Raw genomic sequence first — 144,179 nt, 5'->3', positions numbered from 1 at the left:
ATGGGCTTTCGGAGCCGAAGTCCCACTCGTGTTCCCTCGATAACTGCAGGACACAAACTTTTACCCCTCGCCTGGCCTCGTCAACACTGTCATTGGACTGTTGATGTCTGGAAACATGTTGCCTGGTCGGACGAGTCTCGTTTCAAACTGTATCGAGCGGATAGACGTGTACGGGTATGGAGACAACCTCATGAATCCATGGACCCTGCAAGTCAGCAGGGGGCTGTTAAAATAGGTGGAGACTCTGTATTGGTGTGGGGCGTGTGCAGTTGGAGAGACTTGGGACCCCCGATACGTCTAGATACGACTCTGACAGGTGACACGTATGTGAGCATCCTGTCCGATTACCTGCATCCATTCATGTCCATTGTGGATTCCGACGGACAATACGATAACCCACACGCCCAGAATTACTACAGAGGGGCTCCAGGAACAATACTCTGTGTTTAAATACTTCCGCTGGCCACCAAACTCCCCAGACATGAACATTATTGAGCATATCTGGGATGCCTTGCAATGTGCTGTTCAGATGAGATCTCCACCCCCTCTTACTCTTACGGATTTATGGATAGGCCTGCAGGGTTCATGTTGTCAATTCCCTCCAACGCTACTTCAGACATTAGTCGAGTCCATGCCACGTCGTTTTGCGGCACTTCTGCGTGCTCGTGGTTGCCCTACACTATATTTGGCAGGTGTACCAGTTTCTTTGGTTTTTCAATGTAATTCAGAGTTCAGCATTACTATTTACAAAACACATGAAATACAAAGAGTAGTGACTCATATCCTGTCTGGTCTCAGTTCCGTAATGCAAATGTAAAAACTTAGAACATTCAGAGCTCTCGAAATATAAAATCTTTTCAAAAGTTAGAGTATGATAGTGGGTATTCACCGCCTACAATCAGTCACTAACACGACCGAGTAACCAACATTACCGCAGGCAGGAGTGCCTTCTTCAATCACAAACATCGAAGTGTCTAGAATAGATCCCTTGAGCACAGCACTCAAAAAATGTCCGTCTCCATTTGAGACCAGTAGTGTACCGTCACCGTCTGCTTCTCCATTGCCGAATGGTGTTCCCACCAAAAATACATCATTATTTTCTACAGGCATGATTTTGACTCAGCTTGACCACTTGACGCACTAAACTAATCTATTACAACAGTATTTAAATAAAGAAATGTTACAAGCATTCGTTTACACTCAGATCAATTACATTAAATGTAAATAACAGTTCGTTCATACATAAATAAACTAGTATTCTTGTGCCAGTGTGTTCATGTTAAATGGAAATGAATTGTCGTTAAATATCGTTTAAACAATTATTTATGTCTACTTGATATAAACGTCTTATGGTTCTCTTTTCAATGTTAGTTTCAGCTAACACATGCGGGTGACCACCTTTAAATTACCACGGTTTTAACATCAAGATTAATCAGCATTTAAATAACGCTATGGGCAAAAAGTAGCAAATTCCTTAAATAACTACACCAGTATGATACAATATGAAGTATTCATGTTACATTCAGTTGCTGTGTTATTACCGACAATACAATGTTCTGACTGACATTTGCATAATGAAAGAGATACAAATACGTAATAAATCCATAAAAAAATTAGATATGGATCAATAGCTTTCAGGGATGATAGCTATAGAGCAATACTGTAATCTGAGATACCGTTTGCTGGAAGCGCACAAAGCATTTAAAAGTTGTTATCTCCAAGGCTCACAATGAAAATGTTTATTTACTGTAAAATATTAACTTCTGTAGTTTTTAAAATATTTAAATATTATCTTTTCTACTGGAAGCACGCCATTTATCTAAGATAGCTGATGTATTCAGATTTGTTCTATTATTGACTAAAATTTTTTTATATAATTTCTAAGTGCTGTAAGTAGCCATCTTTCAGACTAACACTGCACCATATCTAGTGCATCGTCTGTCCTCCTAAAAAGGCAACTGACATCCAAATTCCCTATTGTGGGATTTACCCACTTCCAGCCACTCATGTATCAGCTTATGCCACACGAGATAGTGTCCTGACATTCGTCCAGTATGATGGTTTCGGTGCAAGTGAAGCGGCAGCCACATGTGGTGTTCAACCGCCCTGTAAAAAAAGTGGATAAAACAGTCGTACGACAAAGGTGTCATTGACTCGCTTCGAGAGTCAGGCTGAGGAAAGACGTCGATGCTTCAGCAAAACATGTCATTTGACACATGCATGACATGTCCATTTTTAAATGCCCTCCAATTGAAGAATAAGACCAACTTCCGTGGATGATCATACTAAATGTTACTTGACACATGTGTGGAACATCCATTTTTAAATTCTGTCCAACTCAAGTATGAGACCAACTTTCCTGGTTGCTCACAACCCATTTTCAACCACTTGTGGAACACTGGCCTTAAGAGCCCCTAGGGCTGTTAATAAATAGTCCCTCTCTGATGATCACAAACTTTATAGGTATGCATTCACTTAATTGAATGTGGACCATGACTGGCACCATGTCATTTTCTCAGATGAGTCAATATTTAGCTCAGTGAATCGGGGGGGGGGGGGGGGGGGAGGGGTCTGGTGATGGTCTATGAACATGGGGAGCACGTTACGTCCCACAGTACATGGCGTGCCGGCCCGCGGTGGTCGAGCGGTTCTAAGCACTTCCGTCAGGAACCGTGCGACTGCTACGGTCGCAGGTTTGAATCCTGCCTCGGGCATGGATGTGTGTGATCTCCTTAGGTTAGTTAAGTTTAAGTATTTCTAAGTTCTAGGGAACTGATGACCTCAGATGTTAGGTCCCATAGTGCTCGGAGCCATTTGAACGAAGTACATGGCGTAACATTCACATGTGGACTACATCGTAGTCTTGTGCTAAGGCTGGATGCCATCAGACGTCAAGGAGACTTCATCAGCATGTGGACATCACGAAACGTACTATGTTATTAAATGGGAGGATATGTTATCCCAATGGAATGATCCTGTTCCAGCAGGACCACTCACCAATTCACACTAGTCGAATCTTTAAGCAATGGTTTTTACAACATGCTGAGTCGCCCTGTCGAATAGTCCGTTTGAACGCCAGACTTGAGCCCCACTGAAAATCTGTGGGCTTAAATTAAACATCACATGAAATTGCACTGGCCGACTCAGCCCCATGCTCACCTGGCCAGCTGTGGGACCTAGTGTTGGATACATGGGAGAAATGAAATGAAATGTCGTGTGGCTTGCACCTCCCATTGGGAAGACCAGTCCCCTGGTGCAAATCTTTTTAGTTGAGGCCACTTCGGCAACTTGGTATCGACTGGGATAACATGGTGATGAGGACAATACAACACTCAGTCCCCGAGTGGAGAAAATCTCAGATGCAGCCAGGAATCGAACTTGGCCCCTTGCATAATATTCTTTCATGCTGACCACTCAGCTATCAAGGCGGATGGATACATGGGAGAGATCGTGGACAATAAGGCATATTTCCAGGAGCTAATGACCTCCATACCTAGTCAAATGAGGCACGTAATTGATGCTGATAGTGGATGGACCTCATACTAATCTCATCCTTGATGTGAAACTTTCCCCGTCTCACATAAATCAACTATATATTACAACATTTGATACAACTGTATATTTGTTAATTGGAAATTTGTGAAATCATTGTGCTTTAAATTTCATTTATTTAGTTCCTGGTACTTAACACTTAATACATGTTAATTTGGATAAAGCACAACGAAGACAATTTAAATCGAAATAGAAATGGTGTCCTAGTACGAGATTGCCAGAGAAAACACTTAATATCAATTATATTAGAGCATGAAAACCCTAAAATAATAATACAGGATGTTTCAAAAAGAATATACGTATTTCAAATGCATATATTTATTAAACTTAGGACATAAGAATATAAAACTTTGCACACACATCAACGAACCACTCAATATGTCCTCCATCAGTTACATGAACAGTATCGCATCGATACTCAAATTCCTCCCATACTCGGGCAAGTATGTCATTCGTCAGTGATGTTGTGACAGTCAAGATTTATAGTTGCAACAGTGAATATGAAATAAATAAAATAATTGCATTTGTAGATCAATAGCACAAGTTGTTCTGAGGTATGAGGCATCGACCCGTATCAGTAGGTGGTATACATTCCACGGGCGGCAATGCAGGCACTTACTCAAGCATCCAGTCGATCGTACAGATGGCGAACACTGTCCTGTGATACGTTCACGACGCCTGCTCGGCCTATTAACGTAGCTCAGTAAGAGCTGTTAGTTGATGAGTCGCATTAGTCACTTCTCGTCCCGTCATATCTCACACGTGCCCGATTGGAGACAATTGTGGAGGTTTTGTTGGCCAGAGAAGTTGCTACACATCTTGGAGAACACGTTGAATCGCACGGGCGATGTGTGGGCGAGGATTAACCTGTTGGAACAACAAATCACCTTTCTGTTGCAAGAACATCAAAGAGCGAGTCTAACAGCATTCTGCTCACACACAGTGCTAGTTAGTGTACCTTCCAGAAACACCAAAGGTGAGCGAGAGCTGTAGCTTATCTCATTCTACTCCATAAGGCCTGGGGTAACTTAGACGAATGAACTCTAGAAGACAGCGCTCACCAGGTCAATGTCGTACGTGCAAACGATCGTCACTTGCTCGCAGGCAGAATCTGCTTCCATTGCTGAAGGTCACGATGTGCCATTCTTTGACGGCACCAATCGAGCCGTGCACGTCGATGCTGTGGTGTGATGGAAGACGGACTAGAAGCGTGCGTGCCAGTAATCCCACTGCTGACAAGAGGTTCGCAACGCTTGGTTTCGCAACACTTCGTTTTGGCACGTCTGGGCTCACAATGTGTGCCATCTTCCATTGCTAACCTTACAATACGACGATCCCGGCGGGCGTCTGTGCTGCATGGACGCTCCAGAACCTCTTCTACATGTTTGAGAATGTTCACGTGACCACTGACACTAGCAGTATTGCACAACTGACGCACTACATCCAACTTGTGTGGCAATTATCCGAAAGGATCATTCTGCCACCGGGAAGACCACAATTTGACCTCTGTCAAACACATACAATTGGTTGCAGGGAGCACGAGTTCGTCTCTGTGGCGTGGTTGCTTGCTAGCTTCAGACGTTTTCACCACACCGAGCCTTCTGGCTGTGAGCATTCCTCTTAAAGCGCAGACACAAATGGCGCTCTGTTACCTGTGCCTCTATGCTGTTGGCGGCCGACGTTGAAACCATTGCCAGTAAGGTACGTTTACACTGGGATACATGTATCGCGACATGTATGAGCGACATGTCAATTTGACAAGTCGCGATACATCACCTCATACAAAAATTAACGGAACTTGTATGCGGACCCTCTAGCTCATACAGGGTGTTTCAAAAATGACCGGTATATTTGAAACGGCAATAAAAACTAAACGAGCAGCGATAGAAATACACCGTTTGTTGCAATATGCTTGAGACAACAGTACATTTTCAGGCAGACAAACTTTCGAAATTTCAGTAGTTACAATTTTCAACAACAGATGGCGCTGCTACTGATGTGAAAGATATAGAAGACAACGCAGTCTGTGGGTGCGCCATTCTGTACGTCGTCTTTCTGCTGTAAGCATGTGCATTTCACAACGTGCAAGTGTGCTGTAGACAACATGGTTTATTCCTTAGAACAGAGGATTTTTCTGGTGTTGGAATTCCACCGCCTAGAACACAGTGTTGTTGCAACAAGACGAAGTTTTCAACGGAGGTTTAATGTAATCAAAGGACCGAAAAGCGATACAATAAAGGATCTGTTTGAAAAATTTTAACGGACTGGGAACGTGACGGATGAACGTGCTGGAAAGGTAGGGTGACCGTGTACGGCAACCACAGAGGGCAACGCGCAGCTAGTGCAGCAGGTGATCCAACAGCGGCCTCGGGTTTCCGTTCGCCGTGTTGCAGCTGCGGTCCAAATGACACCAACGTCCACGTATCGTCTCATGCGTCAGAGTTTACACCTCTATCCATACAAAATTCAAATGCGGCAACCCCTCAGCGCCGCTACCATTGCTGCACGAGAGACATTCGCTAACGATATAGTGCACAGGATTGATGACGGCGATATGCATGTGGGCAGCATTTGGTTTACTGACGAAGCTTATTTTTACCTGGACGGCTTCGTCAATAAACAGAACTGGCGCATATGGGGAACCGAAAAGCCCCATGTTGCAGTCCCATCGTCCCTGCATCCTCAAAAAGTACTGGTCTGGGCCCAAAGGAATCATTGGCCCATTTTTCAGATCCGAAACGATTACTGCATCACGCTATCTGGACATTCTTCGTGAATTTGTGGCGGTACAAACTGCCTTAGACGACACTGCGAACACCTCGTGGTTTATGGAAGATGGTGCCCGGCCACATCGCACGGCCGACGTCTTTAATTTCCTGAATGAATATTTCGATGATCGTGTGATTGCTTTGGGCTATCCGAAACAAACAGGAGGCGGCGTGGATTGGCCTCCCTACTCGCCAGACATGAACCCCTGTGACTTCTTTCTGTGGGGACACTTGAAAGACCAGGTGTACCGCCAGAATCCAGAAACAATTGAACAGCTGAAGCAGTACATCTCATCTGCATGTGAAGCCATTCCGCCAGACACGTTGTCAAAGGTTTCGGGTAATTTCATTCAGAGACTACGCCATATTATTGCTACGCATGGTGGATATGTGGAAAATTTCGTACTATAGAGTTTCCCAGACCGCAGCGCCATCTGTTGTTGAAAATTGTAACTACTGTAATTTCGAAAGTTTGTCTGCCTGAAAATGTACTGTTGTCCCAAGCATATTGCAACAAACGGTGTATTTCTATCGCTGCTCGTTTAGTTTTTATTGCCGTTTCAAATATACCGGTCATTTTTGAAACACCCTGTACATGTCGCGTATACATTTTGTATATCGCTTTTTGGCCATATACGCGACATGTATGGGCGACATTTGAAGAACACGCGCATGCGCAGTGTTATCATTTCCTGTCGTCTTGTCGCCTGCCGCTTATTTTGACGATTAGCGCATGCGTAGTACCAGGCTCTTTGGCGGCTGTTTGAGTTTTGGAGGTGCCGACTATCGTTTCGACGTTAATGTATCTGCATAGAACATCAAAAAGTGCCATATGCAACATTATTCTTCGTGTTTGCGAGGCTATTGTGCAAGTTTTATGCCAAGAAGTGAAGGTAAAAGTTTTATATATATCAGAGTATGTAATACATTCTATAATTTTTTCATGCATCTGGCACGTATATCAATTTTTTGCTATTATTCCGGCGGCCTCGCGTGATAATGTTGACAACGGAAGCCGACAATCGTGTGTGAGACGTTGGCATTAGCAATCGCGCGACAATGCAACTGTTTTGTAATGAAATCTTCGTTTCAAGAGGAATCCCCAGTGGCCAAAAAACGGAGTGTTACTGCCAACTGATCCTCTGGTGGAATCGCTTCCCGAAAGTTTGTGTCGTTTTCGACACAAGAGGAGCCACAAGTGATAACAAACCGCGGAAATCCTCCATACTCATCCTAACATAATTTCTGAAATATGCGCCATCCTTTAGCGTTAATTCGCGAGAAACTCTCTCTGCCACCATCTACGCTTCCTCCGCCTTTTCTTCCTATCATCTTCCAAAAGAGCAAGTGTACCAGCACATAAAAATGTGAAATCTTCCAAATCGTCGTCGAAAGCTATCGCACAGTGATACATATCAACCAGTGTAAACGCACGCTCATACTAGTATGAGGTTGATACTTGTCAACTCATACAAGTCGCGATACATGTCGCAAAGTCGCATATATATGTATCTCATACATGTGCCGATACAAATGGCAGTGTAAACGCACCTTAATTAGATCTACTGTCCGCCAGGTGGCATACGCTATCATTAGATCAAAATCGACTTAGTCTTTACAGGTGTTGTAATTTCTTTTTCGGCTATGTATTTGTTGTCAGAAACGTTACGTTGACGTCAAGGGTAGCAAAACCCACGGTCAGGATGCTCACGACACCATCACACGGGCGACTTTCGCTAATCCGTCAGGCAGATTCATTCCGGGCTGGCACGCCTCCACTAATCCTGGAAGTGGCGTGCGGCCTGAGACGGGAGACGTCATCCATGATAAATATTCTATTTGTCTTGATCTATAACTGCTTTACACAGACTCTGGACACTACTGCCCACGCTATTTCAAGAAAGGCTTGGTTCGAGCGTTACGTTATCAATCAACCCCGTCTACCGCACAGTGCGGGGTTGTGACAGAAGATCGAGAAGCAACGCAGTGAAGGCATCCGAGACCAACAGCTGCGGTACTTCTCTCACCGGCAGCATGGATGCTCCCTCGGGACAGGGAACCGACGGAGATAGGAGGAGTCAGATGCAACGACAATGTCCTCCACAGCACCCACGGGACCGACAGGGTCTGTCTACAGACCGGGAAGTGACGAAGTGTATTTTAGAATATGACAGACAAGAATTGGTGTTCAGAAGGAATTTTTCACTCGACAGCGGAGTGTGCGCTGATATAAAACTTCCTGGCAGATTAAAATTGTGTGCTGGAAAGAGACTCGACCCCTGAACCGTTACCTTCCGCGGGCAAGTGTCCTACCAGCTGAGCTACTCCGGCACTAATCACGACCGCTTTTCACAGCGCTACTTCCGCCTGTACCTCATCTTTTACCTTCCAAACTTCACAGAAGCTCTCCTGCGAAACTTGCTGGACTAGCATTCCTAGAAGAAAGGATATTACGGAGACACGGCTTAGCCACAGCCTGGGGACATGTTTCCAGAATAAAGTTTTCACTCTGCAGCGGTGTGTTTGCTGATATGAAACTTCCTGTGTAGACGGGTCGTGAGGCGCGATAGGGTAGCTTAGAACTGGTATTTTCACTGTTTGTAATCTAGCATCCACTAGCGACAAATAGGGAATAGTGGTAGACATAATTAGATCAGGAAGTAGGTGCAGTTCTACTATTGGCAGATACAAGAAATGTTTAGAGGAGCGGTTTTGTGAAGGGTGTAATAATGCATATTGAATCATTAGCTGCCGATATATAGGAGAAAATTTGCTGTTGATGTAAATGATTTTTGTAAAAATGAATACAGCAGCACAGGTAACAAACTACTGCGTAATAAATAAGTAAAACGGTTTCCATTCCTAAGCTATCACATTTAGAATAAAAAAATCTTAGCAACAGGTAGGAACACGTCCGAAGCAGTGTGTATGGTATTATATTGCTACTAACATATCAGAAAATACTTCGCAATTGCTAAATATGTATGGGAACTGGATATACGTCTTCATATCCTTCTCCCCCCCCCCCTCTCGCTGTCCATCACCTCCTCCCCCCCCCCCCCCTCTCCTTTATGTCTGTCTCCTCTTCCCCATCTTCTGGTCTTGAGCCTTGTGTATTCTCATTGACAAAGAAACCTTGATTGGGAATTGAAGTAGCTTAAATAGGTGAGTCGGATGCGATCATTGGGTATACGGAATAAAGAGAGACATTCCCTGCTCCTGGATCTGTGAGGATAGTAGCTTCACTGGCAGTACCTCGCATACTTTTAATCTGCAAACGGGATTGATTACAAAATTTCGGACGATTCAGATTCCTGTAAAACAATAAACTGGTAGCCAAGATCGCAGGAATAGTTTTTATTCCACGATTACCGGTTTCGGCGAAACTAAAGCGGCCATCATCGGGTCTTAGGACACATACATGGCACAACATCAAGGCAGATTCCATAGTAGTATTCTAACCAAAGCCGATAAGCTATAAATACAACTTTCTTGTTTCCTATTAAAAATGACTGTCAGGAAGGAGACAAAATACGGCATAGCTCCATATACAATTTTTGTTGAAATTATGTATAAGGAGAAAGAGTATATACAGGAGAAACGATTTGTTAAATGATTTAAACGTCCGTCTTTTGTACTAAATGCAAGACAGAAAATTGAACCGCACTGATACGGTGTATTTACTGGTATTAAGGAAAACGTGTGAGGGAGGACCCACCAATGTAACTTTCTTTTCACACAACCTGCTGATTTAACAATATTTAATCATAAATTTGTTTTCTTTAGAAATTAACAAAATTTGTGAAGTGAATAAGCTTTTACAAGATAAATTAAAACAGGAACAACATGACAACAATTACAAGGGCCCGCCCGTTATCAGGTGAAACGGCCGTGTTTACTACCGCGCCGGACAAACACAAAAAAAAGGCTCTGAGCACTATGGGACTTAACTTCTGAGGTCATCAGTCCCCTAGAATTTAGAACTACTTAAACCTAACTAACCTAGGTTCATCACACACATCCATGACCGAGGCAGGATTCGAACCTGCGACCGTAGCAGCAGCGCGGTTCCGGACTGAAGAGCCTAGAAACGCTCGGCCAAAGCGGCCGGCTGTATGTCGAAAGGTTCGGCGCTAAGATGTCCACCTATGCGTAAAGCTTAAACAAATTACGAAACAACTATGACAATGATAAGGCTTGCTTCAAAGGGAGGAACCTTTTTGTTTCAATCGCCAACAAGATGCGACGGAATCCCAACCCGTCCCTTTTGACTAAAGCCCTGGTGAGAGTTGGCTGTTAATATGTCAAAAGTTAAATTGCTTCTCAGTTATAAAGGCCGCTCTGAAGGAACGTTTTAAAGCACTACGTACGAGCACTAATTACAAGAGAACACACTCGGTGGAACCAGAAGAACCAGTTAAAAATGCACTAATAATGGCCCGGTCTATCAAAGACAGGAACTCACAGCTTAATACAACAGATACTTCAGATTATCTTAAATACAATTACAATAAATAAAATTAACCGGTTAACATCTAAATCTAACCACAAGACCCTTGTTTGTTTAATGGCAACCTGTGCCCTGGTACAATTGTTCCGACTCTATTTCCGACCAGGAGCTGATTTATTAAAACATTAATGATCGGTTATGAACTAGAAAGGAAGAGCAATATAATATCAGAAAACATTCTCAAACAACTAGTGTCTAGCACAATACCACGGCCCATATTTATGTCCAAAGAGCCGATCGAGTAAAACTCTGAGGATCGGATACAAACCAGAAAATAATTAGGAGGTCGGGTAGACAATGAGACCTATTAACACGAGGATTACAGAATGTTACTCGTCTTTATCAGTAAGCAGCTCCATGGGACCACGGCGAGACGCGGCGATTGCTGAGTGGTGCCGATGACAGCCAAGCAGAAGGGGACAGCCAGGCCAGCAGCGGTCATCCGGCAAAAATGTTGGCAACCAACCGACGGGATGTCGGCCTGCTGCTTGAAGTCGACGCTGACCCCGGTGAAGTACTCCGGGATTCTTCCTCTGCGCAGGACCTCCTTGGGCAGCTCGTACATATAAAGAGCTTCCGAGGACACAACCCACAGATACCAACTCCTCCTCACAGGTACTGGCAATGGGGCCGCAAGACGGATAGTCGATACTACCCAGGGGAGATAGTGGCGCAAGACGGAACAGTCTACTAACATTATAGTGCCACGGCTCACGCAGGCTTTCACAGAAGAGCATAACACAGCGTTTTCTTTCTCGGAGTCTGTTTTAACAGAAAACCTGTAACCTGTTGTTAAAAATATATTTGTAGTATAGATTTTATCAATATCTACACAGGTTATAAAAACGTGTGTGTATGGTTGTGTTCCACATCTCATTTACCACTTGACCGATTTCAACCAAACTTGGTACAGATATACCTTACTGTTTGGTGACAGTCGCTGTAGGGGTAAGAACCATCTACGTATCAAAGGGTGAGGTGAAAAAGAAGCGTAACCTTTGATGCTTGAATTCCCATACTTTATTGATCTAGTATTGTAGAATGAGAGCACATAGCGACAGAATTTCACACCTTTACGAATTCTTTTTTCGCCTACAGTCCCTACAAAATGATGTAAGGAAAAATGTTTTATTGTTCACTACTTCTCCTGTGTTCGTGCAGTAAGAGTACCGCATGGGGTACGGGGTCATAATTTATTACTTCCTTACCACTACCTGTATTCACGATTCATTTTAAAGACATTATGCAAACATACCACTGAACTTTGATATCATTGAACGACTCTTAGTTCAAGAAATATGACTGCACAAGTTTTACAGCGACATGATCAGCCCTGGGTTAACCCGGTTGTTAGACGCGCAAACGAAGAGCTGAGACAATTGCCTTTGACTGAAACAGAGCCTCATTGTGTGCCGTGCTGCTGATGAAGTTGCGCCGGAATAGGAGGGGTGAAGGAAAGATTGGCTGAGCACCTTGGAGAAAGTGTAAAGGGAGCCACAAGAACAAAAGACAAAATCCCTGTGATTACTAGAATCAAAGAGGTTAATTTTGTATATTCGAATCAGGTTACAGACAGAATTATTGAAAGAAACTAGAGCACTACAAGACAATAATATACGTAGCATTTTTCAGAAGACTAAAATTAATTTATGGCATCAGAATATTAAAGGGTTGAAAAGCATAATAGATTGGCTTATTGTATTACAAGAAGATGCAGAAAATCCCGAAGGAGTAGGTGTTCTGTGCCTCTGTGAACGGAAAGCTCAGGAATGGCGTAGTTAAATATCAGGGATTATAGACTTTAATCACTTCCGTGCGAGTTAACATCGAAAAAGTAGACATTCGTAAAAGTTGGTCAAAAAGTCAAAAGTATTGAAATAAATAGTTTTTGTGTTGATCAGAACCTAAAAAATGCGCTTGTGAGTTGTCACTGCAGAATACTTCTCTGCAATGGCAACATTCTACAGATCCCCTCTAGGAAACTTTCAGCTATTTATGACAATTTTAGATGCATTATTGAGCTACCTGTCAATCAAGAAGAAACATTTAGTAGTTTGTGGAGATTTCAACGTAGATTTGTCAAAAGATACGGACAGGATAAATGAACTAGAATTATTATTTTGGTGTATCAATCTAATTTGAGTAGCCATTTTTCCAACTCATGTGCAGCAAAATAGTACGACATTGATTGATATTTTTATAGAGGTATATAGGTAGAAACAATTGGTGTATACCAAACTGCCTATGGATTGTGCGATCATGATGCACAATGATCAGATGAAGCCAGATTAAGTCAAGATGCGATATTTACTTGCATACTACAAAAAAACTGTTCTATTTCAAGGAACGTCATTAAAATTTCTAGAAGTACGCATGTCATGACGGAAACAATAATGCAGATAAAAAGATTAAAACTATGTCGGACACTGTCAAACGGGAGACCCGACAGCCAATCAGGGTACAAGACTCCATAACAATTAAGCTAAATCAGAAGTTATTACTGATGATCCACAAGTTCCAAGTAATTTTAAAAAATCACTTTGCTTTCTATATGTACCGGAAATACAGGATTAAGTGATTCAGTTAAAGAAGCAAGAGAGTACATTCAAAATGTAACTCCACAAAGCTTTAGAAGTAGCATCAGCATCCGTCACCGAAATTAATACAATTGTAAAATTTCTAGAAAACAAAAGGTCTTGTAGGGTAGATGGCATTTCAAACAAAATTCTAACAAGTTGCTCCAACTTAATAAGCCATTTCCTTAGCGATACAGGCAATATATCAATAGTACAAGGGATTTTTCCAGACAGATTAAAATATTCAATTATTAAACCACTTCTTAAGAAAGGTGACGAGATACACTTAAACAACAGTTGCAAACTTAAGTGTAAACAACTTACTTAACGTACCAGAGTTTGGATTCCAGAAAGGGTGGTCGACTGAGAATGCTATTTATACGGTCATACATCAAATAGTACAAACCTTAAATAGTAAAGAACAGGCAGATGGTATTTTTTGTGATTTCTCCAAGGCCTTCGACTGTCTACATCGTGATACTCTCTTAGAAAAACTCCGGTTTGTGGAAGTGATGGTTTTCCACACAGCTGATTTCAATCGTACTTCACAAACTAAACGCAAAAGATAGTGCTGAACAACTCAGAAAATGTCGGAAAGGTAGAAAATTTTAGTGACTGGAGTAAAAAAACAAAAAAAAAAAAAAAAAAAAAAGGACACGAAGAGTGTCCCACAGGGTTCAGTTTTGAGTCTACTTCTATTCCTTATATATGTAAATGACGTTCCCCTTAACAGTCTACAAGCAAAATTGGTACCATCTACATCTACATCCATACTCAGCAAGCCATCTGGCGGTGTGTGGCGGAGGGTACTTTGAGTACCTCTATCGGTTCTCCATTCTATTCCAGTCTCGTATTGTTCGTGGAAAGAAAGGTTGTCGGTATGCGTCTGTGTGGGCTCTAATCTGTCTGATTTTATCCTCGTGGTCTCTTCGCGAGATATACGTAGGAGGAAGGAATATACTGCTTGACTCATCGGTGAAGGTATGTTCTCGAAACCTCAACAAAAGCCCGTACCGAGCTACTGAGCATCTCTCCTGCAAAGTCTTCCACTGGAATTTATCTATAATCTCCGTAACGCTTTCGCGATTACCAAATGATCCTGTAACGAAGCGCGCTGCTCTCCGTTGGATCTTCTCTATCTCCTCTATCAACCCTATCTGCTACGGATCCCACACTGGTGAGCAATATTCAAGCAGTGGGCGAACAAGTGTACTGTAACCTACTTCCTTTATTTTAGCATTGCATTTCCTTAGGACTCTTCCAATGAATCTCAGTCTGGCATCTGCTTTACCGACAATCAACTTTATATGATCATTACATTTAGAATCACTCCTAATGCCTACTCCCAGATTATTTATGGAATTAACTGCTTCCAGTTGCTGACCTGCTATATTGTAGCTAAATGATAAGGGATCTTTCTTTCTATGTATTCGCAGCACATTACACTTGTCTAGGTTGAGATTCAATTGCCATTCCCTACACCATGCGTCAATTCGTTGCAGATCCTCCTGCATTTCAGTATAATTTTCCATTGTTACAACCTCTCGATACACAACACCATCATCCGCAAAAAGCCTCAGTGAACTTCCGATGTTATCCACAAGGTCATTTATATATTATGTGAATAGCAACGGTCCTACGACACTCCCCTGCGGCACATCTGAAATCACTCTTACTTCGGAAGACTTCTCTCCATTGAGAATGACATGCTGCGTTCTGTTATCTAGGAACTCTTCAATCCAATCTCACAACTGGTCTGATAGTTCATTAGACGACTGTGGGGAACTGTATCGAACGCCATGAAGAAGTCAAGAAACACGGCATCTACTTGGGAACCTGTGTCTATGGCCCTCTGAGTCTCGTGGACGAATAGCGCGAGCTGGGTTTCACACGATCGTTTTTTTTTCGAAACCCATGGTGATTCCTACAGAGTAGATTTCTAGTCTCCAGAAAAGTCACTGTACTCGAACATAATACGTGTTCCAAAATTCTACAACTGATCGACGTTAGAGATATAGGTCTATAGTTCTGCACATCTGTTCGACGTCCCTTCTTAAAAACGGGGATGACCTGTGCCCTTTTCCAATCCTTTGGAACGCTACGCTCTTCTAGAGACCTACGGTACACCGCTACAAGAAGGGGGGCAAGTTCCTTCGCGTAGTCTGTGTAAAATCGAAGTGGTATCCCATCAGGTCCAGCGGCCTTTCCTCTTTCGAGCGATTTTAATTGTTTCTCTATCCCTCTGTCGTCTATTTCGGTATCTACCATTTTGTCATCTGTGCGACTATCTAGAGAAGGAACTACAGTGCAGTCTTCCTCTGTGAAACAGCTTTGGAAAAAGACATTTATTATTTCGGCCTTTAGTCTGTCATCTTCTGTTTCAGTACTATTTTGGTCACAGAGTGTCTGGACATTTTGTTTTGATCCACCTACCGCTTTGACGTAAGGCCAAAATTTCTTAGGATTTTCTGCCAAGTCAGTGCATAGAACTTTACTTTCGAATTCATTGAGCGCCTCTCGCATAGCCCTCCTCACACTACATTTCGCTTCGCGTAATTTTTGTTTGTCTGCAGGGCTTTGGCTATGTTTATGTTTGCTGTGAAGTTCCCTTTGCTTCCGCAGCAGTTTTATAACTCGGTTGTTGTACCACAGTGGCTCTTTCCCATCTCTTACGATCTTGCTAGGCACATACTCATCTAATGCATGTTGTACGACGGTTTTGAACTTTGTCCACTGATCCTCAACACTATCTGTACTTGAGATAAAACTTTTGTGTTGTGTTACAGAGAAAGTAACAGAACGGTCAGTAAATGATATTTTGCAAAGAATTATTAAGTGGTTTTCTGAAAACGAAATGTCACTAAATTTTGAAAACAAACACAATACATGCATGCAGTTCTTTACATTTTAAAGAAAATGTATTTTAAGGGTAGTTGTATAAGTATGAATAGAATGATAAATTATTCATTAACGTTGACACAAATGATGTATAAATATCCCGTATCATTCAAATGATCTATGGAACATGTAACTTACTAACTAGACAATGAGATGCATGAAAAACTTCCGCATCACGCAAGGCGTCAAAATTCATTACTTCTTTGCTGCTAACTCTGCTCGCAATAAATTTCGCAGACAGTATCCGTATATGCCGTTGAATGTACCTATAATATTGTATCATTGTACGACACGTCGTTCAAGAGATATGATGTCATAAACAGTGAGATGCGTGAAAAAGTGCCGCATCGTACCAGACGTTTACACTTATTATTTCGTTGCTACTAACTCCATTCGCAACACAATTTTCAGACCGTATCCACACATGTCGCCGAATCTACCTACAATACCGTATAATTGTACGAGATATTGTTCAGCAGTAATTAACTCATAAACATTAAGCACAAGGTCAGATGCTGCGTGACACATTGGTGGACGCAGAGCTTTAAGTAAACACCTGAGCAGCGCCGAGTCTCTCCTCTAGTATTACATTGGTGCGTTAAGTTCGTTGTGTTTTTGTTTTGAATGTTGTTATTCCGATTGATATGATTTTATTTATCGACTGTCTCTTTTTATTCGTGGTTCACTGTTAGTGTTTGAGGTAACGTTTTGTCGTTTTGAGACATTGAGTGGAGGTGTGAACGCCAGAAAATGGAGGGCCAAGTTGACAAGTCGGAACATTGGCGACATATTCTTCAGTTTGATTTCAATAGAGGGGTGACAGCAGAAGAGGCAACCTGAAACGTTTGTGCCGTGTTTAGGGAAAATGGCATTGGACAGACCACGGCGAGAAAATGTTTTTCTCATTTTTAAGGAATATCGTTTCGACATTAGTGACTTTCCACTTTGAAGAGGACCTTAGGGGTGTGACTAAGATCGTGTAGACGCATTAATCCACATCGATCCACGTCTGTGCACTCGAGAACTAGCAAATGTAATGAACTGTGATCATTCCACCATAGTGGGACATTTTCATTGCAATGGGGTAGGTTCATAAACTGGGTGTGTGGGTACCGCACGTTCTAGGGAAAAAATGTAAAAATCAGTGGATGGCCAAATTGTGCTGCTCTGCTTCGTCGTCATCAATTGGCTGGTGAAAAATACCGACCATTCCTACCCTGTATCGTTACTGATGACGAGAAATGGTGTCTTTATACTGACATAAGAAAAAGAAAGAATTAATTGAGCCCCAAAAGCCGGCCGCTGTGGCCGAGCTGTTCTAGGCGCTTCAGTCCGGAACCGCACTGCTGCTACGGTCGCAGCTTCGAATCCTGCCTCGGGCATGGATGTGTGTGATGTCGTTAAGTTTAAGTGGTTCTAAGTCTAGGGGACTGATGACCTCAGATGTTAAGTCCCACAGTGCTTAGAGCCATTTGACCATTTTTGAGCCCAAAAGAAAAACCAGCAACTCCTCGTACAAAGATCTGCGTGCGTTCAGAAAAGATAATGTTACACATCTGGTGGAACAGTGAAAGTGTTGTGTACTACGAACTGCTTCCGAGAGATTAACCTTCAATACTGACATTCATTGTCAACAAGTAAGACGTCTTGTGTATGCAGTCCGAGAGCAACGAGTGGGTAGACTGCGTAAAGTAATGCTGCTCCACAATAACGGCCACCCGGATTCTGCTAGACTGATAAAAAACACTATAAATGCATAAGAAGTTCTCGGTTTACTTGCAGCGTCAACTTTTTATGCAAGGACTCCGTCGCGAAAGACTTCGTAGTCATAACACTATAAATGAAATGAAATGTCGCGCGGCTTGGGCCTCCCGTTGGGTAGACCGTTCGCTTCGTGCAAGTCTTTCGAGTTGACGCCACGTCGGCGACCTGCGCATCGATGGAGATGAAATGATGATGATTAGGACAACACAACACCCAGTCTCTGAGCGGAAAAAAATCTCCGACCCAGCCGGGAACCGAACCCAGGCCCTTACGATTGATATTCCGTCGGTGACCACTCTTTTTTTTTTGTAATCTTATTTTGTTCGTTATAGTTCGTTGCAATTGTTCGTGGCGGACGTCCCCTGACGCCCGTTGAAGTTCGTTATTGCTCCATTCAGTCAGTTTTTTTTTTTATTACAGAAGGCAGCTAACCCTCTGACCAAACACGCTGAGCTACCGTGCCGGCGTCCACTCAGCTACCGGGGACGGACAACGACACTATCATGATGATGATGAAGTCCCATACACCTTGACAGAGCGTAGGGGAACGATGCGGGAGACCCGCACCGCCGTACTAGGCAAGGTCCTACTGGAGGTGGGTTGCCACTGCGTTCCTCTGACCGTAATGGGGATGAATGATGATGATGAAGACGACACAACAACACCGAGCCATCTCGAGGCATGTGAAAATCCCTAACCCCGAACCTTGGGAAGCGAGAACGCTACCGCGAGACCACGAGCTGCGGACGAAAACACTATACGGGAGTTGGATAAGGAAGTCATTCCACGCCAAACTGATTCGCCTGATCTTGCGCGCTCAGATTTTCACCTTTTCCTTTTTCTATCCAACAGCTTTCGAGGAACTTCCTTTCCGAATGAAAATATGCTCCGACCATGGTTAGACGAGTTCTTCGCATTTAAAACAAGTGATTTCTACAGTTGTTGAACCGGAAAGTTACCAGAGAATGTCTTACTGACGACTAAAGTGTCTGTTATGCGTATCTGCTGTGATTATTAAACTAGTTTTCCGTAATAAGATTTTCACTCTGCAGCGGAGTGTGCGTTGATATGAAACTTCGTGGCAGATTAAAAGTGTGTGCCGGTCCGAGACTCAAACTCGGGACCTTTGCCTTTCGCGAGCACGTGCTCTACTAACTGAGCTACCCAAGCACGACTCACGCCCCGTCCTCACACCTTTACTTCGCCTCCTACCTTCGAAACTTTACAGAAGCTCTCCAGCGAACCTTGCTGGCGCAGTTTTCCGTGAGACTGAGGAGTAAGCCAAGGTGGCAAGCACCCGTGGCCTGAGGTAGCGGACAGGAGGCAGTGAAAGGGCAGTGCAGTCCCGTGGACCAGCCGCCCACTGCACGCGTGGGCCGCGCCCCGGCAGCTCCCAGGTGCCACACGCCGCGCGCCGCGCGCCGCTGGCCGACCCGCCCACGCCGGCGCAGTCGCGCGGCTGCGTGCCAGGAAGTGACCGCGACAGCACGCGTGATAGCCGGCCGTCGCGTCGCCGGCCTCAGTGGCATGCGAGCGCGCGCGGGCGAAAGAGTGCGGCGTTCCCGCCAGAAGGCTCTGCTCGCTATTTGCGTTGCATCTCGCACGCGCTGTACGCTGGCCGTCCTTCACCCGTTCTGCGGTCGACCACTTTCACGCCAACATTGATTGCAAATGTCGTGTTTCGACACGATCAGTTCACCTTCCTTTCATTTTATCCAGAGCGCTCGGTAACATACACTACTGGCCATTAAAATTGCTACACCAAGAACAACTGCAGATGATAAACGGGTATTCATTGGACAAATATATTATATTAGAACTGACTTGTGATTACGTTTTCACGCAATTTGGGTGCATAGATCCTGAGAAATCATTACCCAGAACAACCACCTCAGGGCGTAATAACGGCCTTGATACGCCTGGGCATTGAGTCAAACAGAGCTTGGATGGCGTGTACAGGTACAGCTGCCCATGCATCTTCGACACGATACCACAGTTCATCAAGAGTAGTGACTGGCGTATTGTGACTAGCCAGTTGCTCGGCCACCATTGACCAGACGTTTTCAATTGGTGACAGATCTGGAGAATGTGCTGATCAGGGCAGCAGTCGAACCTTTTTTGTATCCAGAAAGGCCTGTACAGGACCTGCAACATGCGGTCGTGCATTATCCTGCTGAAATGTAGGGTTTCGCAGAGATCGAATCAAGGCTAGGGCCACGGGTCGTAACACATCTGAAATGTAACGTCCACTGTTCAAAGTGCCGTCTATGTGAACAAGAGCTGCCCGAGCCGTGTAACCAATGGCACCCCATATCATCACTCCGGATGATACGCCAGTATGGCGATGAGGAATACACGCTTCCAATGTGCGTTCACCGCGATGTCGCCAAACACGGATGCGACCGTCACGATGCTGTAAACAGACCCGGGATTTAAATTCAAGTGGTTCAAATGGCTCTGAGCACTATGGGACTTAACATCTGAGGTCATCAGTCCCCTAGAACTTAGAACTACTTAAACCTAACTAACCCAAGGACAGCACACACATCCATGCCCGAGGCAGGATTCGAACCTGCGACCGTAGCGGTCGCGCGGTTCCAGACTGAAGCGCCTAGAACCGCTCGGCTACAACGGCCGCCTGACCCTGGATTCATCCGAAAAAATTACGTTTTGCCATTCGTGCACCCAGGTTCGTCGTTGAGTACACCATCGCATGTCCTGCTGAACCCACCGATTCCATATTCTGCTAACAGTCATTCGACCTCGACCAACGCGAGCAGCAATGTCGCGATACGATAAACCGCAATCGCGATAGGCAACAATCAGACCTTTATCAAAGCCGGAAACGTGATGGGACGCATTTCTCCTCCTTACACGAGGCATCACAACTACGTTTCACCAGGCAACGCCGGTGAAGTGCTGTTTGTGTATGAGAAATCGGTGGAAACTTTCCTCATGTCAGCAAGTCGTTGGTGTCGGCACCGGCGCGAACCTTGTGTGATTGCTGTGAAAAGTTAATCATTCCCATATCACAGCATCTTCTTCCTGTAGGTTAAATTTCACGTCTGTAGCACGTCAACTTCGTGGGGAAGCAATTTTAATGGCCAGTAGTGCATTTCACAAAGTACTCATAATATCGTGTTGAGCCTCCTTTCCTCCGCCGTAATGTAACAAATCGACGTGGCATGGACTCAACAGGTCGTTGGAAGTCCCATACAGAATCATTGAGCCATGCAGCTTTTACAGACACCATAATCGTGAAAGAAGTTCTAGTGCAGGTATTTGCGTAAGAATTGTCCTCTAGGTTTTGCGCATAAATGTTCCATGAGGTTCTTGTCGGACGATCTGGGTAGTCAAATCTTTCACTCGAAATGTCCATAATGTTCTTCAAACCAAGTGCGAACAATTGTGGCCCTGTGACATCGCACATTGTCATCCATAACATTACCACGGTTGTTTGGGCGCGTGAACTCCATGAATGGTCACAACTGGTCTCCAATTCAGTGATCGGTTTAGTTGGACCAGAGGACGTATTCCATTCCATACAAACACGTCCCATACCATTATGGAGCCACGAATAGCTTGTGCAGTGCCTTGTCAACTTGGGTCCATGGCTTTGTTAGGTCTGCGCTACACTCGAACCCTACAGTCAGCTCTTACCAATTGGAATAGAGACTCATTTGACGAGGCCACTGCTTCCGTCTAACGTCCAACCGATGTGGTCACGAGCCCACGAAAGGCGCTGCAGGCGATGTCGTTCTATTAGCAAAGACATTCGCGTCGGTCATCTGCTGCCATAGTCCATTTAAGACATATTTCGCCGCAGTGTCCTAAAGGATATGTTCGTCGTTCGTCCCACATTGAGTTCTGCGCTTACTTCAGTGTTTCTTGTCTGTTATCAGTGGCAACTGCACGCAAACACCTCTGCATTCGGTCCTTAAGTGAAAACCGTCGAGCACTGCTTTGCCCGTGGTGAGAGAAATTTGGTATTCTCGACACACTCTTGAAGCTGGGGATCTGGGAAAACTGAATTCTCTAATGACATCCGAAATGGAATGTTCCATGTGTCTAGCTCCAACTACCATTACACGTTCAAAGTTTGTAACGCCGGTCGTGCGGGCATAAACATGTCGCAAACTTTGAAACTTCTTAATAAAATAAATTTTTTACTTAAATTGCAGTAACTGAGATGGCTGGTGTCACTTTGCTATTTTTATTTTATCATTTCATTTCTGAATCCACAATATTCTAGCGCAACGCAACCTGACTGCTCAAAATTGATAACCTGACTTCAAATAATTAATGCGAAAGAATGGCCCTGAATTGGTAGAAATCCTAACAATAACCTATACATTACATAAGGCACTTACCTCGCAAAAATGTTCATTACATTACTGCAATACAGCAAGCGCCAATACAGCCAGATAAATAATAGATTCTAACTATAGAAGGCCCTAACTACTAATAGGCGTGTGGTTAGGAAAGGAAAGATTTTATTGCAGAGCAAACAATGTATTATCCTTAAGAATGTGACAACCGGATCAAGAATTATATAATCATCAGTAATAAATCTCAATGACGGATATACATTCAGAGCGTCCGCTCCCGCTAATACTGCAAACCTCCGACACTGCTAGTTATTAACCTCTAACCACCATCAGCACTGACTACTCACATCTGGCTTCCATCACTGCTGGCTGTTCACCTCCAACTGCAGGTCCGACCAGCCACAGAATCTCTTACAGAGTGAGCACAGCGTTGCCAGAGTTATTAATGCAAAGCACTACACAGCGCTGCCAACATACAAACACATAAACAGCCTACTCACAACCTCTTCACATGAATCACATGAGTACAACTGACAACTCCGCCAGTGTGCTGCCCTTTTATACTTCGTGTCGCAATCTAATCCTTATTTGTCACCTCAATGTACGCCTCCATACGAGCTCTAATCTCCCTTATGTTATCTTCGTGGTCCTTAGGCGATATTTACGTTGGTAACTGTAGAAGCATTCCACAGCCACCTTCAAATGGGAGTTTTTTTTTTTTTAATTTGATTGGTAGTGTTCCACCAAAACCACATTGTCTCCCTCCAGGGATTCCCAACTGTGTCTACGAAACGTCTCAGCAATACTTACGTGCTGATCCAACCCACCGGCAACAAATCTAGCAGCGGCCTCTGAACTGTTTCCATGTATTCCGTTAAACCGACCTTGTGGCAATCATAGGCACTCGAGCAGTACTCCAGAATGGATCGCACCAGAGTTTACGGATAGACTACACTTTCCTACAATTCTAAAACATAAACCGAAGTCCATCATTCGCCTTCCCTACTATAGTCCTTACGTATGCCTTCATTTCATATGGACTTGCCACTTCACTTCTAGATATTTAACCGACGTTATTGTTTCAAACAGCACACTGCTAAAGCTCTACTCGAATATGACAGGATTGTCTTTTCTACTAATCTACACAGACTTAAATTTTTCTACGTTTAGAGCAAACCACTGTTCATCACACCTTCATCTTGCTAGTCACTCAGCGACGTCACCCTCCCATACTCCACACCTCACCCCATCCGTCAGATCAGTTATGTACAGGGAGAATAAGAGCTCTCCTGTCACACTTCCCCGGACCCTCCTAACGACACTCTGGTAAACGCTCGCCGTCGAGTAGAACGAAATGGATTCTATTATTTAAGAAGTTTTGCAGTCACTCACGTATCTGGGACAAACAACTTCCTGGTGAGGGTAACCAAGGCTCATAAATATTATGAATAACGCTGAAAAGCACTCAATAGCCATTCAAATCAACATAAAAATTACAATAAAAATGTCAAGAGCTATTGCTAGTCTCCACGGGCTGCATGAGCTTCATCGGCAGATTAGCAGTATAGAGGAAGTACGCCCATCGCATCGGATTTTTAGTTTTACTTTCATTGGTTTTATACAGCTGGTGCCTATCCGATCATGTAGTATATCCTTCGGGGGGTTATCCGGCCTCGCTCACTGGGCAGTCATGCTTTTAACACTTTGACCAGCGACTTTTGTGTGTACTCAATTCTATTATGGCAAACCACCAATGTGGTTTGACTCTTAAAGTGGATAAATTTTTGCTGGGACCCTGTAATCGTCCATCTACGTTGTAAAATATAATGATTACGAATCTTAAAATGCGTCTGTTCTGAGATGAAACCAGTAGTTGCGAATCAACGGCTTTTGGAAACAACATATCATACTTAACTTTTTTAATTGTTATAATTTTTATGATAATTTTTTATGATGATTTTTGCGTGTTTTTTATTGTTATTCACATATCTGGGAATCTTTACTGCATGCTCCTACCTTCGTTAGCGGATTGCAGTGGGGCACGTTTCAAGCGCTTTCCGGAAATCCAGCAATATGGAATCTGCAAACAAGAAACCTCCCTGTAAGGAGTAGGACAGAATCTGCCGATATAAATCAAGAAGTTAAACAAGGCTGCCGACCGTTCCTCACCCTTTTCGACGTTTGTGTTGACAATATCATTCATAAACGGCTGACTATATTACATGATACATTAAAAAGTGATAATTTGTATTTTATGAAGCTGGTATTTGGCAGTGATCACCGTATATTAGATAAATCTGAAGAAAAGGTTCAAATTGATGTACTAAGTTGAGTCAAATTGCCGCTAAATACCAAACGAGAATGTCGACAGATAAACAAAACTGATGGCATTTCAGGGATTGGAATCCATAAAAATCAAAATTGTTGTGGATGGACAAATAATTGAACAAGAGCTTCAATATCAATGGTTCGATTTTAAATTTCCCAATCCGCCATAGAGCTGAAATTGACCAGAGTCAGACATTTCTGTGGGACAATACAATGTACATTAAAACATATCGTACAAAAAAAATGGTTCAAATGGCTCTGAGCACTATGGGACTCAACTGCTGAGGTCATTAGTCCCCTAGAACTTAGAACTAGTTAAACCTAACTAACCTAAGGACATCACAAACATCCATGCCCGAGGCAGGATTCGAACCTGCGACCGTAGCGGTCTTGCGGTTCCAGACTGCAGCGCCTTTAACCGCACGGCCACTTCGGCCGGCCCATATCGTACAGAAAGAAACATTAAGTAAACTTACTTCAAAAAGCAATAGCGTTGCTTTTGCTGCTGTATAGTAGCGAAAGATGAACCCTAACACAGAACGAACGTCTATATTAGACAAGAACTAAATCTTGAACCCGTTACAACTGTAAATGAAAAATACGAACGGAATTGCGAAGAAAATGTACAATTTATGTCTAGTAATAGAATAAGTAAAGTTGCAGTACTAAATAACGGGATAGGAAAGAGAGAGATTGGACACTCTTAAAAAGATGGCGTCGACAGTTTGAGGCGGAACGGGTCAAATGACTAACCTTTGAAGACGATGATTATGATGGCATGTTTTGCAAAGTTATTTGCATTCTGCTTCTTTTGAAGTCATAGGATTTGTTACACAGGGTGTCCGAAAAGACTTTCCCTGATTACATAATCTGATAATTCAGGCTAGAAGTAAGATACAAATATGAAACTTGTGTCGAATTGTTTACAGCTATCAAAGTTTTTTTCTGTTTCAGGTTCGCAGTACGTAAGTAGTAGATGAGGTGCAGTGCCCAAGAAGCCATGTTAACCAATCAGGAGAAGGCACAGTGTGTCCTGTGGTACCATGAGACACGATCACCAACCACAGTGCAGAGACATTTCCAGACAAGCTGATGCCAAGAGCATTAAAGCCTGGTATGAGAAGCTCAAGAACACAGTATCGGTTGCTGACCTTCCGAGGTCTGGTCGACCAAGTACCTCAGCAGACAGGGTGGAAGCTGTAAAGCAGTCTTTTCTGCGAAGTCCGAAGAAATCGGTGCGCAGGGCCTCACGTGAATTACAGATGCCAAAAAGCTCTCACCATGACATTTTACACAAACGTTTATTGTTTCGTGTATACAAAGTGCAAATCATTCAGGCCTTGTTGCCCAATTACAGTACACGTCGTTATGACTTTGCGGTCGAAATGCTATCACGTATTGAGGACGATGATGGTTATCTCAGACGAATTGCTTTTTCCGACGAAGTGACCTTTTTTGTCAGTGGAGTAGTGAATCGCCATAATATGCGCATTTGGGGTTCACAACCCCCTGGCGAGGTCATGGAGTGCACCAGAGGCAGTCCAAAGGTGAATGTTTGGTGCGCGCTATTGCACGATCGAATTATCGGCCCATTCTTCTTCGCTGAGACTACCATCACATGTGCAGTGTATCTGGACATGTTGCAACTGTATGCTGTTCCTCAGCTGCTTCAGTATCACCCCGATGTCTTGTTTCAGCAAGACGCTGCACCGCCTCATTGGGGTTTGGACGTCCGCGCCTATCTCGATATGACCTTTCCTGGGCGATGGATTGGTCGTGATGGGCCAACGGTTCGGCCTCCACGCTCTCCTGACATAAGCCCATTAATCTCTTTTTATGGGGTTATCTCAAGGACGAGGTCTACCGAACACGTGTACCAGATCTTGAAACCCTGCGGCAACGGATTACCACAGCCGTTGAATCGATCCCTCTAGTGATGTTGGCTAATGTGTGGACGGAAATTGAATATCGCCTAGATGTGCTACGTGCTACCAAGGGTGCTCATGTGGAATTTTACTGATGTGTGAATAAATCTTTGATAGTTTGTAAACAATTAGACACCAGTTTCATATTTGTATCTTACTTCTAGCCTGAGTTATCAATTTATGTAATCAGGGAAAGACTTTTCGGACACCCTATATTTCGACGTAGGTCATACGCCTCGTGCTGACAACGAGAAAACGAAGAGCCGTAATTGTAGAAATCTGAGCATAGCCGATTACGTCCTTCACGAATTTCAGCTGCTCACAGCATAGCAAACTATGGTTCATACTTTTGTGGAAAGACATGTACAAGGTAGAAAAAGAAACTACACAGAGAGAGACAACCAATATTTAAAATTATGTAAAGGCTGTGCAACGTACTGATGAGACTTTTGTGATACAATAACGGCTCATCCGTGAACTGACATGTACGGAAACACTGAGTCATCCTCCATTCAAAGAAATTAAAAACTTTCATTGCAGATATCTCGATTCCACCACAAGCAGACCACTGGCAGAACATAACACGCGCACTCTGGTCTGAAGACTGCCACTCGTGCAAAATTAACGTGGATAAAGATCTTTTTATCCATACTTACACATTTAACCGCCGTTGCCGTTTACGTCACACTTTTATGCAGGCTATTTGTCACTTCAGCAATGTTTTCTAAGAGCTGATACTCTAAGACAAAACAAAATAAAAAGACACACCAACAAAGAGTTACGCAAATTGATATATTTACAGGTATCGATGGAAAACATAAAATTGTAAATTTTGACTGCCAATGGATGAATACGTGACGCTGCAGCTCAATTTCGCAGTGCAGCTGGCAAGGACAGTAAGCAGAGGACATGTCGATGCCAGGACATAAGCCTTTGGGAATTTCATTCCGTGCACCTAGGCAGTTGGCCATGGCAAGCCAAACATGACAGATCATTTTTCCCAAAATTGGAACTTGCAAGTGATTATGAACCAAGATACACTACAGGAATTTCACCGAAAACAATTTCAAATAATTTTTTCATTCATTTACTGTTTCTTAATTCGTTCACCAGACAGACAATTAGTAGCTAAATGAAGGCATTGTTGTTTCAACATTCACTGGAAAACATTCGTGTAGCAATCTTCTGAGGGCATGGGTAGATAGATGAAAAACAAAAATAAAAACAATAATCGAGTTTCGAATACGGGATGCAAAAGTGTGCCACCACTTAAGCTGCATTTAATATGAGCTAAAGGCATAACTTTGACCGTCATTTTCTCAGAAACAGTCAAGTATCTGTGGGTAAGACGAGACTCGGGTTCACTTATTTTGACCGCTCTTCCACTGAACGAAACTTCTGGGAAATCGAGTTATGGCACCTGCTTTGCTCTCCCCGTTCGTAACAAGTCCAAAATAATAACCACGTTGAGCCCAAAACCCATGTATCCAGACAACACGATAACCAGCCAAAGCACATCCGCCAAATAACCGTGTCCGCTGCGAAGTCTAGCGTCGTCAGGATGGCCCTGTTTGTCGATGGGAATTTTATTTCTAATGTTCGTGGGATTCTGGTATTGTGAATGGTGAGGATGTCTCTTTTTTGTAACATACAGTAATCAAGGTGTTCTGCACTGAGTGCTATTTTGGATATTTTGTTTGCTGAAGTGGTGCCTCCTCCTTTCATATCCCACAGATGACACATAGGGAAATACAGGCTCCGCGCCATACTTGTTGTCTTGCACGACATACATCTCGAGGACTCGGCTACGTCCAGGGCGTGACGAGATGTGAAAAGTACGTCCATGAAAAGGTAGCCACTAAATTACTTAACGTTGTCATATGTCAGGTTACCTTCCATTCAGAAACCTGTTGCACTCAGTGACTGTTATATTGACTTGTAAATTATAGATTGCAGCAATCAGTCGTCCTATTTTTAAAATTCTTGTAGCCGAAACCTAGATCTCCACAATAAAATTTAAAATAGAACGACTGATCGCTGCAATCTATAATTTATTAGCTGTCATATGTTATCGACAGCGTGACTGTATTTAAAGGTGCCGCTGGCAACTATTAAGTAAAGGGTGGCGCACGAAAGGTGGTGCACGAAATGTGTTACCAATTGTTTCTTTAACAATTTCCGACGCACATTAGATATCCCGCTGGGATCTTTACAGCAGTACCAGCAGAGCTTGGAAAAACAAATGAGTTAAGAAATGACGTATAATTCACGATACTACCGCTAGGAGACTAGTAAGCAGCAATGGCTGACAATGGAAGACTGACGACACAGCAACGATCGGCAATTGTGTTACTTTTTCATGAAACGAAAAGCCTTGTTGTGACTCAGGGCTTTTTCGACAACTGTTTAACACATGATGGGTCCCTTGCAAGAAGACTATCCACAGGCGGCACGATAAATTTGTACGGGAAGGAACAGTATTGGAACCGAAGCGACCTCGGCCTAAGCCTGTTTGTTCGCCGGAGAATATTGAAGCGGTACGAGTTGCTGTACAGAGAAGTCCCGGGAAACCGTGTAGAAAGGCAGCAGTGCAACTGGGAATATCCAGACGCTCGGTTCAACGCATTCTTAAAAGTGACTTCCATATGTACCCATACAAGATGGCCTGTACACAGAAGCTCACTGAAGAACACAAGCAACAGAGACTACTGTTTGCTCAGTGGGCGGAGGATAGGGAAGAAACTCTCATCAACGTTTGGTTTTCAGACGAGGCGCATTTTCATTTAGACGGTGTGGCTAACAAACAAAATTTACGCTCTTGGGCCACTGAAAACCCATAAGTGCTTCATGAACGACGACATCATGCTCCGAGGATTACAGCGTGGGCAGCAATTTCCGGTCACGGACTTATTGGACCCTTTTTCTTTGAAGAAACTGTGAACAGCGAGCGTTATTTGAGCATGCTTCGCAATAGCTTCATTCCACAGATTCTTGTTACTGCCTTGCCCTTCAACACGCAGTGGTTCATGCATGATGGAGCAAGGCCGCATACTGCAAACACTGTGTTGGAGTTTTTACACGAGCATTTCCACATATGGATCATTTCACTCAAGTTTCCACGTCGCTTCAACGACGGACAAAATTGGACCCCCAATACGCCAGACCTCAATCCATGTGACTTTTTTCTTTGGGGGTACGTAAAGGAAAAAATTTTACCGAAACGTCCACGTGATTTAATGGAGCTCAGAAGACTTATTCTTCAAGCTTGCAGTGAAATTACGGAAGACATATACCGTAAGGTAATCACTAACTTCAGTGTTCCTTTGAAGGAAGTTAGGAAACGAAATGGTGGACATATTGAGCATGTGCTGAGTTAGAACAAATCTCCATGGACGACTCTTCATTGTAGTGTATGTTCCTTTCAGATTGTATTGACAACAAAGTTTATATTAAAAAACAAAATGGTAACACATTTCGTGCGCCACTCTGTAGATCCAAAATAGAAACTGACCGCCGCCGGAGATGGTCAAAATGGTTCAAATGGCTCTGAGCACTATGGGACTCAACTGCTGTGGTCATCAGTCCCCTAGAACTTAGAACTACTTAAACCTAACTAACTTAAAGTCATCACACACACCCATGCCCGAGGCAGGATTCGAACCTGCGACCGTAGCAGCAGTTCGGCTCTGGACTGGAGCGCCTAGAACCGCTCGGCTACAACGGCCGCCTGACCCTGGATTCATCCGAAAAAATGACGTTTTGCCATTTGTGCACCCAGGTTCGTCGTTGAGTACACCATCGCATGTCCTGCTGAACCCACCGATTCCATATTCTGCTAACAGTCATTCGACCTCGACCAACGCGAGCACCAATGTCGCGATACGATAAACCGCAATCGCGATAGGCAACAATCCGACCTTTATCAAAGCCGGAAACGTGATGGGACGCATTTCTCCTCCTTACACGAGGCATCACAACTACGTTTCACCAGGCAACGCCTGTGAAGTGCTGTTTGTGTATGAGAAATCGGTGGAAACTTTCCTCATGTCAGCAAGTCGTTGGTGTCGGCACCGGCGCGAACCTTGTGTGATTGCTGTGAAAAGTTAATCATTCCCATATCACAGCATCTTCTTCCTGTAGGTTAAATTTCACGTCTGTAGCACGTCAACTTCGTGGGGAAGCAATTTTAATGGCCAGTAGTGCATTTCACAAAGTACTCATAATATCGTGTTGAGCCTCCTTTCCTCCGCCGTAATGCAACAAATCGACGTGGCATGGACTCAACAGGTCGTTGGAAGTCCCATACAGAATCATTGAGCCATGCTGCTTTTACAGACGCCATAATCGTGAAAGAATTTCCAGTGCAGGTATTTGCGCAAGAATTGTCCTCTAGGTTTTGCCCATAAATGTTCCATGAGATTCTTGTCGGACGATCTGGGCGGTCAAATCTTTCACTCGAAATGTCCATAATGTTCTTCAAACAAAGTGCAAACAACTGTGGCCCTGTGACATGGCAAATTGTCATCCATAACATTACCACGGTTGTTTGGGCGCGTGAACTCCATGAACGGTCACAAACTGGTCTCCAATTCAATGATCGGTTTAGTTGGACCAGAGGACGTATTCCATTCCATACAAACACGTCCCATACCATTATGGAGCCACGAATAGCTTGTGCAAGGCCTTGTCAACTTGGCTCCATGGCTTTGTTAGGTCTGCGCTACACTCGAACCCTACAGTCAGCTCTTACCAATTGGAATAGAGACTCATTTGACCAGGCCACTGCTTCCGTCTAACGTCCAACCAATATGGTCACGAGCCCACGAAAGGCGCTGCAGGCGATGTCGTTCTATTAGCAAAGACATTCGCGTCGGTCATCTGCTGCCATAGTCCATTTATGACATATTTCGCCGCAGTGTCCTAAAGGATACGTTCGTCGTTCGTCCCACATTGAGTTCTGCGCTTACTTCAGTGTTTCTTGTCTGTTATCAGTGGCAACTGTACGCAAACACCTCTGCATTCGGTTCTTAAGTGAAAACCGTCGAGCACTGCTTTGCCAGTGGTGAGAGAAATTTGGTATTCTCGACACACTCTTGAAACTGGGGATCTGAGAAAACTGAATTCCCTAATGACATCCGAAATGGAATGTTCCATGTGTCTAGCTCCAACTACCATTACACGTTCAAAGTTTGTAACGCCGGTCGTGCGGCCATAAACATGTCGCAAACTTTGAAACATCTTAATAAAATAAATTTTTTACTTAAATTACAGTAACTGAGATGGCTGGTGTCACTTTGCTATTTTTATTTTATCATTTCATTTCTGAATCCACAATATTCTAGCGCAACGCAACCTGACTGCTCAAAATTGATAACCTGACTTCAAATAATTAATGCGAAAGAATGGCCCTGAATTGGTAGAAATCCTAACAATAACCTATACGTTACATAAGGCACTTACCTCGCAAAAATGTTCATTACATTACTGCAATACAGCAAGCGCCAATACAGCCAGATAAATAATAGATTCTAACTATGGAAGGCCCTAACTACTAATAGGCGTGTGGTTAGGAAAGGAAAGATTTTATTGCAGAGCAAACAATGTATTTTCCTTAAGAATGTGACAACCGGATCAAAAATTATATAATCATAAGTAATAAATCTCAATGACGGATATACATTCAGACCGTCCGCTTCCACTAATACTGCAAACCTCCGACACTGCTAGTTATTAACCTCTAACCACCATCAGCACTGACTACTCACATCTGGCTTCCATCACTGCTGGCTGTTCACCTCCAACTGCAGGTCCGACCAGCCACAGAGTCTCTTACAGAGTGAGCACAGCGTTCCCAGAGTTATTAATGCAAAGCACTACACAGCGCTCCCAACATACAAACACATAAACAGCCTACTCACAACCTCTTTACATGAATCACATGAGTACAACTGACAACTCCGCCAATATGCTGCCCTTTTATACTTCATGTATACGATACTACCGCCATCTGTAAATGTGCATATCGCAATCTAATCCTTATTTGTCACCTCAATGTACGCCTCCATACGAGCTCTAATCTCCCTTATTTTATCTTCGTGGTCCTTAGGCGAAATTTACGTTGGCAACTGTAGAAGCGTTCTACAGCCACCTTCAAATGGGAGGTTTTTTTTTTTTTTTTAATTTGATTGGTAGTGTTCCGCCAAAATCACATTGTCTCCCTCCAGGGATTCCCAACTGTGTCTACGAAACGTCTCAGCAATACTTACGTGCTGATCCAACCTACCGGCAACAAATCTAGCAGCGGCCTCTGAACTGTTTCCATGTATTCCGTTAAACCGACCTTGTGGCAATCATAGGCACTCGAGCAGTACTCCAGAATGGATCGCATCAGTGTTTACAAATGAAGTACACTTTCCTACAATTCTAAAAAATAAACCGAAGTCCATCATTCGCCTTCCCTACTATAGTCCTTACGTATGCCTTCATTTCATATGGACTTGCCACTTCACTTCCAGATATTTAACCGACGTTATTGTTTCAAACAGCACACTGCTAAAGCTCTACTCGAATATGTCTTTTCTACTAATCTACACAGACTTAAATTTTTCTACGTTTAGAGCAAACCACTGTTCATCACACCTTCATCTTGCTAGTCACTCAGCGACGTCACCCTCTCATACTCCACACCTCACCCCATCCGTCAGATCAGTTACGTACAGGGAGAACAAGAGCTCTCCTATCACACTTCCCTGGACCCTCCTAACGACACTCTGGTAAACGCTCGCCGTCGAGTAGAACGAAATAGATTCTATTATTTAAGAAGTTTCGCAGTCACTCACGTATCTGGGACAAACAACTTCCTGGTGAGGGTAACCAAGGCTCATAAATATTATGAATAACGTTGAAAAGCACTCAATAGCCATTCAAATCAACATAAAAATTACAATAAAAATGTCAAGAGCTATTGCTAGTCTCCACGGGCTGCATGCACTTCATCGGCAGATTAGCAGTATAGAGGAAGTACGCCCATCGTATAGGATTTTTAGTTTTACTTTCATTGGTTTTATACAGCAGGTGCCTATCCGATCATGTAGTATATCCTTCGGGGGGTTATCCGGCCTCGCTCACTGGGTAGTCATGCTTTTAACACTTTGACCAGCGACTTTTGTGTGTACTCAATTCTATTATGGCAAAACACCAATGTGGTTTGACTCTTAAAGTGGATAAATTTTTGCTGGGACCCCGTAATCGTCCATCTACGTTGTGAAAATATAATGATTACGAATCTTAAAATGCGTCTGTACTGAGATGAAACCAGTAGTTGCGAATCAACGGCTTTTGGAAACAACATATCATACTTAACTTTTTTAATTGTTATAATTTTTATGATAATTTTTTATGATGATTTTTGCGTGTATTTTATTGTTATTCACATATCTGGGAATCTTTACTGCATGCTCCTACCTTCGTTAGCGGATTGCAGTGGGGCACGTTTCAAGCGCTTTCCGGAAATCCAGCAATATGGAATCTGCAAACAAGAAACCTCCCTGTAAGGAGTAGGACAGAATCTGCCGATATAAATCAAGAAGTTAAACAAGGCTGCCGACCGTTCCTCACCCTTTTCGACGTTTATATTGACAATATCATTCATAAACGGCTGACTATATTACGATACATTAAAAAGTGATAATTTGTATTTTATGAAGCTGGTATTTGGCGGTGATCACCGGATATTAGATAAATCTGAAGAAAAGGTTCAAATTGATGTACATAAGTTGAGTCAAATTGCCGCTAAATACCGAACGAGAATGTCGACAGATAAACAAAACTGATCGCATTTCAGGGATTGGAATCCATAAAAATCAAAATTGTTGTGGATGGACAAATAATTGAACAAGAGCTTCAATATCAATGGTTCGATTTTAAATTTCCCAATTCGCCATAGAGCTGAAATTGGCCAGAGTCAGACATTTCTGTGGGAGAATACAATGTACATTAAAACATATCGTACAGAAAGAAACATTAAGTAAACGTACTATAAAAAGCAATAGCGTTGCTTTTGCTGCTGTATAGTAGCGAAAGATGAACCTTAACATAGAACGAACGTCTATATTAGACAAGAACTAAATCTTGAACCCATTACAACTGTAAATGAAAAATACAAACGGAATTGCGAAGAAAATGTACAATTTATGTCTAGTAATAGAATAAGTAAAGTTGCAGTACTACATAATGGGATAGGAAAGAGAGAGATTGGACACTCTTAAAAAGATGGCGTCGACAGTTTGAGGCCGAACGGGTCAAATGACTAACCTTTGAAGACGATGATTATGATGGCATCTTTTGCAAAGTTATTTGCATTCTGTTTCTTTTGAAGTCATAGGGTTTGTTACACAGGGTGTCCGAAAAGACTTTCCCTGATTACATAATCTGATAATTCAGGCTAGAAGTAAGATACAAATATGAAACTTGTGTCGAATTGTTTACAGCTATCAAAGTTTTTTTCTGTTTCAGGTTCGCAATACGTAAGTAGTGGATGAGGTGCAGTGCCCAAGAAGCCATGTTAACCAATCAGGAGAAGGCACAGTGTGTCCTGTGGTACCATGAGACACGATCACCAACCACAGTGCAGAGACATTTCCAGACAAGCTGATGCCAAGAGCATTAAAGCCTGGTATGAGAAGCTCAAGAACACAGTATCGGTTGCTGACCTTCCGAGGTCTGGTCGACCAAGTACCTCAGCAGACAGGGTGGAAGCTGTGAGGCAGTCTTTTCTGCTAAGTCCGAAGAAGTCGGTGCGCAGGGCCTCACGTGAATTACAGATGCCAAAAAGCTCTCACCATGACATTTTACACCAACGTTTATTGTTTCGTGTATACAAAGTGCAAATCATTCAGGCCTTGTTGCCCAATTACAGTACACGTCGTTATGACTTTGCGGTCGAAATGCTATCACGTATTGAGGACGATGATGGTTATCTCAGACGAATTGCTTTTTCCGACGAAGCGACCTTTTTTGTCAGTGGAGTAGTGAATCGCCATAATTTGCGCATTTGGGCCTCACAACCCCCTGGCGAGGTCATGGAGTGCACCAGAGGCAGTCCAAAGGTGAATGTTTGGTGCGCGCTATTGCACGATCGAATTATCGGGCCATTCTTCTTCGCTGAGACTGCCGTCACATCTGCAGTGTATCTGGACATGTTGCAACTGTATGCTGTTCCTCAGCTGCTTCAGTATCACCCCGATGTCTTGTTTCAGCAAGACGGTGCACCGCCTCATTGAGGTTTGGACGTCCGTGCTTATCTCGATACGACCTTTCCTGGGCGATGGATTAGTCGTGATGGGCAAACGGTTTGGCCTCGACGCTCTCCTGACATAACCCCATTAGACTTCTTTTTATCGGGTTATGTCAAGGACGAGGTCTACCGAACACGTGTACCAGATCTTGAAACCCTGCGGCAACGGATAACCACAGCCGTTGAATCGATCCCTCCAGTGATGTTGGCTAATGTGTGGACGGAAATTGAATATCGCCTAGACGTGCTACGTGCTACCAAGGCTGTTCATGTGGAATTTTACTGATGTGTGAAAAAATCTTTGATAGTTTGTAAACAATTAGGCACCAGTTTCATATTCGTATCTTACTTCTAGCCTGAGTTATCAATTTATGTAATCAGGGAAAGACTTTTCGGACACCCTATATTTCGACGTAGGTCATACGCCTCGTGCTGACAACGAGAAAACGAAGAGCCGTAATTTTAGAAATCTGAGCATAGCGGATTACGTCCTTCACGAATTTCAGCTGCTCACAGCATAGCAAACTATGGTTCATACTTTTGTGGAAAGACATGTACAAGGTAGAAAAAGAAACTACACAGAGAGAGACAACCAATATTTAAAATTATGTAAAGGCTGTGCAACGTACTGATGAGACTTTTGTGATACAATAACGGCTCATCCGTGAAGTGACATGTACGGAAACACTGAGTCATCCTTCATTCAAACCCATTAAAAACTTTCATTGTAGATATCTCGATTCCACCACAAGCAGACCACTGGCAGAACATAACACGCGCACGCTGGTCTGAAGGCTGCCATTCGTGCAAAATTAACATGGATAAAGATCTTTTTATCCATACTTGCACATTTAACCGCCGTTGCGATTACGTCACACTTTTATGCAGGCTATTTGTCACTTCAGCAATGTTTTCTAAGAGCTGATACTCTAAGACAAAACAAAAGAAAAAGACACACCAACAAAGAGTTACGCAAATTGATATATTTACAGGTATCGATGGAAAACATAAAATTGTAAATTTTGACTGCCAATGGATGAATACGTGACGCTGCAGCTCAATTTCGCAGTGCAGCTGGCAAGGACAGTAAGCAGAGGACATGTCGATGCCAGGATATAAGCCTTTGGGAATTTCATTCCGTGCACCTAGCCAGTTGGCCATGGCAAGCCAAACATGACAGATCATTTTTCCCAAAATTGGCACTTGCAAGTGATTATGAGCCAAGATACACTACAGGAATTTCACCGAAAACAATTTCAAATAATTTTTTCATTCATTTACTGTTTCTTAATTCGTTCACCAGACAGACAATTAGTAGCTAAATGAAGGCATTGTTGTTTCAACATTCACTGGAAAACATTCGTGTAGCAATCTTCTGAGGGCATGGGTAGATGGATGAAAAACAAAAATAAAAACGATAATCGAGTTTCGAATACGGGATGCAAAAGTGTGCCACCACTTAAGCTGCATTTATTATGAGCTAAAGTCATAACTTTGACCGTCATTTTGTCAGAAACAGTCAAGTATCTGTGGGTAAGACGAGACTCGGGTTCACTTATTTTGACTGCTCTTCCACTGCACGAAACTTCTGGGAAATCGAGTTATGGCACCTGCTTTGCTCTCCCCGTTCGTAACAAGTCCAAAATAATAACCATGTTGAGCCCAAAACCCATGTATCCAGACAACACGATAACCAGCCAAAGCACATCCGACAAATAACCGTGTCCGCTGCGAAGTCTAGCGTCGTCAGGATGGCCGTGTTTGAGAACTGCTCATGTAGCTCAAACGTACGTAATCCTGCAGTTGTCGTTTTTGAGGTACCGTCTATGGCAATTAGAATTTGTCGATGATAATTTTATTTCTAATGTTCGTGGGATTCTGGTGTTGTGAATGGTGAGGATGTCTCTTTTTTGTAACATACAGTAATCAAGGTGTTCTGCACTGAGTGATATTTTGGTTATTTTGTTTGCTGAAGTGGTGCCTCCTCCTTTCACATCCCAAAGATGACACATAGGGAAATACAGGCTCCGCGCCACACTTGTTGTCTTGCACGACATACATCTCGAGGACTCGGCTACGTCCAGGGCGTGACGAGAAGTGAAAAGTACGTCCATGAAAAGGTAGCCACTAAATTACTTAACGTTGCCATATGTCAGGTTACCTTCCATTCAGAAACCTGTTGCACTCAGTGACTGTTATATTGACTTGTAAATTATAAATTGCAGCAATCAGTCGTCCTATTTTTAAAATTCTTGTAGCCGAAATCTAGATATGCACAATAAAATTTAAAATAGGACGACTGATCGCTGCAATCTATAATTTATTAGCTGTCATATGTCGACAGCGTGACTGTATTTAAAGGTGCCGCTGGCAACTATTAAGTAAAGGGTGGCGTACGAAAGGTGGCGCACGAAATGTGTTACCAATTGTTTCTTTAACAATTTCCGACGCACATTAGGTATCCCGCTGGGATCTTTATAGCAGTACCAGCAGAGCTTGGAAAAACAAATGAGTTACGAAATGACGTATAATTCACGATACTGCCGCTAGGAGACTAGTAAGCAGCAATGGCTGACAATGGAAGACTGACGACACAGCAACGATCGGCAATTGTGTTACTTTTCCATGAAACGAAAAGCCTTGTTGTGAGTCAGGGCGTTTTCGACAACTTTTTAACACATGAAGGGTCCCTTGCAAGAAGACTATCCACAGGTTGCACGATAAATTTGTACGGGAAGGAACAGTATTGGATCCGAAGCGACCTCGGCCTAAGCCTGTTTGTTCGCCGGAGAATATTGAAGCTGTACAAGTTGCTGTACAGGGAAGTCCCGGGAAACCGTGTAGAAAGACAGCAGTGCAACTGGGAATATCCAGACGCTCGGTTCAACGCGTTGTTAAAAGTGACCTCCATATGTACCCATACAAGATGACCTGTACACAGAAGCTCACTGAAGAACACAAGCAACAGAGACTACTGCTTGCGCAGTGAGCGGAGGATAGGGAAGAAACTCTCAACAACGTTTGGTTTTCAGACGAGGCGCATTTTCATTTAGACGGTGTGGTTGAAAAACAAAATGTACGCTTTTGGGCCACTGAAAACCCATAAGTGCTTCATGAACGACAACATCATGCTCCGAGGATTACAGCGTGGGAAGCAATTTCCGGTCACGGACTTATTGGACCCTTTTTCTTTGAAGAAACTGTGAACAGCGAGCGTTATTTGAACATGCTTCGCAATAGCTTCATTCCACAGCTTCTTGTTACTGCCTTGCCCTTCAACACGCAGTGGTTCATGCAAGATGGAGCAAGGCCGCATACTGCAAACACTGTGTTGGAGTTTTTACACGAGCATTTCCACATATGGATCATTTCACTCAAGTTTCCACGTCGCTTCAATGACGGACAAAATTGGACCCCCAATAGGCCAGACCTCAATCAATGTGACTTTTTTCTTTGGGGGTACGTAAAGGAAAAAATTTTACCGAAACGTCCACGTGATTTAATGGAGCTCAGAAGACTTATTCCTCAAGCTTGCAGTGAAATTACGAAAGACATGTACCGTAAGGTAATCACTAACTTCAGTGATCCTTTGAAGGAAGTTAGGAAACGAAATGGTGGACATATTGAGCATGTGCTGAGTTAGAACAAATCTCCATGGACGCCTCTTCATTCTAGTATATGTTCCTTTCAGATTGTATTGACAACGAAGTTTATATTAAAAAACAAAATGGTAACACATTTCGTGCGCCACCCTGTAGATCCAAAATAGTAACTGACCTCAGCCGGAGGTGGTCGCTGCGACTTGTAAGACCTGTAATGTCACGTGCTGTGACGCACCGCACAGGGCCCGTATATTTCGCCGGCCCAGATTTGCGTGACATGACTTGACCGTCGCTAGCGACACCGCTTCCCACATTCCACCTGCCGTTCGAGTCGGCACACTAGTCCCTCCCGCCACTGGTCGGTTACAGCAAATGAGTAACAAATTCTGCCGCTTTAACGAGTTTGAGTGACACATTTAGAAACGGTATTCACCTCATATTCATCATTTGGATTTACAGCTGCTTGTGTTGACCGTGTTTGCAGTTAAAGTTGTAGGATGTGAGGTCCGCCAGTTATGCAAAACACCGTTTTTTCTCAGCACCCAAACATGTTTCAGCACCACTGTGCCATCATCAGTAGGTTTCCTTTTTATGAACTCTGTAGTGTGAACAACTTTATTAAATGATTTCAAAATTAAGTGAATGTTTAGTTCAAACAATAGTTCGTTTCTTTTTGTTAATACCTTTGCACTTGGCTCAAATGGGTCTTTCTGATGGTGTTTCTTTTGTGTGTAAATGGTGAGTCCTTGCAGACTGTAGTGTATCCATTTTTCGTGTGTGTTTGTGTGTATGTGTGTGTGTGTGTGTGTGTGTGTGTGTGTGCGTGTGGGTAGACTTTATCTATTTGTGTTGCCTTTTTTGTAAAGTTCCTTTAATGTGTTAAATAGCGTGCCCTTGCAGCGTGTAGTGTATTCATTTATGACCTGTTTTCCTTCTGTTACTGCCTTCTGTATGTGGGAGTTTTCCTCAATAGTCAGTCTGCTGTATAGGCTGTGGCTGGGTTTTAGTATTTTTAAGTCTGTTTTTATTGCAGTTGGGTGGTGAGTGTGAGCTGTAAGGTGGTCAGCAAATGTGCTATGGTAGCTGTTGCTTTCTAAAGCTCTGAGATGTTCTGAATATTCGCCTCGTTAATTTCATTTGTATTGTCGTGTTATAAAATATGGAAGTGGTTGTTAAGAAAATCTACGGGCAAAGTGTGAAGAAAGTATTGGCACCAGTGGTAATGGTTTCGCTACCCGACAAAAAAAAGAGAGGTGCGCGGTCAGTGTATGTGTGAACTGATCTCAAGAACGTGGTGATGTGAAGACGTAAGAAATCGCGGTTGGTATCGCAACCATCGAATTCGAAGCGGAAAACTTTCTTGTTGTACAACCACGTCAAACACGAAACGGTATTCAACAACTAATTAATTTTAATGTCTTTACTGTTTGTCATGTTTCTCTTTGAGATTGCTTCTGGTAACCTAACTATCGCACCCCATCGCCTACACGTACCGTCTGCTGTGCGCTGCACATACTAGGGGTGTGCTTCTTGTACGTTCCTATGTCCAGTAGAATGTGCACAGTCCCGAGCATTACCAACTGCACCTCATACGGATTCAAGTGTGGTGCGTCTACGTAGGCGTGATCCCATGTTAGCGGATGTGGACGGCACCGCACTTCTGACAAGGTAATCTGGTGCCTGTTTATACAGGTATACGCACTTCTTGTGGGACTAAGCCGGTTATTTGCTTCTGTATACTTCTTGCGTATCCTCGATATGGCGTGTTTTGTACGAGACCACTCGAGTTCTTTTAAAAGAAAATTCGACAGGGGCAACGACCTGCTGGGGCTTTCTTGTCTTATACATGCTGTTTCCCGTGTATTTAACATCTTCTGTACCAGTAAGTTTTTTATACATATTTTTAAATTTTGTTTGGGTGTGTTCTGGGCTTTCAGTGCATTAGACTGTTTACAGGCTTCTGAACATTTTATCGCCCATATTCCGATATATTTTACTTTTATGTTACAGGATACTGGACAACGTTTGATTTCAAATTCTGAAAAAAAAAATTGTTCAAATGGCTCTGAGTACTATGAGACTTAACATCTAAGGTCATCAGTCCCCTAGAACGTAGAACTACTTAAACCTAACTAACCTAAGGACATCACACACATCCATGCCCGAGGCAGGATTCGAACCTGCGACCGTACTAGTCGCGCGGTTCCGGACTGAAGCGCCTAGAACCGCACGGCTACCGCGGCCGGCTCAAATTCTGACCACAGCGGCTTCCTGCTGGGACATTTGTATGCGCGGCATGCTACATGCTTAACACCATATCTGATCAAGTAAGTTATTTTATTTTTCTCTTGCTAGTCCAATTTTGCTAAATCAGGGTCATGCCATTTATATGAAAGGCTGTATCTTTTCTCGTAGTCCAATCTCAAGGTGCCTTGCATAAGGCGAAACGCGTTATTCGGGGATAAATGATATAAAAAATGCAGTTTTGCAACCAAGACCGTGTATTCTTTCATAACAGATGTACAGTATAGCACATACATGTCATTTCAAGCTTTTCCAGCTTCACACCACGCTTTCTCTGACAGATCCCTCCTGCTCTAGTCTGGCAGCTCGAAGTTGCATAAAATTGGATTTATTTTCCAGTTGTCGTACAAAGCTAATGTTCACAACGTGCTTGTTCATTTTAAATTAAACCACTACATAGCCGCGTCGCTCACAACTGGTTGGCAATGCGTTGCAAATGATTTACCCATGAGTCATTCTGTAGTCGCGTCGTCTGCGGAGTCCCTCGTACTCAGCTATACGGGAAGTTGACATAAAAGGTTTTCCGAGTATCGCACCGCATCACAGTGTAAATAGGAAACTGTACTGGAGAAACCAACGTTTCGGCCACTGTTACAGTGGTCTTCTTCAGAGTCTACTGACGTGCTTTAGTTTTGTTGAGGCGCTTGGATTTTGTTATTGCTTAAAAGCCGTATGACGAAACGCCATATCAGAGAAGCCATAGAAATAATAAAACATACTAACAGCATGAACAGGTAAGATGGATACACGCTAGCCTCGTCATGGCTGTTAGCCTCAAAAGTCCAACAGGCCGCACCAACATCTGACGCGGTCGCTACCGCCGCACGGTCTGCATCCAACAGCAGCAAAACACCAGCCACGCTTCATTTGCTGATGAGCGCCAATCACAGCAAACAATGCAAGAAGCAATAGACAACCGCAGATCCCCTCTCCCTCCACCGTAGCAACTTATTAAAATAAAGTTCCCGCTCTTTCCGCCTCAAGTCACCTATTATTATAACGACCTTTTAAAATTACGACGTAACGTCATGCTCAGTGAGCGGCAATTAGAAAATATAAGCGTTTAAGTTTACAAAATGTCCGACAGATGGCGCTGGAGAGCAAAACGTCAGTGACTGCGCATGACAATCCTGTAGAAAATGGAGCTGTAATGAGAGAGAGAATCAGATGCGCCAGCAGTCGCAGCATTTTGACGTTACCTGAAAAGGCGCTTTTAATGAAACTGTATAATCAGAATGGGGAATGTGCTAGTTCAGCGTTACGATCCTATCGCCATAGGAAGGGGATTCGAACGGGTAATGGTCCGTTGACAAATGCAGCTGTGGCGAGAATGATTTCGAAGTTCGAAGCCACGGGTTGTTTAGACGATAGACCCCGTAGTGGCCGACCGAGCACAACGCGTAATGCTGCTGAGACAGTTCAGGAAAAAATGGAGACTGTAGCGGGTTCGTCTATGCACGGGGAAGTCAGCGCTCGTGCAGTCGCACGTCGCACCGGCATTACTACTGTTTTCTTGGTACTTAGCCGTACCCTCCGATGCTATCCGTACAAAGTCCATCGGCATCATGAACTGTTACCTGGCGATTTAGTGAAGCGGGGGGCATTTGCGGTGTAGGCGTTTGAAAAAATGGCGGAAGATGATGATTCGTTGAGTAACGTGTTGTGGACCGACGAAACTCATTTCACGCTCCGATGGTCTGTCAACGCCCACAACTGCAGAATTTGGGCTACCGAAAATCCTAGAACTGTCGTGGAAACTCCATTGCACGACGAGAAAGTCACGGTATGGGTTGAATTTGCCACATCTACCGGTATCTGGTCTTTTTTCTTCGAGGAAATGCGTGATTCTGGTTTTGTAACTGCTACCGTGACGGGTGAGAGGTACGCCGATATGTTACAGAATCGCATCATCCCCAGCCTGGCTGATAAACACGTGCTGGAACGTACGATGTTTATGCAGGATGGCGGTCCACCCCATATGGCTAGACGCGTGAAAGATCTCTTGCGCGCGTCGTTTGGTGATGATCGTGTGCTCAGCCTCCACTTTGGTCATGCTTGGCCTCCCAGATCCCCAGACCTCAGTCCGTGCGATTATTGGCTCTGGGCTTACCTGAAGTCGCAAGTGTATCGTGATCGATCGGCATCTCTAGGGTTGCTGAAAGACAACATCCGATGCCAATGCCTCACCATAACTCCGGACATGCTTTACAGTGCTGTTCACAACTTATTCGTCGCCTACAGCTATTGTTGAGGAATGATGGTGGACATATTGAGCATTTCCTGTAAAGAACGTCATCTTTGCTTTGTCTTACTTTGTTATGCTAATTATTGCTGTTCTGATCAGATGAAGCGCCATCTGTCGGACATTTTTTGAACTTTTGTATTTTTTTAGTTCTAATAAAACCCCATGTCATTCTAAGCATGTGTGTCAATTTGTACCTCTCTATCTACATTATTCCGTGATTTATTCAGTTTTCAAATTTATACTGACTTTTGGTCACCTGGTATATCAGTAGACCCAGAAGAAGGCCACTGTAACCGTAGCTGAACCGTTGCTTTCTCCAGTATAGTTATTTATATTATGACACGGTACGATACCCAGAAAACTTCATTTTCATCTGACTTTGGCCGCGCAAGCATGCGCAATTATACGAGGGTGAGTCAAATGAAAAACCTTAAATATTTTTTAAAATATTATTTATTGCGCAGAATTGGTACAAAGCTGTATCACTTTTCAACATAAACTTCCCTACATTCAATGCAAGTCCTCTAGCACTTGCAAAGCGCATAAATTCCTTTAGAAAAAAATTCTTTTGGTAGTCCGCGCAAATACTCATGCACCAAGTGGCGTACCTTTTCATCGGAACGGAACTTCTTTCCCCCCATTGCATCTTTGAGTGGTCCAAACATATGGAAATCACTTGGGGCAAGGTCTGGTGAGTGTGGTGGATGAGGAAGACACCCAAAATGCAGGTCTGTGATTGTTGCAACTGTTGTACGGGCAGTGTGGGGCCTTGCTTTGTCATGTTGCAAAAGGACACCTGCTGACAGCAATCCACGTCTTTTTGATTTGATTACAGGCCACAGATGATTTTTACGAGATCTGTGTATGATGCACTGGTGACAGTGGCCCCTCTAGGCATGTAATGCTCCAAAATGACGCCTTTCTCGTCCCAAAAGAGAGTCAGCATAACCTTCCCTGCTGATGGTTCTGTTCGAAACTTCTTTGGTTTTGATGATGAGGCATGACGCCATTCCGTGCTCGCTCTCTTCGTTTCCGGTTGGGGGAAGTGAACCCAGGTTTCGTCCCCAGTAACGATTCTTGCACGGAAGCCATCACCTTCTCGTTCAAAGCGCCGAAGAAGTTCTTCACAAGCATCAACACGACGTTCTCTCATTTTAGGAGTCAGCTACCGTGGCACCCATCTTGCAGACACTTTGTGAAACTGGAGCACATCATGCACAATGCGGTGTGCTGACCCATGACTAATCTGTAAACATGCTGCAATGTCATTCAGTGTCACTCGGCGGTTTTCCTTCACTATGGCTTCAACTGCTCCAATGTACTGTGGAGTCACGACTCGTTGTGCCTGACCTGGACGAGGAGCATCTCCCATTGAAGTCACGAACTTCCTACACCATTCGTAGACTTGCTGCTGTGACAAACATGCATCACCATGCTGAACCTTCGTTCGTCGATGAATTTCAATAGGTTTCACACCTCCACTACGCAAAAACCGAATAACAGAACGCTGTTCTTCCCTGGTGCAAGTCGCAAGTGGGGCGACCATTTTTATACTGATACTGCGACAGTATGTGTGCATCTCCACTATGCTGCCACCTACAGGCCATTCTGCACGCTGTTTGTAGGACGCTTACCAACTTACAGAATAACGGAGCGAAATTTCGATTTTTTGTTACAAATTTAAGGTTTTCATTTGACTCACCCTCGTATACACAGGAAGTGAGTCGCAATTCAACGGTTACCAAATCGGCTCGGCAATAGGTTTCATTTGATTCGCTTCGTGTGCGGAGGTCCTAACATACCGCGCGGAGTCGGTTGTGAGCTCCATGCAGCCGTCTGATGTAGGAATGAGGGGCTATTTTCTGTAGTTCCGAGCTACAGTTCTTGGAGAAACAGGGGAAAGTTCTTGACGCAAGATACACGGCTAACTCCTCGGTTAACACGACGTTGACTTTCGCTAAGGCGTGTAACAGACGGTTGACTTTCTAGTCCACTGCGTACATAGATGTCACTCCTGATCTGACGTAAGCGTTTGCCCCATTCTCGCTGTATTTTAAGATGCCTGCCGCCGTTACGGGAATTGGCTTTCCTTCACTCGGCTTACATTCTCCCGTCCAGACAGTTTCTACTTGAGTAACGTCAGGTGAATAATACATCTACATCTACATTTATACTCCGCAAGCCACCCAACGGTGTGTGGCGGAGGGCACTTCACGTTCCACTGTCATTGCCTCCCTTTCCTGTTCCAGTCGCGGGAAGAACGACTGCCGGATAGCCTCCGTGCGCGCTCGAATCTCTCTAATTTCACATTCGTGATCTCCTCGGGAGGTATAAGTGGGAGGAAGCAATACATTCGATACCTCATCCAGAAACGCACCCTCTCGAAACCTGAACAGCAAGCTACACCGCGATGCAGAGCGCCTCTCTTGCAGAGCCTGCTTACCAAATAACACTGCGACGAAACGTGAATACAAGACATTCATCTCGATTATCTTTCAACCTACAGAGATACCATTTTTCTTTCACCGCAGCCAAGAACACTAACAAAGACCTCGTTAAACCATGTGGTAGCTATTATTCTATTACTGATAAATCCATAGTAATTACTGTCCTTTCAAATAATGAGATTTTCATTCTAGTTTAAGTTAAGAAATATTCAATAGGTAATCGTTCTGTGAAAAGTGAGTTGTAATAAAGACGAAAGAACCTATTTAATAGTTAGGATTTCGTTGTTGTTCCTATAAGCGTCTGATAGTTACTGGGACCTAATTGTGTTGAACTCGCCACTCTCTCGATAAATCCGGAATCTACTGTGACCTCTCGATCCATTCCAAATTGATTGCTTCACGGATGAAAGCTTTTCTCGTCGTAATTTAGATTCTGCGTTGTAAATGATGACTCTGATGCAACATTAGAAGCACTTTTGGGCACTCCGTAAAATTTCTTCTGGTTATCCGTCCCTTCCATGTCGATCTTTTTATGTATACTCGTAATTACTTTGTCAGTTTTCTTCCTGTGGATCATGTTTTTCTGGTAGGTTTGCCTTTTCGAAATTAACTCCAACTGTATTAACATGTAATGGAAGTCAGAAACACCTCTTATTCGCAGAGCGCAATAGTTTTGTGGGGGACAGTTTCCAGAAAGTAATCAGCAAAGCTTGATACGAGAGCACTGTTCATCGTCATTTTGTCACTTTTTGTAGAAAAGCCTCTTGAAGTAGTTGATGTATTTCAAACGAAGAATTAGGTCATGATACCTTGATTCTAATAACTATTTCGCCGCGCGGGGTAGCCGTGCGATCTGAGGCGTCTTGCCACAGTTCGCGCGGCTCCCTCTGTCGGAGGTTCGAGTCCTCCCTGGGGCATGAGTGTGTGTGTTGTCCCTAGCGTAAGTTAGTTTAAGTTAGATTAAGTGGAGCGTAAGCCTAGGGACCGATGACCTCAGCAGTTTGGTCCCATAGTCCTCACCACAAATTTTTAATAACTACACTCCTGGAAATGGAAAAACGAACACATTGACACCGGTGTGTCAGACCCACCATACTTGCTCCGGACACTGCGAGAGGGCTGTACAAGCAATGATCACACGCACGGCACAGCGGACACACCAGGAACCGCGGTGTTGGCCGTCGAATGGCGCTAGCTGCGCAGCATTTGTGCACCGCCGCCGTCAGTGTCAGCCAGTTTGACGTGGCATACGGAGCTCCATCGCAGTCTTTAACACTGGTAGCATGCCGCGACAGCGTGGACGTGAACCGTATGTGCAGTTGACGGACTTTGAGCGAGGGCGTATAGTGGGCATGCGGGAGGCCGGGTGGACGTACCGCCAAATTGCTCAACACGTGGGGCGTGAGGTCTCCACAGTACATCGATGTTGTCGCCAGTGGTCGGCGGAAGGTGCACGTGCCCGTCGACCTGGGACCGGACCGCAGCGACGCACGGATGCACGCCAAGACCGTAGGATCCTACGCAGTGCCGTAGGGGACCGCACCGCCACTTCCCAGCAAATTAGGGACACTGTTGCTCCTGGGGTATCGGCGAGGACCATTCGCAACCGTCTCCATGAAGCTGGGCTACGGTCCCGCACACCGTTAGGCCGTCTTCCGCTCACGCCCCAACATCGTGCAGCCCGCCTCCGGTGGTGTCGCGACAGGCGTGAATGGAGGGACGAATGGAGACGTGTCGTCTTCAGCGATGAGAGTCGCTTCTGCCTTGGTGCCAATGATGATCGTATGCGTGTTTGGCGCCGTGCAGGTGAGCGCCACAATCAGGACTGCATACGACCGAGGCACACAGGGCCAACACCCGGCGTCATGGTGTGGGGAGCGATCTCCTACACTGGCCGTACACCACTGGTGATCGTCGAGGGGACACTGAATAGTGCACGGTACATCCAAACCGTCATCGAACCCATCGTTCTACCATTCCTAGACCGGCAAGGGAACTTGCTGTTCCAACAGGACAATGCACGTCCGCATGTATCCCGTGCCACCCAACGTGCTCTAGAAGGTGTAAGTCAACTACCCTGGACAGCAAGATCTCCGGATCTGTCCCCCATTGAGCATGTTTGGGACTGGATGAAGCGTCGTCTCACGCGGTCTGCACGTCCAGCACGAACGCTGGTCCAACTGAGGCGCCAGGTGGAAATGGCATGGCAAGCCGTTCCACAGGACTACATCCGGCATCTCTACGATCGTCTCCATGGGAGAATAGCAGCCTGCATTGCTGCGAAAGGTGGATATACACTGTACTAGTGCCGACATTGTGCATGCTCTGTTGCCTGTGTCTATGTGCCTGTGGTTCTGTCAGTGTGATCATGTGATGTATCTGACCCCAGCAATGTGTCAATAAAGTTTCCCCTTCCTGGGACAATGAATTCACGGTGTTCTTATTTCAATTTCCAGGAGTGTATTTTCACTTAAAAGACGATGCTTTGATTACTATTAACTAATTAAAACAATAACTCTTGTAACATTTTGTCTAGACAAATTTCGGTTTTGTAAGCCTCTGATCAAACGGAATCGTTTAATATCCGTCACGATAACGTTTTATTTGACCCCTTTCAACTTTGTTCAATGCCGGCCGCAGTGGCCGTGCGGTTCTAGGCGCTACAGTCTGGAGCCGAGCGACCGCTGCGGTCGCAGGTTCGAGTCCTGCCTCGGGCGTGGATGTGTGTGATGCCCTTAGGTTTGTTAGGTTTCATTAGTTCTAAGTTCTAGGCGACTGATGGTCAAAGAAGTTAAGTCGCACAGTGCTCACAGCTATTTGAACCATTTGAACCTGTTTCAATGGATGTATTATAAACACAGTTTGCAGTCAAAAACAATGGGCAAATTGTGAGGGGGCACAATGTAATTAGGATGCAATGAATTATCTGTACAACGATCCATCAACATTACTTAAAATAACGTGAAACTTAATTTGATACTTCAAATACCCAGTAATTATGAGGTATGGCTTGGATGACGCCATGGGAATGGCTTCACATGTCTCTGGAATAAAAGGAGGAACCGCAGCTGAAAGAAGAGGGAGGGAGTGGAAATTGTGGTGACGGGCGTAGCTAGCAGACGCTTTGAGAGGTACAGATGTGCACCTGTTTTCAAGATGGCGCTTTACTGTTTTTGCCTAGCGTGAAAGTGTTGACACTGATGCACCAAGACAGTTGAGTCCATACGACTAGTCTCTTTTTTTTTATTTTATAGGACAAATCACAAATATTACTCGAAGTATTTGTTCGCTATTTCTGAAGTTGAAAAACGCCTAAATCAGCACATGAAGCTGTGAACCTGCAATACTGCACAATAACCGACAAAAGGTAACTGTATCCACAGGAGATGTGGATTTCAGAATCTGCATTATTTGTGGGAGCACATACTAATGAAATCTCTATAAACAGTATTACAAAAATATATGTATGTATGTTCCACATCTCCACTTAAGCTACTGGATCGATTTCAACCTAACTTGGTAGACATATTAGATACCATCTGGAAAACACCACTATGAGGGTAAAAACCACCAGTCCCTCAAGAGGTTAGGGGTGAGGGTGAGGCAGAAGTCTAGCCAACCACGAGCGAATACCCAGACTATTCATCCAGTATTTCAGAATGAGAGTGCTCAGCGACTTGCAGCAAACTTTTTCACGTTATTTCAGACATTTATGAAACTTTTTTCTAGCCCACAAAATGATGGTAAAAAGTTTTTGATTTGCCACATTTTCGCTGTTGTTGCGTCAAAACTGCCGCATCAGGTATGACGACTCATTACTTCTTTATTATCAACTCTGATCGCAACAATTTTGCAGGCAATACTGACATGTATTACCCAGTGTACCTGGAAAATTATGTCACTGCACGTCATATAGTTCAGGAGATGACGCCATTAACACTGAGATACATGAAAAACTATAGTTGGAGTCACGAACGATGGCGGTCGAGTTTAGTCTTACTCTGCGCACCTACGTCACGTATTCTCCGACAGCCAATGAACGTTCAACATGTTTCGAATGCCGCAGCTAATCCGAGGATTAAACGTGATCGTAGTGAGTTCCTTAGTGAATTTCGATTCCATTTGTTGCTATTTGTCATCGCTGACTGTGGTGGCACGTGATAAGTTCTACATAAGCAAGCGGAGGACCTAATTTGCAGGATATACGCTTTCTTCGAGCGGAAAGCACGCGCATGCGCGTACCGCAACTGTCGCTTGAAATCGTCAGCAATGTTATCCGCGTCCGTGCCTCGACACACGAGAATCGCCATCGTTCGTGGATCGGAGTGTGTCTTAAAATGGGGCGCAAATTACCCAGACTATATTTGTCCATTGAAACTTCCTGGCAGATTAAAACTGTGTGCCGGACCGAGACTCGAACTCGGTACCTTTTCCTTTCGCAGGCAAGTGCTCTACCACCTGAGCTACCCAAGTACGACTCACGCCACGTCCTCACAGCTTTACTTCTGCCAGTACCTCGTCTCCTACCTTCCAAACTTTACAGAAGCTCTCCTGCGAACCTTGCTAGGGTAGCTCAGATGGTAGAGCACTTGCCCGTGAAAATCAAAGGTCCCGAGTTCGAGTCTCGGTCCGGCACACAGTTTTAATCTGCCAGGAAGTTTCATACCAGCGCACACTCCCCTGCAGAGTGAAAATCTCATTCTGGATATATTCGTCCATTGTTTGGAACGAGAGCAACCGGATTCCAGCAAATTTAAACATAATTCCAAACTTTTTCTCGCTTACATCCTTAACGTAAAATATTCAACACGTTAACTCAATTGCAAAGTGATCAGAAGTTTGAAGAGTGTTATATACAGGGGAGTTCAATGCTTTAAAGAGTCGACGGTTAACTGGTTACTTAGTATCTGGAAAGAAACACTGAGAGGTGAAAAACCGCCTACATCCCAAAGGAGTGGGAACGAAAAGGTGACTTTTAAGTGTTACTCAGGAATACCTTGAGTAAATTCCACCACTTGTTTTAGGTACGTGAATTATTACTTGTATAAAAATACTGTGGGAGTAAGATTCCCCACAATCGCCAGGGATATGGGTGTGGACAAGAAAGGGTTGGTAAAAATGTTCGCAAACGACCTGTTGGCATTTATATCTTGTATGTAGTTGACTTGGAATGTCAGCAGAGCTCTTCAGTCCCACAGGCCGATTTCAACCCAACTTGGTGCACATATTACTTACTGCCTGGAAAGAAAGACTATGGGTGGTAAAAACTACCAACCCCCCACTGGGGTAGGTGTGATAATTGGGTGATGGACAAAGAAAGGAAGGAAGAGGAGGGTGACAGAGAGATGGATGGGACGAGGGGGTAGGAGTAGATGGATGGAGAGAGATGGGAGGCGGAAATGGACGGAGGGAGAGGGGAAGAAGAATGGGAAGAGGAGATACGTGAGGGAGAGGAGAAGGTGGACAGATAGAGGGAGGGGAGGAGATGGACAGAGAAGGGGCGTTAGATAGACTGAGAACGGGGAAGGAGGTGGATAGAATGAGGGAGAGGACACGGAATAACAGTATACTGAAATAAATAAATACACGGGTAACGCTGTGTTTCTCAGCCAGTATCAAATCACCATAGACATATCTCACTACATGATCTGAAAAAATGTTTTAGAAGGAAAGTTCTCTATATTTCGTATCCAGTGCAAATATTTTCAAGGCTATATACTCACTGCGTCAAATATGCTTGAAATCTTTTTTAATTAAAAAAAACTTTTGTGTACACATCAATACACTCTCTACTGTCTTTTTCAATCTCCAGCCAACAATTCCTGGAAAAAAGTAAGTGAAAAGAATGCTTGTTTGCTCATGCATTAACTGTCTGAAACATGGACTATCGACGATTCCCTAATATAATCAGCAAGCATGAACAGGATCTTATCTCATATAAAAATACTACAAAACTGTAGTTAAAAAACCAAAGAAATCATCCACTGAGGCTGCTATAAAATTCTGCAGCCTATCTAAGTCGCTCTGAAAACGATGCCGAGGATTATTAGGACGGCTGAAGACGACAATGCTCCACAGGGTCGTCCTGGTTGAGTGAACCCCAGCATCGGTGCAGCTGCGTACGATAATTTGTTAGGAGGCTTTGCGTAATATTTGACACGTTGCAGATCGTGGAGTGGAAAGGTGGCGAATACGCTCAGATTCGGAAAATAACTTCTCCCGTTCACTTATGAACAGGACATCCGCCATCTCCCTGTCACAGCCAACATCAGGGAGGTGATATGGCAAAGAAGCGTCGGAGCAGGAAGCGTGCACAGGTTTTGCAATCTTTCCAAAACAGTTTGGAAGAAATCCTTCTCCTAATATTATACCATAATTTGCCAATGTTTATCGTATTGACAAGAATTACAGATAAAGCTTACGTATTGTTTTGAACATGGCAGTTAGTATACATGTAATATTTTATACATAAACGTAATTCAGTGTGCGCGTCACAAAGACAAGAATTTTTTTAGGGGATCTGTTACAACTACTTCACAAATTCTTTCACTTCTTACGCTAGTGGGCGTTATCTAGTTTTGGTGTTCAGCAGTTCTCCTTTTTAGTGTGTTTCATCTACCGCGTGTTGCAAAATTGTTAAGGCTTTCGCGGCCAGTTGTTGACAAATTGCCTATTGGCTTCTGTCTCGGGTTCTTCGGCCGACGTTCATTTGATGATTTTACTGACGTTTCGCCAGCACGAGTGGCTGCCGTTGTCAAAGCTTCACCCTCCATTGCCGGTGATGAACTGGAGCCGAGCTCGCGGCCCCTGACCATATGTACCTGGCGCACCAACGTCCGAGGGCTTCACCGCGGTCATTTCCGGTAAGGTTCTCCTCTAGCTACCTGCGACGGTCGTTTGCTGCAGTGCAGTGCAGTGTATTTCTACAGCTTCTCTGAACAAGAGAGTGTGATAGTGCTTCTCTACAGCCAGAACTTCTGCGTCGGCGAATTTTATTACGTGGTCGGTCTCACTCAGAGCGTGCTCTGCCGCGTCCGATTTCTCCACCTGCCCCAACCGATGTGCTCCAGAGCGTTCCATTTTCCCGCAAGACATCACCAAGCTCTTCCGTGCGTGTCTCACACGAGCTATTTCACGTGGGATGGCAATTTCTACGAACAGCTGGAAGGCGTCGCCATGGGTAGTCCTCTTAGTACAGTTGTGGCCAACATCTTCATGCAACATTTCGAGGCACAGGCACTGGACTTGGCGACATGCAAACCTGAGGTGTGGTACAGGTACGTCGATGATACTTTCGTTGTGTGGAGCCATGGCGAAGAACAGTTCGATGACTCCCTAAGACGCTTGAACAGCCTCCATGCCAACCTAAAATTTACCATGGAGGTACAAAATGACAAAAAAAACTACCATTTCTAGATGTGCTGATCACAAGGGATGGCGAAAACCTGGGGCACAGCATGTATCGAAAATCGACACACGCGGACCGATACCTGCACAAACTATCAAACCACCACCCGAGCCAGAAACGAGGGATGATTAATACGCTCGTAACGCGAGCAGGACGAATATGTGATCCACAGCACCTCAGACCCGAAATGCAACATCCGGAAAGTGTTCCGAGGAGCATAGATACTCCACAAATTATTTTAGAAGTGTAACAGAACCAAACACTCGGCGAAGTAAGAAATCATATGAAACGTCCCCTTAGAAAAAATTAATGAATTACTGTGCTGATAAACCTCTTACATTATTTGATTCTCAAACAGCTGAGCAGAACTGAACGTACTCAGACATTTCGCTCTTTACCTATTCTGATCAACACTAAACTGACACACAATATTTTTAGCGCAACACAATCTGACTTTGAAAAATCCCTACCAAAGAATGGACCTGACTAACAGTAACCTATACTTTTCATAAATAACTTACCTCAGAAAAATCTTCGTTACTCGAACTACTGCAATACAGCGAGCGCCGCTACTGCCAGCTAAATAAAAGATTCAAACTACTGAAGGCACTAACTACTGATAGGCATAGTTACCAAATGAAATATTTTGAAAGAGAACAAACAATGTATTTACCCTAATAATCTTCAAAGGACATCATATATCTCTCTGCCCACATCCATCACTGCTGGAGGCTCACCTCCAACTGCGCAACGCTACGCGCTCCAGCTGCCCATCACTACAATAGAAAACAACATTGTAAACCAGCCACAGACTACACACAGCACAGCCAGTGATTTTCATACAGAGCGCTACGTGGCGTCACCAATAAAATAACCTAAACAGCCTACTTACATAGCCCCCACGCTCCCCACAAAAGATTTTACAAATTGTTTTGGGCAGTGGCCAATAATGATTTGATAAAATTTTTCATAATTACAATAACAAAGATATCAAATGCACACACTTATTGATACAATGTTGGTCAAAAGCTAAAATTTTCTTACAGTCCATAAAGACAGTCCTGATCATTCATCACAGTAAAATTGCAGTGGTTTTTTTTTTCTCGAAGTCTGAGCAGTAAAAGAAAATGCACACGGAAGTAGTGGATTTCCATGCAGTCTTGAAGAAGTAGTGTTGTCCTTCCAACGTAAATACAGTGTTGACTCTTGACATGCAGACAGGTAATGGGCCACAACAGAGCACATACACAGCAGAGTCAGTCGAAGTTTTGAAGAATATTGGTAGGTAGGTCATCACAGAGTAGAGATTATGGTGTTGGTGGGCCACCAGAGGTGCAGACCCACTGCAGTCCTTGTAGCAATGATGGTATTGGTGGACCATTCAAGGTGCAGATCCACTGTAGTTCCTGTAGAAATAATGGTATTGGTGGCCCATCAAAGATGTAGACCCACTATAGTCCTTGTAGAGACGGCCAGCAGCCATTTGTTGCGACTGTGCAGGTGCACAATCACCATCGAAGAGTCTTGTGGAGAATATAGCAAGTCCATAAACCACCACTTGTGCACTCACAAAGTTTTTGGAATTGTCCTTAGAACGAGCAATGCTGTTAACCAGTCCCTTACTGAATTATTAACAAACGAGCAAACACTAACAGTCCCAACTTCTCAACTACAGTGCATGTACTATAACCAACAGAAACGTGTGCACTGAAATGAAACTTAATTTGAAGAACTGGTGTCTATACAATTATAAATTTACGACATGAGAATACAATTACAAAGATACAAAATACATCATTAAAGAACATAACAATACAGATAACATTTGTAGTAATAGGGGCTTTACAAAAGAATAGAAATAAAAATATACATCAGTGTTACAGGAATTACGACAAAAGTAAATACATCAAAGATGAGAATAGCTTTCGAAAATAATGTCTAAACATCTTTACAAAGTAAATAACATATTATTAATGCAAATTATATTTGAGGATAACAGTATTCCTCATCATAGTGAATGTATCTTAGTATTAGAAAAATTCTACAACATAAATCTTATTAGCTAAACACATAAAGGCAGGATAAACACAAATACGCGAGGGTACACAAACACATAGTCGAATAACACAAAAAAAACAGGACAGGGTTTGTTTTCAGTGTGACATTTGGTACTGCAGTCCAACCAAAACTTCATTTCATAGATCTTTCCTCTTACTTCAACATTTGTTTCCACCAAAAAAATCCTATCCAAGCATGCTTTCTGTATTCTGTTCACGTCCTCTTTCAAAAATAGTTTTTATCCACTGTACACTATTTTTTGGCCAAACCATTTTCTTATAGCTTCTCAATGCATTTTTTCCAAATCATCACAACTCCTTCTCTTATATAGCCTACCCCATTCTAAGGTAACTTAAATCTACTGAGCTCAGATACATATATACTAAGGGACGAGGCAATGCAGCAACACACAACAAATTAACACAAACAGCAATGACAAAAATGCAAATTGGCAAATCAAGCAGCAGTATATCTAAATTAGCAAAGCAAATGCAACATTACAACTAATATAAGGCAATGTGCAGCAAATAAGAAAAATAAATCAGTAGTAAAACTGGTTTAACAGAGTAATACAAAGTGAAATTCAGTAGCACTATGCCTGGCAAACAGCAGCAGCAAATGCAATAACTTATATCTAAACATGACAAACCCACAAGCAGAAAAAATAGCACACTAAAGACAATAGTGCAGATAAGGGAAATGTATATTCACATCTTAATATCTATGTAATTAAAGTGGTGCACCACAAGTTATTCTACAAAAAAATTACCAAGTACTTGAAAAGAAAATTATGTATGCAGTTACTGTTATTAGTCCCTTCTTATTGTTCTTTCCTTTCCAAGTGCTCCTTTTTCGAAGAATGTGGATCATAAAATTATTATTTAATAGATCTGTTGACAGAAAGTGTTCACATTAGCAAATGCATTTAATTTTATTTTATAAAACCAATGCTGCAACACAGCTGGAAACCAGATATCACATGAAATAAGCAACTATCAATAGCGAAGCATAAAAATGTCCTTCAATGGTCATGTGGAATTTCATATGTTAGTAGAAATTCTCTCAACTCTCGTAGAAAGACACTTGTCATAATCAGGTGTGCTGATGTAAGAATATTTCCCATCAATTCATAAGCATTTCTGTAAGTAGCACAAAGTATGTGCTCCTCAGTATAATCATATGTTTCCAAGTAATGGCGTGTCATATTTGCGATGCTTTCTACAAAGGAATGTCAATAGCGAGGTTAATGGCCTCTTTTTTCTCCACCTAATGGCTTTTTCTCCAGGCAGCTGTTGCACAGCTGGGCGCCCACGACGCATTACGTAAAGGTCACTTTACTGTCTTACCGAAATATTTACGACAGCAGTGACAGTCTCATACAAAAAAAATTCACAGGTTGAGAATTTGCGTTACAAATGTGTAGAACCAAAATCCTATAAATATAACAGTGTCCAAAAATTTTTGCCAACATGGTGATACATTCACGCATTTACACACATTTCATAACTCTTAAAGAACGATTCTTGGTTTCCAACATCCTTTGTCACAAGTCAGAGTCCCTAACCACTACTCATTATTCCTTACCTTATTACGCATATACAAGTTCGTCGACACTTCTTCAATATCTCATCATAATAAATACATAGCATAATCCAATTCCTCATATAGCATCAGCTCATTGATCATAAACATACCTCAACAGCATAATACACATCGTCCTCATAATAATAACATCATAACACCTCAGTCAAATCTCAAAAACGTCATAACTTTCTGCAATAATTTCAAAACCTAAAAAAAATTCTCTGCTCATTTCAAAAGTGTCATGTACCTCAAACGTACTTTAAAAATCATGATCCCATACCAAATACATCATTCAAAGCTCTCATAGTATCACAATGGTTCTGAAAAAAATATGAAGAGTTAACAAAGTACAGACAAAATACAATTTCATAAGTAGGAAGTTATCCAACTGTGTAATTACGTAAACATGTGTCACTGTTGTAGAAAAATAAATGTTTGTCTTTCTCAGTTAAATGATCAGATAGCTGTGTAATTATGTGTTAGAGAAATGTGTAAAGTTGTATAAGCATATTAGCTAGGGCTCCTTGTGCTTGCCAAACACATGGTACACAAAGTAAGCGTATACCCCCTGAGGATTAATGTACTTATACCATCAAGTGTTAAAAATTACAGCAATGGAATGAAATGTCTCACGGAAAACCTTTGTATCTTTGTAATTCAAAAATCTTTAAAAATAAGTGTTTTAAGGACAAAATTAATCTCTCAAATACGTGTACTGTAGCGCTAAACTGTGCATCTTGTAAGATAATCTCTGTCATTACTTAAGGGTAAAAAATGTGCCAAGTGTCGTAATTATTGTCGTCTGCAAGCAAAGTTCTCTGGAAGTCAATGTACTTACCTCATAATAAACAAAAGCGAGGAGGAGGAGATTAGTGTTTAACGTTCCGTCGACAATGAGGTCATTAGAGACGGAGCACAAGCTCGGGTGAGGGAAGGATGGGGAAGGAAATCGGCCGTGCCCTTACAAAGGAACCATCCTGGCATTTGCCTGAAGCGATTTAGGGAAATCACGGAAAACCTAAATCAGGATGGCCGGAGACGGGATTGAACCGTCGTCCTCCCAAATGCGAGTCCAGTGTGCTAACCACTGCGCCACCTCGCTCGGTCAACAAAAGCGAAATGCTATGCGTATAGATATCGTACTCATTACGTACAGTACCATATCAAGAAAGTACTATACTGTAATGTATTGTTGTGCTACGAAAATGTCTGTCTCATTGTAGCTATACTACAAAAGTTACTACTAAAACATGTTTTACTTTCCAGAAGAATTCAGATAAACTGTGCAGATATAAAACATATACACCGCAAAGGCAACAATGTAAATTGTGTCACACATTAGTAGCGTGGTGATACAATCTTTTAGCTGTCAAAGAAACCAAATGCTAAGTCATCTTTAATCTCACAGAAAGTACTTTAAATCCAGAATGTATTCTCAAGTAAACCAAAATGTTGCATTAAAATCTCGTTAGCAGTACTGGCATATGTTCTAAGTATGTGAGCCTTATAGTCGTTACGTAATAGTACAACTAACAAGCAAGAATGTACACGCACAATAACACTGTGTCGTCTGTTCACTATAACAATGCATTCGTAATTACTGTCTAAATATGTTCCCTAGGTTCTAGACTGAATAGTTAACTTTGAAACATAGTTGCATGTTAACAGTTTCTAAGTCTGCTGAAGCGTAGTAGTAACGTGAAGTGAAAAATTTTATACCAAAGACTAAGTTAAAACGCAGGTTATCTTTCAATAAAAGGTTTACATGTTAAATGTGGTGTAAACCTTTACTCTTCCTAGTACACTAAGTTTCAACTTCAATGGAATTATCATGTGGTATATGGTTCATTGGTAAAGAATGCTCAAATTTTTCTCAAGGTTAGCGTCTATGTTATTTTTCTCTGAGCCAACCGGCGCACGTGGCTGCCTGCGGTGCGAGTGTCTGTTTCTTTGTTGGAGCCTGTCGTTATTGGGATTTGGAGGTCTAACTTCTACAAATTCACCTTGTCGAGAGGGCCCTGCCCTGTTTGAATCCCGCCGGTTCTGATGCAATTCAGGTGTGTCGTTATGTCGGTAGTTTACATAGTTTCTTTTTTTGTCGGTCATGTGGTGGAGAATTTCTCCCGGAATCGTAACTGCGCAGTGGACCGTTCAGTCTGAAGTTATTCTGTCTCCCTTGATAATAATTATTTTGGTTCCCATATTGTCTGTTTCTATGGTTGTCTCTGTGATAGCCATTATCGCGGAGAGGTGATCTTTCCCTGCAATTATTACTACTCTGCCAACGGTTGTCATACGGGTGGTGTCTGTTTTGGTCACGATTTACGTTGCAAGTGCAACGTCCTGCCAAAATAATATGTCGTAAATGAATTTTCTAATTTGTTCATACTCTTCTGTGTCAGTGTAGGCTATGGGTCTGTGTCATTCATTTCATCATCTACCTTTGTGGATAAGTTGGTGAACTGATCCGAAAGTTCGGTTACTTTCTCTGATAGTGAACTAATTTCCTCAGTGTGTTTTTCTGAACCAAGTTTCAGAGTGTCCATTTGTGTTGAAATCGTATCTACTGTGTCCTTTAAGTTTTCCTGAGTTTTTGCAAGTTGCGTAACCGAATCGGTAGATGCAACTGAGTCAATTTTAGCTTGCAAGGTGTCGCTATTTTCACGAACAATAGTTTGCGGTTCCTTTATGGCTGCTTCGTGATACTGTAATGCATTTTCATGACGCAAAAAAATAGGTTGGAAATGCTCACAAATTTGTGTTTTTCCGTCATTACAGACTTTTTGACATTTCGATTCGATTTTAAGTAACTCAGCAGTTAAACCTTCACTTTTTTTTTCAAGTGTGGTGTCTAACTTTTGAAGCTGTTGCTGTGACTGTTTTTGATTTTGTTCCATTGCGTCTAGCTGTTGCTGTGTTTGTCTCTGGTGTTGTTCCATTGTGTCTAACTGTTGCTGTGTTTGTCTCTGGTGTTGTTACATTGTGTCTAACTTCTGAAGATTTTGTTCCATTGTGTCTAACTGTTGCTGTGTTTGTCTCTGATTTTGTTTCATTTGTTGCATTAATTGCAATAATAATGTATTAGTGTCTGGAATCTGTTCCTCTACGCTTTTCGGCAGTGCATTTGCACCGGCAACATTCACATTTTGACGAGCAGAAAATGTGTCTTGACTTATTTCAGAAAACGGTGAGGACGCAAAACCTGATTCTACAGTATTTGCAAGATTGTGTCCTGTCATTTCGGATTCCTGAGGCGAACTGTTGCCGATCGATCGATCGATAATGCTTCCCTGTTCACTAATTGTTTCACTGTCTACACTATTATTTGCCGCCCGCTCCATTTCCCTATACACAGATACCAAATTACTATGTTGAACATTAGTTAATTCATTACACGGTGGTGCTGATGCACTGCAATCGTCTTCACTGTCATTTCTCAGTTTACTTTAGAGCCTAGTATTACGTTCTTCACACGCCATAATTGTCACAATGTTTCACACGATAACACAGAAAAGCAGAACTGGAAGAGTAAAATAAGAAAACACATTAACATAGCACTGAAAATAATATCTAGTTAATTGCAGGCGCAGCTGCGAAATACTTGGTGCAAATCTACATGCATACTACAACTGTTTTACTGTACAACAATGAAAAACTACAACTACAAAGGAAATTCTCTCTATAATTACGCGCTAGCAATAGAAAAAGGCTGCACTAATTGCACAAACTACAAGAAAAAATCAGAAGATTCCAGTGACGTATCCTCGGCTAAGGGTCGACATATGAAACGTCCCCTTAGGAAAAATTAATGAATTACTGTGCTGATAAACCTCTTACATCATTTGATTTTCAAACAGCTGAGCAGAACTGAACGTACTCAGACATTTCGCTCTTTACCTATTCTGATCAACACTAAACTGACACACAATGATTTTAGCGCAACGAAATCTGACTTTGAAAAATCCCTACCAAAGAATGGCCCTGACTAACAGTAACCTATACTTTTCATAAATAACTTACCTCAGAAAAATCTTCGTTACTCGAACTACTGCAATACAGCGAGCGCCACTACTGCCAGCTAAATAAAAGATTCTAACTACTGAAGGCACTAACTACTGATAGGCATAGTTAGCAAATGAAAGATTTTTATAGAGAACAAACAATGTATTTACCTTAATAATGTTCAACGGACATCATATATATGTATCAGTTCATGATATCCAATAACACAAATTAACTCTTTCTAATGGACACACGTCCAGATCATCCGCTCTCAAAACTCCGCCATCTCTCTCCCCACATCCATCACTGCTGGAGGCTCACCTCCAACTGCGCAACGCTACGCGCTGTTCACATCCAGCTGCCCAACACTACAATAGAAAACAACAATGCAAACCAGCCACAGACTACACACAGCACAGCCAGTGATTTTCATACACAGCGCTACGTGGCGTTACCAATTAAAAAAACCTAAACAGCCTACTTACAAGGCGTGTTTAATACGCTCGTAACGCGAACAGGACGAATATGTGAGCCGCAGCAACATCTGGAAAGTGTTCCGAGGAGCATAGGTACTCCACAAATTATCTTAGAAGTGTAACATAGCCAACCACTCGCGAAGTAAGAAATCGGAGAAAGAAATGTCGGATACGGCCTTTCTGTCATACATTCCCAGAGTCACGGACAGAATGGGCCGTTGTTGTTGTGGTCTTCAATCCTCAGACTGGTTTGATGCAGCTCTCCATGCTACCCTATCCTGTGCAAGTTTCTTCATCTCCCAGTACTTAACTGCAACCATCATCCTTCTGAATCTGTTTAGTGTGTTCATCTCTTGGTCTCCCTCTACGATTTTTACCCTCCACGCTGTCCTCCAATGCTAAATTTGTGATCCCTTGATGCCTCAGAACGTGTCCTACCCACCGATCCTTTCTTTTTGTCAAGTTGTGCCACATTCTTCTGTAGCACCACATTTCGAAAGCTTCTGTTCTCTTCTTGTCCAAATTATTTATCGTCCATGTTTCACTTCCATAGATGGCTACACTCCATACAAAAACTTTCCTTGCCATTGCCAGTCTACATTTTATATCCTCTCTACTTCGACCATCATCAGTTATTTTGCTCCCCAAATAGCAAAACTCCTTTACTACTTTAAGTGCCTCATTTCCTAATCTAATTCCCTCAGCATCACCCGATTTAATTCGACTACATTCCATTATCCTCGTTTTGCTTTTGTTGATGTTCATCTTATATCCTCCTTTCAAGACACTGTCCATTCCGTTCAACTGCTCTTCCAAGTCCTTTGCTGTCTCTGATAGAATTACAATGTCATCGGCGAACCTCAAAGTTTTTATTTCTTCTCCATGGATTTTAATACCTACTCCGAATTTTTTTGTTTTGTTTCCTTTACTGCTTGCTCAATATACAGATTGAATAACATCGGGGAGAGGCTACAACCCTGTCTCACTCCCTTCCCAAACATTGCTTCCCTTTCATGCCCCTCGACTCTTATAACTGCCATCTGGTTTCTGTACAAATTGTAAATAGCCTTTCGCTCCCTGTATTTTACCCCTGCCACCTTTAGAATTCGAAAGAGAGTATTCCAGTCAACATTGTCAAAAGCTTTCTCTAAGTCTACAAATGCTAGCAACGTAGGTTTGCCTTTCCTTAATCTTTCTCCTAAAATAAGTCGTAAGGTCAATATTGCCTCACGTGTTCCAACATTTCTACGGAATCCAAACTGATCTTCCCCGAGGTCCGCTTCTACCAGTTTTTCCATTCGTCTGTATAGAATTCGCGTTAGTATTTTGCAGCTGTGACTTATTAAACTGATAGTTCGGTAATTTTCACATCTGTCAACACCTGCTTTCTTTGGGATTGAAATTATTATATTCTTCTTGACGTCTGAGGGTATTCCGCCTGTCTCATACATCTTGCTCACCAGATGGTAGAGTTTTGTCACGACTGGCTTTCCCAAGGCCATCAGTAGTTCTAATGGAATGTTTTCTACTCCAGGGGAGTTGTTTCGACTCAGGTCTTTCAGTGCTCTGTCAAACTCTTCACGCAGTATCGTATCACCCATTTCATCTGAATTTACATCCTCTTCCATTTCCATAATATTGTCCTCAAGTACATCGCCCTTGTATAGACCCTCTATATACTCCTTCCACCTTTCTGCTTTCCCTTCTTTGCTTAGAACTGGATTTCCATCTGAGCTCTTGATATTCATACAAGTGGTTCTCTTTTCTCCAAAGGTCTCTTTAATTTTCCTGTAGGCAGTATCTATCTTACCCTTAGCGAGATAAGCCTCTACATCCTTACATTTGTCCTCTAGCCATCCCTGCTTAGCCATTTTGCACTTCCTGTCGATCTCATTTTTGAGACGTCTGTATTCCTTTTTGCCTGCTTCATTTACTGCATTTTTATATTTTCTCCTTTCGTCAATAAAGTTCAATATTTCTTCTGTTACCCAAGGAGTTCTACTAGCCCTCGTGTTTTTACCTACTTTATCCTCTGCTGCTTTCACTACTTCATCCCTCAGAGCTACCCATTCTTCTTCTACTGTACTTCTTTCTCCCATTCCTGTCAATTGTTCCCTTATTCTCTCCCTGAAACTCTGCACAATCTCTGGTTTAGTCAGTTTATCCAGGTCCCATCGCCTTAAATTCCCACCTTTTTTGTAGTTTCTTCAGTTTTAATCTACAGTTCATAGCCTATAGATTGTGGTCAGAGTCCACATCTACCCCTGGAAATGTCTTACAATTTAAAACCTGGTTCCTAAATCCCTGTCTTACTATTATATAATATATCTGATACCTTCTAGTATCTCCAGGATTCTTCCATGCGTACAACCTTCTTTCATGATTCTTGAACCAAGTGTTAGCTATGATTAAGTTATGCTCTGTGCAAAACTCTACCAGGCGGCTTCCTCTTTCTTTTATTAGCCACAATCCATATTCACCTACTACGTTTCCTTCTCTCCCTTTTCCTACTCTCGAATTCCAATCACCCATTACTATTAAATTTTCGTCTCCTTTCACTACCTGAATAATTTTATTTATCTCGTCATACATTTCTTCAATTTCTTCATCATCTGCAGAGCTAGTTTGCATATAAACTTGTACTACTGTAGTAGGCGTGGGATTCGTGTTTATCTGGGCCACAATAATGTGTTCACTATGCTGTTTGAAGTAGCTTACCCGCACTACAATTTTTTTATTCATTATTAAACCTACTCCAGCATTACCCTTATTCGATTTTGTATTTATAACCCTGTATTCACCTGACCAAATGTCTTGTTCCTCCTGCCACCGAACTTCACTAACTCCCACTATATCTAACTTCAATCTATCCATTTCCCTTCTTAAATTTTCTAGTCTACCTGCCCAGTTGAGCGATCTGACATCCCATGCTCCAATCCGCAGAACGCCAGTTTTCTTTTTCCTGGTAACGACGTCCTCCTGAGTAGTCCCCGCCCGGAGATCCGAATGGGGGACTATTTTACCTCCGGAATATTTTACCCAAGAGGGCGCCATCATCATTTATCCACACAGTAAAGCTGCATGCCCTCGGGAAAAATTACGGCCGTAGTTTCCCCTTGCTTTCAGCCGTTCGCAGTACCAGCACAGCAAGGCCGTTTTGGTTAATGTTGCAAGGCCAGGTCAGTCAATCATCCAGACTGTTGGTCCTGCAACTACTGAAAAGGCTGCTATCCCTCCTCAGGAACCACACGTTTTTCTGACCTCTCAACAGACACCCCTCCGTTGTGGTTGCACCTACGGTACGGCCATCTGTATCGCTGAGGCACGCAAGCCTCCCCACCAACGGCAAGGTCCATAGTTCATGGGGAATCGGCCGTATACTGCGCAAACACGGCGTAAAGACGATTTTCAAACCAACAAGGAAGATCAAAGAGTGTCTTAGATCGGCAAAGGAGAAAAGGACCCACTTGCTATGTCGGGAATATACCGCATACCATGCACATGCTGAAAAGTTTATGTGGGAATGAATGGACGATAAATCAACACCAGCATTAAACAACATAAGCGAATTGCAGGTTGGGGCAGGTGGAGAAATCGGCCGTGGCAAAGCAGGCACTGAGTGAAACCGTCCACGTAATAAAATTCGCTGACACGGAAGTTCTGGCTGTAGAGAAGCACTATCACACCCGCTTGTTCAGAGAAGTTGTAGAAATACACAAACACGCGAACAGTTTCAACAAGAAAGAGGAAAGCCTTAAGCCGTCGGCACACGGACCGTGCTGTCGAACGTTAACGTTGAGCGTGCCCAGTTCAACGTGCTCCTGAACGCTCAGGAATGATGCGACTTGTGCATACGGTACGTGGGCCCCAGCGTGGTATACGCGATCGCAACGCACTCCAGCGGCAGTTTGAGTAATGTTTCTAGTTCGTAAATCACACTGTTTACTCAGCGGGTACGCGTAAAAATCCCACGTTAGCTCTATTAAAACGCACATTTCCTCCATCGTCCACGAAAAGGGAACTATCATGTCAAATCAGTAAGGACACAGGCTTATAAAAGTTCCATCACAAACAGTGCAGTACAAATTTGGAATACTTCTCTGCGTAAGATAAACATTGTTCCATCATTCCCACATTTTAGTAAAACCCCAAGGTCAGTCTGACTTGATCACTGTTCCAACCCAGTAGCAGAATCTTTGAAACATATGAATTACGAAGCGTAAAAGAAAAAGGAGCAAAATATCTTTATACAAGTAGCGTAAGCTGTCCTGTAGATTAAGCCAATCGAACAAAGTCAACCCTCAAAAAAAGGTGAACTTATATTTACATAACATCAAATATTGTACCATATACTTATATTAAACTAATAATAAAGTATCAGAACCTAATAAAAACGCGAATGTTAGTAAAAAAAATTTGGAACTGTTAAGACGCGAACCACCGCCATAACAAAGACTCATTACTTTTTTTTTTTTTTAATCTCATTTTGTTCGCTTTCGTTAGTTGCATCTGCTCGGGGCGGACGTCGTGACATCCGTTTTAGGTTCGTTGTTGATCTATTAACTCACTCTTTTTTTCTTTTTTTTTTACAGAGGGCAACTAACTCTCTGACCAAACACGCTGAGCTACTGTGCCGGCTTACTGGACAGAGACACTACTCATTATGCTAAACCAACAACAGGCTGAATTATTTCAATCATATTGTGTTACCCCTTGCTAAAAACGTTAATCTTAGATAATTATCTTAATTGAAATTTAATTATAACATTGTACCAAGAACAATGCGTTTTGGGTTGATCTTCAGTGTGTCGCTGCCTTCAAATAGCCTACTCTCATAATACGCTCGTTACAATAATTCTTTTGCCACGAATATGATGTTTCTCATTATTGTATTGGACCGAATCACACAGTTAACAACGGGTTTTCCAGTGATTCTAAATTTGCTGGTGCTCAGAAACGGCAAATATGCGTATAGGCTTGAAATGAACGCCAGTATGGCGCCTCACAACTGTATAGTGAAGGGAGACGGCGTCCGTGTGACGTAGGTGGCGTTGTGCCATCTCATTGGTCAATGCTCAGACGCACGCTCAGAATATCTGACATGCCAGATATCGCTCTGCTCGTTCGGAAAGACTCCCGAACGTGCTATTCCACGCTATGACGTCAGAATATCGGCACGCTCAACGCTCAACGTTCGCATGCACGGTCTGTGTGCCGACGGCTTTAAGGTAAACGGATCCTGGCTTCCCGTACTGCAGCGAACGACCGTCGCAGGTAGCAAGAGGAGAACCCCACCGGAAATGACCGAGGAGATGCCCTCGGACGTTGGCGCGCCAGGGACATATAGTCTGCGGCCACGAGCTCGACTCCAGTTCATCACCGGCAAAGGAGGGTGAAGCTTTGACAATGCCAGCCACTGGCGAAACGTCAGTAAAATCATCAGATGAATGACGGCCGAAGAACCCGAGACAGAAGCCAATATAGGCAGTTGACCTCGTGTTAGCTTTATTTACCTTTGGTTCAAATTTTATTCTAAATAAGTTATTCATCTAATTTAACAGTTATTCTGTCATTCGTGATTCGCATCTGCTAATGTCATCATTGATATTTATTACGCTTGCATTTTCTTTATCACCTAGTACATGCTTATGTCGTGTTGACTGTTATGCTAGATGGCTCACTTTCGACTCCCTGCGTGCTAACTGGAGTTTGTGGACACCTATATGAAATACCAGAAGTTCTGCTGTTTGAGTATTTAATTCTGTTAAAGCGATACCACCGACTTTGTATCAGAGTGGTTCTCATTAGTGACTGAGAGTATCGGTCATTGATTACTAAATTTTTATAGCCTACTATATTTTTTGAGAGTTTTTAGAGAACGATATTTTCTACATTAAAAGAGATCCAGCTAATCAGAAGTACTGATAAGAAAGAAATGCTCAGGTGCGGTTTAGTGTAGGATTGGTTTCTAGCAGTTTCCCTTTCTAGCTGAGCGAGTGTTTTTATGTTGGGCTCCAGATTGCACTGTAAACATGTGGGAAACAGTCAACATTTCGTCCTTGTGAATACTCCAGAGATGCAAGTCAAGATTTAAACCACGACGAACTCTAGTGATTTTGCTGTCTAACACAGTTCTCGTATAATTTGATCGATACTTCGTATTACATGTATGTGTTCCAACATTAGAAACTCTTCTTTCCAAGCATTCCACTTCAATACAGTGAAACTTTAATGTGTTATTTCATTACAATGATTTTATTGTACTCCCACGTGTCACATAATATACTTAAAACAGCCAACGATTTGGCTATGATGCAGCTACTTTCCTCTGGTTGTCCTCTGAACAGTATTCTAAGTTGGTATCAGCCCTTAAATTACACTGATCTGACATAGAGTAGAGGCTATGTGGAAGATGTTTCTTGAGAATGAAGTCTTTTGTGAGAGCAGTGTTGTATAAAACATCCTCGGACTTCCTGCTGCGTCAATTCAGGGTAAAAACTCGAGCTTTCGACGGTTTCCACCATCGTCTTCGCCAGGATCAACTGACTGTCAAGACTGCTGCTGTGGTGGCCTTATGTAGGCCAGAGGCTGCTTATCATTGGTCGGTAGTTGCGTCATGCTGTCGCAAATGTTGTCAACGTCTGCGCTGGCGGGCCCACCGCTCACGTCGGAGCGTAAATATTGCGACGATTGTCTCTGACTCTTGTCTACATCGAGAGCTCGCTTCCATGCACTGCTAACATTATATCCGCCGTCACGGTTGAAGGTTGTCTCGCGCATTCTTACTTCTACAGCCCCTTTAGTTATATAGTCCCAGTATGTGGAAGCCTGGGATAAAACTTTTGTTTATTCAAACAGTGTTTTATGCTTATTGTGACGTTCTGCTCACCAAGTGCAGATTTCTACAGTTCTCGATTTTTAATATGCCGTTGGTGTTCTGCACAGCGATCGGAAACGGTACGGATGGACTGACCGTTATAACTGTTTCTACACTCACGTAGGATGTTGTAAATCCCAGAAGTCTTAAGGGCGAGACTGTCCTTAACAGGGTGTCGTTTTACATCTTCTTAGGACGTCGAAAAATACATCTGCCACCTCGTCTTCCCAGGACTCTTCCTATTTTACTGGATGTAGCCCGCAAAATGGAAGGAATGCAGTCGGTGGCTCATCACGTGAATGCTGAACATTTTCACGTTTCCTTTTCTTGGAGAACGCTGACTTGGTATCACGTGACCCATAGCTGTTCTTTGGGAACACGTACTTCAGATTATTAATTTCGGAATGGAGATGGTCCTCGCCAGAGACGGTTTTTGTTCTGTGAATCACCGAGTTTAAAACTGCTCTATTCTGGGGTGGATGGCGAAACCTCTGAGAGCCGAGATATAAATCAGTGTGCTTCGGCTTGCGGTACACTGAGTGGCTGAGGAGTCCATCCGACTTTCGTTGCACCAGAAGATCTAAAAACGGCAGCCTTCCCTCTTTCTCTGTGTCGACGGTGAACTTGGTGTTTGAGTGCATGCTGTTCATATGTTCCCGGAAGTGCTAAAGATCTTCTACCCCGTGTGGCCAGACCATAAAGGTGTCCCCAACATTACGATAAAATGAAGAAGGGCGAAGGAGAGCCAAATTTAATGCACAATCCTCAAGATGTTCCATAAAAAAAGATGGCCATTGCTGGAGACAACCGAGAATCCATAGCCATTCAGTCCGTCATTTCATAAAAATTACCTCCGTACAAGAAGAAGGTGGTCGTCATAACATGTCGGAGGAACATTTTCGATTCAGGGTCAAGTAAATATACAGATACACGTAATCATATAGGGAATCAGCACACCACTTGATATACGTGATGTTTGTTAGACATAAACATCACACCTTACTTTAGACATTACAAGTTTGCAGAACTGTTGGGGCGCATGCAAAAGTGTAAGTTACAAATTTTAAAGGAGTATATTTTGAGAAAGAATAAGACGATTTGTGCAACAAACCTTTTTCTTTAATTGCTTTTTTTTTTTAAAAAAAAATAATGTATCAATCGACTCTGTAGACTACTACGGTAGTCATCTGCTAGCGGATGCATTTTAATTTTCTTTTCCCTTATTGATATGATGCTAAATGTCAGAAGAAAAGAAAAGTAATGCGTCAATGGAGCAGGTATTCTACGACTAGCTATTATTCAGGAACCGTAGATAATGTTTCCTTTTTTCCTTCAGCGACCGTGGCCAGACTGCGTCGTATAGCGTAAGTGCCTGAACTGTACGTCGCCTAAGATCCTCAGACAGCGAGAGCAAGGTCTTTTCAAGGACGACTTTTGCGATTTAAGGAGCGGAGGGAACATTTTTTAACAAATGTCGCCAGATGTACCCACTGGCAGAGACGTCCTCGTTTCTCAAGTTTGTGCCTTAGAGTCATTATGGTTCAGTGCAGTCACAAGCATACGTCAGGCGGTCCAATCACTGTTAATAGTATAACATCACGAGTGAACTGCATTGCCATCTAGTTAAAGCCTGATAGGGTTAGAATTGCGTCTGCAAGCAGGGAGAGACGGAAAGTACTCGGTTGTACTGAATGCTGACAGTAATAACTTCTGATTATGCGGTAACGGTCTTCGTACATGATCGAGTCCCCTTATAATGACTACCTGCTAGTATGCTGAGTAACTGGCGTTTGTAGCTCACACTGCAGCAGAAAGAGCTGCAATTGATTCAATAAGGCGCGGGTAGGCTTTTATAGGCAAACCAGCACCGCTGTTCCCATTGATTCTCACAACTTGGGAACTGTGCGCGGCGGAGAATTCACACAGCGAACACGGAAGTTAGATGGTTGCACAGATGCTCATTTGAGATGCGCGGAATCTGGCACTCACAAAATTATTTTGAAATCTTGACCGCGCCTTTCCATTTATCTGCAAATCTCACCGTCCATGCGGGAAGCTGAACCATCTTAAAAAAAAATCGAAGCACGCGAAACTCAAAGTGGGTGACAAAACATCGTTCTCCTCAATGTCAGTCCAGTGTAAAAACCACTGCGCCACCCCATTCGTTAGCTCACCACGTATATTCCGTCCACAGGCCCTAGTGGGCCAGTTGGTGCCAACTGGTCGCCGTGTCAACCTCTATCAATGGCGTCTTTGGACGTGGTATGGAGGTACGTGGGTTCAGTATACCACTCTTCTGGTCGTTGTGTTTTAGTGACCTGGAGCAGTTACTACTCGTTCAAGTAGCTCTCCAATTGGCATCACCAGGTTGATCGCATCCAATTCTAGTTCACTACCGAGGACCGAGCGAGGTGGCGCAGTGGTTAGACACTGGACTCGGATTCGGGAGGACGACGGTTCAATCCCGCGTCCGGCCATCCTGATTTGAGTTTTCCGTGATTTCCCTAAATCGCTCCAGACAAATGCCGGGATGGTTCCTTTCAAAGGGCACGGCCGACTTCCTTCCCCGTCCTTCCCTAATCCGATGAGACCGATGACCTCGCTGTCTGGTCTCCTTCCCCAAAAACAACAACAACATTCACTACCGAGGAAAAAAGCGTGGAAGAACCGTAAATCGAACCCGATTCCTTCACACAGCAGTCATCCGTCCATAGTACTTTTCTTCCCTAACACTGCAAAGCAGTAAACAGATATTCATTGCACTGCGTCTCAAGTGGAACTGCATATGAGCTAAAGAGGCGCCACCTAGCACAACTTTCGGGTACTTCACTCTTAAGTGCTATTGAATCGTCGGTCTTCAGACGAAAAGGCGCTACATTAGCGACCATTACCTGCAAGTGCCCTGAGCCATGGAGGCGGCCCGTTAGATCGCTGCTCGTAGCGCAAGACTGCTTACACCACTGTGTGTCTCTCATGAAATGTTTACGGAGCGTTTGTCCTCGTCTAGTCCACCAACGTCCAGGGAGTGTATAGAAATATGGTAACACCCAAAACACAATACATTATAATCCTAATACGGAGTAAGAAACCAGTTTGAATTCAAAACTGGTTCTAGTCCTCTCGGAGAGGATAAATACAGATCCTGTATGGTTTTCAAGGGAATCTTATACAAATCTTCTTACAAAATAGTGAGAAGTTCATGTGAGATGAAGGGGGTAGATAGCAATCTCCAAATCAGACCACAGACGCTAAATAATATTTAGATTTGGTAACCATGGTGGTCAGGAGATGTGGAAATTCACCCTCGTGCAGTTCCTGATGATGGCAAATGTGTGAATAGCGGCCCTCTCGTTTTGGAACTCAACGTCACCATTGGGGAGTAAACAGTACACTATGGGACGGACCAGATCAGCCAAAATGGCCACATAATGTTTGGCAGTAATGCGACCTGCCCAAATCTTCATCGAATCTCCGCCAAATTCGCTCATGGGCGGTAATCTCTGCCAGAAATTCGAAACAGTGTGAAGCAAGACTCATCCGACCAAATGACTTTCTTCCATTACCCCGTAGTCCAGGTTTAATGGCTTCGGCAACACTTTCTCCTGTTACGGGCATTTGCATCACTGATGAGTGTCTTTGGAGATCCAGTTCGCACTGCAGTTCCCAGGCTAGGCAGCTCCCTTCGTGTTATTTTGACGCTGCCAGGGTTCACGAGCGCGACATTCAATCCTGCAGCGACTTTTGCAGCTGTCGTCCTCTTATTTTTCTTCGCAATCCTCTTAAATAACTGCGACGGTCACTCAACATATACCTTCGTCCGCATTGTGACTTAGCGTATGATGTTTTCTCACTTTTCCTGCACGCCGTATAAATCTTCGACATGTTGATTTTTCAAACACCAGAGCATCTGCATTTATGTTCAAGCATGCATTTCTCACGATGTTTCCATATTTTTGTCCAGTCCACATATGTGGGACATCCGAATCTTAGTTTTCGTTACCAAATCAGTGCCTTTGGATGATATGGGTCTACGAATGAGAACTGCAGAAATTGCTATCGAAAAACGAACGTTGACAGAGCAAGCGAAACCACAATAAGTGGCGTTTGTGTCGGAACTCTATGGAACAATGTGTAATGAACGATGTTCTCCTATAAACTGTACGTGACAACTACAGCAGGACTGCTGTTTGTTACACTTTAGAGAGCACCCTCAAGCTCCAGTCCACATGTTTGGGAGCATCATGTGTGGTTTCACATCGTCCACACTAGGTGCCAACAAGGGCAACAAGTGATCATGCAACAGACCTCGCTGTTCTGAGCCACCCAGCCATCACATTCGGCCCTTGTCAGTATTTCTGAAATCGCAGTATGCTTTTTCCCTTATTCAAGGTTGACTGAATAATTATTCTGAACCCCAATGTACGCTGTTATTCACTTACCCTATACACGACACTATCAACAAGTGGTCTTGATAGCATACTGAACCAAAGTTCAACTAAAGATACTAGAATTTTGGAAACAAGATTAACAGCAAATGACTGGTTCCTAGTTATATCTAGAATACAGAAAGGTACAGTAAGTAGTGGCAGGACAGGTCTTAAACGAAGCGAATTTTTTGCGGATTATTTAGTAAATAAAGAAACACATTAATATATAAGTTCCTCAGGGAAACATCTTAGGACCGTTATTGTCCTTGATGTACGACAAAAACCCTCCAGATAATGTAAAATACAGGTAAATAATTATATTTCGTGACAAAAAACAAAATTTTAAACGCACAAAAACTGGTAAATTTCTGAAAGAAGTAACCGGTCCGTATGTAGTACACAAATACTGAAAATAGAGAAGTTCAGCTGAAGAAAGGAAAGTAATATCGGCAAATTAAATGCAGATATAGTGTAATGAACACGAAATTTTTAGCGGAGAGTATTACCTGTCATTTGAAGAAGAGTCAGCACTGAAAAACATTAGCAAGGACAATGTTATCGGCACGCAATGCCTAGAGAGTCCTTACAACATTGTGTTAAAGAATGCGCTTAGTTGTTTCATACTATTCTGCGTACACTCCGTACTTAATTAGGTATATAACGCACAAAACATGGCCATGGTATTTAAAGAACACAAAACAGCCACAAGAATAATAAACCAAAACAATAATCAGGCTCATTACGACTGTCTGCTTAAAGAACTGACATTTCAACTTGCACCGTGTGAGTGTATTAACCAATCCACAACTCACGTTAAGAAAAATATTGGAGTTTGTTGTATGCATAGCAAGATTTGACTTTCATTTACAAAGGATGTGTAACGCCGGAAATGCATATCCTCCTATTTCCATCTACTGTACTATTATTTTTTTCCCCTTGTTTTGTTACCTCAAGATATGACATTTCTGTCTATATATTGTAATTGTTTTACTGTTTGTATATATATATATATTTATGCACTTATGTCGATGTATAATTGGTTTGTTTCGTAAATATTATTTGTATTTTTACGCTGGGTCTTGCCTAGGGAAAACTGCTATCGAACGATTACATCGATAGGTCGTGTGAAGAATCAAAGTGTGTAGGATCTTTGGTAGTGTGAACTCTGCCGCGTGAAGCGCGGGCGGAGCAGTGAGAGTCTGGCGGGAGTAGCGAGTGGAGCAGGTGTTGTGTGACGCTCCCGCGAGTTGCCGCGCTTTCGGGGTTTGGCAGCATGTAATTGCGCTCGACTCGCGATGATACTTTCTGACATGGTGTCGCGGACGGGAAGCATTAGCTGGCGCACATCAAGAGCCCGTTTCGCCTGGTGACCGTGTCGAGAAGAAGGCGCGCCAACATCCAGCTTCTGCAACAGCGACGGCCGACAATGAGTGACTGTCGCCACCTCCTCGATCGACGGCTTCAAACCTTCAATCAACCAACAAGGAAGACTAAAAGCACGTAAAGTTTCAGAACTGTATGGCAGACCTCAGCTTTTCAAATTGTTCCATTTGCCTCGCAAAATTACAGCAACTTAGCATGAACCTTTGTTGCTCATTGTCCCAATTGCATTGCCAAGCAGGGTCCCTTCCTTTTCCGAAATGAACCCGAGTGTCGTTGAAATTCAAACGCCTGCATTAAAATAATATATTTAGATTTCACTGCTTTAATTTCAAAGTTCAGTAGCTGGCTACAATATTTAGGTTACACGAGCACAAATTTAGAGTGCGAGTTTTGTTAGCATATTTTAGCTTACCTGTGACTGCAGCTCAGCTTGGTACGTACTAAATTTTACTATTGTTAATAGTTCAGAATCATTTAATTCAAGTTCAAAGTAAAATCTCTTCTTTCTAAATTGCGTAGATTCAAGTAGCTTTTGAAATGATTGTTGAGGTTGTCCAAGACTAACCGTATTTTACTGAATTTCGATGTGCTTCAGAAAGAAAGCTCACTATTAACTTCAGTCACTAAATTAACTTTCGATTTTCCGGTTTTAGTAATTCTTTTGCTAAATTAAGTCAGAGTGTAGAGAAATTTATTACTTCTGACAAACTTTCAGTTTTCACACTACACGTGTCAACCTACAGTTGCCACGCTTCTAGTGCTAATTATATGTGTAATAACCTTTCTTTTTCAGTTACTATAGTAATTGTCCTTAGGACTGGCGACCGTGATTTCCCCCAAATCTCAAATACCTAATTACCGCTACTTAATTGTTAACGTAACGGCTGCACATTTACCTTCTTTATTAACTTTACCCCTTTTCAAAATTAATTTCCACCAGTTTCATTAGCACATTTCCTTTCATTTAGATGTAACCCTTTCCTCCCTCTTTACCGACAGGTTAACTTCGGTGACGATTGCTTTTCCAAAACTCCCATTAGGTACACGCGGTTTCATTTTTCACTGTCATTAAGGTCGGTAAGTGAGGGGGGAGGTTACACGTGGCGACCTGGTGACAGGACAATCTTCAGATTTGAGGTTGTTCTGGACACGAATTTTCTTTGGTGCAAATGTCGTAACAAAGTACTGGTTACGTACAGGCCGTTACGTCAGCGAGAATAAGTAGTGGGAGTAATCCTAATTACATTTGAGATTTGTCATTTATATTGAAAATTATTAAAATGAGTGAAGGCAACAATTACGAAAATTTGGTAGACTTGAATACGGAACAATCGGTCGAACAGTGGGAAACGCGCACGGCGGTTCCCATTGTTCAGGGGCAGGCGGCTAGCATGAAAGACGCGACCGCCGAAACGCAACAAAGAGCAGAAATGGAATTCCAAACTTTAGAAAATGTTTCGGAATCGGAAGCGAAAATCAAATCTGTACCCCTTGATGATGAATACGGGGGAACATGTATAGAGGAACCAGCTACGGAAGTAAAACCGGTAGTCTCCGGGAATTTAACTGATTTATTGAATGTTTTGATTAATGAAATCAAGAGTCAATCGGCAGAAATTATAGCTCTGTCTGCCAAGCAAGAAGCTCAGTCTGAAAAGATTGAACGAAAGCTAGACAATCAGAACAAAGCTATTAATGTTGTTAACAACAATGTTGGAGTTGTTAATACAAAAGTTGATAAAATCAAAGAAGATATTGTTGTAATTAATACCGAAATCGGTAATCTTAAACAGGAAATGATAGGCGTTCAGGCGGAAATTGCGAGCATAAATACTCGTTTTGATTCCGAAATTAGCAGAATCGAGAAAAGTGTAGGAGAAGCAATTGCTCCGATCATCGAGAATAAGGTGACGGAACAAATTCAATTAGTGAAAAAAGAGGATCAACAGAAGGTGGGAACTTTAAAGGCATTAGTGTCCGAAGTAGACACTAAAGTGAGGGAGCAGGCTAATACCTGCGAAGAGAAAAAGAGGGAAGTGGAAACGCTTGCGACAACCACTTGCCAAGTAATTACGAGAGTGTCGGAATTAGAAAAGAAACTTGATGAAAAACAGAGCTATGTGCCAATCTGTGCACATAGTTCGGAATTGTTGACGAAAGAGGAGCGGTTCGACCCCTTGAAAAAAGGCGGTATACACGCGACGGATTTCATTAAGAATTGTGAAAGAGTTTTGCCCAGATCATGGACTAATGAGAGAAAAATTAATGCGGTTATTGATGTGCTGGCTGGTGATGCCAAGCGTTGGGGCTTAAACCTCAACATTACGAACCTGACTTTTGACGAGTTTAAAAATTTGTTTCTGGCTGAATACTGGTCAGAGCAAAAACAGCAAAGTGTCTGGCGCGAATTTGTCGTATCGAGGCCTTTCGATGCGAATTCGCGCGGTTCGATGAGGGAGTTTTGTGAGGGCTGGATCCGCAAGTTGGAATATTTGCGTGATCGCCGCACGGAATCCGAAATAGTCTGGGAACTCTACAAAAAGCTTCCAGATGATACAAAACGCTACGTAGGGAGCAATCACAGGACAATCAGTGATTTCCTGGGAAGAGTTGAGGACGAGGACTATTGGCGCAATAATCGCGACAGTGGTAGAGGCCGTGGTAACAACAACGGGTACCACCCCAACCATAACAACGATAACCATGGGAATAATGCATACCGCAGCAATGACAATAATGGTTCGGACCGTAATAACAATCGGTACAATGCAAATAATAACCGGAATGACGGAAACCAGTATCATACTAGCGTGATACGGGCTGCGCAGAATAGTAATAACGCCAGAGGGTGTGACCAGCCGCCTCAGCAGTATCCGGGGAGCGTATCTGCTGGGACGAGACAGGGAAACCATTAGCCGCGCCGGTGAGGGGCCGACCGGGCGTGGAGAAATTTTGGCGGCCCAATAACAGGAGAAAACCCAGGTGTCGTCGTTATGAAAATTCCGTATGGAATAATCAACGGCGGGAGAGTGTGCCAGTGTTAGGAGAAAGGAGTGCGCCCACAAGTAGTAGATCAGCTGTATACACGGCAGTAGAAAATACATTCACTGTCAGTGAGAACAATGTAAGTAGTGTCCCGGAAATAGATTATAAAGTGGCAGCTGTAATACCCACAGCGGAACTGGAGATTGAGTTTAAGAATGATTCGCAAGTGTTGAAAGAAGATCAGATGTCGGATAAAACGTCCGTCATCGAGCGAGGGGATGCAGAGAGGGATGAGGTCTGGTTAAGGCAGTTCGGTCGCTTATACGACGAACTAAGAGATTATAGGGGCCTGTACGGGAGAAGTGTTTATGGGGAGCGCGGGCAGGATTTGCCGCGTCTCGTCCCGCAGGAAGATAGTGATTGTGAAGTGATAGAAAGTTCTGGCCCTAACCGGCAGACTTTACTAGAAATAGTTGATGTTAATGGGGAGCACGAGCAAGATGCGTCGTGTTTCGTCCCGCAGGAATTGAATGTTGAAGTAGTAACGGAAAGTTCTGGCCCTAACCGGCAGACTTTACCGAAAGTTGTAGTGGTAGAAGTAGCCGACCCATCCGACGCAAACCTCCAGTTTAAACATTGCGAGAGTATTAAGGAGAAAGATTACGAAAATTTTAGTGATAGCCGGACACGATTGGTAGAAAAGCACATAGATTACAGCGTGTATGAGGTTAGAGTTGACATTATACAGTCAGACGATAGCAGTGTGGGTTGCGCAGATCCAGAGGAAGTTATTGCAGATACTACTGGGCACATTTCTCCAGGTAGATTGGCAGATGAGATCAATCTGGCTAAAGAGGAATCAACGAAGGTGACAACTAGTGAATTGATAGCAAAACAACACTCACTAGTTGACGAGTTACAGGAAAAGGTTTCGGTACTGGAGGCGAAGCTACAGACAAAGCCTCAGGACAAACGTGTTGAAATTAAAACTGTATGTGAACAGAGGCTGAAAAAGCCGCCAGATAAATCGGATTTAGGATCAAAGCCGGATGGTTTTTTCTGGAATGACCTGGATATAGACGAGGATTTACTGTGGGAAAATAAAGAAACAGTCGAGGACAAGTGTAGACAGATAGTAGTGTCTGTTAATATGCACGACCTACAACTAAACGTGTTGATTGACACCGGTGCAGAATTGAGTGCTGTATCTGGGAAAATATTTGAGTTACTGAAAGACAGACCTGACATCGTAGTTATGCCAGTAACAGGAGTGAAAATTATCGGTGCTACTGGGAAGACCAGTAAACCGGTCACAAAACAGATTTTTGTCAACTTCGAGATATGTGGGGCACGATTTGAACAAGAGTTTGTCGTCGTGCCAGACTTAACTACGGAAGCAATTATCGGGTTAGATTGGCTATTAAAGTACCGTGCAGTGATTAACTGCGAAAGCAAAACTTTGACATGTATGTCACTAGATAAAACAATGGTAGTTGGTTTTGACGAGGCAGGAGACGGTGTGCATAGGCAATACCAGCCTATACACATTGTTAACTGGCCGGATGACATTGACGTAGGAATGAGTTTGAACTGCCATAACATGAGGAATTTCGGCATTGACAAAAGTGTAGAAAGTGAATTGGAAGAGATAATCAAATTCCCTCCACGGATTGACATTAGTATTGGTGTGAAAAAAGATCGTTTGCGAGAAGTAATGAAGCTAAAAGCCGATGCTCGCATACATCGTCATGACGCTAAAGCGCGTTTTGCTAAGTTTGCAATCGGAGACTTAGTACTTGTAAAAGCTCATGAGAAATCGAGCGAGATAGACCATGAAATCTCTAAATTTAAGTTTGTTTATAATGGACCATATAAAGTCATTGGTATACCTCACACAAATGCTTACGGAATATTGTAGACTTGAAATTGTACCAACCAAGGATTGATTAGTACCACAGATAGAGTAATTTGCACAGTATGTAGATATAGAGTGTAAGATTTAAGGATGTGCCATGTGGCGATGCTTTTGCCTGACCTAGAGGTCATTAAAGAAGTTGTAATTAATAAGTAATTTATGTTGATTAAATGATTTAAGAGAGAGTGATTATTTATCAATTGAAAAATCCAAGCTGCTAGTTTAAGTTTTCAGCTGAGTCACAGTAGATTAAGCAATGTAAATATGATTTTGTAGCTAGCTGTAAGATTTCATGAATATGTTTTTTACTAGTCATTGCCGATGTACTTAGACGCTGTTTTAAGTTTCAGGCTAGTACATGCGTGTGATGATGGACAGTGTTGAGTTATCCACTGTGATAGTATTAAGGGACTCCTTGAGATTACTCGGGAGTGAGTTTTTCCTAAAGAATTCAGTGAAACGGACGTTCTGGAAACGCCGTCACAAGGGCGAGTGAGATCAAGCGTGCCGCACACGCGGGCGCAACAATACTGGCGAGGCGAGCCGCTGTCGGCTCTTGTGCCGCTGTTGGCTCTTGTGCCGCTGTCGGCATTCTTTGTACTTGCGAGTACGAAAGGCGGAATAGTTTTTCTTCCCGGACAGCTGATGTGAAAGAATTCTGCTGTCAATATTTATGTTTTTTTCGATCTACTGAATATTATTTTCTTGTTTAGCGTTAAGTGGAATCTCATGACGAGATATTAATTATGAAAAGGTTATGTAAAAATGTGTATTCTATGTAATTAATTATTAATTTGCGTATTTTGATCTACCTGTTTTTATGACCATGTACTCTGATTAATTTTGCAAATAGTATTCCATTTCTCATAGTGTTACGAATTTTAATGATTTTGGAATAGCTAAACCATTTTCTATATCTTCTATGAATTTTAATATGTTGTCAACCTGTTTTATTTTGTGCGAGATGACAGAGTGGAATAAGATTAGGAGTGTCCCCACTCAATTATTATGGTCTAAATATTGATTTATGATTAATTAGACGAATGCTAAATTTTGTTGATGTTTTGAGCATATGCATTTCCGCTGTTTCTTTTTTGGGACATTTTCTGAGTCTGTTTACGTTACACGAACATCCTCAGACAATGTGGGGCACGTGTAACGCCGGAAATGCATATCCTCCTATTTCCATCTATTGTACTATTATTTTTTTCCCCTTGTTTTGTTACCTCAAGATATGACATTTCTGTCTATATATTGTAATTGTTTTACTGTTTGTATATATATATATTTATGCACTTATGTCGATGTATAATTGGTTTGTTTCGTAAATATTATTTGTATTTTTACGCTGGGTCTTGCCTAGGGAAAACTGCTATCGAACGATTACATCGATAGGTCGTGTGAAGAATCAAAGTGTGTAGGATCTTTGGTAGTGTGAACTCTGCCGCGTGAAGCGCGGGCGGAGCAGTGAGAGTCTGGCGGGAGTAGCGAGTGGAGCAGGTGTCGTGTGACGCTCCCGCGAGTTGCCGCGCTTTCGGGGTTTGGCAGCATGTAATTGCGCTCGACTCGCGATGATACTTTCTGACATGGTGTCGCGGACGGGAAGCATTAGCTGGCGCACATCAAGAGCCCGTTTCGCCTGGTGACCGTGTCGAGAAGAAGGCGCGCCAACATCCAGCTTCTGCAACAGCGACGGCCGACAATGAGTGACTGTCGCCACCTCCTCGATCGACGGCTTCAAACCTTCAATCAACCAACAAGGAAGACTAAAAGCACGTAAAGTTTCAGAACTGTATGGCAGACCTCAGCTTTTCAAATTGTTCCATTTGCCTCGCAAAATTACAGCAACTTAGCATGAACCTTTGTTGCTCATTGTCCCAATTGCATTGCCAAGCAGGGTCCCTTCCTTTTCCGAAATGAACCCGAGTGTCGTTGAAATTCAAACGCCTGCATTAAAATAATATATTTAGATTTCACTGCTTTAATTTCAAAGTTCAGTAGCTGGCTACAATATTTAGGTTACACGAGCACAAATTTAGAGTGCGAGTTTTGTTAGCATATTTTAGCTTACCTGTGACTGCAGCTCAGCTTGGTACGTACTAAATTTTACTATTGTTAATAGTTCAGAATCATTTAATTCAAGTTCAAAGTAAAATCTCTTCTTTCTAAATTGCGTAGATTCAAGTAGCTTTTGAAATGATTGTTGAGGTTGTCCAAGACTAACCGTATTTTACTGAATTTCGATGTGCTTCAGAAAGAAAGCTCACTATTAACTTCAGTCACTAAATTAACTTTCGATTTTCCGGTTTTAGTAATTCTTTTGCTAAATTAAGTCAGAGTGTAGAGAAATTTATTACTTCTGACAAACTTTCAGTTTTCACACTACACGTGTCAACCTACAGTTGCCACGCTTCTAGTGCTAATTATATGTGTAATAACCTTTCTTTTTCAGTTACTATAGTAATTGTCCTTAGGACTGGCGACCGTGATTTCCCCCAAATCTCAAATACCTAATTACCGCTACTTAATTGTTAACGTAACGGCTGCACATTTACCTTCTTTATTAACTTTACCCCTTTTCAAAATTAATTTCCACCAGTTTCATTAGCACATTTCCTTTCATTTAGATGTAACCCTTTCCTCCCTCTTTACCGACAGGTTAACTTCGGTGACGATTGCTTTTCCAAAACTCCCATTAGGTACACGCGGTTTCATTTTTCACTGTCATTAAGGTCGGTAAGTGAGGGGGGAGGTTACAGATGACAAAATTAATATATGTAAATAAGCAGTTAAGGAGTACGTTTTATACAGCGTACACATCGTAGGATAACTTAGATAACACATTATAGGCCTCGATAAAAGTGTATCGTAAATTAATCACTAATCACGTGTGCCATTTTACAAAATATCTACACCGTATAATACATGTTATTAGAAAATCGTCCGCCCAAGATCTGTAATCGGTACTACAAATCTTTTTTCATATTCCTAAGATCAACATTCCCTTCATTATGAAGGAACGCCGAGTTAATTTTGCAGACAGGTGGAAGACAAAACATGGAAAATGAATTTTTTCTTAGCGATTATTTCTCATCACAATAATCTACCCTGCAACACCGTTAGAAGCTATTCAGACTGTTTCTGACCACCCTGTATAAAGACTTGTGTAAATAGACTTGGAAGTAGTTTTATGTGGATTAACTTTAAATTATGTTTTATTATTAAGACTTAATTATGTTATTTTTTTCTTAAGCCGCCGCGCGGGATTAGCCGAGCGGTCTAGGGCGCTGCAGTCAAGGACTGGGCAGCTGCTCCCGGCGGAGGTTCGAGTCCTCCCTCGGGCATGGGTGTGTGTGTTTGTCCTTAGGATAATTTAGGCTAAGTAGTATGTAAGCTTAGGGACTGATGACCTTAGCAGTTAAGTCCCATAAGATTTCACACACTTTTTTTTTTCTTAAGCCGCGATATTTAACATCACTGTAAATTGATCAGTGACTGAATAAAGTACCAATGATCTATTGTTTGGACTGCCGGGAGTTAGCCACGGAGTCTGTCACTGAAGATGAGAGTGGCAAGAGCATGTAGTAATAATTACGTAAACTTGGGTTAGTTACATGATGGCAGATGTACTGAATTTAGTGTGACCTAATGGAATCATCCACGAGCATTTGTTAAATAATCGATCCTCTGCAGATCAGAAGGGATCTTCTAGTCGTGTAGTGTCTCATCTAACTGTATGGTCCAAGTGTTCTCATGAACTTTGTAGAGGAATCGTTACAGGGTTCTGGTTTCATAATAAAGTTTTCACTGTTCTGTTCCTTGCTGTGTGGAAATCAAATATAGTGTTCAAAAGAATCATGGGAACACGTGTATCAACGTCCGGTATGTTAAATCAGCTTTGAGACAGGCGGTGCCTGTGGTCTTATTGCGTGGCTTGAGGTCTTCGCTTTGAGTGAAAGGTGCAAGTAAAATGATCCTCCATCTATTGGCTTTGTTATGAATTACAATGTCAGGCGACCCCTCAGAACAAAGTTAGTACGGTGTCCCAGTGCCTTCTAGTGAGGTACACAGATGGAACTTGTAATTTGTGGACGTTGTATTCAACCAATCCCCTCAGGAGGTATCACCTTAACGAAACACTGTCGATGTGGGCGAGGGGGTTTGCGTGATCCAATGAAGTGGAGTGCTATACTGACGGTTGTGTAACTACCTGCAGGGCCTCCCAAGCAGGACAGACCTCCATAGTGGGTCCAGACAAAGTGTGTCTCACAACGTCCCGTCGAGTGTCCTGTCCTGTCCTGTCCTATCCTATCCTATTCTATCCTATCCCATCCTACATTTTCCCTTCCTTTCCTTTTCCCCTCTGTGATTGTGTAGCAGCAGGCACAGTCCCCTAATGTGGAAGATCCCTGTAAACCAGGACAACGGTGATGCACATAGGCCTTACTGAGAAGGGATGGATAGCATTCTGTAGTCGTGGAGGAGACAAGCTATCTGTGTTAGGCCCTGAACTAAAACCTTGGCAGGTGCCCAGGCCCTCAAGGTGGTAGCCCCACCAGGATACTCGGGAACTGTGGGCTGACAACCCGCACCACCAAAAAACACATATCACAGAAACCAAAAGGAGAAACAGCCGGATGCATCTTGAGGATATGACCTTTGCCCTGAAAAGGAAAACCCGTATTGGTCTTTGGAATGTAAGGAGGTTGAGACAGGCAGGAAGTCTAAGATAGTTTGAAAAAGAAATGGAGAACTAGCGACTAGATATATTGGGATTAAGTGAAGTAAGGTGGCCAGAATCTGGGGAATTCCAAACACAAAATGGTACAGTGCTGCTTGCTGTATGTGGGTCAGACAGGTGAGGACGCGATGCATAGCAATGGTGTAGGGCTCTTGCTATCTAAAAGCAGGAAGAAGAGCTTACTGGAGAGGAAACCAGTCTCACAACGGATAACAACCTCACGCTTTAAAACAAGTGTGCGATATGTCACTGTAATTCAATGCTACGCACCTACTGAAATAGCTAAAGGGGAATTAAAAGATGCATTTTTTACCGAGCTTAACGGAGTCCTTAGACAAACAAATTCTAGGCCCATAAAATTTTTAATGGGTGACTTGAACGCAAAAGTTCGTTAAGAAAATGAAGGGCTTGAACATATCACGGGTGTGCGTGGCATGGGGATCAGAAATGTAAGTGGTGAACTGTTGATATATACATGCGCTAAACATGACCTAGTCTTTGGACGCACATTGTTTCCACATCGTAACTGCCATAAGATAACGTGTGCTTCTCCCGACCACGTTACGAAAAATCAAATAGACCACATAGCCATAACCGCAAGCTTCGACACTCCCTGTCAGATGTCAGAAATAGAAGAGGAGCAGACACTGGAAGTGATCGCCACCTAGTCTTGGCGGAATTTATACTGAAGATAGTAGCAAATAGGACCAAGTTCAGTCACAGGAGAAAGTGAATAGGTCTGCAAGGTTAGAAGACGAACAGATCAAAGAAACAGTTGCCCCTGAACTGCAAAACAGATTCCAGGTCCTCTCTGAAGAAAAACTTCATGAAAGAGGGAATTGAAACAGGTTGGCAAAAAATCAAAGACAGTTATTTAGATGTGGAAGAAAAAAATTTTAGGATTTAAGGAACATCATAAGAAGGAGTGGATCTCCGATGCTACATGAAATGAAATCAGCCACAGAAAAGAACTAAAACTTGAGTTAAATCTTTGTAAGACACGAGCGCAGAAGAGCAGAGTCATAGAGAATACACGGAGGCGAACAGAAAGGTGAAAACATGGCTACGTCGAGATAAAACGAAATGAATAGATGATCAAGCAGAGTTAGCAGAAGAGGCAGCAAGGCAAGGAAATATGAAAGAGCTCTACAATATAACCAAACGGTTGTCAATGAAGAACTTCAGACGTGAAGGAGCAGTTAAGAACAAGGATTGGGTGATGCTTACAACTCAACAGGCACAGCTGCAGAGATGGGAGGAGCACTTCAGGGAACTGTTAAATTGTGAAGACAACCAAGAGCAACAGGTTAGAGATGTTCCAGAGGAAGTCGAAGAAGATCAACATACAAATCTGCAGTGCCCCACAATGGACGAAATTAGGGCTGCTTTGAAAACACTAAGAAAGGCTAAGGCTCCAGGCCTTGACAACATAGCACCGCATCTCTTAAAAAACCGATACTGAAAGTACTGTTAAAATCCTCCACCCCTTGTTGAAGCATATTTGGCTTGAAGAGAAATCTCCAGAGGAGTGGAAAAATGGTTCGGCGGTAGAACTCCCAAAAAAGGAAAATTTGTCAGACTGTAACAACTGGCGGGGTATTACATTGTTGTCAGTGCCCAGAAAGATCCTCACCAGAATTATTTTCAACAGAATTAAAGAATCTCTTGAAAAGCGATTGCGTAAAGAACAGGCCGGTTTTAGGGCACAACGCAGTTGTGTTGATCTTATTAACACTCTTAGGATCATTTTAGAGCAAAGCAAAGAATTCCAAGCAACCATGTACCTAGCATTTATCGATATTCAAAAGGCCTTCGATTCCGAAAACATAAAGTGCTCTGGCAGGTGTTGCAGAAGTATGGTATACCACAGAAGATCTTAAACATCATAAAAGATCTATATGATGGCTAAAAATGTTGCGTACTCCACAAGGGAAATATGACAGAGTCCATAACCGGCCGCGGTGGTCTCGCGGTTCTAGGCGCTCAGTCCGGAACCTCGCGACCGCTACGGTCGCAGGTTCAAATCCTGCCTCGGGAATGGATGTGTGTCATGTCCCTAGGTTAGTTAGGTTTAAGTAGTTCTAAGTTCTAGGGGACTGATGACCAGAGATGTTAAGTCCCATAGTGCTCAGAGCCATTTGAACCATTTTGAACAGAGTCTATAAAAGTAACAACTGGAGTCCGGCAGGGTTGCATTTTATCACCAACACATTTTCTACTTGTTCTAGACTCAGTTACGAGAAGCACAGCAGGCAGGAGACGAGGAATCCAACGGGAGATCCATGAACGTGTGGAGGATATGGATTTTGCAGACGACACAGTTTTATTAGCTCAAAGGCTGACTGATATGCAAGCTAAATTAAACTTGCTCAAAGAAGAAGCAGAGACTTCTGGCCTCAAGATAAATATAGGCAAAAAAAGGAAATGAGAGTAAATTCGGGGAACATAGAGGTGCCACTGTTAATAGGGGAACAGCGGGTGGAGACTGTCAACTCATTCCTGTATATGGGTAGTATAGTGCGGAAGATGGTGGAGCTGGAGATGACGTGAAAAACCGTATTAGAAAGGCAAATGCTGCCTTCATACAATTGTATACAATATGGAAAAACAGAAATATCGGGTACAAATCAAAAATCCGTATTTTTTAATACAAATGTGAAGACTGTCCTGTACGCCAGTGAAAGCTGGAAAATAGATTAAAAGATAACATCCCAGTTACAAACATTCATAAATAGATGTCTCAGACGCATCATGAATATCGGGTAGCCAGACAACATATGTATTGAGGAGCTCTGGCGAAAAACAAGCCAGATACCTATAGAAGACCAGATACGAGAGAGAAAGTGGGGGTGGTTGGAGCACACATTGAGACAACCAGATGGAGCCACAAAAAAAAAGAAAAAAAACATTGGAATGGAATACCCAGGGAACAAGGAAGAGAGGAAGACCTAAGGGCCCATGGAAGAGGACAGTGGAAGGGGAAGCAAAAATAGTTGGCAAGACCTGGGCAGAGTTGAGACAAATGGCCAAAGGCAGAGCTGGATGGCGAGCTCTCCTGGATGCCCTATGCCCCCTTAGGGGCCAAAGGAATTAAGTCAGTAAGTAAAGTATTCAACAAAGCACATGCAATGCGACATTTTAATGCAGTGCAAGCTGCAAGAGTGTTTTGTTTCATCCAAAAATTATGGACTTTTGATTGTGTTGCTGCAGATGCCAATGTCTCTCCTCTCGTCATCCAGAGGTTGTGGACTCGCTACAAGGAAACAGGTCACTACGCAAGGCGTCTTCGATAAGGTCGCCGATACATTAAATCGACATCTAAGTTCCATTGTCGTACGGCTACCGCCAAAGCACTGAAAGGCGATCTCAGAAGGCCCACTGGAGCCGCTGTGTCCGGTTAGACTGTAAGGAACAGGTTACGAGAAAGGGCCTCGCGACCCATACGTCCAGTTCCGGCATTTCACTTGACACTACAACATCTTACAACTCGCCTGAAGTTCCACCGATCCCATGTCAACTGGTTTTCTACAGGCGAGTCCAGATATCCACTGATACAAGGTGACGGCCGTGTTCGTGTGTGCATCCGTGGTGAGAGGTGCCTGCTAAACGTTATTCAGGGAATCGACAGATTTCGAACTTTCTGTGATGTGGTGAGGCATCAGCGTCGACAGCCATACGGATCTTGCCGTTGCTCATGTTGACCTGATGGCCAGGCAGATGTGGTGGCCGCTGCAGCGGTGGTGGCCGCTGCATTCCTTCCAATGCCAAAGCCTATGTGGTGTGTGTCAGCAGCAACGTCGTGTGAAGCCTTGACCTTGAAGTAATGGAATGCCCGGAGGTGAGTTCCGGTGCATATGTGGGCCATGCTTGACGGACTTGTTCGTGGTCGTCCTTTTCCACTACAGACTCTCCAATCACTCTCGAGTGCCCTCATTGAAGAATGGTAACGGATACCACAGAGTAACCTCTGAAGTCATCTACGGAGCATGCCACATTGGTGTCAGGCTGGCTTGCGGAGGGCATGCACGTTACTGACTCTCTCAAAGCTCGATAAAAAGCACCATCCGATGACTGGATGCTTGATACTTCCCATTTTGTTTCCGACATATGTCGGACATTTGGGTTCTTTTTATGTAAACAATTGAGGATGTAAAAACCCTTCGTCCGAACAGGCCTTGGTTCTAATGGCTCTGAGCACTATGGGGCTCAACTGCTGAGGTCATAAGTCCCTTAGAACGTAGAACTACTTAAACCTAACTAACCTGCCTGTAGCGCCTAGAACCGCTCCGGCCACTCCGGCCGGCGAACAGGCCTTGGAAGGCCCAACGTTACCGCCTGGCCGCCGTGTCATTCTCAGCCCACAGGCGTCACTGGATGTCGATATGGAGGGGCATGTCGTCAGGACACCGCTTTCCCGGCCATATGTCAGTTTACGAGACCGGAGCCGCTACTTCTCAAGTAAGTATAATTCGGTCATACACCCAGTCATCCCTCAATCAAGTATGGCAGACGTCGAAAGTCATGTCCCTTAATTCTTTTGAGCAATGTATGTTAAGATGTGTGTGAAATCTTATGGGACTTAACTGCTAACGTCATCAGTCCCTAAACTTACACACTACTTAACCTAAATTATCCTAAGGACAAACACACAAACCCATGCCCGAGGGAGGACTCGAACCTGCGCCAGGACCAGCCGCACAGTCCATGACTGCAGCGCCTGACCTCTCGGCTAATCCCGCGCGGCAGCAATATATGTACTAAGGATGTAATGCACGAAGTAGCTTTGCCTACCACCTGCTATAAATATAGAATGTTTGACTATTATAGAGACAAACGAAAGGGGTGAACAGAAGACAATGAAACAAGCAAATGAACATCGATCCGGAAACCAATGCTACGTATGCAGTCATGCAAGTGTTACAATATTGTTTATGTTTAACGTTACGTTTATTTCGTAACTCTACAAACAAGACATAAATTCGAGATTGCTATTTTACTGTCGTTTGATTTTATCGTCATTCTGTATACCTAAGTACTGATAAATAGCATTTCGACAACAAGTGAAACGGTCGTGGCTCGCCTGTACCATGGATCGACGTGAATCCGTGGAATTCTTTTGTCTGTTGATGATGTCGATGCGCTCCGGGAATGAACTGTGAATGTATTTGGTACACGCCTGGGATTCCTGAACGTGCACGGGCGTCAATGAGTACACGCGCTGAAGACTGTCTTCGCATTAAAGAACACTTGCTGTAATGTGTTTGTTCTCAGGTGCATGTCTGCAGGTTGGATTTTCGGGACCCTTTTATAAGGTTGTCATGACGTGAGTCGTATTATGTCGTAGGGCGGAGGCCACTGGTTTCCGGAGCTAGGTTTTTGAGGATTTTTTGTTTTGTTTTGCTGTTTCATTGTTCTGATCCCTATCCGTTCGTATCTACAACAGTCAGCAGTCCCTATATTACAACATTAACGTGCGGCAGTCCGCATCTGAGCCAGCACTGTATTTGAACTTTCGGAAAGAACGGTACGTAATACTCTGAGGAGCCAAAGAAACTGGTACACCTGCCTAATATCGTGTAGGGTCCCCACAAGCACGCAGAAGTGCCGCAACACGAGTGGCATTGACACGACTTCTGTCTGAAGTAGTGCTGGAGGAAATTGATACCATCCAGCATGCAGGGCTGTTCATAATTTCGTAAAAGTGCGAGGAGGTGGAGATCTCTTCTGAACAGCACGTTGCAAGGCATCCGAAATATGGTCAATATTGTTCAAGTCTGGGGAGACTGGTGGCCAGCGGAAGTGTTTAATCTCAGAATACTGCTCCTGGAGCAAATTTGTAGCAATTCTGGACGTCATATTATCCTGCTAGAATTATCCAAGTCCGTCGAAATGCACAATGGACATGAATGGATGCAGGTGATCAGATAGGATCCTTACGTACGTGTCACCTGTCAGAGTCGTATCTAGACGTATTAGGGGTTCCACATCACTGCAACTACACACGCCTCACACCATTACAGAGCCTCCACCAGCGTGAAGAGTCCCCTGGTGGCATGCAGGACTCGGGAGGTTGCCTCCGTACCTGTACACGTCTGTCCGCTCGATACAATTTGGAACGAGACTCTTGCGACCACGCAACACGTTTCCAGTCATCAACAGCCTAATGTCGGTGCTGACGGGCCCAGGCGAGGCGGAAAGCTTTGTGACGTGCAGTCATCAAGGGTACACGAGTTGGTTTTCTGCTCCGAAAGCCTATATCGATGATGTTTCGTTGAATGGTTCGTACGCTGAAACTTGTTGACGGCCCAGCATTGAAATCTGCAGCAAGTCACGGAAAAGTTGCATTTCTGTCACGTTGAACGATTCTTTTCTGTTGCCATTGGTACTGTTCCTGCAGGCTCTTTTTCCAACCGCAGCAATGTCGGAGATTTGATGTTTTACCGGATTTCTGATATTCACGATGCACGGGAAAACCCCACTTCATCGCTAGCTCGGAGAAACTGTGTCCTATCGCTCGTACGCCGACTATAACACCACGTTCAAACTCGCTTAAATCTTGATAACCTGCCGTTGCATCAGCAGTAACCTATAGGTACGTTTACACTGGGATACATGTATCGCGACATGTATGAGCGACATGTCAATTTGACATGTCGCGATACATCACCTCATACAAAAATTCACGGAACTTGTATGCGGTCCCTCGAGCTCATACATATCGCGTATACATTTTGTATATCGCTTTTTGGCCATATACGCGACATGTATGAGCGACATTTTAAGAACTCGCGCATTCGCAGTACTATCATTTCCTGTCGTCTTGTCGCCTGCCGCTTATTTTGACGATTAGCGCATGCGTAGTACCACGCTCTTTGGCGGCTGTTTGAGTTTTGGAGGTGCCGACTGTCGTTTGTTGTGTAGTTATTTGTGTATTGTGTCGTGTGTTGTGCCCGCGTGTAATACTTTAAAATTTGCCATGACTTCTTGGTCCAAACAAAATACACTGCATTTTATAGAGACAGTGCGCAGGTATCCCTGTATATGGGATGTGAAACTAGGAGACTATAAGAAGACTCAGAAAAGGTACGACGAGTGGGAGGAAATTGCCAAGGCATTTAACGTGTCAAGGAAGGAATGTGAGGACAAGTGAGATAACTTAAAAAAGCCAATATAGTCGCGAGTTAGCGAAAAGGAAGAGCAGCAAAGGAACTGGAAGTGCTACAAGCAATGTGTACCACACTTCATGGTATGCTTTTGAAAGTATGCAGTTCATAAGAGACAATTACAAACCACTCTCTCATAGGAGCACACATGAAGTAGTACGAGTAAGTAAATTTGTTATATTATTTTATTAATCATATATTTGGCAACATTTTTTCTTGCTAATGCTTTACATAATGTGAATATTTACAATTTCACTGAAAAACATGTTTCTCCATACTGCTATGGTTTGAAGTCCTGAATACTGCAGAAGAATAGAGCATATTACTTTATGTCATCATTTAACAATGATGTGGAACTTATTTTCCATACTGCCATGGGATGGAGCCCTGAATACTGCAGAAGTATTCAGCATATTCTCTTCTGTTGTCATTCAGCAGTGACGTTCTTCGGCCAGTTCTGGGCAGTGGCTCCAGCACAGTAGGGGTGTCCCTCCAGGACCGAGGTATTACGTTGCCATCATCTCCCTCTCTGTCGTATGTTCCTGCTGGACAATAACTTTGAGATTTTCTGTTTTGAAGAAAATTATGTAAATAAACAGGCTAGTGCCACCACTGTAGCCTTTTCCGGACTGAGAAGCATTTGCTTCCTCAGCACTCTGTAAACAGCACTTATAATCCCAAATACATTTTCTATTACTCTTCTTGCCCTGCATGCTCTATAGTTAAAAATACGTTGCCAACTATTTGTTTCATGGAGACCTGGAAATGGTTTCACAATATTTTCCTCTAGGCCAAAGGCTTCGTCAGCGACGAAAACATATGGAACAGACTTGCTCCTACCAGGAAGAGGAGTTGATGGAGGTTTATTTAGAGTTTTGGTTTCTAACATTTTGTAAAATGTGGTGTCTTTAAGACACCACCATCTGAAATCCTCCCCTGCGTGCCAACATCAGCGTAAATTATTCTATAATTAGCATCAGCAATTGCTAGCAAAACAATGCTGAAGCGCTCTTTATAATTAAAATAAACTGTTCCACTGTTGGGTGGTGCCACAATGTCAATGTGCCTCCCATCTATAGCTCCCAAACACCTGGGGAAATTCCATTTTTCTTCATATTCTTTGGCAATTTTCAGCCATTCCTCTGCAGTAGCAGGAAGCTGGAAAGAAAATTGTTACTCTTTTAATTTAATTTACGCATGGACACTCAAAAAAATTCTAAATACATTAAGATACTTTGATTATAATGTATGTATAACATATAGCTCACTTTGCCTTAGAAATGTGTTATGTATTTTAAAGGTCATGGAAGCCCCAGCCACAGAAGGAGATGGTGAAGGAGAAGGAGAAGGAAGCATTAGTTTCCCTTTCAATGTCACAGAAATGGAGGAGGTGACATTTGCCACGCCCCCAGAAGACATTGTGGAAGTGGAAACCACTCCAGTCATCTCTGTGCCTCCACATGAAAGTGGATGTGCAACCGTGCCACCCTGTACCACTCCAAGTCCGAGTGGAGGTGGTAGATCAAGTGCACTGAAGAGAGCCAGGAGAGACCTGGATGAAGACCGAGAAGGTCTTTTACAGGCCTTAAGAAAAGTTGGCGACAATTTAGCAGGCAGAAAAAGGGACCAGTTTACCCACTTGGGTGACTTGGTCGCCAAATAAGCTCAGATTTCTTTATGAAAAAGGCCATACTAGAATTATGGCAAGACTTGAGAACGGAATATACAGATGTTTGCAGGAGGCAAACGATGAACTAATAGATGCAAATGCATCATAATTTATGTATTCTTTAAAAACATGTATAAATGTTGAAATATGCATGTAATGTGCTGTCAAGTACTACTTAATAAAACTAAATACAAATTAATGTTGTTGGATATCTTTACTGTGAAGAAAGTGTCCTCAGAAATTGTGGTATTGTATTACTGAGTGAAGCATGTCAGTCGATCCAAAGAACTAAAAGCTAGCCCATTTCAGCAAAATTTGAGACATTTATGGTGCAAAATGTATGTGCCGTTAAAATTTTAGTTCCTATTCCAGCTTCCTCACGTGGTTATGTTGGCAACATCAACGGCGCGGTAGAAAATTTGTGCTGCTGTTCCTGGTTGACAGTTACTTGTATGTACCCTCGTCCGCTCGTTAAAAGTAATTACCCTCGTAAAACGAAGATTTCATGACAAAACATTTGCATTGTCGCGCGATTGCTAATGCCAACGTCTCACACACGATTGTCGGCATTAGCATCCGTTGTCAACATTATCACGCGAGGCCGCCGGAATAATAGCAAAAAACTGATATACGTGCCAGATGCATGAAACAATTATATAATGTATTACATACTCTGATATATATATATATATATATATCTTTTACCTTCACTTCTTGGGATAAAACTTGCACAAGGGCCTCGCAAACACGAAGAATAATGTTGCATATGTCACTTTTTGATATTCTATGCAGATACATTAACGTCGAAAAGGAATCCCCAGTGGCCAAAAAACGGAGTGTTACTGCCAACTGATCCTCTGGTGGAATCGCTTCCCGAAAGTTTGTGTTGGTTTTGGACACAAGAGGAGCAACAAGAGATAGCAAACCGCGGAAATCTTCCACATTCATCCTAACATAATTTCTAAAATATGCGCCATCCTCCAGCGTTAATTCCTGAACGAGCATTGCGTAAGCTCCGTTAGTAGCGCGTTTGCGAAGAAACTCTCTCTGCCACCATCTACGCTTCCTTCGCCTTTTCTTCCTATCATCTTCCAAAAGAGCAAGTGTACCAGCACATAAAAATGTGAAATCTTCCAAATCGTCGTCGGAAGCCATCGCACAGTGATACAAATCAGTGTAAACGCACGCTCATACATGTATGAAATTGATACTTGTCAACTCATACAAGTCGCGATACATGTCGCAAAGTCGCATATACATGTATCTCATACATGTGCCGATACAAATCGCAGTGTAAACGCACCTACAAATGCGCCAGAAACTTGTTGTCTTATACAGGCGTTGCCGACCGCAGCGCCGTATTCTGACTGTTTACTGTTTTCTGTATTTCACTACGCATGCCTATATCAGTTTCCTTGGCGCTTCATTGTAGAAGAGGTTCAACGACATAACGGCAGTTATGGGTAACAGTAAAAGAAGATTTTATTACAAAGGTTGCTCATAAAAAGTAAGTGTCATGAGCAGAATGAAAACGCACAGAACCTACGGTATTCTCTAATTTCGTCCGGCTGACCCCTCAGAACGTAACGCTCGCGACAGCTCTTATTGTTCTCCAATAGGCAACCAACTCTCCGAGATCGTGCCCTTAAGCACCTGCCGACGTCCTCCACAAATACCACAAGTTGGCCTTCACGTTCCAAGACTACGTTGATATACTGTACTAGCCGTGCCCTTAGCGGCCACATAAAATTAACAAACGATGACCGTAGTAACTCTTACGACCTGACTATGAATATGTGTAGTTATTACACACCACGATCCGAAAAACGGGGCCTTGGATTTTACAGTTTTGCCGACTAATACCACAGTTTTACGACTCGTGATTTAACCATTGTGAGCAGTGGCTCAGCCGATAGAAAGCCTTTTTGAAAATATTGAAATCTTGGTCTTTCATTACACAAAAAAGTTTATGGTGCGTTCATCGCATTTCTTCATGCCTGACGTCTCGAAATGACAATGACACGGCGACCTCCTTCCTGGTAGTTATCACCGCAAACTTCCTTAATGGAAGAAATACACATCTAAATGATAATTTGCACGCTACTCTGCAATGAATGTTGGAGTCCACGACGTGTCATTATTCACTCTTCCGTTTATATATACAGTTTACATCGCCGGGTAACTCGTTACTTGAAGTGCAGTACAGGAAGTACGGCTATTTTCTTTTGAGCAGACGTAACGTTATCCCGAACAGAACGAACTCTTCCATGCCAACTAACGGTTTCGAAAAATGGTTCAAATGGCTCTGAGCACTAGGGGACTAAACATCTGAGGTCATCAGTCCCCTAGAACTTAGAACCTACTTAAACCTAACTAACCTAAGGACATCACATACATCCATGCTCGAGGCAAGATTCGAACCTGCGATCGTAGCGTTCGCGCGGTTCCCGACTGAAACGCCTAGAACCGCTCGGCCACAACGGCCGGCGGCTTCGAAAACATATTTCACCCAAAACTCTTTCTTTCCTCAGATGACACCTCGAAAGCCGTGTATTAAGGAAATCCTGAACAGGAGGAAAACAATTTGACTCAGTAGCGTACCAACGCCTATTAACGGAAGTCCTATCACATGAGGTACTGTAGGGAAGCAGCTTATTCACGCCGTATAAAATTCACATCAGTCTTTCCATTGTGTGCCAGCCAGTCCGCTGTAACTAGCTCTGACGTCATAAATGTTGCGCAATACTTTAAAAATCAAGCAAATAACCTGAAACGTTTCTAGCATGTCAGGAGTAATACTAAATCAATATGTGTTGAATATCAGTTCAATAACTTTAACCATTTTAGAAATTTGGATGTTTTTCTGTAAAAATCATTGGCGCAACAGAAAAGAGCTAGAAACTTAAAAATTTATATTTAGATTCCTTTTTCATAATAATTTAGTTGAAACAGTATTCTGGATCCCACAAATTAAAATTTTAGTTGAAATTCATGATTTTCTGGTTTTTGTCTTAAAAATTAACGTAGCAAGGTAGATTAAGTAGGCGAATTAATAAGGCTAGGATGTTTAAATTTAAGTAGAATGGAGATCCGCTATAATCATAAAGATATGAGAAGTTTCAACTGAATAACTATAAAACTATAGCGATAGCGTATCTCCAAAGGGCAAGTTCAGAGCTCGTCTACTGCGTGTAGTGTAATTAAATTATTTTTCTCGTCCAAAATAATTGACTTAGCCATGTCAGACTTTTATTATGATTACTTACCTGTGTGCTGATTGCACATTTAAATTGAGAGCTTCATGGGCCATCAGCAAAGGAAGCGATGATTTATTCAATAACTTAAAGTGGTGCATTACTAGCCCAGCGGCTAGTCGGGAGAGCCGATTTGATCAGGCGTTCCCTTAGACGTCCGCACCGCGGCTTTATATATAAGAACGCTGTGCAAGAGAGGAAGGCCCTTTCCCCCCTTTTTTGTTTTCCCATCATCTGTCCAGTTTCCCCCCACCTGCTCTCGGCTGTGGTATGTCACATTTGTCAATTTTTTAGTGCAGTGTTCCAGTGACTATTCAGTGTTGTTCGTCTTTCTCGTGTTGCGAACAGAAACCATGCTGTCGTTAGGTGTGAATTTTATGTCTTTTGCGAACAGAATCCAGACTGTTGCCGTGTTTTTTAATTGTCTGTCTATTGTTTTACCTGTCTGCTTCGTATGTATTTTATTAGCTTCATCATCCCTCTGTTCTTTGTTTTAAGTTCCACGATTTCTTTTCGCCATGATACTCTTTAAGTGTCAGATTTTATCGTCTGTTTTTATTATTTATTCTCTTCATCTTTCTCACAAAGTATGTAGGCTGAAGAGCGGCATACTAAGCTGCTGCCAGCCCGCCCCCTTCGGGGGGAATTGAAATTCAATAAAGAAAAAAAAAAAAAAAGAGAGGAAGGCCCCAGTTCTCTCCAGACGCTGATTAGCACACCACGTGTGCCGGAAGTCGCGTCGCGTCGGTATCATTGCTATAAACAGCCTCGGATGCCGTAATAAGTTACTCGGGATACGCGTAACCATGAAATCGTTTTCGAGTGAAGTGTTAATTCTGGGATGACTTTAATTATCTATCTTCAATTTGCGTATGTCGTATTTTCACGTGCCGCCGCCGGACAGACATTCTACCATTATTTAGCGTGGCGTTTGATGAACATTATCATCAAATTATGGCGAGCATTCACTTAAACCTTTAATTTGAACATTTGTAGTTGCATCAGCGCATTAGACTGAACTGCTCTGGTAGTTGGATTGTGTGGATTCTTTTTTGGTCTGTGACTTTCAGAATATAGTGAACATTTTAGAGAGAATCGTTTTTGATTATGAATCCCAGACAATCTCCTAATTCCTCAGAGCTATAAGTGTATTTCTCAGATGAAGTTGGCACTAGGAATTCTAATTACAGGCTTCGCGTTTTGCTAATCACTTTCTGGTTGCCAATATTGTAGTTAGAGAGCCAGTGTTGAGAGCGGCAAACAACAACATTAAATAAATAATAGGAACATTTTATATAACAAGTACTCCATCCGCCGCCCCACAGTACCGAACGAAATTTGTGACGGGATTGAGAATTCCTTTGTACGAAGAACGCAGCATGTTATCGTGGATGGATAGACATTAACATATGTGCAAGTAGCTTTCACGAGTGCCAAAGGGAACTGTGTTGGTATCCTTGTTCTTCATGTTGTATATTAATATTATCTACAATGACGTAATATCTAGGCAGGCCGTTGTGGTCGAGTTTTTCTAGGCGCTTCAGTCCGGGACAGTGCTGCTGCTACGGTCGCAGGTTCGAATCCTGCCTCGGGCATGGATGTGTGTGATGTCCTTAGGTTAGTTAGGTTTAAGTAGTTATAAGTTCTAGGGAACTGATGACCTCAGATGTTAAGTCCCAAAGTACTCAGACCCGTTTGATGTAATATCTGAAAAAGAACTGCGAAAATTTCTAGACATGTTCTGGTAAGATATCGTAATTGTGCAAAGATCGGGAACTTACTTAAACGTTAAAAAAAAATATGTAACTCTGCACTTCACAAATCTCGAAACGTAATATTCGAAGGCTACATTATACACGGTTAGTCACTAACTATTGCCACCAGGAGTAACTCCGAAACTATGATAGGAGCTGAAAAGTTTGTGGGACAAAAGTTGCATGGGAAATAGGGGCCATAATATAACGTTGGTTTTTTGTTACTATGTGGTGTCGCTTCAGAGATATTTTTTCTAAATGGGATGCTATAGTTCGGTACTTATTTTCTTATAGCAGCTACGGAGACGAATCCAATGATGTGTAACGGTAAGGTATTTGAAGGTCAACGAAGGTCAAAAAGGTGGCATGAACGTCCATTCACAGAAGGTGTTCGAAGTGATGACCATTGGTATCAATGCAGTGCTGCAATCTTCTTATCATGGATTGAGTGGTATTCCTTATCACTTCGGCACTTATCAAAGAGCATGCTCTGACAATTCTCTCACATATCTTCAGCTGGAGTTGGAACGTCTTTATAAACTATGTCTTTTATGAATCCCCACACGAAAAAATCCAGAGGCGTCAAGTCTGGCGAACGAGCCGGCAACGACACATCTCCTTCGCGTCCAATCCAAAGATTTGGTAATTGTCTCTGCAACTCATTTCTAGCCGTCGGTGAACATTCTGTTCCTTGTTCCTGAAGGTATTTATTCCAATAACAGACCTAATGTTCCTTGCAGGAATGTGGAGTAGTTCCTACCATTAAGATTTCCTTCGATGAAATAGGGGCCTATAATTATGTCCTCCAGAATCCCACCATAGATTCACCGACCACGGTTTTTGGTGTGCAGCTAGCTGCTGCCAACATGGATTTTCAGTTGCCCAATAATGCAAATTAACATTTCCATCGTTCGTGAATGTAGCCTCGTCAGTAAATAAAATCAAATTAATAAATGCGTCATCCCTCTGAATCTGAAGTTGAGCCCATCGGAAGAATTCAATGTGACGCTTACAATCCGTACCAGTTAATTCTTGCTGGAGACTGATATGGTAAGGATGATAATTATGGCGATGTCGAACACGAACAACACTACTGTGGCTCATGCCAGACTCCCTTGCGATTTGACGCGAACTAACACAAGGATCTCGAACCACAGTGGCAAGAGTACCAATTTCTGCTTCCTCGTTAGTAACTTTCCTTTGCCGGATATGTTTCCGATGCGTTAAAGCCCCAGTTGTTCTCAATTTATCATATATATATTTAAATGTAGGACGTGCAGGGTGAGTACATTGAGGATACCTTTCAGCGTATAAGTTGTCCGCACCCGGTAGCTGAATGGTCAGCATGGCGGATTGTCAATTCTGTGGGTTTGCGATCGATTTCGGGCTGGGTCGGGGAATTCTCTCCGCCCAGGTACTGGGTGTTGTGCTGTCCTCATCATCATCCTATCATCCTCATCGACTGCAGGTCGCCGAAGCGGCGTGATATTGAAGGACCGGCACCTGGAGAACGGCCTGCCCGACCTGGGGCCCTAGCCATACGATTAAATTAAAAAAAAGCGTATAAGTCACTGTAATTCTCACTGAATTTCGTTTGCATTCTCCGTAAATGTGAAGCATATCGACTTGTTCTTCGAAAGAATACCTCATTCACATTCGCTTGACTCGACCATACTAGTCTTACTAGTCTTACCGTTCCTGTTAGTGTTGTATTGCGAAACTTTTGAATGGTGTTTAAATGTCAACGGCACGTTAGATGGATACGCCGCATTCGGCTGCAAAATACTAACACGAATTCTTTACAGACGAATGGAAAACCTAGCAGAAGTCGACCTTGGGGAAGATCAGTTTGGATTCCGTAGAAACAATGGAACACGTGAGGCAATACTGACCCTACGACTTATCTTAGAAGAAAGATTAAGGAAAGGCAAACCTACGTTTCTAGCATTTGTAGACTTAGAGAAAGCTTTTGACAATGTTGACTGGAATACTCTCTTTCAAATTCTGTATGTGGCAGGGGTAAAACACAGGGAGCAAAAGGCTATTTACAATTTGTACAGAAACCAGATGGCAATTATAAGAGTCGAGGGACATGAAAGGGAAGCAGTGGTTGGGAAGGGAGTGAGACAGGGTTGTAGCCTCTCCCCGATGTTGTTCAATTTGTATATTGAGCAAGCAGTAAAGGAAACAAAAGAAAAATTCGGAGTAGGTATTAAAATCCATGGAGAAGATATAAAAACTTTGAGGTAGGCGATGACATTGTAATTTTGTCAGAGACAGCAAAGGACTTGGAAGAGCAGTTGAATGGAATGGACAGTGTCTTGAAAGGAGGATATAAGATGAACATCAACAAAAGCAAAACGAGGATAATGGAATGTATTAGAATTAAGTCGGGTGATGCTGAGGGAATTAAATTAGGGAATGAGAGGCTTAAAGTAGTAAAGGAGTTTTGCTATTTGGGGAGCAAAATAACTGATGATGGTCGAAGTAGAGAGGATATAAAATGTAGACTGGCAATGGCAAGTAAAGCGTTTCTGAAGAAGAGAAATTTTTTAACATCGAGTATAGATTTAAGTGTCAGGAAGTCGTTTCTGAAAGTATTTGTATGGAGTGTAGCCATGTATGGAAGTGAAACATGGACGATAAATAGTTTGGACAAGAAGAGAATAGAAGCTTTTGAAATACACTAAGCAGATTCAGAAGGATGTAGGCTGCAGTAGGTACTGTGAGATGAAGAAGCTTGCACAGGATAGAGTATCATGGAGAGCTGCATCAAACCAGTCTCAGGACTGAAGACCACAACAACAACAACGATATACGTGAGAGAATTGTCAGAGCAAGTGCTTCGCTAAATGCCGAAGTGATAATGACTACCAGTCAATCCATGATGAGAAGATTGCAGCACTCCTTTGATACCAATGGTTAGCACTTCAAACACCTGCTGTAAATGGAGGTTCATGCCACCTTTTTGACCTTCGTTGACTTTCAAAGACCTTACTGCTACACATCATTGGATTTGTCTCGATAGCCGCTATCAGAAAATAAGTACCAAACTGTAGCATCCAATTTACAAAAAATCAAAGTTGACCCTAATATCTCTGACGCGATCCCACCTAGCAAGAAAAAAGCCATCGTCACAATATGGCCCCCTTTGTCCGATGCAACTTTTGTCCCACAAACTTTCCAGCTCCTATCATACTTTCGGAGTTATTCTAGCTGGCAATAGTTAGTGACTCACGCTGTATATACAGGTATATATCCGGATGTAGCAGTCGATAGAGATGTGTAACAGAATGCTCATACAGGTTCAGTCGTAAATAAAGCAGATTCAAGACTTCGGTTCATTCCTAGGATACCGTAAAAAGAAGTTACAATCAGTCTACAAAGAAGAGTGCTTGCAAAACACTAGCTTGACTAATCCTAGAATGTTACACATGTGTGTGTGTGTGTGTGGGACCGACACCAAATTGGAAAAAGGAGTATACTGAACACGTATGAAGAAGCGCCGTACAAATTGTCACAAGCCCAGTTCACGTAAAGTCGTCACGGAAATGCTGAGAAAGTTACACTGAAAAACTAAATAAAGACGCCAGATATCACGTAAATGCCGCACGAAGTTTCAAGAGACTGGAATCTGGTAATGTACCGCAACCCCCTACATTTCACTTACAAAACGATCGCGAAGAAGAGATTAAACTAGTTACAGTTCACGTAGGTGTGTGCCAGCAGTCATTCTCTCTATGCTTCACAAACGAATGGAATGGGAAGACACTCTCATGTTGTATACAGTGTGAAGTACCATCTGTCATGCGCATCACAGTGGTTTTCAGAGTGTGGAAGTAGACGTAGAAGCTAAAAAGGAGGCAACACACGCTTAAAGTAACAAAAAAGAAACTAAGTTCAGCATATTTACACTTTGAAGTGAAAATATTTAACTCTCCGTTGTCTTATGAAATTATCATATGGGTCAGCGCACCTAAATTAAATAAGGTATTTATTTATCAAAAGCGAGTAATAGTAATATTGTGTAAAATGGGGAACACACGGTAAGGTCTGTTTCACCAAACTGAAATTATTACGTATATTTAACTGTATATTTACTCATTAATGATTTTTATTGCTTGTAATAAAAGTCAGTTTAAGATGAACTGTAATTCACACAATCGCAATAGAAAATACACACATAATGTAATGTAACTTCGTCTCTTTACCTAATGTAAAAAAAAAAAAAAATCGACGCACCACGAAGGAATTACCCGAATGTGACCAAAATTGCTAGATGTGATGTACGTGTACGGATAAATAAATGATTACAATTTCAGAAAAATTGGAAAATTTATTCAAGAGAAAGAACTTCACAAACTGAGCAAGTCAGTAACATGTTGGTCCACATCTGGCCGGTAAGCAAACATTTATTCGGCTTGTCATTGATTTTTTGATGCCTTCCTGAGAGATATCATGTCAATTTATGTCCAATTGGCACATTAGATCGCGAAAATCCCGGGCTGGTAGGAGCGCCCTGCCTGCAATAGTCCAACCGTTCTCAATAGGGGAGACATTCGGTGACAATGCTAGCCAAGGGAGTGTTTGGCAAGCACGAAGAGAAGCAGGAGAAGCTCTCGCCGTGAGTGAGCAGGAACTATTTTGCTGAAATCTAAGCCCAGGATGGCTTGCCATGACGGGCAACAAAGTGGGACGTAGGATATCGCCGACGCACATTTGTGCTGTAAGAGTGCCGTAAATGACAACCAAAGGGGTCCAAAAAATGGCACCCCAGACCATCAGTACTGGTTGTCGAGAAGTATGGCAGGCGACAGTCAGGTTGATATCCCACCACTGTCTGGGGCGCCTCCTGACACGACTTCGTTGGTCATCGGGGCTCAGTTCTCAGCAGGACCCGTTACAGGGGACAATTCTACTCCAGTCAATGAGATTCCAGGCGAAGACAGGTCTGGAGACGCCTCAGACAGCGGTTGGATACCGACCAGTCTCCCACCATTTGCCCAACAGCCAGCTGTGATGGCCCAGGGTGTCATTTCATTTTATAGCAGGTCTTCCATGGTTGCCATCGGCGGCGCCCTTACGGTACAGCGACACGTCCACTTCGACAATATTCTACACCCAGTCTTATTGCCTATTACGGCAGGCCAGCCTGGGCTTACATTTCAGCAAGATAATTCCCGTCCGCCCATGGCGAGAATTCGTAAAACTTGTCTTCGCGTATGACAAACGCTACGTTGGCCAACACTGTCTCCCGATCTCTCCCCATCTGAGAATGATTGAAGTATTATGGGCAGGGCGCTCCAAAGAGCTCCCGATTTAGACGATTGAACGGGCCAGTAGGACAGAATTTGGTACGATATCTTTCAATCTGTGTCCTCAGCTCGTTGTCTCGCGGTAGCGTTCTCGCTTCCCGAGCGCGGGGTCCTGGGTTCGATTTTCGGCGGGGTCAGGGATTCTCACTTGCCCTGAGATGACTGAGTGTTGTTGTGTCGTCTTCATCATCAACATTCATCCCCATTACGGTCGGAGGAAGGCAATGGCAAACCACCTCCACTAGGACCTTGCCTAGTACGGAGGTGCGGGTCTCCTGCATCGTTCCCCTACGCTCTGTCAAGAAGCATGGGACTTCATTTCCATTTCCATCCTTCAGTCCATGGCAGCTTGCTGTTGTTGTTGTTGTGGTCTTCAGTCTTGAGACTGGTTTGATGCAGCTCTCCATGCTACTCTATCCTGTGCGAGCTGCTTCATCTCCCAGTAACAACTGCAACCTAAATACTTCTGAATCTTCTTAGTGTATTCATCTCTTGGTCTCCCTCTACGATTTTTACCCTCCACGCTGCCCTCCAATATTAAATTGGTGATCCCTTGATGCCTCAGAACATGTCCTACCAACCGATCCCTTCTACTAGTCAAGTTTTACCGCAAATATCTCTTCTCCTCAATCCTATTCAATACCTCCTCATTAGTTATGTGATCTACCCATCTAATCTTCAGCATTCTTCTGTAGCACCACATTTCAAAAGCTTCTATTCTCTTCTTGTCCAAACTACTTATCGTCCATGTTTCACTTCCATACAAGGCTACACTCCATACAAATACTTTCAGAAACGACTTCTTGACATTTAAATCTATACTCGGTGTTAACAAATTTCTCTTCTTCAGAAACGCTTTACTTGCCATTGCCAGTCTACATTTTATATCCTCTCTACTTCGGCCATCATCAGTTATTTTGCTCCCCAAATAGCAAAACTCCTTTACGACTTTAAGTGTCTCATTCCCTAATCTAATTCCCTCAGCATCACCCGACTTAATTCGACTACATTCCATTATCCTCGTTTTACTTTTGTTGATGTTCATCTTATATCCTCCTTTCAAGACACTATCCATTCCGTTCAACTGCTCTTACAAGTCCTTTGCTGTCTCTGACGGAATTACAATGTCATCGGCGAAGTTCAAAGTTTTAATTTCTTCTCCATGGATTATAATACCTACTCCGAATTTTTCTTTTGTTTCCTTCACTGCTTGCTCAAAATACAGATTGAATAACATCGGGGAGAGGCTACAACCCTGTCTCACTCCCTTCCCAATCACTGCTTCCCTTTCATGTCCTTCGACTCTTATAACTGCCATCTGGTTTCTGTACAAGTTGTAAATAGCCTTTCGCTCCCTGTATTTTAGCCCTGCCACCTTCAGAATTTGAAAGAGAGTATTCCAGTCAACATTGTCAAAAGCTTTCTCTAAGCCTACAAATGCTAGAAACGTAGGTTTGCCTTTTCTTAATCTAGTTTCTAAGATAAGTCGTAGGGTCAATATGGCCTCACGTGTTCCTATATTTCTACGGAATCCAAACTGATCTTCCTCGAAGTAGGCTTCTACTAGTTTTTCCATTCGTCTGTAAAGAATTCGTGTTAGTATTTTGCAGCCGTGACTTATTAAACTGATAGTTCGGTAATTTTCACATCTGTCAACACCTGCCTTCTTTGGGATTGGAATTATTATATTCTTCTTGAAGTCTGAGGGTATTTCGCCTGTCTCATATATCTTGCTCACCATATGGTAGAATTTTGTCAGTACTGGCTCTCCCAAGGCTGTCAGTAGTTCTAATGGCAGCTTGCATGCTTGCATAAAGGCCAGAGGTGGGTCGACGCGCTGCTGACGTCTCAATTTATGAAGGTCTTACACTTGAATAAATCATCCAATTTTTCTGAAACTCTAATACTTTGTTTATCTGTACGTGTACATCAGATCTAGCAGTTTCCACCCAGTTCGGGTAATTCCTTCATGGTGCGTCGATTTTTTGTTGTTGTTGTCTTGGAGTGTACTTGCAGCAGTGAATATGAAATTAAATTAAGACTGTCGTAATACAATGCTATGACTACAACGAAAGTAAACATTTATTAAGTATTTGTGATAATGTCTCGTGCTGAATTACGCATTCACATGTATTGTAGTGTATTGCATGGAACTGGGGACCTAGAAACGACGGAGAGGCTTCGTCCCCGCCGTAGCTCTCAGTGGTTCGCAACCCCCAACAGGCTACGGTAGTCCACTCAACCCATCGCTACCCCACCCCGAACCCAGGGTTATTGTGCAGTTCGGCCCCCAGTGGACCCCCGGGGAACGGTTCACACCAGACGAGTGTAACGCCAAGTTTTTGCGTGGTAGAATAATTGTGATGTACGTGTACGTGGAGGCAGTGTTTGCGCAGCAATCACCGACGTAGTGTAACTGAGGCGGAATAAGGGGAACCAGCCCGCATTCGCCGAGGCAGATGGAAAACCGCCTTAGAAACCATGCACAGATTGCCCGGCATACCGGACCTCGACACTAATCTGCCGAGCGGATTCGTGCCGGGGATCGGCACGCCTTCCCGCCCGGAAAGCAGTGCGGTAGACCGCACGGCTAACAGGGCGGGTTCAAAATGGTTCAAATGGCTCTGAGCACTATGGGACTTAACATCTGAGGTCATCAGTCCCCTAGAACTTAGAACTACTTAAACCTAACTAACCTAAGGACACCACACACATCCATGCCCGAGGCAGGATTCGAACCTGCGACCATAGTAGTCGCGCGGTTCCGGACTGAGCGCCTGAACCGCTAGACCACCGCGGCCGGCATGGCGGGTTCATTTGAATGTAAGTACAATTACTGTTATTAATCAGTTAATCATTCGCTTGCACAGACTTCATCAGGCACTTTACAGTATCATAACTTTGTAGTCGCTGAGGGTGGCAGCAATCTGACACAGAAAACAACCTACACGAAGTGTTCTGAATGGTATTGACTTTTAACGACTTGATGGCCGCGGCCAACTAATAACACCAGTACTACAGAAAGTCTACTGAGGGCACATAACATAGTAATTTATGTAGTTTACCAATTAGTTATAAGACTGGTACATATGTGGCCCGAGGACCGACCCACAAAGACAGTATTGGCTCTTGCGCAAAAACTTTTGGCGACCACTGTAATTCCAGCTCGCGTAATATGAAGGCTGTCTACAAAGGACGCTATTGTTCTGCTGCCGTCGGTGCCACACAGTGTTGACCGACAGTTCCAGCGAAACAAAAAAGAATTTGACAGCCGTTACGCCAAGGTCGTGATTGGCCCTGTCTCGGGTTTGGAAACGGGGCAGCGTAATAACGGTAACACGGCGTCGCTAGGAGCAGCGGCGGGCCAACAACAGACACGAGGCCTGTCCGACTGACCCTCCCCCCCCCCCCCCCATACCCCTCACCGCGGCACCCACGTCAACACCACATAGCGCTGCGGGAGGCTGCCTGGCCTTTCTATCTGTGCGCTAGTTGGCGCTCTCTGTATCTGATGCTGCAGAAGAACACGCCCTGTACCCAGTGGCTCACTTTCCAATAGCAAGTGCAGCACTTACCGTAAAGATTTCGGGGGGTCAACTCCGAACAGCCAACACCAGTACACACGACAGTTTCAATTGAACTTCAAGTGACACTTTTTTAAATTCACGAAACAATACAGAAAGTAGGTAAGAATTTGAATACGAGGGGCGTTCAAAAAGTAACGCAACACATTTTTTTTTCTGAAAGCGGGTTCATTTTATTCAGGGTTCCAACACACCATATTATTCTCCAATCTTTTGGGTACAAACTTCTACTCTTCAACATAATTTCCTTTCAATGCAGCGGTGTTACGCCACCCTACTGGGAGGGCCTCTATGGCCGCATGGTACCACTCCACTGGTTGACGTCAGAGGCAACGGCTGGCTACATCAAAAACCTCGCCACCATTGACGTACAGCTCCCCGCGGGGTGCTTGCTTCATTGGGCCAAACAGATGGAAGGTGTGAGATGAAGGCTATAGTGTGTATGAGGATGGACAGTCCAATGAAGTTTCGTGAGCTCCCCTGCGGTGCGCACACTTGTGTGAGGTCTGACGTTGTCACGGAGAAGGAGAGCTCCGTCTCCATTTTTGTGTCAGCGAACACGCTGGAGTCGTTTCTTCAATTTCCTGAGGGTACCACAATACACTTCGGAGTTTATCGTTGCACCGTGAGAGAGGACATCAAATAGAGTTCCAGAAGACCGTCGCCATGACTTACCAAGATGCTACTCGAGGAGGGTGTAAAAAGAATATCCGCAACGGAAAATAATAAAAGCTAAAATGATGACTTGGCCCTGTCTGTCTTGAACCAGATCTTACGATCTCTTAATTCTATGAATTACACTACTAGCCATTAAAATTGCTACACCACGAAGATCACGTGCTACAGACGCGAAATTTAACCGACAGGAAGACGATGCTGTGATATGCAAATGATTAGCTAGTCAGAGCACTCACACAAGGATGGCGCCGGTGGCGACACCTACAACCTGCTGACATGAGGAAAGTTTCCAACCGGTTCCTCATACACAAACAGCGGTTTACCGGCGTTGTCTGGTGAAACGTTGTTGTGATGCCTCGTGTAAGGAGGAGAAATGCGTACCATCACGTTTACGACTTTGATAAAGGTCGGATTGTAGCCTATCGCGATTGCGGTTTATCGTATTGCGACATTGCTGCTCGCGTTCGTCGACATCCAATGACTGTTAGCAGAATATGGAATCGGTGGGTTGTGGAGGGTAATACCGAACGCTGTGCTGGATCCGAACGGCCTCGCATCAGTAGCAATCGAGATGACAGGCATCTTATCCGCATGGCTGTAACGGATCGTGCAGCCACGTCTCGATCCCTGAGTCAACAAATGGGGACGTTTGCAAGACAGCAACCATCTGCACGAACAGTTCGACGACGTTTGCAGCAGCATGGACTATCACTGGACTATCAGCTCGGAGACCGTGGCTGCGGTTACCCTTCACGCTGCATCACAGACGGGAGCGCCTGCTATGGTGTACTCGACGACGAACGTGGCTGCAGGAATGGCAAAACGTCATTTTTTCGGATGAATCCAGGTTCTGTTTACAGCATCGTGATGGTCGCATCCGTGTTTGGCGACATCGCGGTGAACGCACACTGGAAGAGTGTATTCATCATCGCCATACTGGCGTATCACCCGGCGTGATGGTATAGGGTGCCATTGGTTACACGTCTCGGAAACCTCTTGTTCGCATTGACGGCACTTTGAACAGTGGACGTCACATTTCAGATATGTTACGACCAGTGGCTCTACCTTTCATTCGATCCCTGCGAAACCCTACATTTCAGCAGGATAATGCACGACCGCATGTTGCAGGTCCTGCATGGACCTTTCTGGATACAGAAAATGTTCGGCTGCTGCCCTGGCCTAGACCTCTCACCAACTGAAAACGTCTGGTCAATGATGGCCGAGCATCTGGCTCGTCGCAATACGCCAGTCACTAGTCTTGATGAACTGTGGTATCGTGTTGAAGCTGCATGGGCAGCTGTATCTGTACACCCCATCCAAGCTCTGTTTGACTCAATGCCCAGGCGTATAAAATGGTTAAAATGGCTCTGAGCACTATGGGACTTAACATCTGAGGTCATCAGTCTCCTAGAACTTAGAACTACTTAAACCTAACTAACCTAATGACATCACAAACATCCATGCCCGAGGCAGGATTCGAACCTGCGACCGTAGCAGTAGCGCGTTTCCGGACTGCTGCACCAGGCGTATCAAGGCCGTTATTACGGCTAGACGTGATTGTTCTGGGTACTGATTTCTCAGGGTCTATGCACTCAAATTGCGTGAAAGTGTAATCACATGTCAGTTCTAGTATAATATATTTGTCCAATGAATACCTGTTTATCTGTATTTCTTCTTGGTGTAGCAATTTCAATGGCCAGTAGTGTACAATCTAAACATAAATGAATGATTAAGGCAGCAAATACTACTAAATGATAAACGTTGTTCCTGCTTATATATTTATTGTAGATTTAAAAAAAATACCTTTTATATTAGGAAGTTCACATTTCCTTAGTAAAATTACTGATCAATTGCCCAACTCTGCCCCTTATTATGACTGCGCGATCTAATATCAATAACGCGAAATGACTGACATAATCTACGTACCAAACACTAGAAGACACTACTTTCAAAGATAATCTACAGTGGTTGGGAACCTCAGTGGAAATACACTAACGTGATCATAGCTGTTTAGCTTCACAGCCCTAATAAGCCGAAGCAATTTGCGATATCACCGTACGTACTGCGTCTGGTGCGTCGGCGTGCTGGTTCTCGTACACGTCTGCGTCGATGGAAGAACTCCAGCCACAAATAAACTCTTTCAAACACTAGGATGGCAGAAAGCAGTCCACAGACCAATATACTCTAATACTGTCTTTTCCTCTCTCTGTTCCACAAGCGAGAAACGCGAACTCCCAGCCACAAGGGCGGAGTTCAGGTAACGTATGTATAGGCAGAGGAAGTGGTCTCAATTACTAAACATTGCGTACTCAACGACGAATTCCAACCCGGAGGTGAAGTCCAGAATCGCATAGGTTCGCATCAGTACAGTGCCTAACTGTTCTAACTGTAAATTCTCCTGAGAGCGAAGACAGCGAGTCCGTCTGTACCAACAAAGCTGATATCGAGCGACCGTCACACATGGGCGCTCACAACGGAAGATTCTTCTCTCCACCGCTGGCCTCCCAGCAAGGCTCGGCTCCCCACCATCGTAATTCCGAAAACGTATCATATTCCCGAAATCACGGAATATTCTCTCTCTCTACAGATTCTTCCGAATCCCGACCAACCATATTTTTGTCTTTTGTCGTCCAGTGCGGAAAGTTTGCGAGGAAAAACCTACACTCGTACAATGGTACGCTTCTGAGTAAAAATCCTTGGAGATAACCCAGCCTCCATGGTTTCCGAGATGCCGCTTCTTCGCTCCTCTCACCTACGTCCAAGATTTGCTAAATTCGGAAGTATTATCCAGTTATTCTTCCGGCCCTACTACAATAGCGGCCGGCCGTCACCCTATTGTGCTCCAGAGCTCAGGTGCCACGACGTCTGTCGAACTACTTCCTGTGTTAAAGCAGGACCAACACTTGTGCGAGCCTTCCAGCCAACACTTGAGTTCTGCCAACCGTTCAGCTCCACTAGCGTTCCAACCTCTACTAGTATGATAATAAAGACACTCCGTCACCTTTCATGCAATAACCGTTGACAGTTATTTACAAGGCGTACGTGACAATGTCAGTCTCCTTTATATATTAATATATACGATGTACAGCCTAACATATGATACCTAGTTGTGTTTGTAGATCATGGCAAAGTATGTGGATGGGGTCTTGTGAGGTGCGAAATTATAGCCACCTCACAACTTTACTGGTTGAGGGTGCGGCTTTGAATTTTCTCTTCGGAGGAGAGATGATGTGGCGCCAGTCCATGGACTGCCGTTTTGTTTCCAATCGAAGTGGTGAACCCATTTTTAATCGCCTCTGACAATGTTCTACAAAAAATAATCATTATCAACCTCGTAACGCGCAAACTATTCTGCACAGATGGTTCTTCGTTGTTCTTTACGGTCTTCTGTTAGGCAATGGGGAACCCAATGGGCTCACGCCTGTGAATGCTCCAGCTGATGGACGAATGTGTCAGAACCAGGAACGGAGACGACCAGTTGAGCAGCGAGGTGTTTGATTGTGGTCCGTCAATCACGTCGAATGAGAGTGTCCGCACGTTCCAACACTGTAGGCGTCACAATTGTGTGTGGCTGCCCAGCATACGGCAGATCGGACACGTTGGCGCGACCTTGTTGCGATGGCGACAGACGCCTCTCCCAACGACTCACCGTGCTTTTGTTCACTGCCAGGTCTCCGTAGACATTCTGTAATCGTCTATGAATATCTGCAATGCTCTAGGTCTCCAGTGAAGGAAACTCAATCACGGCTCTCTGCTTGAACGCACTTCCGGTAAAGACGCCATTTTGAAGACTTTGAATAGCACTACCAACTATCGTAGCTTCATCAAACTACAGGGGCTCAAGTGGGAATGTTCCACGTTATCCCACAATAAATTTTGCATTTTTTCAACGGAAATTGACCGAGAAATTGAGTTGCATTACTTACGGAAGGCCACTCGTAATGTGCGTGACTGTCCGGAAGTGATTTAGCCCACCAGTTTACAAATATTTCTGAAACATACATTTCGGTCAGTTCTTTTTCCGGTAGCTGTTCCAGCGTGGTCAGTGCGCATGTATTTCAAAAGAAAATGAAGGGAGGTTGGGGTTCCACGTGCCTTCGTCATGTAGTGATTAGAGACACTACACCATTTCAGACTGAAGAAAGGTGAAGATATGTCAAATACTAATATATCACCTTTCTCGAACGAAACGGGTTCGATTACAGTGCGGGTCGGAGTTTTTATCCGCTCGAAGACTGGATATTATATTGGTCTCATCATTATTTCATCATCATCGACACGCAAGTCGCAGAAGTGGCGTCAAATAAAAAGACTTGCACTGTGGCGGGCGAACAACCCTGGATGGGGTCTCCGGCCAAATTTGCCATACTATCGTTTCATTTGTCTCAGTTGGGGTAAGAATGGAAGAAGGAGGAAGGGATGACCTGTAAAGACAAACCCCCACGGTATACACCTGCAGACTGCCATTAAGGGAAAAAAATTCCACGTCTGAATCGATCATGTTGATATTCTTTAATCCAATTTCCGCACAGCCTCCATCAGCTTCAAACTGAAGACAATGCTCACTAAGTAGTGTTGAGTCAAGACAGTACAATTCGTGTCGTAGGTAAGTGTGAAATGTTTCCTGCTCTGACGTTAGTGTCCTGTTTGCCGTTTGGCAGCGCCTGCTGATTTCTTTCCACACTACAAGCAACTTGAGAAGGAAAACCGTGCACTGCTTGTAAAGTTGTACGATGAAAATAAATATATCTGTATCTACGAAACACGTGGACCAAAAACTACTGTCTCAGAAGAGAATAACGCAAAAGGAATAAGCAGAATCCAAGGAAACACTCTTCTAGAATATTTTTAGTACATTGCTTCACGTAAAGTGGGAATGACACATACGTCTGTTTCAGTATTGGATGGTATGGTCGCTTAGTGCGTGAAGTTTGAGGCTAACACTGAGGTTGCGGTTTTGATATCAGACTGTTTAGAACGATTAAGAAACTTTCTGAGTAAGGTCTCGAAAGAGTTACAGAACAAACATAATCTAGAACACAATCTGTTGTGAAATGACAATGTGAAAAGAACCTTAATCATAAGATTTTAAAATACAAAAGTGCTCAAAACATGCCATTTAAAGGAACTGAAAAGTATAGTGTCTTTTCTTCCTAGATGTTCATGTGATTGCACGCACAATTTCTTTCTTTATAGACGAATTCTGCAAACTATGTGTAGAGAGGAAATTCCTGTATTTATACCTTGCTCAGTTTCGTTGTAGTTGACATCACAATAAACAGGTCGGTGTTTGTATTACCGGAAGTGGGACACACTTTACCGGATGTCTGGCGCACAGCTCAACTGCATTAAGCCTCACAAGTTCAATCTGTCGGGAGATATATACTCTGGACATTATTCTTTACAGAATGCTTTGAATCTCGTCCCGAAATTCAGGCCAGAAAGTGTTCTGTTTTAGAACTGCCCATGGTAAAACGTCTGGCAGTCTATGACTAGCACATCGTGTTCTGTATCTCGGAACTGTAGCACATGCAACTGTAAATAGCAGTCTATGGCCTGATTCAAGTCAATCGCTGTCTCCCCCCTGCAAAATTAAGTCCGAATGGTTTCTTTGTGACACTAAATTGTAAACATGAATGAAACTCCGAGGGCTTGGCTTTGGATCACTGACTTGTTAGAAGCCGGGAGTACCTCAGTGCTGTACAAGCTGTGTATGGGAGGAAATCTAGATGATTTTCCGCTCTTCCATTTTATGCTACAATTTAAACACTAGTTTTGTGCCATATGTCACTTCAGTCTTAAAGCGTGGGACTTTCATATGGCAGTTCATAATAAATATTCTTCTATGAAATATGAAAAACTTGAAGTACCATTTAGGTTACCGTAACTGGTCAACCGTATTAGTACACAGCGTTGGTTGCATGGGTGGCGCCTTGCAAATATTGGATGACGCGTAACCAGTTGGTGACTTCGAAAAGCAACATTTATTAAGAGTCCGTATCAACTTTCATCACTTCCCGCCTGTGCATTACTCTACACTTCTTCATTCTGGATAATCATAAAATTTTTCAGAGCGTTTACGTGGCACCTGTCCTAGGTGTCGAAGATATCAACATGACAAGTTCGTTCGTGTGCCCATCCTCCGCAGCAAGCATATAAATACTTGTTTTGCAAATAAAACTGCCTTTTCCTGCTGCTAGTTACTTCATTTATCCCATACGCCTTTCGCCTTCTCCTGTTCTGAATCGTTATAGATCCCATTGATGATGCCTTACAAGGGAACCTCCCCATCGCATCCCCCTCAGATTTAGTTATAAGTTGGCACAGTGGATACGCCTTGATAAACTGAACACAGATAAATCGAGAAAACAGGAAGAAGTTGTGTGGAACTGTGAAAAAATAAGCAAAATATACAAACTGAGTAATCCATGGGTCACATAGGCAACATCATGGAAATCGTAAGCTGAGGAGCGCTGTGGTCCCGTGGTAGCGTGAGCAGCTGCAGAACGAAAGGTCCTTGGTTCAAATCTTCCCTCGAGTGAATATTTTACTTTCTTTATTTTTGCATATTTATTATCTGTCCGTTCGTTCATTGACGTCTCTGTTCACTGTAATAAGTTTAGTGTCTGTGTTTTGCGACCGCATCGCAAAACCGTGCGATTAGTAGACGAAAGGACGTGCCTCTCCAATGGGAACCGAAAACATTTGATCGCAAGGTCATAGGTCAAGCGATTCCTCCACAGGAAAACACATCTGATATATTCTATACGATACTGGTGACGGCATGTGCGTCACATGACAGGATTATGTTGTCAACCCACCTAACTTGTACACTTGGCGAATGGGTAAAAAGATTCTTCTACCTTGCCCGATTTAGGTTTTCTTGTGGATGTGATAATCACTCCCAAAAAAGTGATGAAAACATAAGAGTTTGTCACATAAACTGAAAATAAAAAATTTAACTTTTCACTCGATAGAAGATTTAAACCAAGGACCTGCCATTTCGCAGCCGCTCACGTTACCACGAGACCACGGCGCTCGTACGTTTCCTGTGACCTTGATGTTGCCTATCTTCCCATGAACTACTCAGTTTGTACATTTTGCTTATTTTTTCACAGTTCCACACAACTTCTTCCTGTTTTCTCAATTGATCTGTGTTCAGTTTTTCAAGGCCTATCCACTGTGCCAACTTATAACTAAATCTGAGGGGGGTGCGATGGGGAGGTTCCCTTGTTAGAACAGGAGAAGGTGAAACGCGTATGGGGTAAATGAAGTAACTAGCAGCAGGGAAAGGCAGTTTTATTTACAAAACAAGTACGCCAACATGAGTTTCCTGACTTGAATTCACATTTAACGACTCAGGTCGTAGATACCATAAGCAAATTTTCAGTAGAAGATCTAGCAAAATAAAAAAAAAAACCAGGAATGCTGAAGAATCTTTACGTAACACGCATATAGCAAGACATTCCATATCAGATGAAAATTTAAATATAAAGTTGCATGAATCAGTTTAGAAGAGCTGAATCTAAGAATATTTTTGGCCACAGAGATTCACGGAGCGAGGTCTCACGCTAGCTAAGCATCTTGACTCACATTTGGAGAGGAGTTCACGATCGCTGTCCGACCATCAAGATTTGGGTTTTCGTGGCTTAAGACGAAAGCTGGGAGTATTTCTCAAAAATAACGCTGTCGCTTATCTTACCTATCCTAATTCAATAAATGAATTTCGGTTTCATCCCTAACGACCTCGTTAAAGGTAGGTCATGATGCACTATTCTTCATCTCTTACAGGTCCTTAGCAGTAGACAATCTTTCCACATTTGAGTTGCAAAGTGTACGGCGAGCAGCCTTAATATTTGGTGTATCGCAACGCAGGTTACGGTGGCTTTCAAACTGCTGAAACAGACGTAAAAGAGAAATGAGACAGGAGAGGGAAAAGAGACACAAGAATCAGAAGGGACACCTGTTTGTTTCATTTGATGAATAATAAGAATGTTAGGTGGGAGGAAAAATTATGAAGGGAATGTAATGGACTGGATGAAAAATGGTTCAAATGGCTCTGAGCACTATGGGACTTAACATCTCAGGTCATCAGTCCCTTAGAACTTAGAACTACTTAAACCGAACTAACCTAAGGACATCACACACATCCACGCCCGAGGCAGGATTCGAACCTGCAATCGTAGCGGTCGCGAGGTTCCAGACTGTAGCGCCTAGGACTGGATGAACAAATATATAAAAGAATTCTGGGTGAACTGAAGGAATGATGAAAAATAAAAAACAAAGAGATAACGAAAGCAGGCTGTTTCACTGTGGTTGGTAAACAGAAGTATTTTGTTACCTACGGGCTTTCAATCAGCTTCCATATTCCTGTGGTACGTATTTATCATCTGTTTCTTATGGTTTTCTCACGTATGTCTTAGCGTGCGAGTTAAACTTGATCTTCACAGCAGACCTTTTGTGTCTAGAGTAATGAAATTAACCTGTAATACGCATATCATCGGAAACAATACGGCCTTGTTAAACTTCGTAGATATTTGCTACCTGCGATTTGTGAAATTATCAAATAATTCTGTATTAAAATATACGCTAAATTTTTGTCAACACGGAAGAAATACCAAACAGGAAATTCGTATTATTGTGACGACATAAGTGTCTCTGTTGAACAAATGTGAAACGTGGACGATAAACAGCTAAGAGACTAAGAGAGACTAAGAGAATAGTAGCTTTTGAAATTAGGTGCCGCAGAAGAATGCAAAAAATTAGATGGGTAGATCAAAAAACTGATCGTAAAGTACTAACCCGAACTAGGAAAATAAGAATTTATATCACAATTTGCCTAAAATGATCGGTTGATAGAACACAACCTGCGACATCAGTGAATCTTCATTTTAGTTTAAATGGCTCTGAGCAGTATGGGACTTAACATCGGTGGTCATCAGTCCCCTAGAACTTAGAACTACTTAAACCGAACTAACCTAAAGACATCACACACATCCACGCCCGAGGCAGGATTCGAACCTGCGACTGTAGCGGTCACGCCCGTTCCAGACTGAAGCGCCTAGAACCGCACGGCCACACCGGCGGGCTTCATTTTAGTAAAGGAAAGACGTGATAGCGGCAAATATTGTGGAGGGAAACGAAGAATTGACTGAACACATTCAAATGGATGTAGGCTGCAATAGTTATGAAGAGATGAAAAGGCTTGCACGAGATAAACTAAAATGGAGAGTTGCATAAAACCAGTCTTTGGATTGAAGACTACACAACACTCAGATTTGTGGCGGGCGGCAAAACACTCGTCTGCGCTGTGGTTGGTTCATAGACTTACTTTTGAAGGAGGCCGAGTGGATACTACAACAACACAAAATATTAGATCACTTTGTTGAAATTTGAACAAGATAAAATATTTAATTTTGAAATATTCCATATCCACTAGACTGTAAATGTATATTTGTTACTGTCACTGAAGACTACCCTATCACTTGATAAAGTGGATATTCTTTTATCTCAGTGTACAATTGTCTAACACAGCTCATTCGCTGCTGGCTCTGCAGTGAGACGATCCTGTCGCCTTCGGCGATGATGGCAGAGTGGGCTGAGCGGCACTCCGCTATTACGTAAGTCTTCAGCAACCGAAGCTGACGAGAAAGACAGGCAGTGGTGCGTACGTCACAGCACGTGACACTACAGGTCTTACGTGTGCCAGCAGCTGTATTTGGCGGGGAGCGAGTAACCATTTCAGGCGAATCCCGTGGGCGCTGCACGGAGCCGAGCATTCGCGAAGTGTGGCGGACAAGCCTACTAGTGTGACGTCACAAGTTCGTTGGAGGGTCCGTATTTCTCGCGGGCCCTGTCAGCAGCGTCGGCGTGCGGAAACTCTCGAGGGCGTGTCTTACGCCGATGTGTCTCAATCGTCGCTGAGTCTGACAGCGACAGTGCTTGCTTGTGTTTCCCTCGTGAGTTATCAACTTTCTCATGGTGCCTCGTTCTTCTGCCAAAAGCACATAAATGAAAAATCTCGTTCACTGACTATGAACATTGCAGTTTTGTTGCCAATGGCTCTGAGCACTAGTGGACTTGACATCTGAGGTGATCAGTCCCCTAGAACTTAGAACTACTTAAACCTAACTAACCTAAGGACATCACACACATCCACGCCCGAGGCAGGATTCGAACCTGCGACTGTAGCGGTCGCGCGGTTCCAGACTGAAGCGCCTAGAACCGCTCGGCCACTCCACGCTACAGAAGGGCGTGAAACAGGAGGGCAGAAAAGTCATGAAGGCATGGACAGTTTTAGCTGCTTCGGATTACGTTCAAAGTCCGTCGAATGGGTGTGAACGATCACTAGTGGTTCCACCCTGTATACGAGAACGAAAGCCGCCGTCGCAATACACTCCAAAGGGGTCAGATCAAGTTCAATGGGCGTGCAGCTCCACCATGTCCTTAGAGACGGGTTGAATCATTCGGGAGTGTCAGCAGTGACGGAGGTTGTCACGGACGCCGTCCTGTTTCCCATCGCGCTGCGAGCTCTCGTTTCCGCCCACGAAGTGTGTGGGACTCCACACCCCAAGGGAATGGGCGGTTATACTGATGCACCACATCCTGAGGCCTTCCGTGCCGATTGTGAGCGGCGATGCGTCTGAAATGATTTCCTCGGCTACCCGTAAGAAAACCGCGTGCGTGATTTCAACGCTGAGTGCCACTGTTCTGACCTCTACTGTAGAGACGTCAAAAGAAGGGCTAAAACGTGGGTATCGCGTACACGTGCACGGGGGCGTTGGGCAGGTGGTGAAGTTTGGTGTGGTGCGATTTGATGCCCTTGTGACATCAATAGCCCACCTTACACCACCTCATATGAACTTCTGAGCTGCGGCCTTTATTTTCGCATGTGTCGACATCTCGCTGCTTAAAGCGTCGTCCAGCCCGAGAGTGATGCCGAAGGGCTCCACGCTTTTGCACCATTACAGAGGAGTGTTTAGGCGTCTTTAAGTCGTCTCTAAACTTCAGCATCGCGGTGGGAGATAATTACAGTGTTTCAAAAAAGTGACCCTTTAGTTGCGTAGAGCAGTCTATATGCCTGTCCAGCACTGAAAACCCTCTGGGTGCCTTTCATGAATTTTCTTCAGGCCTCCCTCATGGTCTAACAACCCTACCACAACAAAGGTCAAAATTTAATAATGATTGTGTAGTTGCTCACGCTGCTAAATACTGCATTTTCGGGCAACAACAAAGTTATTATGTGGCAGGTGTCATTAGAGCACAGTTAATAAAGTTATTTCATGTACGAGGGCTATCCACAAAGTACATTACGTTTTGGAATTAAAAATCAATAAAGTATTGGAAATTTTTTTTATTATACACAGATGAAAGCCACACTTAAATACTGCTTTTCTACATACTTGCCATTTAAATTAAGGCACTTATCGTAGCGATGGACGAGCTTGGAAATTCCTTCGTCGTAAAATTCGGCCGCTTGCGCCTTCAACCACGTGGTTACCACTTCTTGAAGCTGTGCGTCGTCATCAAAACGCTCCATAGCCAACCACTTCTTCATTGCTGGGAATAAGTGGAAGTCGCTCGGTGCCAGGTCGGGACTGTACGGCGGATGAGGAAACAACTTCCACTTAAAAGATTCGAGAACTTCACGAGTGGCATTTGCCGTGTGGGCCCGGGCGTTGTCGTGAATCGGCAAGATCTTTGAGCCCAACTTTCCCCTGCGCTTGTTTTGTATTGCTCTTCAGAGGTTGTGCAGAGTTTGGCAATACCTTTGAGAGCTTATTGTAGTGCCTCTTTCCAGGAAATCCACAAAAATCACACCTTTTCTGCCCCAAAAGACAGTCGCCATCACCTTTCTTGCCGACATTGTCTGCATGCATATCTTGGGTTTTTGGGGGGAATTTGTGTGCCCCCACTGCATTGAATGCAATTTTTACATGCTTAACCCACGTTTCGTCACCAGTAACGATGCGATCGAGTAATGAGTCGCCATCTTTCTCGTAAGCGTCCAAAAACGTTAATGCTGCAGCCATTCGCTGATTTTTGTGAATCTCTGTCAAGATTTTTGGTATCCATCTTGCACAAAACTTGTAACCAAGCTTTTCGGTAATGATTTCGTGCAACAAACTTCGTGAAATTTGTGGAAAACTCATAGAGAGTTCCGTTAATGTGAAATTACGGTTTTCACGGACCGCGGCATCGACTTTTTCGACAAGTTCGGCAGTCACTATGCTGGGTCTTCCACTTCGCTCTTCGTCGTGAACGTTAGTTCGGCCATGTTTAAATTTTATGACCCACTGACGCACTCCACCTTCAGTGATTATGTTGTCCCCATACACTTCACAAAGCTGCCGATAGATTTCTATCGGTGTACAGTTTTTTGCAGTCAGAAACCTTATTACAGCACGCACTTCACACTTCGCGGCATTTTCAATTAACGCTGACATTTCAAACTGTCACAGTAACTCAACGGAGTACAGCACGAACCTCTCACTAGCACGGCAGGATGCCGACTGAGCGGCGGAATGCCATGACACCAAGATGGCCGCGCTAGGCCAGCCCCTAACGGACACAAACGAAAACGTAATGCACTTTGTGGATAACCCTCGTAATAATGAATAAACTAGGCACTCATCTTTTCGTGTTTCCCACGCTGGTCTCATTGTAAAATCATGGCTCAATAGTCGAAAACCTAGGTGGTGATGATTCCAAGCTCGGATGCAAAGAGGCCTAGGTTTTATTCTGCTATATTCAAAAGTTTTATAGATGTGTTTCACAAACCATTCTTGAAGATTAAACCTTTGAAAGTTAGCACAATGGTGATGTAAAAACGTAATCAGCACTCCGAATTTAAGTTACACTTCCTTTTTATTGCTTTTGTTGCAATATCACGTAACACACAAAACATCACTTCACAATACAAAACATACTTGAAAACATCATCCTCACTGTTAAAGTTCACATTTTATAAGCTGACTACAATATGCGTCTATCCAACATGACGTCCAAGACTTCACCTTCTCAAGGTCCAACTCTCTAACTACTAACTAATAATCGCGTACGCGCCCAAAAATCCGAGTTACAAGTAAGACAAAGTTCATAGTGACAAAAGAAAGAATACACATAAGAATAATATCATTGCAATATAAACATATCGATGTAGCAAAGTACCTCTACATTAATGAAATCAAATCTGAATGTTGTCTCAGAAATATGTTAACTACTTTACAGAGATACAGTAGAATATTGCTGGTATCGAGAGGTTCAGGTGAGCTGCCGTAATGATTGCCTAATTCAAGTACCATTACAATGGTATCATTCATTTGTTGTTAAGAAAAGCTGAACTTTTACGGGATTTGATCCATTCGATGTATTCTCCCAAATCCGGTTCGCGTCTTAAATGGCTATTTGTTAATTTGCTTAATTTTCCCATCATTCCCCATAGGATACTGAGCTTATAGCCAGTGCAGTCAGTAAAGTTGCTAGCTGCGTCGTTTGTAGTGGAATTGCCAGTCTTACTTATTCCGTGTACGGTGCTGCGTCGCCCCCCACCTGTGGTGTGTCAGGGAGACAGCGGCTTGTGCTGCGGCTGGCGTGACCTCAGAACCCGCCGCAGGCAGAGGGCGTGGCCAGGCGCCGGCCTGCCGTAACGGGGGACACGTCGTGCGTAATGTACGAGCAGCACACAGCACACCGCACACGGTTCACTGCATAATCAAGCGTTCAGGTCAGATAGTCGCCGTGATAAGTTTCTCAGACTCTGGTGCTGCCACTGATGTATTGTTTTGCTGTAGAAAAGGTGAGGAACCGGTCAGTTTTCACGGAGCATTAAGTATAAAGGTATTTCCATAAGTAAGATAACAAGAGCTCTCACAGCTGTAGAAGTACGGCTTGTGAATTAAATTCCACGCATAAATAGAAAAGAGAGTAAAATTTTTCATATGCTGCCGAAAGATGGGGGTAGCTATGCTTGTGCGCTACAAAATACAGTTTTAAGATGGAAGAGTTGACGGATACGTGTTCAGCAACTCAAAACCAAAATGTAGTAAATTCTTGCGTTTAATGAAAACATCACTAGATGTAATTCTCCATCACTCAAAGGTTACCGCATGAATGTCTAATAATACATAAATATTATTTACAGGACAAGGTAAAGGTTATGATGTCAGAAATCACCAGTGAAATAATTACTATGCAAAACCATCAGTCTTAATGAAAGGAAGGACGTGACTGCTATTCCTTAAATCAATGTTTTTGGAAAAATGATGGTGAAGTGCACTACGGGAAAAAAATTAGTACACATCGAAAGACGCCGTCTATTTTGATCCAATAAGGCATATGGCGCCACTGGGATAGTAGCTGTACTTATAATACTTTCAGCATCGTCCGCCAACAGGTAGCACAGTGGCACAGCTCCCAGACCGCCATCGGTGTCTGTCATCTCTTGGGGAATGCTCACAGCCAGAAGCTTCAGTGTGGTGCAGACGTGTGAAGCGTGCAGGTAAACATGCCACGGAGATACACTCGTGCTTCCTACAGCCAACCAAAAAGTTTGAAAGCGGTCAAACTGTGGTCTTCCCAGTGGCGGGATGGTCCTTTCGGAGAATTTCTGTACAAGCTGGATCGGGCTGTGTCAGTTGTGACGCTACTATCAGTGATCACGTGAACATTCTCACACCTGTAGACGAGGTTCTGCACGTTTACACAGCACAGACGCATGCCAGGATCGTTGTACTGTAACGGCAGCAGTGGCAGATCGTACAGCTACCACTGGTAAGGGGGCTCGTGAGTACAGATGCGTCAGCACGAAGTGTTGCGAACTGATTACTACCAGTGGGACTATGGGTACGCCCACCTCTAGGCCGTCTTCCACTACGCCACAACATCGACGTGTGCAGCTTGACTGGTGCCGACGGAAGTTTACTTGGAAGATGGAATGGCGCGCCGTGGTCTTAAACGATGAAAGCAGATTCTGGCTGCACGCAGGTGATAGTCGTTTGTGCGTACGATGTAGACCTGCTGATGGTTCAAATGGCTCTGAGCACTATGAGACTTAACATCTGAGGCCATCATTCCCCTAGAACTTAGAACTACTTTAACCTAACTAACCTATGGAGATCACACACACTCATGCCCGAAGCAGGATTCGAACCTGCGACCGTAGCGGTCGCGCGGTTCCAGACTGTAGCGCCTAGAACCGCTCGGCCTCTCTGTCCGGCAGACCTGGTGAGTGCTGTCTCGTAGTGTGCATTAGTCCGAGACCCACTGGCCACACCCCGGGCCTTGTGGTCTGAGGTGCGACAAGATACAACTCTCGTTCACCTTTGGTGTTTCTGGAGGGGACGCTAAGTAGCGTTCGCTAAGTGTAGAATGTTGTTAGACCTGTTATTTTGCCGTCCTTGCAACTGAAAGGTGATGTGTTGTTGCAACAGGATTATGCTGACACATGTACTACCCGTGAAACACAACGTGCTCTGCAAGACGTAAAGCAACTCCCGTGGACAGCACGGTCTGTGGACTTACCTCCAATCTAGCATGTGTGGGATGCGACTGGACGAGAAGTGACTCGTGCGACACTTCAACCAACAGGTGTTACATAAATACGGGTACAGGTGAGCAGGCATGGTATAACATATCTCAGGACGGTATTCGCCATCTTTACGGTTGACTGGATGCTGGATGCCGGAGTCAGCGCCTGCGTTGCCGTTGTTTCAGCATGCATCGATATCTCCTACCGCAGAACCGCTCGTGCTACTGACCTCTAAATGTAACAATTTCATGTACTCCATATGCACTGTTCCCACAATAAATCTTGAGTGAATTAAAAACCTCTAAAAGGGTATACTATTTTTTTCCGGCAGTATACAAGTCTAAGTCTTACTTGATACGTTGGTTGATTCTGTTGGTGTCTCTCCATCTGCAGACGGAGTTTATCTGGAAGCACAGATCTCACAGAGTTACGAGTGGGAGAAAGATGGCACGTTGTGCAAGACACGGTACTTTCGTAGCATAATGGCCAGCAACCGTCCTGTTATATTTTGAAAAATGAAATAAAACTTTCCTCAAACAGGCCTCTGTTCCCTAGACCACATTCCAATAATTTCTCCGATCCGCAAGCTACATGTGCTCATTATAATAGGTAATGAAATCATAAGAAGAAACTTGACGAAACTGTATCCTCACCTCACGTTCATTTCTGACAGAATACACTACTATCCCCTCGCCTTGTTTATATCTGGAATGAGACTAATATGGTCCATAATTCGGACACATTTTTAATAATTACAAATCCTTCTATCGAATTAACAAGAGAGAAATTGTAGAATACATCTTACTTTCAAGATCGCTAACCGCAGACAACCACTGTTTACCTTCTGTCATCGTGGGAGACAAGACATAAAAGAATGGGCACAGATGCACACAACTTTAAGCACAATCTACATTCACAGAGAGTGGACGGTCATTGTTATCTCTTTCGCATCGAGTATACGAAAAGTATCTGTAGAGCTACTACAAGTGAAACATTACGAAAAAAATGTGTGGTTCTGATGATTGTAATTTGATAAAGGAGAAAAAATGTGTAACATGAGCACGTAAGGGTGGCCGAGAACGTCCATGTCAGATGACGATGTGTGACGTAAATTTGATTCAACACGATGGTTCCTTTCATGTGAAGCAGATTGCACACGAACTCAAGTGCATTGACAGTGTGGTGAATATCGTGCGCAACACATTGGACTTGTGGAAGACGCATTTTCGCTGGGTAACCCGGAACTCTCAGCCGATACTAAAGCCAAGCCAAAGGGGTTTCCCTTCCAGCAGGTACGCGGTGTCAGGCGGAAGGTATTCGATTCCTGCGCCGTGTCGTCACGTGAAGAATCTTACGTTCCTCCAAAGTATTGTTACCGGGATGAAACGCAGGTGCATCATGCGATATGAGACGATGAAAGTATCGTTGTCATGGAGGCACCACACTCCTCACCCTTCCCCTACTGGAAGCAAGTGGTTTTCATGTCTTCGGACCGTGTGCCGGTCCCCAAGTCAAAACCGATGCCGACATTCAGGAGCCGTTGTTAAGTGTCTCCTAGCCGCGATTTCTTTATGTGTCTCTTTGTTTTCCCGAAAGAACCTTACTTTTTGAACCATTTCTTAAAAAAACACATCAACATTCCGTGTACTCAATGGTATCAAAGTTTAGCCTCTATTTGTTAATAATTTAGATCATGCAACCATCAGGGGCATTATTACTTCGTTTTGTTCAAATAATGTCAGCTGTTAGAAACGTCGTGGCAGGGACATCGCAAGTGTTTGGGTGTCATTTTGCCTCGTGATTGCTTAGAGGTACGTTGGAGTGTTGAGCGCAAATCTCACTGACGTCTCAAATGTTCAAGTAATCTTGAGGCTACAAAAACATCCACGTGTCTGTGCAATGATTTTGGAACCACCTAACACGATTACAGAACGATGGTGCTGAACGTCTGATTTAAGTGTGGGGTGCTGTAGGAAACCAAATGATTGGACAGTAGATTCCTGTACCGTGTGAGACGGTGGAAGACATATTACGGGCCTCTCTACAGTATATCATGAAATAAATCACGGAAATGTCACACGTCAGAGATGATAATTATAATCAGTGCAGCAGTAATATTGTGCGCTCCCCCATCACGGATTTACTCTTTGCTATTGTTCGTAGTCCGATGTTCGACGTAAAACGAGGGAGTTCATAACTGATGTGTAACAACAGCAAGAAAAACAAATAGTCTACTTCGTACTAGGTGAGACAGTTTAACGTATTTTCGGCCTTTCTAGTTTTATTTTAACCATCGCAAAATCTCCTGTAATTGATTTTGGTAATTATTTATGGTTCGTGGCCAGTAATTACAGAATATGCATTCGGAGACGATCTGGTATATCTACATAAATAATTTCGAGGTAACATTAAAGATGACTATCGATTATACAGTGCAGAGCGCATCCCAAAGAGCTGCAGACTAGCAATAAAGAAGAGGCTCTTTATTACACTTGCAGTTAACTTCCATCATAATTAAAATATTTTGAGATGTAACTGACTTGCTTCTTCGAAAGGAATAATAACCGTTATTTACTGATTCATAAAAACTGTCCCAGAGGCGAGTTGGAGTACGTATTAGTTGCAAAAACTTGATTGTTTCTGCAGACCAGAAGTGTAGGCACAAGGATACTATTCACTTTGTAAATAGGAGAAACACTAGAGTCACTCTGAGAGATTTCTCTAGCTTTCATTCAAATGAGAATCCATATTACAGGTTGTGAAATACGAGGGAGATGATAAAAATAATAAACCGCAGCTATTTTCTAGGCTCATTTCTCTTCTAGTAGAAAATCTGCGGTTATTTCTTCTTCGCAGGCATGGCAGGTGAAACGTTCTTGCCGCGGTAAGTGGACAGTGAACTCACAACTAATGATGTTTCTTTGACGAGGACGATGCTTCTCTCAACTACGTAGACGAGCTCATTGATACAGCCTTCATTGCTATACTCAACTGAAAGTTGTCAGGCCCTAATCTCTATAGTGAAATTTGGGAGGAAATGACAGGAAAAGTGACAATAAGATTTCTGTTCATGAGATAGTGCCTTGGGTTAAATGCAGTATCTCCAAAGAGTATTTCATTTTGTTAGAGTGTATGTTTCTGATTATCTACCCACAGGATACAGTTATTAAGGTCTCATAATTAACATGCACATGTGCATTTTACAAGTCGTAAGTTGCCTGTTCATTCGGAAATTTCATTTCTTCCCAGTATATTTTGCCTTCAGTAGATCGTAACAGTTTTCTTTGTAACACTTTATACGTACCTGCTCTACTGAGCTTCGATTAATCGATATAACCTCTTCGAGCAACCTTTCTGCATGGTCACTGAGGCGATTTAGCATATTTGTAGAATCAGTTTTTCTTTCGAACAACGGACATTCTTCACGGGTTAGAAACCACGTGGTCGCCTCTGCTTGAAGTACCATTCACCGTTCTGTGTTCTGATGAGGAGATGGAAATGTCGTATGACTAGGGCCTCCCCTTGGGTCGACCGTTCGCCGGGTGCAAGTCTTTCAATTTGACGCCACTTCAGCGACTTGCGTGTCGATGGGGATGAAATGATGATGATTAGGACAACACAACACCCAGACCCTGAGCGGAGAAAATCTCCGACCCAGCTGGGAATCGAACCCGGGCCATTAGGATTGACACAATCTGTCGCGCTGACTACTCAGCTACCGGGGCGGACAATTGGGTGAGATTATTACAGTTATTTGCTGCGATGATGTTATTTGTGAGACTGCTGAATAAATTTCAGGATCATTCGGCCGCGATTACTCTTGGTTTAGGCACACGACAGGATCATCCGCTCGGTAAACCGAATCTGATAGTAGCTCAATCGCGATATGTTTGTTACCAGGCCTAGTTTTTAAATAAAGCTATGGTCCCGAAACAAAACCACAGTGAAAATCTGGTGAAGCTATGCGCAGATATCTTGCGCGAAGTCTCTAGTAAGCTTGACTATCGCTTTGCATTACACTTTTCAGTTGTGAGCTCACAGTGAACAAGTGAAATGCCTTGGTAATAGTGAGTCCTGCCATGTGTGAAGTTCCGCTGAGAGGTTTCACCTGATTTCATGCAGCCCACGTAACGCGACTGCCATGCGTTTAATTCTTCAGTACTGCAGGTGCACCGAAGGGCTACTGCAGTGTTTTCGAGGGGAAGTGTTTGATCACCCATCATACAGCCAGGACCTGAATCGCTCTCTTTCACCTCTTCGCACACGTGAACCGCTTGCTATGAAGACAACATTTTGGCACAGACAATGAACTGCAGGCCATCGTAGAGAAGTGGCGAAAATCACAGGCGGGTGCCTTCTATGTCGAGGGTATAGGGAAGCTACTACCACGCTACGACAAACGTCTAAGTCGGATTGGTGACCAGGTAGAGATGTAGCTGTGAGGTATAGATAGCTAAATGTTGCAAATAAAAAATTTTTTTCTGTCTCCGCCGTGGTTTCAAATTCGCAACCGATGGGAGGATAAAAAAACATAGCTCTCGAATTTTTTCAGTCCGTCGTGCTGTAGACTGAAAGTAATCATCCTCTCCTAAATTATGAAAGAGTGACTGCTTTGTTTACAATCTTGTGTTGGGAACGCAGTATTCTGATTAGTCGTTGTGAAACTGAATTTTTTGAAGACGCATATGGACCTAAAAATCTATTCCTTGTTTTTGGGCAACAATATGTATACTTATCAACCAATTCCCTTCTGCGTTAAACCAAACCATTTCTTGTTACTCATGCATAGTATAGTGCCACGTTGCATGATCGCCATCTTGTTGTACTGTATACCGTGGATTCCGCACATGGCCCGTGAGTATTCTGGCGTGTCCGAATCGATGTACTGAGTTGTAAGCACAAGACAATACTAATAAGTAGCTATTCTTTGCATGCTTTAGGGTTACTAGTACAGACATGATAGGTGGCCGGGAGACCTTCTGATGATAGCTGCGCGGCTAAATATCGTGCAGACTGGTATCGCAGCCTGTGACCTATGTGGAAAAGATGCTAAAAAATTACTTGTTAATTCGCGTAGTTTAATTTTTCTCTTGCATCTGATATCAATGATTACGAAACTGAGGAAGCATCCTAATTTACACAGCTGTGCGCTATAAACAAATAGCTAAAACACTTTTTTTGTTCTGGATCACCATCTTAATGAATCACTATTTACTGCTTAATATTCAAATGATAGCTATGTTAAGATCATTTTCAGTGGCGCTAGATTATGTAAGCGTGTTTGTGTGTGTGTGTATGTATGTGTGTGGGTATGTGTGGGTCTTTCTATTCATTGCGGGTCAGAATGCCTTTCCAAGTTGTTTTCACGGGCATAAGACCTATAGTTATCGCAGGCTTAACCATAATTGCTTTGGGAGTAACCCACTGTCTTTTTTATCACACACATCTTTTGTAAACATGATCATAAGGTGCATGCAGTGCGTATATTGTATGATATCATATATTATGGCTTCATTACTCTCCATTCAAGGAAGGACATGGTGAGAATAGCTATTTAAATGCCTCGATGTTAACATATTTTTATCTTCGTATTGTAAGCGTTTAGAATATACTGGGTAATGGTTCAAATGGCTCTGAGCACTATGGGACTTAACATCTGAGGTCATCAGTCCCCTAGAACGTAGAACTACTTAAACCTAACTAACCTAAGAACCTAAGAACATCACACACATCCATGCCCGACGCAGGATTCGAACCTGCGACCGTAGCGGTCGCGCGATCCCAGGCTGAAGCACCTAGAACCGCTCGGCAACACCGGCCGTCATACTGGGTAATAAAAAACACGATATTCTAAAAAAAAGACTCCGAAACTTGAATGGAATGTTAAACATTCATCTTCATGTGTCTGCCAGTACAAATACTGCAACATTTCTCTCACGTCTCTCCGTTGATAAAGCACGTAATTATCCGTTTTACATTCGATTTCTGCTTTTCAGTTCCATGTGGTACCAATTCCACAATTTCAGAACTTCTCCAGTAAATCTCGTTGACGTTGTTCATAAATGCCCTGTTTCGCGGATAAATTGCATTTTTTTCGTTTTCGTTTGTCTCCTAACCTATTTGATAAGGTCCGCCTCGAATTCCTCTCTTGTGCCAACATCTTCCAAGCAGATTATAAGTTGCACCCAAAATCCTTAATTATTCATTGGATATATTCCACTCTCTCTCTTCCTCTATAGTTTCTCCCCTGTACAGCACCTTCAAATCCTTGGAAGTTGTGTCTGTGAGGGTTTTCGCGGTGTGTCAATGCAATAGCACCTGCACAGATTTATTCACGTTTAATATCGCAGTGGCAGGGCGAAGTATCCATCTTCTGGCGAAGTGCTGGTGTGTGTCAGTCTGTCTCCTTACTCAGAGAAGGCATCTGCGACAGGCATTTAAACTCCGCAATTGCCGCACCAGGACAGTTTAATAAGGGCACGGCCGGTTGTTTACGTAGCTGGCAATTTGCGCCGGCCGTCCACCGCTCCCTTACGCAGTGCAGGCTGCAGCCTCTCCATCCCGAGGCTGAAGTGGGTCGCGGAACAGCAGCTGCGGAATACATGTGGAGTAAAGGATAACAACGGAGCTGCGTATCTGTATTTATTATTCACTTAACCGCGACCTGCTTCGGTGGCCCGCTAGTCTGTCATCATGCCGCTTTGTACAGAAAACAAAAAATTATCGTCAGCTATGCCCGAAATTCAGCATCATAATGTAGATAGTAACAAGAAACTTAACGTTATTGATCAGTATATTGAGCAAAAATAAATTACATGTTTCCGTTTGATCAGCAAGATCCAAAAACAATGAAATAATCTAAGACTGTAATATACATACATAGTGTTTACCTCCATAACGGCTAAAACAAGAGGTGTTTTGCTTAGCAAGAGCAGCCTAGAAATACATTGAGTAAGGTACTGCACAGACGTATAACTCAATTCGTAAATGAACAGTGAAAATACCGCCGACAGTTGATAATACTTGGTTTTAATTGACCACACTATCAGTTTCACGGCTTACAGTCGCATCTTCAGGCGCAACAAATATTATTACATTAAACCGTCTTAGGAGAACCCGACGTTCTTAGTCAATGCATTGCCACTCGGAGAATATTGCCACTATTTAAAAAAACCTGACGATACTCTCAAATGGCAATACCCTGACTAATAAAGGTGGGTTCACCAATGATGGACTAGTGTAATAACTTTTGTACTTCCTGATTATGCAACTTCAGCAGTGAAACCGGTAGTGAGGCCAATTAAAACCACGTTTTACCAACTGCCGGAGGTTTTTACATTCATCAGGACCTCCAGCAGCTGCGCATGCCCTGCATTTAAAATACTTTGCAGTTTGTATAGTTTCGTTAGGCAAAGTGTATCCCACAGGAGATACATCCAAATAGGATGATGATGATGTTTGGTTTGTGAGGCGCTTAACTGCGCGGTCATCAGCGCCCGTACAAAGTTCCAAATTGTCAACAGTCCAATTTTGTACACAGTCCAATCTATTCACTGTCACGATTGATGATGATGATGATGAAATGATTAGGACAACACAAACAACCAGTCCCCGGGGAGAAAAAATCCCCAACCCGGCCAGGAATCGAACCCAGGACCTCGCGATCCAGAGGCAGCAAGGCTAGGCACTAGACAATGAGCTGCGGGCTATCCAAACAGGGTAATAATAATAATATGATACTGAACAGTTATATCTGCCTATTTACTAAGATACATCCACTTCGTCCAGTATAGCCAAAAGTGTGAATTAGAAAAGGCGTTTTAACAGTCCAAAAACGTAAAAACCACAACCCTTAAAGTAAAAGGGTATTCCAGAATAACTAAGATCTATGGTCCTAGCTCATGAAGAACACACAAATACAGCCAGAGCGTACTGTAGTCACGTATAAGGCAAACGAATAACAACTAGTAAGGCACTATATAAATTTGGAAATATGTGGTAAGGTCTTATGGGACCAAACTGCCGAAGTCATCGGTCCCTAGGACTACACACTACTTAATCTAACTTAAACTGACTTACGCTATGGACGACACACACAACCATGCCCGAGAGAGGACGTGGGGAGCCGCACGGAAAGGCATCATGTGAAACAATGAATAACGTGGTAACGGAATAACACACAGTCGACGTAAAATAAAAGCAAAATGAATAAAACCTATCCATCAATGACACTTAGAACGCCTTTGACCACAGGTGACCAATAGAAATCCTAGCACGTTAATTGCCATCGGGTATCTTCAGAACGTATACTTCCAGAAGCGGGAGGTAGTTCTTATCCTCAATCTCCACGGTAAATTTAATATTTTGGTGAATCTTGGTGAACATTTACATGAAAGATTTTGAGAAGATTGTACTAAGGACAGCCTCTCGCCTATGCAAGCACTTCCACAGGTACGTGGAGGGCACGTTCGTGGAGTGGTAATATGGGAGGGTTTCGAAAGATGAAGTCCTCGACCACATCAAAAAATTCAGGAAACCCACCAAACAGACATTTATCTTCCAGCGACCAGCTGCCGTCATCTACGACAGAGACACTCATGCCTGACGACGCAGTTGCACAGAGTGAAGACCATATGTGATGATAACAACTTATCGAAAGAGCTGGAACGCTTTAAAAAACATATACATTTAGCGGCTCCCGAAATGAAGATTTTAGAAGTCGCTGGAACACGCAAGTGCAACGACTGTACCAAAGACGGAGAAAAAATAGAACGGAACACAAGACTGCGTTACTATCGTACGTGGATGTAGCTTCTACAGGAACTGGTTAAGTTTTAAGTAAAAAATATAAAAAGCCCTTATTCGACGAGCTGCAAAAATAGTGTATCTTTTGCAGAACATGAGAGATAATTTTGGACTTCGTACACCTGTCATGAATTGTAGACCACATATCCTGTGGGTACACATTATGTGAATTTAATTGCAGACGTTTCCATTGCTCTTTGCATCCTCGTGCGTTGATCATTGGTGATTCTTTCGCCTTTTAAGAAAACTTCTATCAACCATTGGCCCGTAGCTGTTATAGGATAAGTAGACGGTTTATCCTCACACCAGTGTCAGTTTTACTTTTTGGGAAGCTAGCATATCTTTAGTATCCTTCAACCTTTACAATCCATTCAGGAAAATAATAAAACAGATTCATGGGAACATTTTTTCAGACAACTATTAACAGCATCGATATACTTAGAAAAATGATGAAGTAACTGCTGTCTTGTAAATTATCTATTCGCAATCGGTTTCGCTCACATACTGTAGAAAAATTTTTTACATTGGTAAATCACATGCATTTATGTCTTTAGATCTGAGTGAATAACATTGTCGATTCAAAAACGAAAGAAACAATTAACATAGATATAAAGTACTATAGTAATGGCTCCATCAGTGGTGTAATCTGATGTTGTCAATGTAAAAAATTTTTCCTCAGTGAAGATGGTCTATGACCCAAACCGGTTGTGGATAAATAGTTTGCAAGACAGTAATGTGTTCATTATGCATTTTCTCAAGACATTCATGTGGCCTATACATTTCTTCGGTCATCATAAATTTAAGGGCTTTGTGATCGTATAATGTAGCATCTCATTTCCGGCGAATAAACAGATGAACTTCATGAATGGCTACGCTCTAACGAGTGTTTCCTTCTTCATAGTAGAATAGTTTCTTTCACATGTGCTTAGCAATCCACTGCCAAATGCAACGGCATTATGTTATTTGTCTTCCATTCCTGCTCAGTTTGGTATGCCTCGCATCCGATGCTGTGCTCCGAGCATCCACTGACTCCTTGTTCAGATCAGGATGTCACAGAAAATTACCAGCGGCTTTCTCTCGAAATCTTCTGTGAATTTATTATTCCATTGCCACTCAGTACCTTAACAGTCATAATACTCTACAACAGGTACGTATATGCTCAGAATGAATCTCCTGAAAAATCCTAAAGGACCTAAAAATGGTTTAAGTTATTTCCCATCTCGGAATTGTTGGCATTCACTATGGTGTCAACTTTAGATGGGTCTCGTCTTACCCATTTAGTTTTAATGATACCCATATGTGTTTTAAGGGTGGATGTATGTCTATGTGGATGTATACAAGGTGAGTCACTAACTATTGCCACCAGGAGCTGAAATGCTTGTGTGACAAAAGTTGCATGGGACAACGAGGGCCGTAATATGACGTTGGGTTTTTTGCTGGTAGGTGGGGCCGCGTCAGTAATATGAAGATCAATTTTTTCTAAAAATGGGATGCAATAGTTTGGTACTTGTTTTCAGTCAGCGGCTATCGAGACGAGTCCAATGATGTGTAACAGTAGGGTCTTTGAAGGTCAACGAAGGTCACAAAGGTGGCATGAACGACCATTTACAGAAGGTGTTCGAAGTGATGACCATTGGTATCAATGCAGTGCTGCAATCATGTTATCATGGACTGAGTGATATTCCTTATCACTTCGGCACTTATCGAAGCTCATGCTCTGATAATTCTCTCTCCCATATCATCAGGTGTAGGTGGAAATGTCTTTATAAACAATGCCTTTTACGAATCCCCTCAAGAAAAAATCCACAGGCGTCAAGTATGGCGAACGAGCCGGCCACAACACATCTCCTCCGCGTCCAATCCAACGATTTGGGAACTGTCTCTGCAACTCATTTCTATCAAAGAAAAATGTGCCGGACGCCCATCGTGTTGGTACCGCATTCTGTTCCTTTTTCCCATAGGTATTTCTTCCAATGTCCGACTGCTTAGCTGGATGGTAACGTGCTCACCTTCCCTGCAAGCGGGCCTGGATTCGATTCCCGGCCGGGTTGGAGATTTTCTCCGCCCGGGGACTGGCTGCTGTGTTGTCCTCATCATCATTTCATCCTCATCACCGGCGCGAAAGTCGCCCAGTGAGGCATAGACTGAAATAAGAGTTGCACTTGGCGGCCGAATTTCCACGGATGGGGTCTCCCGGCCAGAGATGCCATACGCTCATTTTCATTTTTTCTTCCAATAACAGACTTAATGTTTCTTGCAGGAATGTGGAGTACTTCCTAACATTAAGATTCCTTTCGATAAAATAGGGACCTATAATTCTGTTCTCCAAAATCCCACACCATATGTTAACCGACCGCGGTTTTTAGTGTGCAACTTGCCGCAACCAACATGGATTTTCAGTTGCCCGATAATGCATGTTATACAAATTAACATTTCCATGGTTCGTGAACGTAGCCTCGTCAGTAAATAAAATCAAATTACTAACTGTGTCATCCCTCTGAATCTGAAGTTGAGCCCCTCTGCAGAATCCGTTCCAGTTAATTCTTGGTGGAGACTGATAAGGTAAGGATGATATTTATAACTATGCAAAACACGAACAACTCTATGCTGGGTCATGCCAATTTGACGCGAACTAACACAAGGATCTCGATCCACAGTGGCAAGAGTACCAATTTCTGTTTCCTCGTTAGTAACTTTCCTTTGCCGGATATGTTTCCGATGCGTTAAAAATCCAATTGTTCTCAATTTATCATATACGTATTTAAATGTACGACATGTAGGGTAAGTACGTTGAGGATATCTTTCAGCGTATGAGTCTCTAGCTCTCACTGAATTTCGTCGGCATTCTCCGTAAATGAGAAGAATATCGATTTATTCTTCGCTTGATTCGACGATACTAGTCTTACCGTTCCTATTAGTGTTGTATTGCGAAACCGTCGAATGGTGTTTACATGTTAATGGCACGTTAAATGGATACGCCGTATTCAGCGCATATTTACTATTTGCGCGATATACGAGAGAGAATTGTCAGAGCATGTACTTCGATAAGTGCCGAAGTGACAAGGAATACCAGTCAGTCCATGATAAGAAGATTGCAGCACTGCATTGATACCAATGGTCATCATTTCGAACACCTTCTGTAAATGGACGTTCATGCCTCCTTTTTGACCATCGTTCACCTTGAAAGACCTTACTGCTACACATCATTGGCTTCGTCTCGATAGCCGCTATGAGAAAGTAAGTACCAAACTATAGCACCACACTTAAAAGGAAAAAAACAAAAACAAAGTTGATCTTCATATCTTTGACTCGACCCCACCTAGCAGCAGAAAACCAACGTCATATTGTGGCCCCCGTTGTCCCATGTAACATTTGTCCCACAAACTTTTCAGCTATCATACTTCCGTAGTTATTCTAGGTGGCATAATTAGTGACACACGCTGTATATGTATGTATGTATGTTCCACATCTCCTCCTAAATCACTATATCGATTTCAACCAGACTCCATACCCATGTTGCTTACTGCATGGAAGGGACAGCAGTGGGGTAAGAATGACCTACGTCTCAAAGGGGTGGGGACGGAGGTGAAAAAGCCCACGAAGCGCAAATAGACAGCTTATATTCATCCAGTATTTCAGAATCAGAGCACTTAGTGACTTAAAACCAATTTACACATAATTTCAAACCCTTGCGACACTTACTCGCGCTGACAGCCCGCACAAAATGATGAAAGGAATAAAGTTTATCGCTACTACATTTTCATGGTTCAAAAAATGGTTCAAATGGCTCTGAGCACTATGGGACTCAACTTCTAAGGTCATCAGTCCCCTAGAACTTAGAACTACTTAAACCTATCTAACCTAAGGACATCACACACATCCATGCCCGAGGCAGGATTCGAACCTGCGACCGTAGCGGTCACGCGGTTCCAGACTGTAGCGCCTTTAACCGCTTGGCCACACCGGCCGGCTTTCATGGTTCATGCAGTAAAACTGCCTCACCAAAGGTGACCTTTTAATTTATTATTTCTTCAGTGCCGTCTCTATTCACAGCGCATTGAGCAGGCAGCATCCACGTATACCGCTGGATGTACGTGCAGCGTTACGTCATTATACGATACATAGTTCAGGAGATATGACATCACAAACCTTGAGCTGTATGAAACGAAAATGCAGGGTAAAATTCTGTAGAGACACAGGTGTAATATATGTACAAATATGTGTGATGTATGTTAAATATATGTGAAATATATGTAACATGTGGGAACGCGAACAAAGCCACGGGTAAAAAGCTCCTTCTAAACCCCTGAATCTGTTTCTATCAAACTTGGTAAACTATTAATTACTATCTGGAAAGAAATACTGTAGCAGTAGAAACCAACAACCTCCTATTGGGCTGGGGATGATGAAGGGTGGAAAGAGGAGATAGTCTGAGAAAGAGAACGAGACAGGGGGAAGAGGAGATGGACAGAGAGAGTGGGAGGGAGAAATAGATAGAAGTGGAAGAGAAGGAGATGATCAGAGATAAAAGATATGAGGAGATGGACAGCGAGAGGGGGAGAAAGAGACAGGCAGATAGGGGGTAAAGAGGATACAGCCGGGGGGAGGAGGTGTACTTGGCGGTGGGAGGAGGTGGTGAAGTATCAGAAGATTGGATAAGCAGAGGGTGTCCATAATTAAAGTTCCATTTTCAAAGCGCTGTAGAAGGAGAACAACTGATCAGAATGATGTAAAATTTGAACCATACAGGATGAAAAGTATTTAAACCGACAAACTCTGGGAGGTTGTAGGGGACATCAAAACAAATATTTTTCCCTAATGTCATTTTTTCCAGTGAGGAATATTTAAACCGGTAGAGGAAGATTTCTCTGGTGGCAAATTAACTAAACCAACAACCACTTCTTCCATTTTTTGTGACCAAGAGGCAAGACATTAACACAACCCAATTTCAATTACAGTAGATTTTCAAAAATGCCTCCATTGACACGTAAACAAAGGTTAAATTGTCGGATCATGTTCTGTCTGACACGGGCAAAACCCCTGGAGTATCCTGAATTGTTCCTGCTGCTGCTACTATCCGGGCAACCAGATCCTCTTCTGATGCAACAGGAGTTGCATAAACAAAGTTGTGCATCTCTCCCCACACAAAAAAGTCCAGAGGGGACATATCGTGGGATAGAGCAGGCCATGGTATAGGACCACCTCTGCCAATCCACATTTCTGGGAACCGTCGGTCCAGGAATCGACGCACACGACGACTGAAATGTGCCGGCGCCCCGTCGTGTTCGGACCACATGCGTTGTCTTGTAGGGAGCGGGACGTCTTCCAGCAATTCTGGCAATGCTCTGGCGAGAAAATTGTAATAGTGCCTGCCATTTAATGGCCTAGGAAGCAGATACGGCCCAATTAAACAGTCCTCAACAACACCGACCCACACATTAACGAAGAACCGCACTTGATGAGCGCTAGTAACTGTGGTATGTGGGTTATCCTCACTCCAAACATGCGAATTGTGCATGATGAAGACTCCATCACGCCAGAACGTTGCTTCATCGGTAAATAACACAGAGGATGGAAATGTAGAATGTATTTCACACTGTTCCAGGTACCACCGCAAAAACTGTGCTCTGGGTGGATAATCAACTGGTTCCAGGTTGTGGACACGCTGTAAGTGAAATGGACGTAAAAATTGCACTCGAAGGACTGTTCTTCAATTCGTCTGATTCGTCCCCATGTTACGTGTAATTGCACGAGTGCTGATTGAAGGATCTCGCTCCACATGCTGCAAGACAGCTTCCTCAAATTGCAGCGTTCTTACCGTGAGACGGCGTCCCTGTCCAGGTAATCTGCTAAATGACCCGGTCTCACGCAGCTGTTGGTACTCGGCAGCATAGGTCGTATGATGCGGGATACGGCGTTTAGGATATTGTTGTTGATGAACCCGCTGTGCAGCTCGTCCGTTGTGGTTCGCTACGTACTATGCACCAACCATATCAGTGTAGTCACTCCAGGTGCATCGCTCCATTAGTAAACACAGACAGTGCGCTACTACACTGGTGGACAGCAGTTGTTTACAACTGAAGAGAATAATACGCCCTCTAACAACTGAAGATCGTAATACGGCCTCTAACAACTGATGAGTGTAATGTGGACTCCACCGGTTTAAATAATCATCATAGCAAATAATGATATTAGGGAAAAATATTGTTTTTATGTCACCTACAACCTCCTTGAGTTTGTCGGTTTAAATACTTTTCACCCTGCATACTGTTGGCGCAGAGGAAAACGTCAGGAAAGAAAGAAAAATAACGGAAAATTGACCGACAGATGGCACTGTAAACGTCAGAATTAGCTCACCAACGGACTCGCAGCGCGTAGCTGCTCCTCCATTTGCGTCCGAGACGCCCAGTATGAGTGTCTCAATGAAGGCTTCCGCTCTGGTGGTAAAGCTCTTTTACAAGAACTGTGTCTGTACGCCAGTAGCCCTGTGGAAGTACCGGACACTCAAGTGTACGTCTGCTAAGGGTCTGGCTAAAATGATTACAGAAGTCAAAAAGACAGATTCTTTTGAAGAGGTATGTGGCAGAAGAAGGAAAGTAGTTGGTTCGATATCTGTCGAAGATGTGGCCACAGCATCGCTGGATGGATGGAGTGGTGGTGTTCAGACATGAAGTGCCCGGGTAATTGACCAAACGTGGCCCAGGTTTGCGAGCAGGATGCATAAAGTCGTATGAAACATCCTGCATTGCTATCCGTACAGATTTGCTCATGTTCAGTTGCTTCCTGCTGACTTGCCAACTCTGGAGGTTCCTGTTCGGATGGAAGTGGGCAATGAATGGCCATGGAACATTCTGTGGACAGGCGGAGCCCGTTTCTATCTCCAACGAATGTCAGTAGGAGAACTGCAGAATGTGCCCGCACATCCACTGGTACCACTACATACTGCAAATGTGACGTGTGGTGCACGCTGACGGCATAGTTTATCGTAGTGTCGTACTTTTCGAGAAGATGTCCTGCAATTATTGTCAGTGGTAAGGGCTATGAGAGAGTTTTGCGCACCAAGATCATTCCAGCTCTTCAACAGCGTGTGTGGTGTCTGGGTGCAATCAATCTTACGCAAGGCGGCGCTTCTCCACACATCGCACAGCCAGCGAAGCGGCTGCTGCAGTGGCATTTCAGAAATGCTAGAATTATCATCTGCCATTTTCCTAAGCGTGGCCATACAGATCACCCGATCTTCATCTGTGTGACTTCTGGCTGTGGCGTTACCTGAAAGATGTTGCGTTTCAGTGCCGAGGTTACGAACGAAGTTGAACTGAAGGTACGCATTGTGCAGGGCGTTCTGAATGTGACCCCTGAGACACTCCGATTGTTGTGGAACATGCGGTTTCTTCATTTCAGCTTGCGGCAGAAAACGATGGACAGGGGTAGTGAACGTGTCATGCACCGGTCTTACGACTATTAGAAACCGATGTCTTTTGGATTTTCATGAGGTTTTTGGTCGCAGGACAATTAAAAGCCGATGTCATTTAGCTTTTTATGCGGTTTTTGGTCACAGAACACCTAAAAACCGACATCATTTTGTTTTTATACGGTTTTCCATGGAGAAGAAATAAAAACTTTGAGGTTCGCTGATGACATTGTAGTTCTGTCAGAGACAGCAACGGACTTGGAAGAGCAGTTGAATGGAATGGACAGTGTCTTGAAAGGAGGATATAAGATGAACATCAACAAAAGCAAAACGAAGATAATGGAATGTAGTCGAATTAAGTCGGGTGATGCTGAGGGAGTTAGATTAGGAAATGAGACACTTAAAGTAGTAAAGAAGTTTTGCTACTTGGGGAGCAAAATAACTGATGATGGTCGAAGTAGAGAGGATATAAAATGTAGACTGGCAATGGCAAGGAAAGCTTTTCTGAAGAAGAAAAATTTGTTAACATCGAGTATAGATTAAAGTGTGAGGAAGTCATTTCTGAAAGCATTTGTATGGAGTGTAGCCATGTATGGAAGTGAAACATGGACGATAAATAGTTTGGACAAGAAGAGAATAGAAGCATTCGAAATGTGGTGCTACAGAAGAATGCTGAAGATTAGATGGGTAGATCACATAACTAATGAGGAAGTATTGAATAGGATTGGGGAGAAGAGAAGTTTGTGGCACAACTTGACCAGAAGACGGGATCTGTTGGTAGGACATGTTCTGAGGCATCAAGAGATCACCAATTTAGTATTGGAGGGCAGCGTGGAGGGTAAAAATCGTAGAGGGAGACCAAGAGATGAATACACTAAGCAGATTCAGAAGGATGTAGATTGCAGTAGGTACTGGGAGATGAAGAAGCTTGCACAGGATAGAGTAGCATGGAGAGCTGCATCAAACCAGTCTCAGGACTGAAGACCACAACAACAAACGGTTTTTGACCTCAGGACAATTTAAAACCAATTTTTTTCATTAGAGATGATCGATGTGACACGACCTTGCCACGGTGGATAGGCTTACCTAACTAACAGTGCCACAACTGTTGATTGTCGAACTTGTGCAGTCATGCACAATGAACAATGCGGATGGTGCCATGTGCAACTCAAACCACAGCTGTCGTATTGCGATTCATCTGTCATTTTTAGCCGACCCTGTTTACGAAAACCAGCTTACAGTGCCACCCATTCGTAAAATTTTCGTTCATTTTGTTTTGTTCACTGACGTTTCCCCCTGCATCAACAATATGTTGTTGAAATTTGAGATTACTCTGACGTTATATCCAATTTATTGAACCTTTCAAAGCAACATCGATATAAACTATCGCTGTTCCAGTAATTTGTCACCTACATTCTGTAAAAATGTCTGTAGAAGTATCTACAAGATAAGTGCATGTGAACGATAATTACTCTGACTGAGCAGTTACAGAGACGGTTATACCGTAAGAGATTACCGAGTAAAAATATACGAAATTTTTTGAGGTGTTGGTTTACTTGTTTCTAAACCTAGCAGTTATGCGAAGAGCACACGTTTATCGAATAGAAAAGCCCAATACGTTTCTTCCAAGTTAACTATCAAGTTATCCACCAAAAAAATTGCAGCCTTCTACTGTTTTCAATGAATTCTCTTTATGAGCTTTATTAACTGTTGGTGTTGTTCTATCATTTGTACAGAACTGATTATACCCTGTTCCTCCGAAATTACGGAACAGCCTGTTTACATATAATGACATATTAATTCTTAGAAAAACGTTATAAATAATTTCTTACAGATAGTGCTATGGTATGAAACTACTCTTGGAAGCCAAAAGTAAACGCATCATTAAATCGTACGGCCACTTGTGTTACGAGAGAGTCGATTCTCAGAGAACACTCGCTTGACGTCACCGGCTGGTGGTGACCCCATTATTGTATGTGTGCTCGTTTTAGTCTGGCCGGGGCTTGTAAATGTTAGAGAAGACGTCACGGCCACGTCAATATGATTAAGGACCACGTTCGTTTCTCTATGACTGTTATTCTTCTGAGCGGACATGGAGATTTGTATATAAGTCCCTAGCACGAATGATGCGACGAGCGAGAAGATCTATTTGCGTTTCCTGCCCTACTCCTCACATTTGCCAATTCCGTCCGTTTGCACAGTCCTGCAAAGCTATCACTTTCTATTCAGTGTTAGATGCACTGTTGCTAGATTCAGTGGGAAACATAAGGTTCTATTAAGAAACAAATGATGACGGAACCTCGATGCAAGGAACCACTACCCAGGCTCGACGGCTTTGACCTGGAAGCACCTGCTGCACGATGCCCTTGGACGTGAACCTGTCTCCATGAGGGCGTTGATTCCCTGAGCGAGGCAGGTGCGCTGAGGACGCGTGCTCACCTTGAAGATGAAGTGCCCTCTAGCCCCCTCTCCCGCGTGATGCAATCCGAGATTAACCTGTTCTGGCGCCAGTGCTTACGATTATACCGCTATAACACCAGTGCCTCATGCTTATTTCTAAACACATCACGAGATCCGCTGACGTACCTGACTACACATAAAAGGCGAATATAAACTGTGCGTATAGACTCTGGAAAACTGCTACTGGTAGCACAGTTACCAAAAAGAGATCGTATTACCTTATGCCTTGTTTATGATGAGAGAAATTAGTTTATATGTCGCCTACATCCCTTTCTGATCGACACTGAACAGACAACAGTCAATTGTAGCCACACAGGAGGAGGACAAAGTTCCATTATTAATATTAGTTTGCCATTGAAAGAGTGGTTTATAAAAGAAGTCAAATATGACAGAGTTATGGAATGAACGTTTGGTTATTCTAGATTTGAATGTTTAGTCAAAAGTAAATAATATTTTTTTAAATTTTGAAATACTAGATTCTTACATACATTTTCACTATGGTTACTTTTTTATATACGAATTGTTGTCATAATAATATCGGCTTGTGAAGTGTAATTATTGTGGAAGACTCTTGCTCAGATTTATTTTTGTAACTTAGAAAAACTCTTTGAGTTTGTGTCGTTTGCTTAGTGATGATGTTAAAATTAATTTTTACAGAGTGAACATAATCAGTTGATAGCTGACAGACCACGTACTGTATGCAATTACGTTCACTCCGAGTCTGAACACGATTTCCGTGACTACCCTTGAATATTACATCTATCTAATTTCGAAAATTGCAATAGCATATTACAAGCGTTATTAGTATAATAAGAGAATGCATTTGCTTAACAGGAAAAATATTTTATATGTGTTGCGAAGATGTGTTGAACACCCGAAGAAGAGACTAACAAGTTACTCCTCGAGTCGCAGGCCGCTTATTGACTAGGAGCATTCACCCATTACGGTATTACTTCATAAAATATTACGTCGTTACTTCATAAAATGGAAATTTATGCATTAATATGAGATTCCACTCGGTGATGCGAAACTTACGGAAAAGCTCTTGATGAAAATAACGCAACTAGAACAGCCGAAATTAAAAAACTGGTTACTTCACACTTCTCAAATTAAACACTTAGTTGGAACGTTAGCCAAACATGCAGTTTGCGTTTGTGTTTTTAATTCCTTGTTAGTATACAACAACGCGCCAACGTAGAGATAATGACACACGCGGCTTTAATTCACTTCAAACGTGTTAAGCATTATCGCACCAAGTACACGAATGAGGGCCACACAGATTCCATATTGTTGATAATTTTACTTCATAGGGATACCCAGTCCTAGGATGCATATGTCAGTTTTACTGCCTTGTACGAGCAGAGTGATTGGGAAGCACAGTATGAACGATATTTGTGGACGAACCGACGTTATTAAATGCTGCACGCAAAAGTAATTGGGCACTTAACTTTTGGCTGTGTCGTTACTGTCTGGTGAGCTAACATACACCAGAAGCATGATAAACAGTGTGTGGCAACTGTCGAGTGACAGCCGTCCCGACCCGGCGCTGCCACGTCGTTGGCACTGTTCGGCGGATGTACTTACCAGTGTAAGTCACTGATACGCTGAGTGGTTATAATTAAACTTTCGCTGCTAGAGGCACTGTAGACGGAGAACTATTTACCACATGGGCACCCAACTTTGTAGGAATGATGTTCAAATGGCTCTAAGCACTATGGGACTTAACATCTGACGTCATCAGTCCCATAGACTTAGAACTATTTAAACCTAACTAACCTAAGGACATCACACACATCCATGCCCGAGGCAGGATTGGAACCTGCGACCATAGCAGCAGCGCGGTTCCGGACTGAAGCGCCTAGAACCGCTCGGCTACAGCGGCCGGCCTGGACAAGGTGAGCAGGACTTTACTCGTGAAGTAGTGTTATCAAAATTACAACAACACGACTCCTACTTTTCGCAAGTATCGACGCATTAAAGGAATACGGAGAGATCCTCTTTTCGCTAGGGGACTGAAGAACGTGATTCGGAGGTTCGAACTAACTGGCGATTTGGGAGTTGCTCCTGGAAGAGGCTGACGGCCAATTGAGTCATAAATTGTTGCAAAAGTTACTGTTCACATGACTGAGAATGGTGGACGCAATTTGCGATCTTCAAGC

This window comes from Schistocerca americana, chromosome 2, assembly GCF_021461395.2.
Source record: "Schistocerca americana isolate TAMUIC-IGC-003095 chromosome 2, iqSchAmer2.1, whole genome shotgun sequence".
Lineage (NCBI taxonomy): Eukaryota > Metazoa > Arthropoda > Insecta > Orthoptera > Acrididae > Schistocerca > Schistocerca americana.
Note: the sequence above shows the minus strand (reverse complement) of the source record.